Source organism: Pongo pygmaeus, chromosome 13 (assembly GCF_028885625.2).
Source record: "Pongo pygmaeus isolate AG05252 chromosome 13, NHGRI_mPonPyg2-v2.0_pri, whole genome shotgun sequence".
Taxonomy (NCBI): Eukaryota; Metazoa; Chordata; class Mammalia; order Primates; family Hominidae; genus Pongo; species Pongo pygmaeus.
The window spans coordinates 78,630,898-78,775,076 of NC_072386.2; the positions used below are offsets into that span (position 1 = coordinate 78,630,898).

Here is a 144,179-nt window from a genome sequence, read left to right on the forward strand (position 1 = left end):
TAACTAGAAATTGATATCTAATATGATCAAGTAGAAATGATATCTAGGATGAGTGTGGTGGCTCACACCTGCAATCCCAGTGCTTTGGGAGGCCAAGGCAGGAGGCTTGCTTAAGGCCAGGAGTTTGAGACCAGCCTCTTTGATGAGACCTTGTTTCTATAAAAAATAAAAAAGTTAGCCAGTCATGGTGGTACACACACCTCTAGTCCCAGCTACTTGGGAGGCGGAGGCAGGAGGAGGATTGCTTGAGGCCAGAAGTTCAAGGCTGCAGTGAGCTGTGATCACACCACTGCATTTCAGGGAGCTGATTGCACCACTGCACTCCAGCCTATGTGACAGAGAAAGATCCTGTCTCTTAAAAAAAATTAAAATAAGGCCGGGCGCAGTGGCTCACGCCTATAATCCCAGCACTTTGGGAGGCCGAGGTGGGCAGATCACAAGGTCAGGAGTTTGAGACCATCCTGGCTAACATGGTGAAACCCCGTCTCTACTAAAAATACAAAAAATTAGCCAAGCGTGGTGGCACGCACTTGTAGTCCCAGCTACTCGGGAGGCTGAGGCAGGAGAATCGCTTGAACCCAGAAGGCAGAACCCAGAGGTTGCAATGAGCCAAGATTGTGCCACTGCACTCCAGCCTGGTGACAGAGTGAGACTCTGTCTCAAATTTAAAAAAATAAAATTAAATCTAAAAAAGACAGCTAACAAATACAGTTATTCGGGAAAACAAGACATTTTTAAAGTAAATGTAATCAACATGCCTGGTAAGGAGTACTCCAAGGCAAGGTCTTCCTGCCTCTTCTGGCAAAATGTCACCTGGTCACTAGACTATCCATTTGATATTTCTATTCCCAATCTTTCCTCTGAACTGCAGATCCAAAAATCCTGCTGCCTGTGGGACTTCTTCATTTGGGTATGTAATATCCACTCCCAAACTTGTTCCTCATTTAATCTCTCCACCTTCAAAAATGGTCATTGCATTCACTTAGGGTTCAGGCCAAAGACCTGAAGGCACCCTTGATCCCCCTTTTGCTCTCATCCTACAGCAGCCAATACTGTCTTTCACTGATGTCTCAGGTATGACAACTTCTCACCTCACCATTACCACCACTGGGCCTAAGTCAGGACTTCCGCAGCTGCTTCACTCACACTCTCCTGCTGCACCTGCATTTTCCCACCTCAAAACATTTGCACTTGGTCTTCTGCCTTCTTAGCTTACTCTTTCACCAAACGTTCAATTTCATTCCTTTAAAAATAGTTCTGTTCCAACAATATCCTTTGGAGAGGCCTTCCTTGTCCACTATCTGTAATTCTTTATCTCCATATACACTTACACTTTCTTCACAGCATTTCATGACATTAACTTAAATATTTAGTTCTTTATCTGTTTATTGTCAACTACCCACTAGATTGTAAGTTCCCAGGAAGTCAAACATGATTTTATGCATTTCTACATCTCCAGTGCCTAAGAGAGTAAGTGCTGAATATGAGTGAATGAATGAATGGATGAAGTGAAATTAAAGCTGAAATGAAAGTCTAAAGGACTGATCTGATGGGGTAAACAGACACAACTAAAAATCAAATCAGTGTACTAGAATATTAACCTCAGGAATCTTGCCAAAATGAAACAGAAAAGGATAAAAATTGAAAATGTTGGAAAAAGTTAATTTATATAAAAGATAAATATATACATATATTTAAAGAAAAGGGAATTTTTATTGTTATAAACTATATATACATGTAAAGTTTACCATTTTTATCATTTTTAAGTGTCTAAGTCAGTGGCATTAAGTATCTTTTCATGTGCTTCTTGGCCATTTGTATGTCGTCTTTGGAGAAATGTCTATTCAAGTCTTTTGCCCATTTTTGAACTGAGTTGTTTGTTGCTGTTGTTGTTAAGCTGTAGGAGTTGTTTTTATATATTCTGGATGTTAAGTCGTTATTAGATAACAGGCTTTGCAAATATTTCCTTCCAGAAACAGGAGTTTTTTTAAAAGAAAGAACATAAATAGGAGGAAATAGTAAAAAATAAATAAATAAATAAAAAACTTGAAAAAAATTGTTCTAGAACTGAAGAAAGACACAATTCTTCAGCTTGAAAAAACATACCTAGTATCCAGCAGAATAAATGAAAAATGTTGATCTTTACTATCCATAATACCTATATGTATAATATATATACATAGGTACATGCTATATTGTTATGTGCACTTAACATTTTATACACACATATAAATAGATCATATCATCTGACAATATGCTTTTTCCATCAGCACAGTGTCTTTGAGATGTATCCTTATTGATGCATGTAAATGTGGGTAAAAATAAACTGGATGTATACTTTTCACATTCTAGAAAATTTTCAAGGTAACAGGTCTAACAGATCAATCTAACAAAAGGAGGTACAGAACTACAAACATCACACAAACCAGACTCCAAGATACAAACATGAAATGGGACAAAGAGGATCACTTAATTATAATAAACGAAACAATCCTCTGGGGAAAGGCTGAGATAAAACATACAGCATTTGAAGAAACATCAACAGAAGTCAAACATCAAAAAGCACACACAGGGCCAGGCACAGTGGCTCATGCCTGTAATCCCAGTGTGAGGAGGGAGGCCGAGGCAGGTGGATCACTTGAGGTCAGGAGTTCAAGACCAGCCTGGCCAACATGAAACCCCATCTCTACTAAAAATACAAAAATTAGCTGGGCATGGTGGTGCACTCCTGTAATCCCAGCTACTGGGGAGGCTGAGGCATGATAATCACTTGAACCCAGGAAGCGGAGGTTGCAGTGAGCCGAGATTGCACCACTACACTTGCACCACTACACTCCAGCCTGGGCGACAGAGCAAGACTCCAAAAAAAAAAAAAAAAAAGCACACACAGCTGATCCTTTGAGCAGCCTGAGATCTGTGAAAACAGTTCTCTATTCCCTTGACCCAGAACAGCCCACAAAATTATGCAAATCCAGTGGTTCAAATCTTTGTATTCAGTTTAGGAACATCCAAGAAACTGCCCAGGCATCAGGGTATGTATATACAAAAAGCCACCATGTATGTGAAAAACGTCACCTTACAGAAGCAATGTGTGCCTCTCCATCATTACCAGGGTGGCGATGGTGAGTGTGTCTAGGCCATATAATGAGGCTGGACAGAGGGTCGATGACCTAAAAAGAGAGCTGAATGTTCGCTGCACATGCTTAACAATGCAGAGAGTCCTGCTGAACTCAAGGGTTTAGCTGCAGATTGGCTGGTCATTGAGCTTATCCTGGGGAACAAAGCTCCCTGAGATGTACGGTCCAACTGTACTTGCAGAGCTCGTGGTCAGGTTAACCCACACACAAGTGTCCCTTTGAACAGACCCTTACTGAAAAAAAAAATTGTTCCTAAACCAGAAGAGGAGTTTGCAAAGAATAAAAGGATATCTCAGAAGAGACCGAAGAAACAGAAACTTATGGCCAGGGAAGAAACTCAGCATAAAATAAATGCAAATAAAAATATGTGTACCCAGATATTACCAAGAAGTTATAGAAAATCAATACCTGAATGAGAACTAATATTCCTGAAAACAGTTAATAAATCAAATACTTGGAAACACTGAGGTAAGTATAATTGCATCCTCAGAGGAGCAAGTGATGTTGTTTTAAATGCGCTACGTTCAGTTTTTCTCCCCCTAGTTTTCCTACTGCCCCCCCAACCAGGTCATAATCACCACCACTCCACCAAAACTGCTCTCACTGAGGTCATCAGAGATGCCCACATTGCTAAAGGCGTGGTCACTTCTTTGTCTACCTCTTGGCCTTTTAGCACTGCTCAACCAGATGGCCACTCCATTGTCCCAGAGCCCTCTCCTGGTTTTCTTTTTTTTTTTTTTTAATCATTGATAACTTTATTTAAATATTCCAAAGATCTCAACCCCATTTAAAAATAAAAATTGTAAAGCACTCCATTCAATAAAAGCACAGAAGTCCCCCTCAATAATTAGTATGACAATTCACAATACAGCTCTTACTCTGGGAGAGTGTATTTTACCCTTTATTCCAAAAGGTACAAAGTCATCTGAGGCCTCAGATATTAACCCCATTCCATGCTAATGTCACACCACTAATGTGCAACTCAATGTAATTATTAAAGCTTATAACACACTTCCCCAAGAATTTTATAGATTCTTTCTCTAAATAATAATTTAAAAAATACTGGACCTTAAGACCAATACAGGCTTAACAAGAGACCTGAAATTTCTGTAAGGACAGTTTTGTTTCTTGATAGAAGTGTGACTTTTCAAAGTCTATTCCCAGCAACAGAAACACTAGACCCAGCTTGGCCAAATAAAGTAAAACGAGTGATTTCTAAAATGCTAAAAGAATATGTTTTCATCAGCTCCACAAGAAAGCAGTCCTGGTCACTCAGAAGGCTCCTGTCATCCCACCAGTCTGCAGTCATTAGAAATATATGTTTTACAGGCCACAGGCTGTTCTGGATTTGGTTTCAGACACCAGTGACCAGAAGAGGCCAGTTTTGCATGTGAGGGGTGTGGGCCGCCGCTGCCTTGGGCCTGCTCACTGGGGTGGGTGGACCCCCGCCAGGTCACAGCCTGCTGTCATGTCCAGACTGTTGGCCTCTTCTGCGTCCAGGCTGTTGGGCTTTCCTGCGCTCTGTCCCTCAGTCACCTCTCCTGGTTTTCCTCAGACTTTCCCAGTGTTCCCATTCAGTCCCTTTGGCTGGCCGTGCCCGGGTGCTCAGGGTTGAGCCTCTTCTCTCCCCATTCCTTCCTTAGGTGATCTCATCTGGAGTCTTTAAGTTCTCAGCGTAACCGAGCACAGGCCTGGCTGCTTGCAGCTTTTACAGCCGGTAACAAGGATGAAGTACAGGGGTAGGAAAGTGATTGTATTCGAGCTAGCAGTGGGAAAGTAGTCAGTTTACACCTCCAGAAACAGCTTCAAACTTTAGGCTGGGAAGAGGGGATTCAAAGCGAGACCTTGGAATGGGAGGCATGCTGGCATGGTGCTGAATACAAAGTCTGTGTGTCCTGTTACCAGTGTAACAGGAGCTGTGGTCCACCTGGGGCCCCGGCTGGCATCATCTCATATGTTGCTGGTGGGAATGCAAAATGATGCAGCCACTCTGGAAAACAGTTTGGGCATTTTTTGTAAAACTACCCTGTGATCCACCAATGGCAATCCTGGGCAAGTATCCCAGAAAAATGAAAATTGATGTTCACACAAAAATCTGTACACAAATGTTGATAGCATCTTTTATTCATGAAAGCCTAAAACTGCAAACTACCCAAATGTCCTTCAGCGTGTGAATAACTAAACAAACTGTGGTACACTCACACTATGGAATGCCACATGGCCATCAAAAGGAACAAACTAGTATTCCATGCAGCTTCCTGGATGAATCTGTAGGGAATTATGCTCAATGAAAAAAGTTAATCCCAAAAGGTCTCCTACTGTATGATTCCATTTACATAACATTCTAGAAACCCAAAACTATAGAAATGAAGAGAAGGTTAGTGGATGACAGGGGCCAACGAATAAAGGCAGGGGAGAGGAAGGGAACTGAGTGTCGTGGTAAAAAGACAACATGAGAGATCCTTGTGGTAAATGAATGATTCTGTATCTTGACTGTGTCAATGTCAATATCCTGGTTGTGATATTGTACTATAGTTTTGCAAGATGTTAACACTGGGGAAAACTGGATATTGATGACATTGAAGGTAAAGAGTACATGTGCTATTTCTGAATTATTTCTTACAACTGCATATGAATCTAAGAATATCTCAGAATAAATTTTTAAAGCAATATTGTATTGGTATGGTACACACAAATAGACTAATGGAATCAAATATAGACTCCAGATATAAATCCTATTAGGTTTGTTTCCCCAGAAGTAGACCACAAAACAAGGATTTGTGTAAAAGTAATTTATTAGTGAGCATTCTCAAGAAAAAATGGTAAAAGAGGGGAGTTGGGATGAGGAAGGGAAGGCCACTGGAGTGAGTTGAATGGTGGATCTCAAAAAGGCATGCCTATGTCCTAATCTCCATGTGATGGTTAGTTTTAGGTGTCAACTTGACTGGGCTAAGGGATTCTCACATAGCTGGTAAAATTTATTTCTGCTTGCGTCTGTAAGGGTGTTTCCAGAAGAGATTAGCATTTGCATTCATAGACTAAATAAAGCAGATTGCCTTCACTAATGTGGGTGGGCGTGATTCAATCCATGGGAAGTTTGAGTAGAACAAAAAAGCAGAGGAAGGGTACATTTCATTCTGTGTAAGCTGGGACATCCATATTCTCCTGCCCCTGGACTTTGGTGCTCCTGGTTCTTAAACCTTTGGATGAGGACTGAATTACACCACTGACATTCCTGGTTCTTCAATTTGCAGATGGCAGATTGTGTGACTTCTCAACTTCCATAATCATGTGAGCCTTTTTTTTTTTTTTTGAGACGAAGTCTCGCTCTTGTCCCCCAGTCTGGAGTGCAGTGGCGTGATCTCGGCTCACCACAATCTCCGCCTCCCGGGTTCAAGCGATTCTGCTGCCTTAGCCTCCCAAGTAGCTGGGATTACCAGTGCGTACCACCACACCCAGCTAATTTTTTGTATTTTAAGTAGAGACGGGGTTTCACTATGTTGGCTAGGCTGGTCTTGAACTCCTGACCTCAGGTGATCCACCCGCCTCAGCCTCCCAAAGTGCTGGGATTACAGGCATGAGCCACTGTGCCCGGCCAAGCCAATCATAATAAATCTCCTCTTATGTAGAGATCTATATATGTTTTATTTATCCTGTTTCCCTGGAGAGCCCTATTATACCCCAGAACATGTCAATATGACCTTATTTGGTGAAAGGGTCCTAACAGATGTAATGAAGGATCTCAAGATGAGATCATCCTGAATTACCCAGGTGGGCCCTAAATCTAATGAGAAGTGACTTTATAAGAGACACAGAGGAGAGACACATACAGGAAGAGATGGCCATGAAAAGATTAAGGTAGAAATTACAGTGATGCTGCCACAAGCCAAGAATTCCTGGAGCCACCAGGACCTGGAAGGGGAAAGAATGATTCTCTCCTAGAGCCTTCAGAAAGAGAGTGGCTCTGTCAATACCATGATGTTGGACTTCTGATCTCCAGACTTTGGAGAAAAAAATTTTGTCTGTTTTAAGCCACATAGTTTGTGGCATTTGTTATGGCAGCCCTAGAAAACTAATACAGATTTTGGTACCAGGAAGTGGGTGCTACTTTAATAAATACCTCAAATTGTGGAAGTGACTTTGGAACTGAGTAATAAATAGAGGTTGGATGGTTTTTGAGGTACTTGAGAGAAAAGTCATAGACTTTCTTGAAGAGACAGTGGAGTTATGGATTTTAAAGGCAATTCTGGTGAGGAAACAGAAGGAAGTGAAGAGCATGGTAGAGAATTCTTCCATCATCTTAGAAATGTACATCTCATCATGAGCAGAGTGTTAGTAGAAATATAGATGTTAAAGGTGGTTTATGTTGAAGGCTAAGAAGGAAATGAGGAACATGTTATTGGAAACTGAAGGCAAAGTGATCCTTGTGACACAGTGGCAAAGAACTTGGATGAATTGTGTCCTTAGGTGGAGAGCAGAATTTGTAGGCAATGAACTTGGATATTTAGCTGAGGAGATTTCTAAGCAAAGTGTCGAAGGTGCAGCCTGGTTTCTTCATGCTGTTTGTAATGAAACACAAAAGGAAAGAAGTAAATTGAGGAAGGAGCTGTTAAGCAAAAAGAAACAACACTTGATAATTGGGAGCTTCTTGGCCTATTCAGATTGCAAAAGATGCTAAAATTGGGAAACTCACTGTTGGGAAAGTGTACTCTGGATAGAGGGCCAAGGGTGTGCCTAGACAATATTGTGCTGAAGAGATCTGCTCTACAACTGATGGATCCCTCAATTATCTCACAGATCCAAGGATAGATCCAGCGTTATCCAGGAAAGATCTGTGGGGGTTCTTTTATCTAATGGCATGGATCCCTGTGACATACATGGGAGCCTCAAAAGTTCTTGAGAAGGTTGTACCAGAAGAAACACTGTCAGCTTGGCCTGAAGTGGCTGAGACAGGACAAAGTGAAAGAGAGGCTGTCAGATATGCACAGTTCTTCAGGCAAGAAGAGGACTGATAGAACTACTCAGGTATCAGCATGTGCTGCCTTTCAAGAAAAAGGAAGAATGACTATGAGGACAGGGTCTTGGGCACAGGGGTAGAGGCTGAATGTTCAAGAGCAGAGACCTACCAAGTTGCCATGAGCAAAGAGGCCTATGAAGCCATGAGCCCAAAAGACACAGCTTCAAGCCACAGAGGATTATTCCCAGACCTTGAAACCAAATGACTTTGCCTTGTTGGATTTCTAACTTGCTTGGGATTGATGACCCTTTTATTCCTTCTATTTTCTCTGCTTTGCAGTGAGATTGTCTATCATATACATGGCCCACCTTTGTGTTTTGGAAGCAGGTAACTTGTTTTCTAGTCTCACTAGTCAATAGATGCAGAGGAATTTTGCCCTTGCATAGCTCATACCCATAGACTCACCTACACCTGAGTATTAGATTATTTATATGTGAATATTTGAGACTCTTTGAATTAATTTTTATGACATTTAGTGAGAGTTAGGACTTTTGGAGATGTTGAGATGGAATGAATGTATTTTGCACATGAGGCAGATGTGAATTTGGAAGGCCAGAGGTTGGACTATAGTAGGTTAAATGGTAGAGCCCAAAAAGACATGTTAACATTCGAATCAGGGATTAGAACCTGGGAACATGGCCTATTTGGAAAAAGGTTTTTTACAGATGTAACTAAGTTAAGGCTGTCACTGGAAGAGGCAAAAAAAGTCTTCTCCCCCAGAGCCTTTGGAGGGAGTATAGCCCTGTCAACACCTTAATTTTGTACATCTGGCCTCCAGAAATGTGAGAGAATAAATTTCTGCTGTTTCAAGGCATCCAGTTTGTGATCGTGTGTTACAGCAGCCCTAGGAAACTGATACAGAGGCCAAGCTAAAGTTCCAAATCAAACAAAGTCCCACGGTGTATTCCTTCCAGTTATCCCAAAATATAACAATCCCAAAACAGTGGCTTAGAACAATAACAATCGTTTATTTTTGCCCACACATTTGGATGTCATCTGGGCTTAGATAGGCATACCTCACTCAGGGTTTCTCAGTGGTGGTAACCAGATGGTGGCTGGAACTGGAGCCACCTTGAAGGTTTCATCTCTCACACGTCTGGTACCTGGACTAGTAAGACTCAAACAGCCAGGGGCTGGGGCAGCTGGGGCCCCTTAGTCATCTCTTCCCCCTTCTATGTGGTTCTCACGTGATCTTTCTACATGGCAGCTGCATTCTCTTATAGAAGCTGCCACAAAGATATGCCTTTTGATGAGTATGTAAAAGAATTCGCAGATAGTACCATTGACTCAGAATTGCAGAGAGAATGGTGAAGTTCACCCCTCAGAGTTGTCTTGCTAAGTGGGGCAAGGAAGCTGCAATATTTATATTCCAGCTACCATCAGTAATCCACACTGGTAAGTACTGCTCAGGAGAAGATACATTCTCAGATACTTCCAACTCTCCAGGAGAGCAGGAAACGTGGGAATGGAAGCCTTCAAGGGGGTCCTCTGAGAAATGCAGGCGTGGCTGCTGGAAGGAAAGCACCTGGGGGAGGAAATGCACGCAAGCACAGGACTGTGGACAGAGCACTGACATGGGCTCCATATCGCCAGCTTATGTGGAAATGTAGCACATAGTGTAGCGGCATCATTATCTGGGGTAATACCTGAGGTTCATTGTCCCACAGCCACGGAAAACTAGGACGCGACACACCATAGTGAGGTTAAGAGCAGAAGTTTAACAGGCAAACCAAAGACAAGAGCTCTCTGTGCAGAGAAAGGGGTCCCAGAGAAAATGGGTTGCCAGTTCTGCGATGAAATGCACAGGGTTTTATAGATGAGCTTGAGGAAGCAGTGTTTGATTTACATAGGGAATGAAAGATTGGTTGGACCAGGTGTGCCATTTGCATAGTGCATGAAGAAGCTGGCCTTCCTACCCTAATATTTTATTATGCAGACGGCTTCTCTACCTGGCTGATGCCATGTTGCCTGTTCCTTCACTGTACACGTGGTGACAAAGAAAATGGAAGATGGAGTCTCCATATTGAACATACCTGGCTTCCAGGTAGTCCTTTTCTATTGGCACAACTGCCAGCATTCTCCCGTGCACTGTCAGCTTGCTTATCTATGTTTGTAGCTCAATTTTTCAGGCTGCTCTTTGTCAAAACAGAAATAATTTTGGGAGTGCTTTTTGTTCAGAAAGAAGCTCTGCTGAGGACTCTCTTACACTATCTGCCTAAATTTCTTTTTAGGTCCTGTATCAATAGCACTGGTACCATTTCAGAATACTGGGGAAAGTCAGGGTTACTCAAATAAACGGCACTCAAAAAATCGTTATTCCTTTAGAAAAAAACATAATTAAGTCCCTTAACTCTCATTATACAAAAATATAGTTTCCAGAGTAAAGAGCTAATTGCAAATAACAACAAACTGCTCCAAGAATGGTTGGAAACCATAGATGTGGTGAAGAAGGCCTTTCTAAGCAATATGCAGATCCAGAGGCAAAAAAAGAACAGACTGAAGCACTACATAAAATTTAAAATTAAAGTATGATGAAAGAGCAGAAACAACTAGGCGGAAACTGAGCAACAATATTTTTCACATATGAAACAATATATTCAGAATGTATAGAGTTCCTACAAATCCATAAGAAAGCAAAAATAACCAATAGAAAATGGATTAAGAATATGAATTGGCGATTCATAGTCTATAAATGCCAATAAACATATAAGAAGCTGCACAACCTCATGAGTAACCAGAAGCATCAATAATAAAGGTTAGTGAGGCATCCTTTTATCTCCATTAAACTGGCAAATTTTTTTAAAAGATTGATAATATCCATCATGCACTAGAGCATGGAAAAACTTCCAAATTATTTTAATTGGTTGAGCCATTTTGGCAGTACTTATCAAAATTAATAACGTGCATAGTCTTTAGATATATCCCATGTTGAAGAAACTGGTCAGAAAAACTCCAACATGCACAGAAAGATATACACACAAGGAACATCGACATTTATGGCAGCATTATTTGTAATAGGGGAAAGGTGGGAACAACGTAAGTATTCACCAATAGGGAAACGTTTAAATAAAATGGAACGATGAATATACATAAATTATTCCATGAAAAGTCTTCAGCCATTAAATATAAGAGCTGTTAGGAAAAAAAATGCTAGAAAAAAACATAAGAAAAAAGTTAAGTTGTAGAAAAGTATCGTCCCTGTGATCTCAATTATATTTAAGAAATCCAATCCAATTAAGTATGTGCACGTGCATACTGTTTGCATATGCATTGGAAGGCTCTAAAAGGTTCTGCACCAAACCGCTATATGATTTAACACCTGCAAAGCCTTGGCCTATGTCTGACAAACAGGCAGTGCTATATGGGTTGGCTATTTTTGTGTATAATTATGCATTTCTTAATGATAATGCAGTCCTAGATTACTTATGCTACTAAACGTAAACGTATTGGCCAGGCGCGGTGGCTCACGCCTCTAATCCCAGCAATCCCAGCACTTTGGGAGGCCGAGGCAGGCGGATCACCTGAGGTCGGGAGTTTGAGACCAGCCTGACCAACATGGAGAAACCCCGTCTCTACTAAAAATACAACATTAGCCAGGCGTGGTGGCGCACGCCTGTAATCCCAGCTACTCGGGAGGCTGAGGCAGGAGAATCGCTTGAACCCGGGAGGCGGATGTTGCGGTGAGCCGAGATCGCGCCATTGCACTCCAGCCTGGGCAACAAAAGCGAAACTCCGTCTCAAAAAAACAAAAAAAGTAAACGTATTGCAATCATTTTAACTCTCTGCGCCCAGCTGATGACCAAGTGTAAGGCCCGCTCATTACCACTTTCTCCATCCTGAATCCAGCAGGGAGGGTAATGGACACAAGGTAAACAATTCCTGGAAAAACTGCGGCATCCCACCCGACGCCGTCCAGTCTCCCGTCAACCAGTGCGCAAGTGCGAGTAGGCGGTGCCCAGCGCTCCGCCGCCCCGCCCTCTGCGGAGGTGACAACGACACTGAGCAGCGACGCGCACTTTTAGGACGTGTTTGTGACCCGCCTTCCGGAAGGAAGCGGCTAACTATGGCGACCGCCACGGAGCAGTGGGTCCTGGTGGAGATGGTACAGGCGCTCTACGAGGTGGGCTCCGCGCCATGAGCGGTCCGCGACCACACCCGGGCCTGGGGAGGGTGGGAGGGCGCGTGTGGATTTGTGGCCTGAGACCTCGGCGGGACTGGCTCGGTCACGCCCAGACTCGGCGTCTCTTGCTGGAAGGACTGCCGGGAGCTTCTAGTCCCAGCGGTTGAGTGTAGGGAGGAACGGGCGGGGGCTGGGACCGAGGGTCTCGGTTCGAGTTCTTATGCTCCGGGTCCCCTGGAGGCTCCGGAAAGGAACACGTGTAAGGGGACCCAGGAGACAGGTCTGCAAAAACCAGAGTTTAGACGGACGATAAAACGGAGTGGTGAAAATGAGTGGAAAACCTTCGTCTGGGAAGGTCCTAAGGAAGTCAGTTCTTTGGAACTACGGTACAGTTCGTTGGGGAATAAAATTGTAATAAATTGGAGTTTGTCTGTTTTTGTCGAAAAACCGAGTGATTTAGGATTTGTGAATAAGAAATAGTTTGTCATTCTTCTGCGTATATCAGTTTTCTATCTTATAAAGATACAACTAGTTTAGTCGATTTTTATTTTTGGTTTTTTTTTTTTTTTTTTTGAGACGGAGTTTCGCTCTTGTTGCTCAAGCTGGAGTGCAAGGGCGTGATCTCGGCTCACTACAACCTCCGCCTCCCGGGTTTAAGCGATTCTCCTGCTTCAACTTCCCAAGTAGCTGAGATTACAGGCATGTGCCACTATACCCGGCTAATTCTGTATTTTTAGTAGAGACGGGGTTTCTGCATGTTGGTCAGGCTGGTCTCGAACTCCCGACCTCAGGTGATCCGCCCGCCTCGGCCTCCCAAAGTGCTGGGATTACAGGCGTGAGCCACTGCACCTGGCCGTAGACTTTTAAAGGAAGAATAGTTAAGAGTTTTTTGAAGCCTAGTTATTTCAGATACATAAGATAATAAACCAGAATGTCAGCCTTAGTGTTCATTCATTTAATAACTGAGATTCCTCGTGCTGTCTTGCAGAGCTATTTATTGGGCACTGAAGAACTTATTTTATTTTATTTTATTTTATTTTTTAAAGACAGGGTTTCACTCTGTCGCCCAGGCTAGAGGGCAATGGTGCGATCAGCTCACTGCTGCCTTGACCTCCCAGACTCAAGCGATCCTCCCGCCTCAGACTCCCGAGTAGCTGGGACCACATACCACCACGCCCAACTAATTTTTTTTATTTTTTTAATAGAGACGGAGGACTTGCTATGTTGCCCAGCCTGGCCTCGAACTCCTGGCCTCAAGCAATCCTCCTGCTTTGGCCTCCCAAAGTGCTGGGATTACAGGCATGAGCTACCACACCCAGCTGCAACTGAATTTTTAATTTAACTTAAATAGCCACATGTAACTTAGTGACTGTCCACATTGGACCACACAGATCTAGATGCTAGGGATAGTGCGGTGAACAAATAGGCAGAAGTCCCTGTGCTCATAGAGCTTACTTTCATTTCAAGTGAATTTCACGTTACTTTTGATGATTTAGTATCACCAAACTTAATATCACCATCTACTGGTAGGGGTAATGACAGTGTCTTCCATTGCAGGACATACTGGGAATTTTATCTTGAAACGTAGCAGAGACAGCAGATGTGGCTCTATCTTGCACTCATGTATTAAGTGATGCCCAGTATTAAGTGATAACCAGTATTAGGTTAATTATAGTGACCTAAAATGAGCCACTAAAATTGAATGATCTTTGTTATAAATGATTTTTTAAAGAAATGGATTATTTTCTGTTAAATGTTGTTTGCTCCCTTTTTGAAGACTGACAGTAGTGTAACTTCTCATTCCCCGAAACTGTCCAGCAGTGAGACTTGGGGGAACTCCTGTATGTAACATTTCCTGGGAAGGAAAAGAAGTGGTGTTTGTGATTTTTATTAATTCACTAGACAAATAGTTTCTCAACTTAGGGCGATTTCTTTTTGGAGTGGGCTCTTAACTAGTGGCTCGGGCAGATGTTTGCTTGCTGGAATCCAACTATTGAGAAAACTAAAAGGGTATTTAGACTTATTTGTAAATGAATTGTATTTAGGGGGATGAGCAAATTTTAAAATTCATCATAAAGATAAACTTCTTACTCCCAAATCCTATGCAAGTTGAATGTAGAATTTGAGTAGTCTTGTATAGTGTATCCAAAAAAGAAATAACCACTGAAATTAAATAATCCGATAGTTGATATTGTTTTAAATATTGGGATTCTGTGTTAGATTTTATTTATTTATTTATTTGAGACGTAGTTTTGCTCCTGTTGCCCAGGCTGGAGTGCAATGGTGTGATCTTGGCTCACCACAACCTCCACCTCCTGGGTTCAAGCGATTCTCCTGCCTCAGCCTCCCAAGTAGCTGGGATTACAGGTATGCGCCAACACACCCGGCTAATTTTGTGTTTTTAATAGAGACGGGGTTTCTCCATGTTGGTCAGGCTGGTCTCAAACTCCCGACCTCAGGTGATCTGCCCACCTCGGCCTCCCAAAGTGCTGGGATTACAAGTATGAGCCACCGTGCCCGGCCTAGATGTTATTTTTTTAATTTTAATTTTTATTCCCAAAGAAGTTTTAAAAGCTAAAAATATTAGGGGTTTTTCATGTGAGGGAGAAATTGCCTGCTATTAGAAATGGGGAAAGGAATGAATAGAAATTAAGGGAGCTTCGAAAGTAAATTGTTAAGAATAGGCTAAAAGTCATAGAAGGCAGTATATGCAGGTGTAGTAAATTTTATGTGCAGGTGTTAGAAGTGTATGTTTCATTTCTTATTTGTTTTTGACTCACTCTTAGGCTCCTGCTTACCATCTTATTTTGGAAGGGATTCTGATACTCTGGATAATCAGACTTCTTTTCTCTAAGACTTACAAATTACAAGAACGATCTGATCTTACAGTCAAGGTATGAAATTAAATCTCTGTTTTAATTATTGGATATGTGATTATAGTTGCTATGTCTTTCCAGAAAGGATTTGTGGTGGCTCAACTATGTGTGTTAAAGCATTTTCTGTAATGTAAGGAAATCAAGGGGAATGAAATATTAGGGTAGGCAAAATATGGGGAAATCTAGAAATAAAGTCAGTACCCAATGAAGACCATATTATGGTCTTGGACACTTGCTAGGAGTAAACAGCAGTCTTGCAAATAGATGGTTAGAGGGAAGCATGGGCAACTACTGGAGTTTGAATATTCATATGAGTGTTGTGTGAGTTGCTGCAGAATAGCACAACCATTTCTGAAGTGTAGGATAAAGTTTCCCCTGTGGTCTTCTTAAAGGAGAGTCAGAGTAGAAAAGAATCCTACTCATAACCACCTCAAATCGAATTTTGATGTGTTGTGTATGGTAAAGAAAAAAAAATTCTGAGCATAGAAGTTAAATTTTCATAAAAAGTCACCCATGAAACTGCATGGAAAAGAGCCTCTAGCTCTAGTGATAAGGAAAGAGGTGAGGGTGGTAAGTGCACAAAACTCACAAGTGATTCTGTTTTTATTCTAGCCACAACTAGACATGGTATTTCTAGCAGTGTATTCACTGTGACTTTTGCATTGCAAGAGACAATTTTGATATTGCCGAAGTTGAAGTAAAGTGACTGCACCTGAAAAGCTTCAGGGGGTTTGAATAAGGATAGCTATAATAACAAGTGCTATGTGGCTTACAGAGGAATAAGCGATAAGTGATTTTAAATCAGTTTGTCTTAGACAAATAGAGCTTGTTATAACTATTCCTCATAAGGATAGTATGAGGAAGGGGTAGGATATATATTCTATTAGGGGGCTGAGGATGAGGGTAAGTCATATGATACCGTAGCCGCCTAGTTTTAGTAGTACTGCTGTAAGTACTATTGAGCTGGCAATAGAGGCTTCTATGTGGGCCTTAGGGAGTCATAGGTGAAGTCCATATAGGGATATTTTTACTATAAAAGCCGTAATACATGCTAGTCATATAAGGTTGTTAGATCAGAAGTTTAATAGTTCTTGATTAGTAAACATTATTATTAGGATATTTAGTGAACCTGAGCTATTTCGGGTGTGGATGAGTGTAATAAGTAAGGGAAGGGATCCTACTAGTGTGTAAGTATGAGCTTGCATTAGGCATTCTGGTTGGTTACCTCAGCAGGTAATAATGATTAGGGTAGGGATGAGTGTAGCTTCGAAAAGAATGTAAAGTATGACTAGTTCTGTGGCTGTAAATGCTGTAATTTAAAAAATTTGTAGGAAAATTAATTTGGATATATGGAGTTTTTTTTCCATAGGGGTGATTCATTAGACAGGTGATGTTGGCCTGCTAGGATTATAAGAGGTAGTAGTCAGGCTGTTTGGATTAGAAGAGGTGATGTTAATGGGTCAGAAGAAAAAGTTAATGAGAAGTTAGATGAATTATTGTTTGGTTGATTAAAAAATAGGGTAATGAGGCTGATGAATAGGCTATGAGTAGCTATATTCAGACTATAGAGTTTTTGGAGAGTTATATTGTAACCGTATAATTGTTGGAATAATAATTTTTGGCATTGGAGTAAATTTTGATTTTGTACATAGTCTAGGCCGTATGCGTTGGAGATCGAGACTACGAAAGCAAGGCCTACTGCAGCTTTGCAGGCAGCAAATACTAAGAGGATAATGGGTATTATGAATCCTAGAGTGAAATGCATGTTTAAAGTTATGAGCGTATTTATGATAAATATTGATAGTATGACGCCTTCTAGGCATAATAGAGATGGTATTAGGTGGGATCGATAGATTAGTACTCCCAGCAATGCTATGGTATATGCTAATATAATGTTAATATAAATAAATGGCATTTGGTAAATATGGTCTATCATAATCTAATGAGTCGAAATCATTTAATTTAAACTATTTACCAATTCAACTCAATCGAATCCTTTTTGGGTTCATTCATAAATTAGGTCTAGGATTAGAATGGTAATTAGTAGAAGGGCTGTACTGATGATTAGTATAAGGTTGTTTGTTTGAAGGGCTCATGGCAGGGCTAGGAATAGGGCAATTTCTAATCGAATAGGAGAAACGTGATGGCTACTAGAAAGAATTTTATGGAGAAGAGGAGGTGGGTAGAGGTTAATGGATCAAATCTACATTCATAAGGGCTGGATTTTTCTATATAAGTATTATTAAGTTATGCAAGTCAAAATGTAATTACTACTAATAATAGAGTTAATAAAGTGTCAGTTATTAGGGCTAGTGCTAGGTTAGTTACTCTTTTTCAGACTTTGTTGAAACTAGTTGATTGGAAGTCAGTGGTACTGCTTATACTAAAAGAGTAGTAGGACCCTCACCAGTAGATAGAGACACATGGGAATGGTCATACGACATCTACAAAGTGTCAATATCAGGTGGCGTCTTCAAAGCCAAAATGGTGGTTGGATGTAAAATGAATTTTTTTTTTTTTTTTGAGACAGAGTTTCGCTCTTGTTGCCCAGGCTGGAGTGCAATGGCGCAATCTCGCCTCACCGCAGCCTCCGCCTCCCAGGTTCAAGCGATTCTCCTGCCTCAGCCTTCCCAAGTAGCTGGGATTATAGGCATGTGCCACCACGCCCAACAAATTTTGTATTTTTAGTAGAGACAGGGTTTCTCCATGTTGGTCAGGCTGGTCTCGAACTCCCGACCTCAGGTGATCTGCCCACCTTGGCCTCCCAAAGTGCTGGGATTACAGGGATGAGCCACCATGCCTGGCCTAAAATGAAATTTTAATTGGCAGAGAAGGCAGATGGTGAGAATTGTTGATCCAATAATAACATGAAGTCTATGAAAGCCTGTGGCTATAAAGGATGTTGAGCTGTAGATTCCATCAGAGATAATAAAGGGGGCCTCGAAATATTCTGAGATTTGTGGAAGGGTGAAATAGACTCCTAAGAGGATTGTGGTAAGTAGTGCTTGAATTGTTTGTTTTTGGTTACCTTCTGTTAGACTGTGATGGTCTCAAGTAATTGAAACTCCTGATGCAAGTAATACAGACGTATTTAGGAGAGGTACTTCTAAAGGGTTCAGGGGAAGAATACCTGTTGGGGGTCAATGTCCTCCTAATTCTGGGGTTGGTGCTAAACTGGAGTGATAGAATGCCCAGAAAAAACCGGCGAAGAAGAATACTTCTGAGATAATAGGAGCATCCCATATCGGAGGCCTTTTTGAACAATTGCTGTGTGGTGACCTTGGAATGTACTTTCTCGGACAATATCACGTCATCATTGATACATAGTCAGTGTGTTGGTTAGTAGGCCTAAAGTTAAAAGAGTGGTAGGATTAAAGTGAAATCCTATGGTTAGGCCTGATGTTATTAGGAGAGCCGAGAGAGCTCCTGTTAGTTGTCAAGGGCTAGGTACAACTATATGGTAGGCATGTGTCTGGTGGGTCATTATGTATTATGCAAACAGAGACTTACTAATAGTGTGAAGACATAAGCTTGAATAAGAGCGACAGCGAACTTGAGAATAGTTAGTAGAATTAGAATAATAAGAAATACTGAAGTTGCAGAGACACTAATAATTGATAATATTAGCACTGCACTGTATTTTAATTCTTTTTCTCCTGTAGGAAAAAGAAGAACTGATTGAAGAGTGGCAACCAGAACCTCTTGTTCCTCTTGTCCCAAAAGACCATCCTGCTCTCAACTACAACATCGTTTCAGGGTAAATTGATTTTGCTACCTGAAGTACTTGTATTTGGCTTCTTGTAGTAACCTGCAGTCTATAGTGCTTTATATGTAGTAGTCCTTTTTAATCTGAAACAAAACATTTTGAAGTTCCCAGGAGTAACAGCTTTAGCTCCTGATTTTAAAAAATTTATTCTAGGGATGATACAGGCATTTTTTTAAATCTCCAATTTAAGCATTAATGTTTGCCCTTTTCTCCAAGAATGCACACGTGTTAATATTTCAAATGGTCGAACACTTAAGCAACAGACTCCTGCTTTTTACCCATCTGGTTATTTTCTGATTTTAAATCTGTCGCACGTTACCCTCATAATTCTAGATACTGTAGTATGCTTAACTACCATTTGTTGATTCATTAACTACAGACAACACCTGTTGATCCCCACAATATGAATTATGGAGCTTCTGCTCACTTATGCCTCTTTCCTCCTCACTTCCAGTGTCTCATCTATTTTTCACTTTTCGTTCTCTTGGCTATCTTTGCTATATTGTATGTATTTTCATTAATTAAGAAATACATTAAGAATACAGAAAGTTGATATCAGACACCTATGTACCTACCACCCAGAATTAATTGGTGTTAACATTTTGCTATTTTTAATTCAAACTTACTTTTACAGGTAAATACAATATTACAAATGCATCTTAAGAAATTCCTTCACATCCGTCACTTAGTCTTGCCTCTCATACAGATAACCACTGTCTTGAAGTTGGTGATTGTCTTTTCTTTGCTTATATTTATAATTTTACCATATATGCCTGTTGCCATAAAAATATTTAGTTTATTTTAAAATGTGATACAAGATATTTTCCTGAGTATTATTGTTCTGATTCTGATCTGATCAAAGAGGAGCTTCTATTCTTTACTTCTGTAGATCTCTTTAGTCTTATAAAAGTTTTATATATTCTGAAATCAAACCTACCAATCTTTTTTTTTTGAGACAGAGTCTCGCTCTGTTGCCCAGTCTGGAGTGCAGTGGCGCAATCTCGGCTCACTGCAAGCTCCGCCTCCCAGTTTCACGCCATTATCCTGCCTCAGCCTCCCTAGTAGCTGGGACTACAGGCGCACGCTGCCATGCCCAGCTAATTTTTTGTATTTTTAGTAGAGACGGGGTTTCACCGTGTTAGCCAGGATGGTCTCGATCTCCTGACTTTGTGATCCGCCCGCCTTGGCCTCCCAAAGTGCTGGGATTACAGGCGTGAGCCACCACACCCGGCACAAACTTACCAGTCTTTTATAGTTTGGTCTTTTGAAGTCTTAGGGAATCGTTTCCTACCCTAAAGGTCTAATTTGATTGTTTTCCATATCATGGTCAGTTGTCTCAGCATTATTAGTTGAATAATCCAGTATTTACCTACTGCTTGGAAATCTCCCTTCTTTGGTAAGCCAGATTCCCTTCTAAAGGGTCTATTTCTGGCTTTTATTTTTGTTCATTGGATATATTCGTATCTCCATATACCAGAGACTCATTCATATATACCACAGCTTTATAATAAACGTTGATTAGAGTGTCTTTCTACCTCTGTGTTCTTCAAAATTGTCTAGGCTATTCTTGACCCTTCTTCACTGTGAGTTTAAGTTTAGGTGATCATCTTTGACCAAAAAAATGCATTTAGGTTTTTTATTAGAAGTGTGTTGAATTTATGGATTAATTTAGGAGGCTTGGTATCTTGCTGATACTTAATCTCACTACCCATTTACATGGTATATATTGCTTGCATACTTGGGTCTTTTGTTTTCTATAGTAAAGTTGCTGAAAGAGGAGTGGGGGAGGAAAGAAGAGGAGAGGAATGCACACATACGGGTGTAGGAGGCTCCCTTCTGAAGGGAGGCTGGAAGGAGAAAGATGCGGGGCTAGGAGGTGCGCGGCAAGGGTGAGAGGTCAGAGGTGCTAAAGCTGCAAATGAGTGAGGGCAGCCTCCTTTCTCATTAGGTGGAACCCCCAAAATGGGGGCAAGGTCAGTGGGAAGAGCCAGGGAAGAGTTCGGAATTAATGGATATCAAATTTCACTCAATTCTTGGTGTGGGAGAAGGTGGAGGGACAGGCAGGGTGAGGGGCCCAGCAGCCACATGGGCCAAGTCAGGGATAGGAGGAGGAGCTGGGATCTATGAAGTGTAGGTGGCCGGGGGCAGGGAGTCTCAGCAGGTGTGGAGACAGCAGGGGCAGGCTGAGTGGCACTGCAGTTTGCCATGTCTTACTTTTTTTTTGAGATGGAGTCTTGCCCTGTCACCAGGCTGGAGTGCAGTGGTGCGATCTCGGCTCACTGCAACCTCCACCTCCTGGGTTCAAACCATTCTCCTGCCTCAGCCTCCCGAGTAGCTGGGACTACAGGCACGAGCCACCATGCCGCCTAATTTTTGTATTTTCAGTAGAGACGGAGTTTCACCATGTTGGCCAGAATGATCTCGATCTCCTTTTTTTTAATTAAAAAGTAAACTTTAATGTCGAAAATGCAAACTTGGGGAGGGCAGAAAGATCACACACAAGGCTGTCACTTCACACTTGGTAGGTTGCACAGCAGCGGGACAGAGACGCTCCTCACTTCCCAGATGGTGAGGGGGCCGGGCAGAGGCGCTCCTCACTTCTCAGACGGTGCAGGGGCTGGGCAGAGGCGCTCCTCCCTTACAAATGGTGAGGGGGCCGGGCAGAGGTGCTCCTCACTTTCCAGACAGGGCGGCGGCTGGGCAGAAGCGTTCCTCACTTCCCAGATGGGACGGTGGCCAGGCAGAGGCGCTCCTTACTTCCCAGACAGGGCAGCGACTGGGCAGAGGCGCTCCTCACTTCCCAGACCCGGAGGCGGCTGGGCAGAGGTGCTGGTCACTTCCCAGACCGTGAGGCGGCCGGGCAGAGGTGCTCGTCACTTCCCAGATGGGGTGGAGGCCGCGCAGAGGCGGTGCTCCTCCTCAATTCCCAGTGGCCAGCCGGGCAGAGGCGCTCCTCAGTTCCCAGACAGGGCGGCGGCGTGGCAGAGGCACTCCTCACTGCCCAGACGGGGCAGGGCCCGGGCAGAGGTGCTCCTCACTTCCCAGACTGTGAGGCGGCCGGGCAGAGGCGCTCGTCACTTCCTAGACAGGGCGGGGGCCAGGCAGAGGCGCTCCTCACTTCCCAGACGGTGGGGCGGCCTGGCAGAGGCGCTCCTCACTTCCCAGATGGTGGGGCGGCCGGGCAGAGGCGCTCCTCACTTCCCAGACGGTGGGGCGGCCGGGCAGAGGCGCTCCTCACTTCCCAGACGGTGGGGCGGCTGGGCAGAGGCGCTCCTCACTTCCCAGATAGTGCAGGCAGAGATGCTCCTCAGGTCTCAATCTCTTGACCTCCTGATCGCCCGCCTGGGCCTCCCAAAGTGCTGGATTACAGGCATGAGCCACGACGCCTGCCCTGCCGTGTCTTCTTTCTCCTCCCAAGCGGCTGTTTTCATCTCCTGGATTTTGATGTTCTACTTAACACCCTCATGTTCTTACGCATGTTGCCCTGCTGGAGGCGTCCTTCTCTTTGGGAAGCCTGACCCACCAACAGTGCCTCAGGAGATAGACAGGGAAGCTTAGCCGGTGGGGGCCCCTCGTCTCTATCCCACCTCAGTTGCAGGGGAGGGGTCGGTTGGAGCTGCAGCGGTGGCCCTGACAGTTTTCTTTTGCGGGGCCTGCGGGACCTGTGGCCGGCAGCTCTGGGTGGAGAAGACCTACTTGATGCAAGAGCTGCAGGATCCTTGGGCTGCATGTCCTCCCCCACCATCAGCAAGCCTGGAGAGCTGGGCAGGTGGTCTTTATCCAGCACCTTCAAGGCCGCCTTCTCTGGCCACAGGGAGCAGCCGGGAACTGGGGCAGGGAGCACTGTTGGAACTGGCTCAGGCTTCCCAAAGGGAAGGATGCCTCCAGCAGGGCTGTGTGAACTGGCGACTCCATGGCCCTTGGAGTAGAAACTCACTGCATGCACCTGGGCCTTGTCAGTCTGGTTCTTTTCTGTCAAGCTCTTGAGGTGGACATTTCCCTCCAAGGGCCTGGGATTGTACCAGGAGGAAGTGAGGTTTCCCTGAGTCTCCAGGGGCCTAGAGGTGGAGGCTGCTTCCCCATTGTTACAGGGGCCCCTTTTATTGTCCTTCTGCCCCTGGGTCTCTGCCTGGTCTTTCACCTCTGTTGCTTCTTTGGGCTCTTCTGCCCTCACCTCTGTCTTCGGGAGCCTGGCTGGGATCACCTGCTCATCTAATGAAGGAAGTCGGAGGTTAAACTTGCGTCTGAGACGAGGGATCCTCACAGGGCTGAGGTGTCCAAACATCATGGAGTTGCGAGCAGACAGCACGGGTTTCTTCCTCGAGGGGGGGCTCCAGACCACAGGAGGCAGGGCCCTCTGTGGGGTGCCTGTGTTCCGAGGGATAAGACACAGCCTCATAGGGGCGCCGTCCCACCTGACTGGAAAAGAAGGCCCAAGATATCGCTGACGGTTGAAGAGGAGTGGGAAACGGCCCAAGGTTCCCGGGGCAGGCATGGGTGCAGGAGCCGCGGGGTGAGCCCGGCCAGCTGGGAAGGCCTCACGGACAAGACGAGCAGGTTGCCGATGGCGTGGCGGGGACCTGTGGTGGAACCAGGAACAAAATATGCTTAGTGAGTTGCCCATTTTGAGCGAGTTGTGCACAGACGAAACTAAGGGTCAGAAGCGGAGAGGATACTCCTAAGTCACCCACTTCTCTGTGGCCGGGTGCACACTGGGCACCTGGGAGTTTATGACATCACCATAGGGCTGGTGACAGAGCCAGGGTGTGGAGGAGTGAGCAGGAGCCCAGCGAGGGTGCCTACAAGAGGAGGCAAAGGGCAAAGGGCGAGACCCTTCCACCGGTCCAGCTGGACTCTAGCCTCAGGGACGTCCTGCTCCTGGGGGCAGGTGTGTGGCCCTGGATGGGCCCCCCTGTGGGGCTGTTGGGGGTGCGGGGCTGATATGCCAGAGCCCTTCCCGCCTGGCGCCTGGCCCAGGTGCTGGCTGACACCTGGTGGCCTTGTCTTGGCCGGCCCTGTCCACCGGGTTACAGGGCCAGAACCTGGAAGCAGAGCGCAGGACCAGCCAGATCCCGCCAGGCTCCCCCCGGGGCCTCTCCAGTGCCTCTATGCTGCCTGGAGCCAGGCCCGCCTTCTCCATGGCTGCCGTGGCCTCAAGGGCCACCAGCCTCGCTCCGCAGGTTTCCAAAGAGGGGACGCAGTGCCCTGACCTGACTGGATGCTGCCCCTTACCACATCCTTTCCTGGCAGGCAGGGTCTCCACTTCTTTTTACAAATTTGCCTGAGACCATTCCTCAGGTCATTCAGATGGTCATGGCCCAGCCAGGCTTTGAACCCGAGCTGTGCAATTCCACAGCTGGCACTCTGTCCTGTGTGCCTCATGATCATGGATACAGCATCTATTCTTATTTTTTCCTGTAGTTCTGGGGTACTTAGCACTGTGGCATATCTGTAATAAGCACATGCACACCTCAAAGGAGGTCTTCACTTCAACGTACAAGTTGACCATGGCATGCTCTGGGCTCCAGTCCTCTACAAAGATACAGGGCAGGGACTACCAGTTGTCAGCACAACACCATCCCACATTACTCTTCTAATGGAGCCTTTCAGCCCAGATGTTCTTTCTTGTCTAGTGGAAAGGATCCAAGTATGTAAAGATTATGTTCTAGATCAGCTTTGGTCTGTCCTAAAAGAAATTTGCCAGTGGATTATTCCATATGGATAAAAGTCAGTTTCTCTGGTCTTCCTGGAATGTGTCTAGAAAGCAAATACATTATTTACAAGTTCATAGTAGATCAATGTATTGGATTAAAATATGACGAACATAATTTGGTCATTGTGAGCATGCCAGCTCGGTCAACTATTCACCACACATGATGCCCTAAGTATAACTCTAGATTTTCTTATGCCCAAGAGAGGGACATACTCTTGGGTGTCTGGACTAGGCAAACGTGTATGAAAAACCATTTGGCCACTCTACATCTTGTTATTGGAGAATTGAAACCATCTATATTCAAAGATATTATTAAAAGGCAAGAAGTTAACTTCTGTCATTTTGTTAATTGTTTTCTGGTTGTTTTGTAGATCTTTTGTTTCTTTCTTCTTTTATTGTTTGCTTTATGGTTTGGTGAGTTTCTGTACTGATAAGCTTTGATTCCTTTATTTCATTGACATATCTGGTGTAATTTTTTTCTCTGTTACTCTGGAGCTTACATTTAAAAATGTATAGTTATGATAGACTGTTTAAAGTTGATAAAAATTTTGATCACACACGAACCTGCTATACTACCCCCACATCCCTTGTCAGTGCACAAAATTTGTACTTTTTTGCCTTAATTTATATTGTTCTGTATTGGGTGTTTATTAAGAACTCATTGTAGATATAAATATTTTTGACTATTTTGATGTTCAGCTTTCTCAAGGGTGATTTGAAAGATTGTAAAGCATCATTTCAGTAATGTAGACTTCTCAGTTTGAATGTGAATTTACTTTTAACAGTTAGGTTGATAGTGTCCTGTGTTTTTGCATTAGTATTGTTCTTTCACTTGCGATTGAAGCACTCCCTTAAGCATTTCTTGTCAGGCTGGTCTTACGGTGATGAATTCCATAAGCATTTGCTTGTCTAGGAAAGACTTTGTTTCTTTAATTTCTGATGGGTAGCTGTGCTAAGTAAAGTACTCTGCTGACGGATTTCTCATTAGCACTTTGAATATATCATCCTAATCTCTCCTAGCCTTCAAGGTTTCTGCTGTGAAAACTGATAGTCTAATGGAGACTTGCTTATTTGTGATTTGATGCTTCTCTCTTGCTGATTTTAGAAGTTTTTCTTTGTGTTTGACTTTTGACAAATTGATTATAATGTGCCTTAGAAAAGGCCTTTTTGGGTTGAATATGTATGGGACCCTTTAAGCTTCACGGAACTGGATGTCCATATCTCTCCCAAGAATTGGGAGATTTTCAGCTATTATTTTGTTAAATAAGTGTTCTGCGTCTTTGTCTGTCTCTTTTCTCTGTTTCTCTTCTATATTTTCAAAATCTGTTATCTTAATATCATGGCACAAGTCTCATAGACTTTCTTTGATTCTTTTTACTCTTTTTTTCTCCTTTTTTCCCTCAGGCTGGGTTATTTCAAAAGTCCTGTCTGCAAGTTCAGAAATTCTTTTGTTTGATCTAGTGTGCCATTGAAGCTCTCAGTTGCACTTTTTATTTAAGTCATTCAGTTCTTCATTCCTAAGGTTTCTGTTGGTTTTTCTTTTTTTTCTTTTTTTTCTTTTTTTTTTTTTTTTGAGATGGAGTCTTCCTCTGTCGCCCAGGTTGGAGTGCAGTGGCACGATCTTGGCTCACTGCAAGCTCCACCTCCCAGGTTCATGCCATTCTCCTGCCTCAGCCTCCCAAGTAGCTGGGACTACAGGCGCACACCACCATGCCCAGCTAATTGTTTGTATTTTTAGTAGAGATGGGGTTTCATCGTGTTAGCCAGGATGGTCTAGATCTCCTGACCTCGTGATCCGCCCACTTCGGCCTCCCAAAGTGCTGGGATTACAGATGTGAGCCACCATGCCTGGCCTGTTTGTTTTCTTCAATGGTATCTATGTCTTTGTTGAATTTCTCATTCAGGTTATGGCTTTTTTTAAATTATTTGATTAAGTTTTCTATCTGTATTCTTTTATATCTCATTGAATTTTCTTAAGATCAATATTTCAAATTCCTTTTAAGGCAATTTGAAAATTTCTATTTATTTAGGGTAACTTTGTGAAACATTGTACACCTTTGGTGGTGTCAAGTTTCATTGCATTTTCATGCTTATCTCCTATGTTTATATTTATGAGACTGTTGACATGGTCACCTGTTCTAATTGTATAGAGTAGCTTATGTAGAGAAAGACTTTCACCTGGAGATGTGTCTTAGGGTGTCAGTTGGATGGGCTGCATCTGCTTTAGTTCCAGGAGGACACAGTAGTGTAATATCTGTGCTTTTCTCTTGCCTTTTTTTTTTCTTTTGCTAGTATCCGTTTTGGTGATACCTGTGAGTGTCTTGGTGACCTAGGCTGCAGGAGCATGTGCAGTTTGTTTTTCTGCTCAGGATTGGGGGCTGGGGGAGACGGCAGCAGTGTCAGGAAGCTGCATGACTATCTAGTGACTGTTACTGAGTCACAGGGGTTGGTTCACCAGTTTCAGATGGGACTCCCCTGGAAACACTCGCCTGGCTGTGGATTACTGGGGCTAGTCTGCAGGTTTGAGATGGGGATCACCTAGAAACACCAGGCCCCGTTGGTGAGCGCACTGATGGCACAAGAAATCAGTAATCAGTCCACAGTTAGAGTGTTGCAGTCACTAGGATGTGGAAGGCATACCTCTTTGAGAGTTTGTTTCTAGGATATAGAGAGTAGTAGCTGCTTTCCTGGAGAAGGCTGTTGTAATGACAGGGTAGCCTCTGGGATGGAAGGAGGCAGTGACCACTAGTTCATGGAGCAGAATATACTCAGCTATGGCTTGGCTTTCTAGATGGTGCTATATGTGGGTTCCTTCTCTGGGGCAGTATAGCCCTGTGGACACCAAGCAGTTCCCTAAACTGAGCTGCTGGAGATGGGGTTTCACCATGTTGGTCAGGCTGGTCTCAAACTCCTGACCTCTGGTGATCTGCCCGCCTCAGCCTCCCAAAGTGCTGGGATCACAGGCATGAGCCACCATACCTGACCTACCTTTTTTGTTGTTGTTGTTGTTAAGAAACTTGCTTATGTTGTTCTTTATTTTCTTCTTGACATTTTTTTCCCCAGGTTTCCTTACAGTCATGCGTCACTTAATGACGTAGATACGTTCTGAGAAATGTGTTAGGCAATTCCATTGTCATGCAAACATCATAGAGTGGACTTACACAGACCTAGATGTGTAGTGTGTACCTATAACCTGGTACACACCTAGACTATATGGTGTAGCCTATTGCTCCTAGGTCACAAACTATACAGCATGTTACTCTACTGAATACTCTAGGCAGTTGTAGTAAAATGGTATTTGTGTATGTAAATATATTTAAGTATAGAGAAGGTACAATAGGGCCAGGCATGATGGCTCATGCCTGCAATCTCAGCACTTTAGGAGGCTGAGGTGGGCGGGTCAGTTGAGCCCAGGAATTTGAGACCAGCCTGGGCAACATGACAAAACCCCTTCTCTACCAAAGAATCCAAAAAATTAGCTGGGTGTGGTGGTATAGGCCTATCGCCCCAGCTACTTGGGAGAATGAGGTGGAAGGATGGCTTGAGCCTGCGAGGTGGAGGTTGCAGTGAAACAAGATTGTGCCGCTGTGCTCCATCCTGGGCAACAGAGCCACACCCTGTCTTTAAAAAAAAAAAAAAAGTACAGTAAAAATACAGTATTTTACTTTTATAGGACCACTGTTGTATATGTGGTCCATTTTGTCAATTGAGATGTTGTTAAATGGCATGTGACTGTATATCCATTAATTGTAGGTGATTGAGACTGGCTCTCTGAAAACACATCAACACTCACTGTCCCCAGGTCTGGAATAGCTCCTGTCATGCCTTTGTGTGGATTAGGGGAAGGTACTCTTCCTCCAGCAAGTGCAGCAGCCTGGTGCAGACCTTGGGCTGTGGTGCCAATCCCTGGGTGCCCCTAACAGGACCCCAGCTCATGCAGCAGCCTTGCTCTGCCCTTTCTTCTGGCAGAGTTCAGATATAGTACAATGTGTCCTTAGATAATTTAGTGGTTATATTTTTATGACTTCATTAGTATTATTCATTAGTTGGGCCAATGTTATGAGACTATATTTTTTTTATTGGATACTTTTGTTTTCCCCAGAGTTAATCATTTTTGTTTGGTCACTTGATTGGTTCTACAGTGATCTTTATGTTGTTTTCCTCTAGGAGCATAAAACTCCATTCAGAATGTTCACACGTTAGTTATCTATTAGATTCACTTTCTTTGTTCTTTCTCTATCCTGCTCCACTCCTGACTGGTTGTTATATGCAGCTGCTACACAGGGTGGCCCTGGAGTGTCCCATCACCATTAGCTTGAGAATTTCCTTTCTCTGTTCTGCATTGGCTATTTCCTGACTCTTGGTTTACAGTAGATTATAGATAGATTTCAGAGAAGGGTCATGGAAGGTGAATTTTTTTTTTGAAACCTATGCATCTTAAACTTTTTTATTTTTACCCTTTTGCACTGTACTGATTGTTTTATCAGTTTTTATTGATCTGTTAGACACTTCCTCAATATCTGGTGATTGTTAACATCCCTTCTTTTTTTTCAATATGCACAATATTTTTATTGTCATCAAGAACATTATGTAAATTGTTTGCAGAAACTACAAGAAAATTGAAGGTTGTTTTGTTGATAGTCATACATTGAGTGTTACTTTTCTTCAACTTATGCAATACCTATTTACATTCAATACTGAGTTGACACAAGAGTAAGTGAATTTACTTAACTTAGGTTTTTTTCCTTTAGACAGAAGCCTTATTGATATATAATCTATTTACCATAAAATTTACCATTTTGAAGTATAAGGTTTTTTTCCTTTAAACAGCAGCTGTATTGATACATATCTATATACCATAAAATCCATCATTTTGAAGTGTATAATTAAGTAGTTTTTAGCATATTCCCAGAGTTATACAACTATCACCACCATCTAATTCCGGAATATTTTTATCACCCCAAAAGAAATCCCAAAGCCATTAGCAGTTACTTCCCACTCCTTCCTCTGCCCAGGCCTTAGCAACCATTTATCTACTTTATGGACTTGCCTATTCTAGACATTTCACGTTAAAAGGAATAAACAATACTTAGCCTTTGTTTCTGGGTTCTTTCACTTAACATAATGTTTTCAGGGTTCATCCACATTGTAGCATGTATCCATACTTCGTTTTATCACCAAATAATATTTCAGTATATGGATACATACATTTTGTTTATACATTAATCAGTTGATGCACAGTTGGGTTTTTTCCCTCGTAAGAGTATATGAAAAAATAAAATATGAATAAAACTGCTATGAAATAATGTGCACACATTTTTGCGTGAGCAAAATTTTTTAATTTTTCTTGGATATATACCTAGGAGTAGGATTGCTGTGTCATATAACTCTGTGTTTAACATTTTGAGGAACCCCCAAATTGTTTTCCAAAGTGGTTGCATCATTTTATATTCCCACTAGCTACATGTGAAGTTTACAATTTCTTCACATCCTTAGCAATGCTTATTATTTTCTATTTTATTGTAGCCATCCTAGTAGGTGGGAAGTGGGATCTTATGGTTTTAATTTGCATTTCCCAGGTAACTAATGATGTTGAGCATCTTTTCATCGGCTTATTGGCCATTTGTGTATTTTCTTTGGAGAAATGTCTACTTTAATCCCTTAGCTGTTTTCAATTGGGGGTTCTTTCTATCATTAAAACTGTAAAAGTTCTTTATATATTTTGAATCCTAATCCCTTGTCAGATATATGATTTGCAGATTTTTTTTTCATTCTGTGGGATTTTATTTTACTTCTTTGATAGTGATCTTTGAAATTCAAAAGTTTATTTTAATGATGTCTAACTTCCCTGTTTTTCCTTTTGTTGCTTGTGATTTTTTGTCATCTGTAAAAACTTTGGCTTAATCTAAGGTTACAAAGATTTACTGTTTCCTGTCTTCTAACAGTTTATAGTTTTTGCCCTTACATTTAGTGTGTAATTCAAGTTAATTTTTGTATATGGTGTGAGGTAGAGGCCTATCTTTATCTTTTTCCAGGTGGATGTCAAGTTGTCCTAGCACCATTTGTTGAAAAGACTATTTCCCTTCTGAGTTGTCTTGTTGAAAATCAGTTGACCATAAATGTAAGGATGGTCTGTTTTCAAGAATGACACATTAAAATGGTCATTGAGAGCCCTGTTAAAATGGGCTTGGCTTTTTCTTCAGTTTTACTGAGGTATAATTGCTAAATAAAAATTGTATATATTCAAGATGTATAATATGATGATTTTATATTTATATATATACACCCACACATTGTGAAATAATGACCACAATCAAATTAATTAACATATCCATCACCACATTTAGTTACCATTTGTGTTTTAGAGGGCTGAGGATGGGGTGGGCTTTTTGACTGAGGGGCTTGCACAGGATAATCAGACAGGGACCTGTTCATTTATTTGAGGGGACCCCCAAACTTAGTATTTATAGTTTTTATTCTCTTGGCTTTGTGTTTCCCAGGAGAAAAGTCCTCTAGTCTGTTACTTTGCAGGTAAAAAGCTACCTTCCACCATTTGGGAGCTGAGTTGAAGGCAAGAGGCCCAGGGTCTTACCATTCATTATGTAACTCACACTTAATTTTTGTCTTCAGAATGGCACCCCTGCCTTCATTCGTTCTTAGGACTTCCAGTTTATACACAGCCTCTCCAGAGAACACTTCTTCAGGGTGGAGGAGGGGAGTGACTGCCTGTTGTCTAGGCACCCAGCCAGTCCTCCTGTTGTCAGCCTTTCCCATTTTCCAGTGTTTAATGGAAGCTGGTGCCCCAGTTTGGGAGCATGTTTCAGGCGTTGCTGCTTGGCTTTTCACAGCTGGCCTAGGCTTGCCTTTCTCTTTGATCTCTTTGACTTACCAAATACAACTTGTCCATTTGCTTTCCAGTTTCCAACATTTTGTCACCTTTCTCCTTGTTCTGGTCTGGGTAGGTTTAGACCTTTAAACTTTGTAGGCGTTTTGCGTTTGCTTTCTGAGTGTGCTTTCAGAAGAGATCAAGGGTTGAGGTGTTTTTTAATGTCAGCTGATGTTAAGTGGTAGGAAGAAATATCAAAGCAGGGTCAGTAAAGTGGGGTAGAGTTGCTGCATGTATTTCTTGTTCATTTCTTTTGACTGCTACATATTCTTGTTATATACAGCCACCAAATTTTACTTCTCCATTTTCCTCATGATAGACACCTAAACCGCCCCCATTTCCCACTGCTGCAAAGAATGCTCTGATTAATATTCCCTCATGAACCTAATATTCCCTTGAATTTCTCTGGGGGTATAGACCCAGGAATAGGATACTGATATATGCCTGCCTAATTTTCCTGTAGGACTTTTCTGTGTCATCTATGGTCCCCTAAGATAGTATATAGGAATTCAAGTTTTCCCTACATTTCTGTTTAGCAATACTGTTTGCTTTGGATTTCTCTTACTGTTTGAGCCTTTGAGCATCACTTCATCTACTTTTTAGCTACTGGAGTTTTCTGCTTCTTTGAATGCCTCTTCATATCTTTTACCTGTTTTTTTACTGACTTCCCAGTGTTTTGATTAGCAAAGGTTCTGTATACCTTGTAGATTTTAATCCTTAGTCAATTTTTGAGTTAGTACTCTGTTACATTGATTCTAAGACACATACTGTTTTTCCTTAGTTTAAAATCTCTGAAGTGGGGATGAATCTTAAAGCTGCTGAGAGTCACTGATGAGTCATTGTCAGCCAGTAAGGTAGTTTGTGACATGGTTGTCATTGCTTATGTACCAGTGAACTTGATGGTGGCGAGCTTACTGTCAGCACTCCAGTTGAAGTGTATGCCCTGCTGGTCAATGAGGCAACTGATGGCCAGAGAAATGGCCAGACCTGCAGAGCAGAGGCAGAGGATGGATGACAAAAGGCTTTGAAGATCTCTTTGTCAGACTTCCTGTTGCCTTTGGGTAGTATCAGCTTACTTTCTAGAAACGTGATTTAATTGGAAGGACGATAAAACTATGAGGTTAGTTCAATGGGAAAGTTGCAGCATCAGAACTTGAGAATGGGTGACAGTTAACATGTCAGATAATCTCAGAAATGATAGTGGAGCATGCTGGTAAGAAATGCCAAGATACTGCCAAGAGCAAGAGAACATGGTATGAAAACTTGTGGTATCAGTGACTTAGAGGAGAGGGACAGAACTCAGTTAAAGAGGTTTTAGGAATGTCTTGACTTATATTTTCCTTTTCATAAGTACAAACGTAGTGTAACAAAAATCTGGGTCTAAGAATGTATAATAGACCTTTTCATTAAGCATTAACTGACACTGTTTCTCTTCCTTAGTGATGGATAAAATACAATTGATGACATCTTAGATTCAGTGAAATACAATAAACCTCCCCTCTATCACCCATCTGTTAACTTTATCTTTGGTATCTTTCGTTGAACCAAATTTCTTAATTTTGACTTGGTCAGATGCATCCATCTTGGCCTTACGGTTTGTATTCTTGGAGACTTGGTTAAGAAATCATTTCCTACCCTGAGGTCCCAAAGACATTCTTCCACATTTTGTTATCTTTTCTAAAATACCTTTTAGATTTGTAATATGTCTGGAATTCACTGTATACCTGGCTGTTCAACATTATCCATAGAGAAAAATTTGTGTGAAACCTAGTGGTTTGTGGCGTAACTGCTGTCATTTTCCAGGTATTCGTATGTACACAGTTCTCGTGAATTCTAGGTTCTTTCATTGGTCTCTGCCTACCTGCTCCAGTACCAAACCTGTTGTTAACAGGGGTCTGTAATATTTGCTTTCTTCTGGTAAAGCACCTCCCTGTTTCTAAATTCAGTTAGCCATTCCTGAACTTGTATCCTTCTGTATAATTATAGAGGTTTATAGAGCTCCATTAGAAATCCTGGTGGAATTTTATTTGTGATTGCATTGAGTTTGTAGTTTATTTTGGCAAAATGTAATATCTTTAAAATGTTGAGCCATCCCTTCAGCTGACCATCATATATCTTATCATTTATTACTATCTTTATATTTTTCTTGATACTGGAAATACTTTGTATTTTGTTACCTTTATTTACTACTAATTCCAATGGTTTGTTGATTTCGTTGAGTTTTTTATGTAAGGTGATCATATCACCTGCCGATAACAGTGTGACTCTTCTCAGACGTGTGTGTGTGTGCACACTTGTTTATTCACATTTTTGGACTTACAATTTTACTGGTATGGCCTTTAGTAATATGCTGAATAGTAAAAAGATACCAAGCATCCTTGTTTTGTTCATATTCATAAAAGTAATGGCTCTCTTGTTTCCCAGTTAATATCTGTAGGTTTTAGGTATTATAGTCTTATCAATTTGAGACCATTTCCCCCGATCTAGGTTTCTAAGAGTTTTATAAATAGATGTTGAACTTCATCAAATTCATTTCTGCATCTAAGATCATTGCATGACTTTTCTTTATTATGTTGTATTTTCTGAAATTCTTACTTGTTATTTAACTTCTATTAATATATTTCTTAGGTGTACTCTGTTCTTTTTCTAACTTAGCTGAACACTTAATTTACATTTCTAATCTTTTCTAGTATTGATTGACATTCTCTTTACAAAACACCCTGAGTGTAATTCAGGATTCAGGCTTAAAAAAAGGTTTTGAAAGATAATAAAGTACGTATTCCTTATTACAGAACCACTCTCATGCAGTCTAGGGCAGCATCCCCAGAATAGTTTCATTCCATTGAATAAATAAAAGCATTAAAGAGTTTCATATATGTTTAGGACAGGTTTTGCTACTGAATGAACTTGCTGCAAACTTTCAAAATTGAGTATGAGGGATAATGAACTTTTCTGTGTTTAAGCCTATAAATTCCCTTCTAAGTACTATTCCAGCTGTAGGCTATACTTTTTTAGCGGGGGAGGCAGGATGGAGTCTTGCCCTGTTGTCAGGCTGGAGTGCAGTGGCGCAATCTCGGCTCACTGCAACCTTTGCCTCCCGGGTTCAAGCCATTCTCCTGCCTCAGCCTCCCCAGTAGCTGGAACTACAGGTGTGTGCCACCACGCCTAGCTAATTTATTATTATTATTTTTTAATAGAGACAGGGTTTCACCGTGTTGGCCAGGATGGTCTCAATCTCTTGACCTCGGGTGATCCACCCGCCTTAGCCTCCCAAAGTGCTGGTATTACAGGCATGAGTCACTGCACCCGGCCTGTAGGCTATACTTCTAATGTGTGTTATTCAGACCTAAATATTTTTTTAATTTTCTTTTTTTTTTCTTTGACTAAAGCATAATGTTTTCCTTGAGTTTTTGTCTTCTCAGTAATTTATAATTTATTGGTATGTGATTTAAAAACATGTTCTGGATGCCAGCTTTTCAGAATGATTCTGCTGCTCTTGTTGAGACTTGCTTTATGTCTTACTTTATTGTAAATTTTGCAAATGTTCCACGGCTTTATCACAAAAATTTATATTATATATTCCTTTTATTCAAAGTGTCTTGTGTCCATTACATCAAGCACTTTAATTATTATTCAAATAGTTGACAGTCTTAGCCGTTTTCTGTCTGGTCTGTAAATGAATGAGAAAGAGACAGTGTAAAGATCAGTATTACCCACCATATGGATTCATTCTCTGTCTCTGTTTTGTTTTTAAATTGTTTAGTTTGAAGGTATGAAATGTATGTGGGCTCAGCATTTTTACATCTTTTTGAATGTCCCTTATCTCTAACAAAAATTATGTTTTACCTTAAAGTCCATTTATCTGATAGCAGTGTAGCTACACTAGCTATCATTTAGTTATTCTGTGATTAATACGACTGTTTTCAGTTTTACTGTGTCATTGTGTGTAGTTCTTTTGTACATAATTGGATTTTAATCCTAGTATCATTTTTTAACTGAGGAGTTTAATCTGTTTACATTTATTTTGATTACTAACTTACTTGTATAGTAAACACTAATATCTGCTGAAATATGAGGTGATTCACAATTTTCCCAATAACATTTAAAACAGTTTCTTGGCCAATTTGATATGTAAACTTAAAGGGATTTATAAGAAATGGCCAAAAATAATGTTATTTGATTTATTAATTTAATTGCACATATATATTTAAAATGTCATTGTGCAAATAATATATTCAAAAATACTGCTCTTTCCTTTACCCCATGCAGCAGTTTTATTCTAATTCTTCCTAGGCATCTTGGATACCATATTCATCATTAGAAGCATTGAAAAATTTATGTTTAAAGTCTGTCATTTTCACTTCTGTCTGAATACTTGGATGCATAACTTTTTGAATCTGTGTATATTGCTATCCCTCAAAATTTTACCCAAGTCTCATTCAGTATTTGTGGTTCTACACTTGACCCCTTACAGGGTTGCTTTTCGTTGTGGTCTTTAAAAGGTTTGCTTACTTGGTTGTATACTGTTTCATTGTGAAGTCCCGCTCCCAGGAATATGTATTACATGTGGGAAATAAGTACAATATCTGTGTCAAATTATTTTACCTCTCTTTATAAAAAACAAACTGATTTCTTCAAAACACCTAAAGGTAGCATTGTTAGAGATCATTCTGGTTGAAGTTGTAACTAATTAGTAGTGGGTACAGCTGCATATAATAGGAAACCCAAACTTAGATGGCTTAGGCAAAGTAGAAGTGTATTTGCCCTCACAAGTGTGGAGCAAGGTAGCTAGCACCACAGATGATCAGGGACCCAGGTTACCATCCTGGTGTTCTTCCCTTGAGGTGTGTGACTTCCATTCGTAAGTCACCTTAAGGGAAGATGTCAGGCAGATGGGCAGAAAAGAGGCTCCTTCTGGGCCTGTCAGCTTGGTTATGGCAACGCTGGCCACACCTAGTTGCAGGAGCAGCTGACAGATGTGGTGTTTTGTTCCAGGGCAGTGGCCTTAATTTTTTCATTTCTTTTTTTTTCCCTTGCCTTTAGTCTGCTTGATCAGGTTTTCTTGATTAGACTTCCCTGATTCTTTTCTTCTCCTCATGCTTAACATAAGTAATTCCTGTCCAATTTTTTTTTTTTTTTTTTGAGACAGGGTCTCACTCTGTTGCCCAGGCTGGAATGCAGTGGCACTGTCTCGGCTCACTGCAGCGTCTCTCTCCTGGGTGCAAGGGATTCTCCTGCCTCTGCCTCTGGAGTAGCTGGGATTACAGGCATGCACCACCACGCCCGGCTAATATTTTTTGTATTTTTAGTAGAGACAGGGTTTCACCATGTTGGCCAGGCTGGTCTTAGACTCCTGACCTCAAATAATCCCCCCACTGTGGCGTCCCAAAATGCTGGGATTGCAGGCATGAGCCACCTTGCCCCAAATGTTAATTAATCTTCCTCTCTGCCTTACTGAGCAGTACAAGGACTTACTAGACTCCTACTTCAGTTATTCCCCATCCCCACTCCCCCTTTCTTGATGTCCTGGTCTGATATTTGACCTCCACTTATTTTGTATCCTCCAGGATTATTATATTTGAAAATCGCCTTCTTTACCTGTTTACCAGTTTCTTATTGCCAATCTTTAGGTATTTCTTTCTTTATCCATGCAGCTTCTTTGGGCTTAAAATTCCTTTTTCTAAAATATATTCTCTATTAGATTGTTATGTGGAGATTCAGAGAAGGTAATCTGTATCTCTTAATGAGAAATGTTTTTATTTTACCTCCTTGGATGACAGTTAGTGGGTAATAAGTTCTAAGTGGATCATTATTTGCCCTGCAGCCCTTGGAGAATTTCTTCATCATGGCCTGGGCTGTGTTATGGGGAGACTGTGTCAGTCTAATTATTGTTCATCTTCTGTTTTTTCTAGTGGCTTTCACAATTCTTTTTCTCTTTAAAATTCTACAGTTTCACTGTCATGTGTCTTCTTGTAATTTATTCATATTTGTCCTACTTGGGATTCATTTTTCTACTTCAGTCTGTGGATTTCTGTCTCCCATGAATTCTGGGAATTTTTTAGCTGTTACCTGTTCAAACATTGTCTCTCACTTTTTTCCTGCAGTTTTTCCCTGTAGAGCTAATGTTCAGTGTACTTTTAACCTTCATATCCTCCATGTTCAGTATGTACTCTTTTCATATTTTTGCATCTCTTGGTAATCTCAGCTCTGTCTTTCATTTTTCTGCTGTGTCTGATGGGGTATTTAATCTGTCTTTTGGATTTCTCATTTTATTGGCTCTTAGATTTTATTTCTGGAAGTTACATTTGACTATTCAGCAAGTTAGCCTGTCCTTTTTTGTTTTTGTTTTTGAGATGGAATTTCGTTCTTCTTGAGCAGGCTGGAGTGCAGTGGCACAATCTCGACTCACTGCAACCTCTGCCTCCTGGGTTCAAGCGATTCTCCTGCTTTAGCCTCCCGAGTAGCTGGTATTATAGGCATGCGCCACCATGCCCAGCTAATTTTTTTGTATTATTACTAGAGATGGGGTTTCACCATATTGGTCAAGCTGGTCTTGAACTCCTGACCTCAGGTAATCTGCTCGCCTCAGCCTCCCAAAGTGCTGGGATTACAGGTGTGAGCCACCGTGCCCAGCCCAGCCTGTCCTTTTCTCAGTAACTTTTTAACCTTTCCTTATGTTTATGCTCTTGGTCCTCAGCACTTTCTAGTGTCCAGCATCTCGTGTTCTTGGGCGGCGGCCCTTCTGCATGTCTTGTATGCTGACTCTCACCCACGGTGGGGTTGTGGTTTTTGATTGGGAAAGCTGTTTTCTCTCTTTTGAGTCCTCTCAGGTCATCTGTGGAGATGTCTTTCTGGTTGGTTTTACTTGCTTCTGCAGCGTACCCTATAAGATTTTAGGTTCCAGGATTCCTGTATCAAGTGCCCGTTATGACCTATTCCTGCTAGCATGCATGACCTATTCCTGCTAGCCTGCTATTCCTGCTAGCCTGCTAGCCTGCAGCCTGCTAGCCTGCATGGGGCACAGATCTGAGACTTCCATTTCTCACTGGAAACTTTGTTCCTTCGCTACTCCAAGTGCTGGACAGAAATCGTATCCCTACATCACATCATGCTGCCTTCTGATAGCTTTTGAGCCGTGGTTAAGGGTTTTGCATATACTTGTTTTTAATCATTTGTTTTCTGTGTATTACAGTTTTTATAGAATGGTCTCAACGTTTACAGCCCCTTTGGTACATGGGTGGTCTGTCTAGGTATTTGTTTGTTTGTTTGTTTGTTTTAATCTTTTTGTGACTGCCAATACCTGACTACGAAATCAGGGAGGACTTAGGAAACTTAAGAAAACCCTGAGAAGTAGGAACCTAAATAACATGATAAAATCAGAATCACAGTTGAGGAGGTGAGTGGCACTGGATTTGAAAGAGAAACCCTTGAAGCCTTAGGGAAGAAGAAAGAAAATATTTGGAGAGCACCTCTTATGAGCCAGTCACTTTCATAATAGCAATTTCCCTGAGAGGTAGACTCTCCCCCTACTTTAATGATGAAGAAACTGAGAATCACAGAGGTCAGTGATGTCCCTAAGCTTCTGAAGTCGTCAATAGCCATAATACAGAGGGGGTCTGTCTGACAGACTCTACAACCCATGGTTTTGTCACTGAGTCTTCTTGCCTTTTTTATAAGTTAGTTCGCTTTCATGAATTTACTTCAAGTTGTCATTCTTTTCTTTTCCTGGTTTCCCAGCATCTGTGTTTTCTCAAGGATGACCAATGCTGTTAAAAGGTATTGATGAGAATAATGTTTCTCCATCTTTTCTGGCTACAGTGCATTTTATAGAGCAACCCAGTACATGGACCAGTACAGATACATAGTCCCATCACTCACCCTGTGCCATGGTTCTGATATTTTCTCTTCCATTCTGTTTTGTTTTACTGTTTCCTCTGGTTAAAATAGGCTGATTGTGACCAACTAACTTGTTCTCACAGCCCTTTAACAGTTTGCAACCCATAATTTGAGCCCATGATTTTGAAGCATGGCTCATGGCTCAAATATAGATCAGCAGAGGGCTTAACAGAAGTATCCTCAGGAGCCCATTCTCCTGTCCCAGCCGGGCTCATATCCGGCTCCAGTGTAGCTGCCACCCACATTCTCCCTGCTCCCCAGGAGTGTGAGGATTCCTCTTCAACAGCATTCCAGTGTTAACTTTAGACATTGGGAACATATCCCACTTACTCTTTAGTGGCTTCCTATACATGACATTTCTTTTTAAGCCATTTAACTATGCAAGATCATAACTCACTCTACCTATTCTTGCCTTTGATCTTATTTTATATTTTCTTCCTGTTTGGCTTATTCCAGATTTTTCTGAGATACTTTATTTAGCAGCTTCATTCTTAAGTGAGTTTTAAAACAAAAGCATACAAGATTTGCCCTTCATTCATCTTGGAATTCTAGCTTATTTTTCTTTTTTATTTTAGTAGTACAGGTAGTTTATTAAAAATAAAATTAATGGAAAAATATCTTATTTTTAATGTACCATGCTCTAATATTGCTTCTTAAAAACAAGAAATCAAAGACCAGTATGCAAATAGGGTAGGATGACAACACTATGTTGTTGTGCCTGCCACCAAGGTAATATGATAGCATGTAACATGAATGTGTAATTGACGTGTACCACTCTTTATCTCTTCCCTAGCCCTCCAAGCCACAAAATTGTGGTGAACGGAAAAGAATGTATAAACTTCGCCTCATTTAATTTTCTTGGATTGTTGGATAACCCTAGGGTTAAGGTGAGTAGCACATATTGCTGAAGTGGACAGATAACATTACTGATTTAAGAAACTGGACATAAAAGACAAATGCAGGCTGGGCGTGGTGGATCACTTGAGGTCAGGAGTTTAAGACCAGCCTGGCCAACATGGTGAAACCCCATCTCTACCAAAAAATACAAAAATTAGCAGGGCATGGTGGCACATGCCTGTAGTCCCAGCTACTTGGGAGGCTGAGGTGGAAGAATTTCTTGAACCCAGGAGGTGGAGGTTGCAGTGAGCCAAGATGGTGCCACTGCACTCCAGCCTGGGCAACAGAACGAGACTCTATCTCCAAAAAAAAAAAAATCAGAGTATTGGAAAGTGCTATGCAAGTTTTTCCCATTACTTTTTGTCTGACAGAGTTGTGAGCTGGACCTAGACAGAGAGAGGCCAGAGTCTCTTATGTGGCTCAGTGTTAGGCAACAACCACAGAACTGAACAGGCCAGACCCCTAGAGAATAGTTGGAGAAGGGTCTAGGAGAAGGGTCTAGGAAACTGCTCTCTGTCCTATTGGAATTGTGGGCTAACAGGCATTTTCCAGGAAAGCCTTGGCCCACAAATGCAGAAAAGTTAACCAGGTTTTGAGAATCAGGCTAGTATAACTTTTCCATATTTTAAGTCATATACTCAGTCTTTACACCTGTCTCTTCTTTATATTCTGTTAGAGTTGTCATAGTTCCAAGAAAGGAAGAAAAGTGGAGGAGGGAGGTAGGAGCTCTGTGGGTTAAAGAATAGGAAATGTTCTTTTTGAACTCTTAAAGATAAATTGTTAAAGTATAATTCTTTTACTTCAATAAAGGCAGCAGCTTTAGCATCTCTAAAGAAGTATGGCGTGGGGACTTGTGGACCCAGAGGATTTTATGGCACATTTGGTAAGTTTTTGTTGTGTTCTCTTTGCGACTACTGCTTTCAGTAGTTAAGTCAATTTTAGGCCGGGCATGGTGGCTCACACCTGTACTCCCAGCACTTTGGGGAGGCTGAGGTGGGAGGATTGCTTGAGCCCAGGAATTTGAGACCAGCATGGGCAATATAGGGAGACCCTGTCTCTACAAAAAATAATAAAATTAGCCGGGCATGGTGGGCTCATCCTCGTGTGCATGTGTGGGGATTGCAGTGTGAGGAACGAGTGCAGAGCAGCAGTACTCTTTATGCAGGGGAGATGGCCTTATACTTCTGCCCACAGTCCATTGATGAGAGCGGAACCCCTACCATGACTAGCCACGCAGGGGGCCGAGAAACAGCTCTAGGAAGGAAGTGGAGAGCAGATTGCCTGGGGTGGAGGGAGGGGGGATAAACAGTGTAGTTTTTTTTCTTTCTAGAATGAAGATGAAGGATCATTGATTTCCTTGTGTATGTATAATCCGGGAATAGGCCAACTAAATATTCGATGAGTTTATGATTTCAAATACAGTGAATTCCCTGGGAGTCATCAAAGAAGACTGGCATTTTATGGTGGTTTTTATTAAGTGTATATTCTTTGCTCCTGAAAATGTTATTAAATAATTGTTCAGGCCGGGCATGGTGGCTCATGCCTGTAATCCCAGCACTTTCAAAGACTGAGGTGGGCAGATCACCTGAGGTCAGGAGTTCAAAACCAGCCTGGCCAGCATGCTGAAACCTGTCTCTACTAAAAATACAAAAATTAGCTGAGCATGGTGGTGGGTACCTGTAATCCCAGCTACGTGGGAGGCTGAGGTGGGAGAATTGCTTCAACCTGGGAGGCAGAGGTTGCAGTGAGCCGAGATCATGCCACTGCACTCCAGCCTGGGCAACAGAGCAAGACTCTGTCTCAAAAATAAATAAATAAATAAAATTGTTCAAATGAATTTGTTGCTGGAAATAGCATTTTGGCTTATAAAATGACACAGTGTGGGGAAAGCAGAGCAAGGGAAATATCTTCCGTCTTCCATCCTTGTTTCCATTTCTGAATCTTTTTATGTTTTTTTACTTTAACAGTTAAGTGTTTTACTTTTGTGATTTTTTTAATGTAAGAGAGCACCTTACGTTATCCCTAAGCTAGTTTGGTGATTACATTATTTGTCTTGGAAACAGATAAGGAGAAGTAGTGTCCAGGAATCCTACAGCTGGAAGTGATCTTTAAAATCTTTAGTTCTAACCCTAAAATTAGAAATTGGCCAGGTTTAGTGGCTCATGCCTGTAATCCTAACACTTTGGGAGGCCAAGAAGGGAGGATTGCTTGAGCCTAGGCATATGAGACTAGCCTGGGCAATGTAGCGAGACCCCATATTTACAAAAAATAAAAATAAACCTGGCACTAGCGTGAACCTGTAGTCCCAGCTACAAAGGTGGCAGAGGCAGGAGGATCCCTTTATCCTAGGAGGTTGAGGCTGTAATGAGCCGTGTTTACACCACTGCAGTTCAGCCTGGATGACAGAGTGAGACCATCTCAAAAATCATCATAATAATAATATAAACCAAGTATCCTGACTTCCATTCTTGATGGCAAGTTCGAAGAAATAAGCTCATATCAGAGCCTTCCACTTTCCTCTAGTCTAATGCAAACAGGGGTTGTTTGCTTGGTTTTTGATTGGTAGGGAATTACTTTCTTGGCAGGTATTAGAAAACTAGAAAAGGCACATTTTATGGGGTTGTTGATTGTAATCTGATGAAAGCTTTCTGTGACTGCTTGCTGAGATAAAGGAATTGTTTTTGTAGGTAGGTACAGAGGAGGAGAGCAGCAGCTTGTTGGTATTAGATATCAGGGGAGTTTTTGCTGTATTTTTCTAGGAAGTAAAGAAGTTGTTTGGGAGGGTAAAGGTGAGGATCATTGAAAGAGGTTCGGAAGTGTAGGATCATTGAAAGAGGTTCGGAGGTGTAGGGAGACGGGGGAGGTTGCCGAGTCAGCTGGCAGGGCAGGGACAGCTGTGTAGTAGGAGGAAGAGAAGGAAATGCATAACCAACAATCTCTGGCTAAGGAAGGATTGGAGATGGTGAGGAGGGAGTGGGTGAGGTTGATGGTTTGCTGAAGATAATTAGGGAGGCGTAGAGGGTGGCAAGGGAATGGGAGTGAGACAAAGAGTAAGTATAAAAGAAAAGAACTTCATCAGGATGGAAGAATTGGAGAAGGTCACAGAAGGTCGTCTGTCCATTCTGAGAGAGTTAAGGGTGGCAGCTTGAGGGTGACACCATGAGACATCAGCTACAATGGTCTGGAGGAAAAGCGTGAACTGGTAGCATAGACAAAAGCAGGGCATTTAGAAGTACGTGAGAATGGTTAGTAGGGACATAAGTAGACAGAGTTTAAATACTGGGGTGACTGTGTAAAGGCCTACTGTAAATAAAAGGTATACAGGGTTATTGTTCTTTTTCAGGAATATGGGTAAGTTTAAAGGAAGTGGGGGAGAGTACTTGCGACTTCAGGAGGAGGCAGAGGAGCTAGGCTGGTCGTCTGATGGGCACAGTTTTATCCTGGAGCAATGAACCCAGTGGGGAGGATTCTGCAGATGGACCGTGGTTGGGGTACTGTAGACAACCAGGTAAGGTCCTGTCCACCGAGGTTGTAGAGTTTGAGGGGTTAGGTTCTTAACGAGAACTGACCATCCGGCTAGGATGTCTTTATATGGCTGGGTATCTGGAGTAGGTGAAAGGAAATTGGCAGTTTAGCAGACTTCCTCTCTAGCCTGTTGAAGGACTGGAAGATAATCACCAAGAGGGGTGGTGTCTGAAATAAGGTTGGGCCCCAGCAGAAAGATGCGGCCATATAAGAGTTCAAATGGACTGTACCCGGTGGGTTCCCAGGGTGTGGCTCGAATTCGGAGGAGTGCAAGGGGTAGGAGAGTGGTCCAGTCTTTTTTAAGCTGGAGGGTAAGTTTAATAAGGTGTGTTTTTAAAAGGCCGTTGGCTTTTTCTACTTTTCCAGAGGACTGAGGGTGATATGGGGCATGAAGATTCCATTGAATACCGAGGGCTTGGGAAACTGCTTGAGTGATTTGGCTGATGAAGACCAGCCCATTATCAGACTGTATGGAAGTAGGGAGACCAAACTGGGGGATTATGTCCGTTAGAAGAAGGAAATAACTGCAGTGGCTTTTCAGACCCCGTGGGAAAAGCCTCAACCCATCTGGTGAAGGTGTCGACCCAAACCAGGAGGTATTTGAGTTTCCAGACACGGGGCATATGAGTAGAGTCAATCTGCCAATCTTGAGCAGGGATAAATTGTCGTGCTTGATGCATAAGGAAAGGAGGAGGTTTGAGAAAGCCTTGATGGGGTAGTAGAGTGGCGTATAGCCCATTGAGAGGTGATTGTTTTAAGGATGGATTTCCAGGCTGGAAAAGAAATGAGAGGTTCTAAAAGGTGAGTTAAAGGTTTATATCCTACATGGAAGTGGTCATGAAAGGAGGAGAGGATAGAGTAAGCTTGAGAGGCAGGGAGAAGGAGCTTTCCATGATCTAAAAACCAGTTGCCTTGAGTGGGAAGTGACTGGTAGGTTAAGGTTTCAGAAGGAGAGTAATAGGAGTGATAGATGAGAAGGAGAAATATTGGCCACTGGGAGCAGATACTGGGGAGTTCGCTGTTTCTTTGGCTGTTTTATTGGCATAGGTGTTTCCTTGGGCAATGGGATCAGAGGTTTTTTGGTGTCCTGTGCAGTGGATTACTCTGGCTTTGGCTGGAAGGAGGGCAGCTTTAAGGAGGGCTTTATTAAGGGGGCATTGATAATAGAGGATCCTTGTGTAATGAGAAAACCTCTTTCTGCCCAGATGACAGGGTGGCGGTGGAGGATGTGAAGGGCATATTTAGAGTCAGTATAGATATTAACATGCAGTCCTTTGCCAAGAGTTAGGGCACGAGTTAGTGCTATTAATTCAGCTTGTTGAGAGGTTGTAAATGGGGAGAGTGCAGCAGTTTCAATGATAGATGAGTGAGACACAATGGCCTACCCAGCTTTTCCTGGTGTTAATCAACTGGTTTTTGAAGAACTGCCATCAATAAACCAAGTGTGGTCTGGGTCAGGGACAGGAAAAAGGGAAATATGGGGAAAAGGAGAGGAGGCTATGTGGATTAAGGAAATATAGTCATGTGGATTAGGATTTGTAGTGGGTAGTAAGTGAGAGGCCAGGTTGAAGTCCTGTCCAAAGGCAATGGTCCCCATGGGATTTTCAATAAAGAGTCAATAGAGCTGGAGGAGGCGGGGAGCCGAGAGTATGTGTTTTATGTGTGAAGAGGAAACTAAGTCTTGGAAGTTTTAAGAGCTATAAAAGGTGAGTAGGACATAGCCTGTGATTTTGAGAGACTCTAAGAGTATAAGGGCTGTGGTTGCTGTGGCATGCAGGCATGACAGCCAGCCCAGGACTGTAAGATTAAGCTGTTTGAATAGAAAGGCTACTGGTCACAGGCCTGGTTCCTGAGTAAGAATTCCTACAGCGCAGCCCTGCATTTTTGCTGTGTGGAGGAAGGAGGGTTGGGAGGAGTCGGGAAGCGCTGAGTAGGGGTTGTCTCCAGGGCCTTTTTTAGAGTAAAAGGAGGGGCGAGGGAAGGATTTAGGATCTGTGGGTTCAGCTAAGTGTCCTTTTGTGAGTTTATAGAGTGGTTTGGTTAGGATGGCAAAACCTGGTATCCAAAGGCAGTAGTATCCAACAACGCCTAAGAAGGAGAGGAGTAGTTGTTTGGTGGTGGGGATTGGAATTTGGGAGATTAGCTGAATACGGTCTGCTGGAAGTGCACACCTATGTTGATGGAGGATTATACCAAGATAAGTAGAAATTTGAGCTTTGGAGGGGAATACTCTGTACCCCTTGGAGTAGAGGTGTTGAAGAAGCAGGATCGTGTCTTGCTGGGAAGATTGGTAAGAGGAGCTGCAAAGAAGAAGGTCATCCACATATTGAATGAGATGGGAAACAAATAGACGAAAAGAAAGCAGCTCATGGGAGAGGGCCTGGCTAAAGTAGTGTGGGCTGTCTCTGAAACCTTAGGGCAGGACGGTCCAGGTGAGTTGTTGGGACTGGTGGGTGTCAGGGTCAGTCCAAGTAAAGGCAAAAAGGGGCTGGGAAGAGGGATGTAAGGGGATGGTAAAGAAGGCATCTTTGAGGTCAATAACAGAATAATGAGTTGTGGAAGAGGGTATTGAGGATAGGAGAGTATAAGGGTTAGGCACGACAGGATGAATGGGGAGGACAATCTGATTGATGAAATGAAGGTCTTGGGCTAGCCTGTAGGATTTATCTGGTTTTTGAATAGGTAAGATGGGAGAGTTGTAAGAGGAGTTGGTAGGGACTAAGAGGCCATGCTGTAGTAGACAGGTAATAACAGGCTTTAGGCCCCTTAAAGTCTGTTGTGGGATGGGGTATTGGCATTGAGCAGGATAAGGGTGGCCATGTTTCAATGGGATGATAAGGGGTGAATGATCAGTTGCAAGCGAAGGAGTGGAGGTATCCCATACTTTAGGGTTAAGGTGGGGAGATGAAAGGAGAGGTTGCGAGGGAGGTTTGGAATTGGATAAAAGGGTAGCTCTGAGATGTGGCTATAGTCCAGGAATAGTCAGGGAGGAGGATAATTAGTTAAAATATCTTGGTCTAATAAGGGGACTGGGCAGGTGGGGATAACTAGGAAGGAGCGCATAAAGGAGTGTTGCCTGATTTGGCACCAGAGTTGGGGAGTTTTAAGGGGTTTAGAAGCTTGGCCGTCAATATGCACAACAGTTATGGAGGCAAGGGAAGCAGGCCCTTGAATAGAAGGTAATGTGGAGTGGGTAGCCCCTGTATCGATTAAGAAGGGGATGGACTTACTCTCCACTGTAAGAGTTACCCGAAGCTCGGCGTCTGTGATGGTCCAGGGGGCCTCCGAGATGTTCGGGCAACATCAGTCTTCAGCTGCCAAGCCGAGGAGATCTGGGAAGGAGTCGATCATTTCAGGTTTGAGCTCCAGGAGTTCCAGGATTGGTGATGAGAGTCAGACAGTCTGACTTCCAGTTAGGGCCCACACAGGGGCATGGCTTAGAAGGAATCCTGGGCCGTGGGCATTCCTTGGCCCAGTGGCCAGGTTTTTGACATTTGAAGCAAGGTCCCAGAGGGGCAGTTAAACGCTGCGGTTTGTACGCCTTGAAGTTTTTGCAGGTAGGCGGTGCTGCTGGGGTTTGTTTTACGGTGGAGGCAAGCATTTGTAATTCTGAAATGTGAGCTGCCGCCTGGCAGCCTCTTCCCTATTGAACACCTTGAAGGCAGGGTTGATTAATTCCTGTTGTAGGGTTTGAGGGCCAGACTCTAATTTTTGAAGTTTCTTTCTAATGTTAGGAGTTGACTGGGTAATAAAATGCATGTTAAGAATAAGGCGGCCTTCTGGCCCTTCAGGGTTTAGTGCTGTATATCGCCTGAGGGTGGCAGCTAGATGGGCCATAAACTGAGCTGGATTTTCACCTTTGTTCTCAGTGGTCTCCTTTAGTTTGTCATAATTCACGGCTTTATATGCAGATTTCTGAAGCCCTTGAACTAAACGAGATCATGTAGTCCTGTCTGGCTATGCCTTGGGCCCCTGCCTGCTAGGTCCTTTGGGGCCTTCACGGGGTACTGCCCTAGTGCCTGGCCTTGGAGGCCAGGCTCAAGGCGCCAGCAGTCATCAGCATAAGATTGAGCTAGGGTCCAAAGTGAAGATGACATTTAAGTCATTCCAAGTGGGATTATAGGACTGTGTTAAGTATTGGAATTCTTGTATATATTTGGGTGGGGTCTGACGGAAAAGAGCCTGAGTGCTGACTGATTTGGGAAAGGTCAGACAGAGAGAAAGAGATGTGAACCTGGACTTTTCCTTCGGCTCCTGCCACCTCTCAAAGGGGAAATTGCTGGGCAGGGGCATGGGGGTTGGCTTCAGGGCCAAACTGTAAGCCAGAGCAGGTGTGAGAAGGGATGGTAATGGGAGGGGCATAAGGGGGTGGCTTGTGGGTAGAACTCGGTTCTGAGGGGGAATTAGGGCCAGGTTCGGATAGGTGGGTGGGAGGGAGAAAGATTGGAGGGGTTAACAGACAAAGAGGAGTCAGCATCCCCAGTGGAAGAAGGAGAGGTAGATGGAAGGGAGATAAGGAAAATTGGGGATGGACCACATTGGGAGCAGAGACTAGGGAGAGATTGTAGGGTAAAAAATGCCTGGTCGTAGGGTATCTCAGACCATTTGCCCATTTTGCGACAGAAGTTCTCTAAGTCCCACAAAATAGAGAAATTGAAAGTGCTGTTTTCTGTCCGCTGAGAACCATTGTCTAATTTATATTGGGGCCAGGCCGTGTTACAGAAAAAAATAAATAGATGTTTAGGCTTTAGATTGGGTGAAAGCTAAGAGGTTTGAGGTTTTTGAGGACACAAGCCAGTGGGGAAGATGGAGGGTGGGAGGTTGCCCATGATAGAACTGGGAAAGTTTGAGGGGAAAGAAAGAGACAAGGAAAAGAGCAACCACTAGCATCCTCAGTGGGCATCCCCAATGGAGGTCCCAGGTTGTGTGGCTGGCAACTGCCCAAAGCTGGCATCCCCAGCATTCACCAAACACCGAGGGAAGACTGTCTTCCCAAGAAGAGTCTGTGACCAATGTTGGATTTTGGAAACACGGATAAGAGGAAGGTCCCTTGTCTCAATTTTGGGGAGAAAAAAAGAGGGAGAGAGATGAGGAGAGACCGAGGCAGCTTACCCGATCCGTAGACAGAGGTGGGAGTGTTCGTGGGGGCTGGTCTGAGGTCGAGGGAAGTCTCTTTGATGGAAGAGTGCGGGGAGGATAGGGGAGAGGTCTTTTGGGGAGAGTTCCCCTATCCCGGGCTTTCGGCACCAAATGTTATGCATGCGTCCAATTGAAGAGACAACCTGAACAGGCTAAGTGTGAGCAACAAGGCTGTTTATTCACCCGCGTGTGAGTGAGCTGAGTATGATAAGGGAGTCAGCAGAGGGTGGTGGGATTGGAGATGGTTTTATAGGTTGGGGTAGGCAGTGGAAAGTTACAGTTAGGGGCTGGTTTTTGCAGGTAGGGGAAGAATGTCACAAGGTACATTATCACGAGGTCACAGAGCGCAGTGTCACAGGTTGACTGATCAGTTAGGGTAGAGCCTGTTACAATGGTAGAATGCCACAAGGTTGGCTAATCAGCTAAGACAGGTACTAGCCGTTTTTCTTCTTTTGTGATTTTCCTGTTGTCCCAGACTTTCTGGCTGCAGGACACCTTCTGGATGTGTACGTGTGGGTCACAGGGGTCATGATGGCTTGACCATGGCACAGCCTACTCAGGGGACCTTACAATTTGGTCATAAAATTCCTAGATCTGCCACTTCTTCTTACCAGTCATGGGATCATGGTTTTCTCAAGTGTAAGTGGGAACGATCATTGCTTGCATGGCTTTAGAACACTTTGCTGAGGATCACATAAGATACTGCATGTGACAACATGAAAAACATTTGGCTCTATATGTTCCAGTGAGTACCTAAGGGCTATCACTTATACTCTTAAGAAGAAAAATTGTGCATGTCTCTAGGGATATTTGTGTGTGTGTGTGTTGTTGTGGTTGAGATGGAGTTTCACTCTTGTTGCTCAGGCTAGAGTGCAATGGCGTGATCTTGGCTCACTGCAACCTCCGCCTCCCCGGTTCAGGCGATTCTCCTGCCTCAGCCTCCCAGGTAGCTGGGATTACAGGCATGTGCCACCATGCCCAACTAATTTTTTTTTTTTAATAGAGATGGGGTTTCTCCGTTTTGGTCAGGCTGGTCCCAAACTCCTGACCTCAGGTGATCCTCCTGCCTCGGCCTCCCAAAGTGCTGGGATTACAGGGGTGAGCCGCCATACCTGGCCTCTAGGGATTTTTTTTTTTTAAGGACAGTATGTATGCAAAAATATGAAGGCCTTAAGAGAAAATGTAGTTTGTTTCTAAACTGTCCTAAAGTCAGCTATTTTATGGTGTTTTCTCTGGAAAACAACCAGGAAGGCCGTAATCTCTCCTCCTTATAAGTGAGAAGCTGAACAAGTGGCTCTTATTGGAAGATAGTCTTAACAATTCAGAATTCAGATAGCTTTATTAGAAGATTGCCTGAAGTGTGACCAGGTTTTTGCTTTTAAAATAAAACCTTTTCTTTTATTCTTTTATTTTTATTTTATTTATTCTTTTATTCTTTTATTCTACAAGTATTAATGTAATTAAACAAACTTAAATAGCATATTGCTTGTTCCATGCCAGGCAGTGTTCTGAGTGTTTTATCAGCATTAACTTGTGCAGTCCTCCTACTAACCCTTGAGGAAGGTAGGACTATTCCCCCTATTTGACAGAGGAAGGCACCAAGGCTGCCTAGGGCTGAACCCCCAGACCTAACTACAGTCTGAGTTCTGATGACCAAGGTAGTGAGGCCTCCTGTCCCTGAGGTTCTGGTGAGGGAGCCAGACAGGCAGATAAGCAAGTGCAAGAAAGTGCTGAGGGCTGTGAGATGTGCGGAGGCATTCTAGGACACCTCCTTCTATGGTCACTTCTCTGCCATGTTTAGTGCTAACAGTGAATTGTAGAATATAGTACTTTAGTTTTATTCCATGCAAGTCTACAGCTCCAGTTAGTGAAATGGATCATACACACAGAAGATACGGACATCAAAAGTTGAAGAAAAGTGAGTGCCCTTGTAGTTTTCCTGCTTGCTGCCTTCTGCTCCCTTGGGTTGAGAGTTTCTTCATTCAACAAAGGAGCATCAAGAGAAACAAGTTCTGCAGTTACCCATATTTACCTGTCACAAAACCTGCTTTGCAAGGCTGACATCAGCTAAAACCCAGTGTCTTTTGATAGAAGGAAAAGACTAGTCTTTTTGAACTTTTGGGACTATGCTATAACCAATAAGTCATTGATTTATTGTTGAGAGATTCTTCTTCCCACTTATGGCAACTGTATATAAACAGTTACGAGTATACCTAATGATGGGGAGATTTGTAACATGCTGATTTTCATCAACTGGGTAACTCACCCTAAAGTCCTGAAACAGGGTCATACTCAGTTTTACATTCTCATCATTCATCAATGAAAAGAGTCATTTAGAGCTAAGAAGTCTACAGAATGATTTAAAATCCCTTTTGTGGTTAGCAAAAATAGTTTGTATACATAGCATGTTTTTCTTTTTGAAATGGAGATACCAAATGAAAGCAAACCACTGTTGCCTGAGTTGTCCTTCTGGCTGAACTGTGAAGGTTTGTGGCAGATATTTTCAATTAGAAGCACCATTATAGTTTGAAGGAGGTCTCCTACCTGGGAACGTGAGAGGTGGCAAAGTGATGGCGCTCAGAGAACAGTAATGAAGATGAGAAAGGAAGACATACCCAAGAGTAACCCATGCTCAGTTACTTCGCTGTTTTCCTCTTTCTTGCTAGATTTTGCCTGAAACCTTTTCTGATAGCATCTCTCCTAGAGGGTGGCTGTCAGATACAAGGAATCACGGCCTTGGATTTCGTGTGATCGTAGTGTCAGAGATCTTATATTCGAAGATCACCTGGGATACTTTCTTCTAAACTCTGTGTGTTGTTGTAAAGTCCCACGTTTATTTAATGTTGGTGTAATGAAAAGTGTCCATTTCATAAAATAACTATAACCAATTGGTAATGGAAATCAAATGATATTGACTGTGTTAACGTACAAATAGGAAGAAGCATGCCTCATATTTTATCACTATTTGATAGGAATGGAATTAATAGTTCATTTTAACAGTTCTGTAACATTCTTTAGGAAGTCTGTAAATATGCTGCCTCCTGCCAGGCCATCAGCTCTCTCTGCTGCCCCTAGCTCAGGAATGCCCAGACCGCCTGCCATTGCCTGTGCTTGGGTTCTCATCAGTAGACGCATCACGGCTCACTCATCCTGGGTCTCAAAATCCAACTCTGTGGCCTCTGATTTCCCTCCTTTCTCCCATAGCGCTCTAAGACTGGAAGGGCCTGGCTTCTTCGAGCTCTCTCCACACAGGGCCTGTGGTAAAACTCTGTTATCTAGTCCTCCAGGCTTGGGTCCTGCCATAGTTAAAAGGGCTAAAGGAATTTTTAAAAATCCCTTTCCCTCCGTGATGATGTCTCATTTTAAGACTGCTTTAAAGTTTTAAGATTCTAAGCTGGCCAGTGGCCTATTTATTCTAAGCATCACTGGTCCTCCATCCGAGGGCATGAAGCCTCATGGTTCAGTCTGAGAGGTAAAAGGCTGTAAGGAGCCATGATTTAAGAGGAAAATAAAACATGTCAGTCTAATAATTATAATTTATCCTCATTATTATGTCAACATCCTCCTTACGGTGCATCTATAAAAGGACTATATTTCCTTTTGTACTATAAATTTGAATTCTTCATTACACTTATAAGAAATTCAGACAGAATCCCAGCCCCAGAAAGTGATGGGAGGTGCCGCTACTAAATGCTGACACAGATTGTTAGAGGAGTGGTCACTGGGGTTCTAGTAAGTGTCACCTTCTTGATGCAAAGTATACAGGGTTCTTTTTGCTAAAATGCAAACAGACATTAATAAGTTAACATCAAACATTGGTGAGACCTCAATGGTTTTGGTCAAGGGCAGTTAATGCAGGGAAACTTGGTAGGCTTTGAAGTCTTACAGTAGAGTGATATCAAAGCATAACCAGAAGTTAGAACTGCCCCAGTAACACATTTTGCAGATAGATGCGTAGCTGATTTAGTTCATGTATTTTAAAAGTTGTATGGGCCTAGAATTATTTTAATAGATCTTATATAATCTATCATTTAAAAACAATTCCATTTTGGCCATAAGGTGAAAGTATTGATAATTATACTGCTTGTGTTCTTTTAATTGTTCTTTAGTAGAGAAAAAGAATTATAAAACAGTTTAACCATTTAACTTTTTTAACTGAAATAGATGTTCATTTGGATTTGGAAGACCGCCTGGCAAAATTTATGAAGACAGAAGAAGCCATTATATACTCATATGGATTTGCCACCATAGCCAGTGCTATTCCTGCTTACTCTAAAAGAGGGGACATTGTTTTTGTGTAAGTAAACTTTACCTAGTTTTCTAATAGCAGTTCCTTTGAAATAATACTGACTGTCTTAGAGAAATACTTCATTAGACGTTATCTGCATAAAATAATGCTGCTTTTTGTTTTTCAAGAAATAGTAACCTCACCAAAGGTTTCAAAATTTGTGAAACTTTCACTTAAAAGATGCTTAACGGTGTCTATAGTCATTTATCTGCCATGATAATTATTTATTGATGTCCAGATGAGGACAGCTATCTGCCTTCTTTGTGCAGCTCTGTGGCTGTGTGGTATCCTAGTCTGTGGTCACCACCTCACATTGTCACTCAGACTGCCCCGCAAAGTCTCTCCATGTCTCATCACCCATTCACCCCGTCACCTGGTCTCAGCTGATCTTGCTTCCTACCTTATTAAGGATAGAGGAGCCATGACTTGGACACTTCTTTGACTACCCACAAGTGGATCTTCACACTCGCGTGCCTGTCCTGAATGCATGCTACCGAGGTTTACTGTGAAGGGCAGAGTACAGCCAAGCAAGGGCTGGCAGGCCCCAGGCAGCTGATTAAGCCAGTCAGAAGCATCTGCTGCCCCAAGCCAAGCCCTGTCATCCTATGAGTGGACTAAAATTTGGTCTCAAATTGACTTTAATTTCCTCTTCTTTCTTTCTTTTTTTTTTTTTTTTTTTTTGAGATGGAGTCTCACTTTGTCACCCGGGCTGGAGTACAATGGCGCAATCTTGGCTCACTGCAACCTCCGCCTCCCAAGTTCAAGCAATTCTCCTGCCTCCGTCTCCCGAGTAGCTGGGATTACAGGCATGCGCCACCATGCCGGGCTAATTTTTTGTATTTTCAGTAGAGATGGGGTTTTACCATGTTGGCCAGGCTGGTCTCAAACTCCTGACCTCAGGTGACCCACCTGCCTCGGCCTCCCAAAGTGCTAGGATTACAGGCGTGAGCCACCACGCCTGGCCTTTTTTTATTTTTATTTTTTAATTTTTTTTTATTTTGAGATGGAGTTTCACTCTTGTCGCCCACGCTGAAGTGCAGTGGAATGATCTCGGCTCACTGCAAGCTCCGCCTCCCGGGTTCAAGCAATTCTCCTACCTCAGCCTCCCGAGTAGCTAGGACCACAGGCACCCGCCACCAAACCTAGCTAATTTTTTGTATTTTTAGTAGAGATAGGGTTTCACCATGTTGGCCAGGCTGGTCTTGAGCTCCTGGGATTACAGGCGTGAGCCACTGCTCCTGGCCTCCTCTTTTCCTTTTTAACATCATAGCCAGAGTAATCTTTTTAAAATGTAAATCCTATTTTGTCACATTTTATTTAATACAATTTAGAGCTTCTATTGTTCCTAAAGTGAAGACCCAAGTCCTTTGTATGATCTTGTGTGAGCTCTGCACCACTTTTTCAGGCTCATTTTGTACCATTTTCCCTGAGGTGTTTAAGCTGTAGCCTTGCCAGCCCTGTATGCTAGTATCCTTTCACCTTGGGGCCCGCGCACATGCTCGTTCTGACTAGAACACTGTTCCTCCTCCCCTCTCCTCCTTAACCTTCTCATCCTTCACATACGTCACCTCTGCAGGGAAGCCGTCCCACACCTCTCAGAGCAGGTCAAGACCCCTGCTGCCTGTGGACAAAATCTTACAGCCAGAGAGAATTTATTGTTGTTTATCCATGCTCACACAAGCACTCAAACTGCCTGTCAAGGTCACCCTGCTTCAAGCCTCCCTCCCACACACAGACACACACACACACTCTCACACACACTCTGCTCTGCTCATTTGCTTCATACTTACTGTACTTTTCTTTTGTAGAACTTGTAACAGTTTATACTTTTATATCTGTGTGGTTATTTGCTTCTGTTTCTTGCTGGGAGCCCATTACTTAGAATAGTATTTATCATTTAGAAATGGTCAATAAACAGTAGTTCAGTAAATGAATGAAAGGAAGCTGGAGCTCAGAATAGGGGCCAGATAACTGTGTTGCAGAGCCTGGCATCCCCCAAGGCCTGCACTGGCCTCTTACTTACCACTCACCGTTGGAACGCTTGTGTGGCGACAGAACCTCCTATCATAATTACTACAGAGCTGACTCTACCTGGGGCTTCTGCAGTACATGTGACCCATTCCTCACTGTAGCCCTATAGCAGTCTAGGAGCACTACAGCAAATGTCCTGGGTCTAAGTATTATACTAATGTGACCATAAAAATGAATATTTTTATTAATTTTTGGCAAATAGTTTAAAAAATAATGTGAAAGACTCATCACTAACTGAAGCGCCATTGACTTAAACAGTGTTTCTAGGTTTTTAGTAAAAGCAGAGTTACAGACAGCTGCAGTGTCATTCAGTGTCACTTTATACACAAGCACCCCACTATAAATTCTTTTTAAGTCCAGAAAAAGTTGATGGTTATTGGTGAACGCCTATGCTTCCTTTGATAAATACTACATTGTCTTTTTTTTTAACTGCTAGGAAACATAGGCTAAATTCACTTCCATATGTTATGCCCAGTGTCTTAAAATTTCCATTTCCAGTGAGTTGCTAACCTGTTTATTCTGCTACATAATTTTAAATATTCTACCTGAAATGTGTTTGAATGTAGGAGTGCTAGAGGTAAACATGGTGTTTGGTAAATTGATTTTGATAAATTTGTCAGGCATAGACACTGTCTGATGCTTCATTTTCTTCCTTTCAGTAAACAGTGTTAATGCTTTGCCAGTAGTGGGGCTCAGCACAGTGGTCATTCATGGACTTAAGTCTGTCATATCACTCCACTAAGTCTGTGTTCATGCTGCTTCACAGATCTTTTTAAAATTAAACTTTTTACATTCAGATAATTGTAGATTCAAAAGCACTTGTAAGAAATAATATAGAAATCCTTTGTACTTTTTACTAAGTCTCTTCCAGTGAGGACCTCTTGCAGAACGAACAGTTTCACAGCCAGGATATTGACTTTGTCATTGTCAAGATGCAGAACATTTCTGTCACCACAAGGATCCTTCATGTTGCCACATCCACATGACTCCCACCTGCCCACTCCTTAACTCCTGGCAACCACCAATCTGTTCTGTTTGTTAATTTTGTCATTTTAAGAATTTTATACAAATAGAATCATCCAGTAGGCAACACTTTGGGGTTGGCTTTTTTCATTTAGCATAATTCTCTGATGGTTCATCCAAGTTGTTGCTTGTATCCAGAGTTGGTTCCTTTTGATTGATGAGTGTTACTCCATGGCATGAAGGTACCACCGTTATTGAAGTTATCTATTAAAGACATCTGAGTTGTTGCCAGCTTTGTGCTATTATAAAAAAAAAGCTGCTCTAAACATTCATGTACATTCATGCTATGTGAGCATAAGTTTTTATTTCTGTGGAATACATGCCAAGGAATGCAGTTGCTATGTTTATAGTATGGCATAGTTTTTAAAGGAACTCCCAAACTATTTTCCAAAGTATCTATACCATTTTACGTTCCCATCAGCAAGATATGAATGATCAAGGTTCTCCACATCTTCAGAAACATTTGTTGTTATCACTACTTTTTTAGCCAGTCTGATAGGTGTGTAGAAAAATTTATATTTTTCTGATGGCTAATGATGTTGAACATCCATTCATATGCATATTTGCCATCTCTTCAGTGAAATGTCTTTTGATGCCTTTTGTCCATTTTCTAGTTGTATGATTTGTTTTTATACTAATGAGTTTTGAGAGTTCTTTATACATTCTAGATCATAGTTCTTTATCAGATATGTGGTTTGCGAATACAAATTTTGATGTCCACGTATTCATTGCTAAAATATAGAAATGAAATGGATTTTTTGTGTGCTGAGCTTGTATCCTGCAACCTTGCCAAACTCACTTAATTAGCTCTAGGAACTGTTTTTCTAGATTGCTTAGGATTTTCCATGTAGACAGTCGTCATGTCATCTGTAAATAGTTTTATTTATTTTCTAATCTACTTACTTTTTATTCCCTTTTATTGCCTTATTGCACTGGCAAGAACTTCCAGGACTATGTTAAAAGTAGTAAGAGAAGACATTCTTGCCCTGTTCCTGATATTAGAAAGCATTTACTCTTTCACCAATAAGTATAATGTTAGGTGCAGATTTCTTACAGATGCTCTTTATTGCATTCACTTTCCTGCACCTTATCCTTTATTTCTGAGCGTTTTCGTTGCAAATCAGTGTGAATTTGGTTGGTCAACTACTTTTTCTGTATTAGTTGATGCGATCATGTGATTTTTCTTTTTTAGTCTGTTAATGTGGTGGATAACATTGATTTATTTTCAAACATTGAACCAGCCTTGCATACCTGAAATAAATACCACTTGGTTACGGGGTATAATTTTTTTTTATAAAAAGCTAAATTCGATTTGCCAATCTTTTGTTAAGGATTTTGAATCTGTGTTCATGAGGGAGATTGTCCTATAATACACTTTTTTTGATACTTACTTTGGTTTTGGCAGCAGAATAACACTTCATAGAATCAATTGGGAAGTGTTCTATCTTCTATTTTGTGGAGCTATTTGTATATTAAAAGTAATATAATTACTTTTAATTATTTAATTGTTTGGTAGAATTCTCCCATGAAACCATCTGGGCCTGGAGAGATTTCTTTTTTGCAAGTATCTTAACTCTGAATTCAGTTTCCTTAGCAGTTATCAGGCTATTCAAATTTTCTGTCATATTGAGTGAATTGAGGTAGTTTGTGTTTTTCAAGGAATTGGTCCATTTCTTAAAAGTTGTCAGATGTACATGTGTGGTGCTGTTCATGGTATTCCCTTATTATTCTGATGTCTGCAGAGTCCACGGTTATATACCTTGTTTCACTCCTGGTATTGGTAATTTGTGCCTTTTCTCCTGTTTTCTTTGTCAGTCTTGTTAGAAGTCTGTCAATTTTATTGATCTTTTGAAAGAATCAGCTCTTTGTTTCATTGGTTTTTCTCTATTGTATTTTTATTGTCAGTTCCATTCATTGATTTCTCCTATTATTTCCCACCTTCTGCTCACTTTTGATTTATTTTGTTCTTTTTCTTGATTTGGAGGTAGGAGCTTAAATTATTAATTTGAAACTTTTTCTCTTTTCTTGAATGTTCATTTAGTGCTATGAGTTGCCCTCTCAACACTACTTTAGTTGTGTCTCACAAATTTTGATGTGTTGTGTTTTCATTTGTATTTAGTTCATTTTTGTTTTGTTTTAAGAAATAGGGTGTCACTATTTTGCTCTGGTTGGCCGTGAACTCCTGGGCTCAATGGATTCTTTTGCTTCAGCCTCCTGGGTAGTTGGGACTACAAAAACACACCACTGTGCCCAGCTTACACTTTCCCTTTGACCTATGAATTATTTAGAAGTGTATTGTTTACTTTTCAGGTGTTTGGAGACTTTAAATTTGTTGTAGTTTGGTTTATGACTAATACGGTAGTCTATTTTGGAATATCTTACATGGGCACTTAAAAAGTGTGTATTCTGATTCTGGAGTGTTCTATAAATGTCAAGTCTTTTTGGTTGATGGTGTTTTGGGGTTCTTCTATCTTGGTGATTTTCTGTCTAGTTTTTCTATCAGTTGTTGAAGGATAATGAAGTTTCCAACTGTAATTGTGGGTTTGTCTATTTCTTTCAGTTTTATCAGCGGTTGCATCTCAAATTTTTTAGCTTTTTTGTTTAGTGCATATTTAGGATTACTAAGTTTTCTTGGTGAATTGACCCTTTTGGCATTTCATAATGTTCTTCTCTGTCTCTGATAATTTTCCACTTTTTGTGTATGTGCTGCCAAAGCAAACACTCTGATAATTTTCTTTCTTCCCAAGTTTATTTTGTCAGATACCCTTTTTATTATTTTTTATATTACATAGTTGTGTGTATATAGCTGTAGTTTTTACTACCTATATTATTATATTTGTAGTGAGTTTCTTACAGACAGCATATAGTTGGGTCATGTTATTTAATTTATTCTACCTGCCTGTCTTTAAATCATGTATTTGTACACTTACATTTAATGTAATTATTGATATAGTGGAGTTTAAGTCTGTTAAAACAAAGTCTGCCATTTCGCTTTTTGTTTCTGTTTGTTCGTTCTACTTTTTGTTTCTCTATTTTCTCTTTTCTGCCCTTCTGTGGGCTAACTGAACATGTTTTTAGAATTTACTTTTTCTTTGTATAGCTTTTTTTAGTCATTACTCTGAGTGTTACATTACACATATATTATAATAGACTACTGGTGTCATCATTGTACCAATTCAAGTGTAGAAACTTTTACCTTCCTTTACATTCCTTTATTTGCCTCATTTACATTATAATTGTTTTAAATATTTCCTGTACATACAGTAAGAACCACATCAGTGTTGTAATTTTTGCTTTAACTGTCCAAAATAATTTAGAAAACTTCAGAGGAGAAAAAAAGCCTAGTGTATTTGCCCATATTTTTTACTTACTGTGTTCCTTCCTCTTTCCTGATAATCTAACAGTCTTCTTTTATGGCTTTTTTCCTATTTAGAGGGCTTCCTTTGGCCATTTCTTTAGGGTAGGTCTGCTAGTGACAAATACTCTTCATTTTTCTTAACTGAGAATGGCTTGATTTCACCTTCATTCCTAAAGGATATTTTTGCTGGTTATAGGATTCTGGGTTGACAGTTATTTTCTTTCAGCATTAGAAACACATTGTGATGCTTTTTTTCTGGTGTCTGGTTTCTGATGAAAAATCTCCCTTCATTCAAATTGTTTTTCTCTATGTATAAGGTGTCATTTTTCTCTGGCTGCTTTCAAGATTTTTTTTGTCATTTGTTTTCAGAAGTTATCTATGATGTGCCTTGGCAACTATTTGTTTGCATTTGCCCATATGGATTTTGCTCAGCTTCTTTAATCTGTAGATTTAAACCACTTGACAAATTTGGGAAGTTTTTAGCCATTATTTATTTGAATACTTTTTTAGCTCCCCGCCTCTTTCTCTTCTGGAATTCCAATGACACAAATGTTACGTCTTTTATTATAATCCCATGGGTCCCTGAGACTCTGTTCATCTCTTTCTAGTCTGTTTTCTTTCTGTTGTGCTCAGTGAATAATTTCTTTTTTCTTTTTTCTTTTTTTTCTTTTTTTTTTTTTTGAGACAGAGTCTCGCTCTGTCATCCAGGCTGGAGTGCAGTGGCACGATCTTGACTCACTGCAAGCTCCGCCCCTCGGGTTCACACCATTCTCCTGCCTCAGCCTCCCGAGTAACTGGGACTACAGGCACCCACCACCACGCTCAGCTAATTTTTTTTTTTTTTTTTTTAGTAGAGTTGGGGTTTCACCATGTTAGCCAGGGTGGTCTCAATCTCCTGACCTCGTGATCCACCCGCCTCAGCCTCCCAAAGTGCTGGGATTACAGGCGTGGGCCACTGCGCCCGGCTGTCAGTGAATAATATCTATTGCTTGTCTCAGTTCACTGATCCTTCCTCTGCCTCCAGTCTGCTGCTGAGCCCATCCACTAAGCTTCTTATTTTAGTAATTTGGTTTTTCAGTTCTGATATCTCCGTAGGACTCTTCTTTGTATCTTCTATTTCATCACTGAGGCTTTTTATTATTTCATTTGCTTCAGGTGTCTTCATGGTGGCTCATTAAAATATTTTTATCGTGGCTTCTCTAAAATTGTTGTAAGATAATCTTGATATCTCTGTCATCTCACTATTGGCATTTGTTGTTTCGTTCTACTTGATATCTTCTGGTTCTTGATATAAGGGATATTTGATGGAAACCTAGACACTTTCATATTATGCTGCTGTAGTCCATGTCTAGTTTAAGCCATCTCTTTTATTTGGCTTTCTCTGACATGGTTCCAACAGGGGAAGGGGCTGGGGGACTGCTGCCTCATACTGCCAGGAGGAGGAACAATTCAGGGGCTCTACTCGGCCTCCATTGACATCATTGGGGGTTTCTTTGTTGCTGCTGGGTGATGGTAATAGTCCTGACTCTCCATTCGCCCTCCTATGACACTGCCCAGGAGGAGATGGGGAGGGTGCCCACTACTCCCAAGTGCAGGTGGAAGTTAGGGCTCTCCATGTGTTCTTTGCTGACACCACAGTGGGGGTGGAGGGGGTCCACTCGTTACCAACTGATAGGAATAAAAGGCTCAGCTTCCTACTTGGCCTTCCCTGACAACACCCTAGGAGGGGTGTCACCTTGTTACAGCCTCTCGAGGGTCAAAGTCTAGGTTCCCTGCTCAGCCTTTGCTGACATGGATGGGGCTGGGTACCCCTCATTTTTTTCTGTGGTGTTTGGCTACAGTAGAATAGTCATTATCTAAAAGTTTTCTATCTAGCTGGGCTGCCAGTATTACTTCTCAGGGCAAAATAATGGCAGAGTAATGTGTCAGTCAAATCAGAGATGCCACTGATGATGAGGCACACCAGTACTTTATGTTTCTTAGAAAGAGAAAAGTATGTGAATAAACTGATATGTCATCCATAGTAAGATGCATGCTGATTTCAGAGAGATTAATATATAGTGAGAGTGTGCTTCTTGGAATAGATTAAATATGGTAGTTATGTGAAAAGGACTCATGGATGAAGAGCAAACAATGATGTATAAATATCCAAACATATTTTATTTTTTGCTATGCTCATGTTAACAATCAGTGATTGGTCAGCTTACAAAAACAAGCATTCCTTTTTGAGAATGTTGACAAGACCCTTTAAACCCAATTTGGTGGATCTCTTTTCCTTGCAGAGACAGAGCTGCCTGCTTTGCTATTCAGAAAGGATTACAGGCATCCCGTAGTGACATTAAGTTATTTAAGCATAATGACATGGCTGACCTCGAGCGACTACTAAAAGAACAAGAGATCGAAGATCAAAAGGTATGATTCTTTTGAAGAAAATTATACAGTTCTTTTGTACTTTCTAACCAGCTAAATTATATATGAAATGGTAATTTGTCATGAAAACTTGCCTGTGGATCACATTTGGATATTAAGGTGTTCCTGCTTATTAAATGTACTTCGTGTTGGAGAGCCAAGTCTGATTGTAATTGCCTTGTCATTGCCGTAATTACATATAGCAAATTGGAGGGAAGTAATCCAAGCAGCTTTCTAAGAGATCAAGAGAGGCTGAAAAACAGCATGTGCTTAGTGAGGCTGGGAGATGTCTACTCATAGCTGGGCATAATGACACCAAAACTTACTAGGCCTTTAATGACATGTACCTAGTGAATTCAGAATAGGCTTATTCATACCAGAATAAATCATGTATCAATTACATGAGGAAAGAATGGCAGCAAGCTTATTATATTAATATATGAACAAAGTGAAGCTCTTTCTCCCCATCCCACCTGTATCCTGCTCTGAGCAGCTGCTGCCTGTGGGAAATGACTGCCCCTAACATGGTCTCCTTCCAGCTTGCAGCCCTGTTTTCAGCTCTTTCCTCTCAAGAACCTAACATAACCCCAGGGGATGGTGGTTTGGAAGTAGTTCCTTGGTGTTCTGATTAGGGTGAAACAGAGGAAGTGTGTTCAGAGCATCGTTGTTAAAATTATAATTTATTTTCCCCTGATGACATGGGTAAGTAAAGTAGCTCATGTCTGTGGTTCTGAGCAGGGCACCATTATGTGTGTCTTCATCTCAGACACAGTTTCAAGTGGACTTTGTCAGTGCAACTCATTCATAACTAGAATAAATCATAAAAATGCTCATCACATTTCTTAATTTTGTGTATTTTGTGTTAATTTTCAATTTTCCACATATTTGCATTATTCATTTAGGATTCTGTTATCTTTGTTTAGGTGTCAGCCTAAGTGCATCACTTCATGAATATACACATTCTCAAGATGAATATGCATGATCTTGCCATTTTATACTAAATCTGCTGTAGGCTAACGTTTCACATTTACACAATTTAGAAAAATCTATAGGCAAAATCTGAAAACAGCCCATTCCACTGGTTAATTTCTTTCTACAAAGTATAAAAAGATGTTTCTTATGATGATGCAGTAATAGAAAGCTAGTCTGTATTCAGTAATAGAACTGCAGTCTGCTGCCATTTGTTTTGCCAAGTTAGTACTGTATAAGTTTGGAAAACATCAGATTCAAGTTTTTTATGTGCTCTTTTTCTACAAGATCTGTAAGCCATAGAACTTTTTTTTAAATGAGCAACAAGAAGTAAAATTAAATATCTTGAAACTTATTTCTACTTTATAATTTTTACTTTTTTACTAATTTATGTTTTTCTTGCTGAGAGCAGGCTTTCTAAGTAACTCTACATTTTGGTTTTTAGAAATATTCATTTTCAATTTCATTTTCACATAAATAATCTGGTTGTTAACACTTTGAATGTTTTCTTTGTCCATTTCCCAAGTGCTATGGTTCATGAATTGTTTTTTATCCCCTTTACTACAGGGTTCCCATAATGGTCAGTGGATATGAACAGTAGTTCATAAAAGGAATACACATAACTATGAACAAGTGAAAAATAGCCTGGCCTCAATAATAATTTAGGAAATTAGGCTAGGAGTTTTGCCTGTTACATTAGGGCATGTTTTTAATAGTAATAGTCAGTGCCAACACAGGTGTGGTGAGACAAAGAGTGTTCCTATGACACTGGAAAGAGTTTAAATTGGCACTGCCTTTCTAGAAGGCAAATGGGCAGATACATTCCAGGATCCAAGCAATTCCATGCCCTTTGACCCATTCCTGTGGTGCTGTCTTTAAAAACTTATGAGAAATGATGTCACATATTGAAGGATATTCATATTGTGATATGAAAAATCAAATGAGGGAAACAACTAAATCCAGCATTAAGGAAATAAGTAGTTTATGGTATACCCACAGGCAGTACGTCTCCATTAAAATCATGTAATCCGAAATAATTTAGAAATGCTCACAGCATAATGTTTTCAAAATCAGGTCCTAAAACTACAGTAAAATGCTGATTCTGAACAAAGTAATTTATATGTTTATACAAGAAAGAAAAATTATCACCATGTGGTATGATTAGCTAATTTATTTTAATTGTTTTTTGTACTTTTCCATTTCCGAAGAATCCTACATTGAATATTTTTAAATCTAAGAAAATGTTTTTCCTTAAAGACAGGCAGAGGTAGCATGCCCTGTGTAGAAATTAGGGTGGCATCTCTTCATCAATCACTTCTAACATATTGCTAGCTCCCCAGCTTTCAGTTGTGAGTTGACAGAGTAAAGATGATTGAGCAGCATCAGTGATGTATACTTTTTATTCCTCAACAAACTTTTTTTTTTAGTGCTACTGCTGTGGGTTGTAAAATACCCCTTAAAGCATTGCTCTGATACTTTCTAATTCTGATCATTTCTAATTGACCATTGGAGCAGAAGCTTAGAGGCAAGAAACCTCTGAGTAAGAAGGTAATGGCAAACTCTATCTGTGGATCTCAGTATTTTTTGCAGTCCCACACACCTGAACCATGTACAGTTTCATACATGTGAGAGATTTATTAGTGACTTGCTCTGAGCAGAGTGTGTGAAGGTGTGTGTTTTTTAAAAAGAAGATCTCTGCTGGGCGCGGTGGCTCAAACCTGTAATCCCAGCAGTTTGAGAGGCCAAGATCAGTAATCAAGAGGTCAGGAGTTCAAGACCAGCCTGGCCAACATGGTGAAACCCCATCTCTACTAAAAATACAAAAATTAGCTGGGCATGGTGGCAGGTGCCTGTAATCCCAGCTACTCAGGAGGCTGAGGCAGAGAATTGCTTGAATCCTGGAGGCGGAGGTTGCAGTGAGCAGAGATAGCGCCACTGCACTCCCACCTGGGTGACAGTGAGACTCCGTCTCAAAAAAAAGAAAAGGAGACCTCTCTACCCCACCACCTGGGAACATCATTGGACAAGCTCATAGTCAAATTTTACTTGAGCCAATAATACATCAGTGGGGAGTGAGGAGGGAACAGGGTTGCCCCTTTTTTTGGGAGGTGAAGGAAAACGGTTTGAGTTTTTTAACTTTTTGTTAGGAAAAATGCCATCATATAAGAAGGAAACACAGTGGTATAGTGAAGCCCCCTGTACCCTTCTCCCAGCTTTGTTATCAGCATTACATCATTCTTGTGCCATCTGTTCCTCACCCCATCTTCATGATGATGACCTTCATTATAGTTGTTTTGGGTAAAATTGACAGACATTGAATCACATGAATGCAGCCATACAATTTTGACCAGTGATTATACCCATGTAACCCAGAAATGTCAGCCCCATTATGATGTAAAACATTCCTATTTCTTTAGAAAGTCCCTTAGGCCTCTTCCCAGTTGGAGGTTTGGAGGGTTTTGTTTGTATTTTAATATTCTCAGAGTGCCTAATTAGTTTGTGTGTGTGTGGGGTCACCTAGCTAATGCTGTGAGCTGAAAAACAAGTCTGAGAGAAGATAGCACTGTTGTTCATCTCAAAATAACCCATCACAAACACCGAGCTTTCAATTCATTCAGAATATTTTTTTAGGAATAAATCTTGTAAGGTAAAAGTGCTGGGGAATATGTAACAGATCTTTTCTTTAGAGTTACTGAAATGTAAGATGTCTGCTTTTTCTCTTTTAAAGAATCCTCGCAAGGCTCGTGTAACTCGGCGTTTCATTGTAGTAGAAGGATTGTATATGAATACTGGAACTATTTGTCCTCTTCCAGAATTGGTAAGCAACCATGTTCAGCCGTAATTTTAATATTTGGACTATTTGACAGATGTGCCTTTTGTTTATGACCGCTTTTAGTGTATAACGTCTGCGTTGCTTTCACATTAGGCCTCATAAGCATGTTTTGCTCAGATTAGGGAAAAAGAACAACACTGAATGCCAGTGCTGGCCTTCAAAGAGTAATCAAGACTGCTCTGTTGCCCAGGGTGGAGTGCAGTGGTGTGAACACAGCTCACTGCAGCCTTACCCTCCAGGGCTCAAGTGATCTTCCACCTTAGCTTTCTGAGTTAGCTGGGACTACAGGTACGTGGCACCACACCTGGCTGATTTTTCCCTTTTTTGTGGAGTAGGGATCTCACTGTGTTACCCAGGCTGTTCTCAAACTCTTGGGCTCAAGCGATCCTCCTGCCTCAGCCTGCGAAAGTGCTGGTATTACAGGTATTAGCCAGCACACCTGGCCAAAACTTAGCTTTAGCTTTTTTTTTTTCTTCAAGACAGAGTCTTGCCCTGTCATCAGGCTGGAGTGCAGTGGCCATCTTGGCTCACTGCAGCCTCCTCCCCTGGGTTCAAGCAGTTCTCCTGCCTCAGCCTCCCGAGTAGCTGGAACTATAGGCGTGTGCAACCACCCCCAGCTAATTTTTGTATTTTTAGTAGATACGGGGTTTCACCATGTCGGCTAGGATGGTCTCAATCTCTTGACCTCGTGATCCGCCCGCCTGGACCTCCCAAAATGCTGGGATTACAGGCATGAGCCACTGCGTCGGCCATACGTAGCTTTTAAGATCCAGCTTTATTTAGGTGAAATCAACGTATAAAGTACACCTACTTTAAGGGTAAAGTTTGATAAGTTTTGACAGATGTATATACATCTCTATCACCACAGCCATCACCACCACAGTCAAGATACAGAACATTTTTGTGTAAGACAATGTTTATCCAGAAAGAAAACTTTATCCAGAAAGCTTCCTGATGCCTCTTGGTAGTGCGTACCCATGTTGGCCCCAGACAGCCATTAATCTACTTTCTATTCCTGTAGATTAGTTTTACCTTTTGTAGAATTGCATATGAATGAAAGCATAGCTTGCTTTTTTGTTTTTTTTGTTTTTTTGGTTTTTGTTTTTTGTTTGAGATGGAGTTTCACTTTTGTTGCCTAGGCTGGAGTGCAATGGCACGATCTCGGCTACCGCAACCTCTAGCTGCTGGGTTCAAGCGATTCTCCTGCCTCAGCCTCCCAGGTAGCTGGAATTACAAGCATGTGCCACCACACCCGGCTAATTTTGTATTTTTAGTAGAGACAAGGTTTCTCCATGTTGGTCAGGCTGGTCTTGAACTCCCGACCTCAGGTGATCTGCCCTCCTTGGCCTCCCAAAGTGCTGGGATTACAGGTGTGAGCCACCACGCACGGCCAAAACTTAGCTTTTTAATAGTGAAAGCAACATTACTGTTTTCAGAAACCATGACCATTGAGATTTCCTTTATTGAGGTGAAATTCACATAACACAAAATTAACCAATTTAAATTGTACAGGACAGTGACATTTATTACATTTACCATGTGTGCAGCCATCAACTCTAGGTCAAAAACCTTTTCATGACTGGCAAAGAAGACCTCAAACCCATTAAACAGTCACTCCCCATTTTCTTCTCCCTCTAGCTCCCAGCAACCACCAATCTGCTTTCTGTCTCTATGGATTTACCTTTTCTGGTTATTTCCTATAAATGGCATCATATAATATATGACCTTTTCTTTCTGGCTTCATTCACTTAATGTTTTTAAAGTTCATTAACATTGTATACCATGTATCAGTATTTCATACCTTTTTAATGCTAAGTTATAGTCCATTGCATGGATAATACCACGTTTTGTTTTATATGTTCATCCACAGATGGATATTTGGGTTCTTTCCACCTTTTTGCTATTGCGAATAGTGCTGTTGTGAACATTTGTGTACAGGTATTTGTCTGAATTCCTGTTTTCAGTTCTTTTATGTATATATCTAGCAGGGTAATTGCTGGATTATATGGTAATTCTGTGTTTAACTTAATAAGGAACTGACATACTGTTTTCCACAGCGATTGCACCATTGTACATTCCCGTCAGCTATGTTCCAGGGTTACAGTTTCTCTACATCTTTGTCAGCACTTATATTTTCTAGGGGTTTTTGTTGGTTTGTTTTAGCCACCCTATTGAGCATGAGGTAGTATCTCACTGTGGTTTTGATCTGTGTTTCCCAAATGGCTAATGATGCTGAGCCTCTTTTCTTGTTTTTTTGTTTAATCTGGCTGGGCACGGTGGCTCATGCCTGTAATTCCAGCACTTTGGGAGGCCGAGGCGGGTGAATCATTTGAGGTCAGGAGTTCGAGACCAGCCTGGCCAACATGGTAAAACCCTGTCTCTGCTAAAAATACAAAAAAATTAGCCAGGGGTGGTGGTACACGCCTGTAATCCCACCTACTCTGGAGGCTGAGGCAGGAGAATTGCTTGAACCCGGGATGTGGAGGTTGCAATGAGCCGAGATCAGCCAGTGCTCTCCAGCCTGGGCAACACAGCGAGACTCCGTCTCAAAAAAAAAAAAAAAAACTTTATTTAATCCAAAATTATCAATATTTACTGCTATGTTTCCCCCTAAGAGTTTATAGTTTTCAATCTTACATTTAGGTCTGTAGTTCATTTGAGTTCATTTTTCATATGCGATGATGAAGTAGTCCAATTTTATTCTTTCACAAGTGGTTATCCAGTTTTGCCTGCATCATTGGTGAATGTTTCCCCATTGACTGGTCTTGGCACCCTTGTTGAAATTAATTGACCATAGATGTGTGGGTTTATTTCTAGACTCTATTCTGTTTCATTCTTCTATATATCTGTCCTTATGCCAGTACCACACTGTGTCAATTATTGTAGCTTTGTAGTGAGTTTTGAAATCAGGACATGTGAGTTCAACTTTGTTCTTTTTCAAAATTATTTTAGCTATTTGGAATCTCTTGAAATTCCATTTGAATTTTAGGATTAACTTTTCCATTTCTGTAAAAAGTATTGTTGGGATTTTGGTGAGGATTGCATTGAATATGTAGTCACTTTGGGAAGTATTACCATCTTAATGATATCAAGTCTTCCAGTCCTGAACTTGGGATTTTTCCATCTATTTAGATATTTCCTTCAGCAATGTTTTGTGGTTTTTAGTATTCACGTCCTGCACCTCTTTGGTTAAATTTATCACTAAGTATTTGATTTTTTTATTCTACTATAAATGGAATTGTTTCCTTAATTTCCTTTTTAGATTGTTTACTGTTAGTTTATCGAAATACAACAGACATTTGTGTATTGCTTTTGCATAATGTAATTTCTGCTGAATTTATTAGCTCAAATAGTACTTTTGTGGATCTTATTCTATGTATAAGATTACACCACCTGTGAATAGAGATAATTTTACTTGTTTCTTTTCAATTTGGATGCCTTTTATCTTTCTTGCCTGATTGCCCTGGCTAGGACCTCGACTACAGTGTTGACTAGAGGTGGCGAAAATGAGCATCTTTGTCTTGTTCCTGATCTTATAAGGAAAGCTTTCAGTCTTCTACCATTGAGTATGATGTTAGCTGTGAGTTTTTTATAATAACCTTTTATCAGGTTGAGGAAGTTCCTTCCCATTTTTAATTTATTGAGTGTTTTATCATGAGAGGTTGTTGGATTTTGTCAAATTTTTTTTCTGCATTTATTGGGATGATCATGTGGGGTTTTTCCCCCTACATTCTTCTAATATGTATGTAATACATATTTGATTTTTCCATGTTGAACCACCCTTGCATTTGGCCATTGAGATTTTAATCTAGGAGTCTATTAATTGAATAAGGATTCAAAATAAGGGTTCCATATGTTATTTTTAAATGTTTTCACTATTTCTGAGGAAATCTAAATATATTTTAAGTATCAATAGAAGAGATGTATTTGTTTTCTTCTTTCTGTTTTTGTAAGAGTATCAGCGGTTGATAGAATAATGGGAGGGAGGTAGTGAACCAGAAGGTACTAGGACGTATATTATAGGGCTACAGTAATGAAGCAGTCCTGATGGACAGATACAAAACTAAAGATGAAGTATAGGAACAGCTCAAGTATAGATAAGCACTGAAGCTGGGCATGGTGGCTCACACCTTTAATCCCAACACTTTGGGTGGCGGAGGTAGGAGAATCACTTGAGCCCAGGAGGTCAAGGCTGCAGTGAGCCGTGATCCTGCCACTGCACTCCAGCCTGGGCGGCAGAGCAAGACTTTGTCTCAAAAAAAAAAAAAAAAAAAAAAAAAATCAGTATTGTGCTGTCTGTTGTTAGGTTGAATTATTCTAGACCATCTAAAGGACAATTGATTCTCATCATTCACCCTACTTATATTCTATAAAGTTGCCATGAACACTGGAATAAGAAATACTAAACTATTGCTGCTAGGGCAAATAATTGGGTTAGGTTCCTCTGCACCTCTGGTTACAACATTTTCATCAACCAGTTGACACAAAACTTGCTTTATGTGTATTTTTGTTTAAAGGTGTCTTATTTAATGTCTGTTGATTCATTGCACTACAACTCATGCCTGAACAAAGCTTCTCTAACACACAAATTTTCTCCATAAGGGACATCACAGCATTAGGAGTAATAGACGGCACTTTAGCATGACACTTGGGGGCCACTCTAAATAGCAAAATCACCAACAAAACACAGAAGTCCAAAAAAGTGGCAATAAACAGGCCATGAAAAGGGTACTTTTTCACAGGATCAGAGCTGAAACAGTTGCCTGTTCACCTTCACCTGGGAAAACACGTGTCAGGTAATTCAAATTCTTCACAGCTCTGCACATGCACATATCTGTGATGACAGGAAAAAAGTATTGATTTGGAGGTTGCAAATAAATTTTAATAAGTAGATGAATTTGCACGTATAGAATTCACAAGTATTGAGAGTCAGCTGTACATACTTTTTAATCTTAATTTTTTTCTTCATAATATGTTCTATATGGTGCTAATCATTAGTATTTTAACCTTTATATAACACTTAGGTTAAGTTAAAATACAAATACAAAGCAAGAATCTTCCTGGAGGAAAGCCTTTCATTTGGAGTCCTAGGAGAGCATGGCCGAGGAGTCACTGAACACTATGGAATCAATGTAAGTTCCCCTTTTTTAAGAACATTTCCCCTCTTATAGGAGACATGTAGTTCCATTCTGCTAGGCATATACTTTTATAGGCACAAGACAGTGCTCCTTATCAGTTTGAAGGGTCATGAAACTTTGGTGTCTGTCACCTCAGTGAGCCCAGGATGAGTCTAGTCAGCCAGACTAGGGAACCCCATCTTCCTTCTGAACTTATAAACTCGGAGTGGGTAGTCATGGTTTGTGCTCTGTTTGCAAAGTTGCATTTGAATTGGTTTTTAGTGTCTCTTCTGTAGAAATGGTTAAATTTTGCCTTCCAATTATTTCTTAAAATCATTAGGAATTTCCTGAGTAGTTTTTTCAGAAGTATTCATGATGGCAGAGAAAGGATACTGTTTCTAGTATTTTTATCTGTATTCTATATAACGTGTTTGTGGGAGGTAGATACAGTTATGCGTGCGTGTGTGTGTGTGTGTCAGTGTGTGTCAGAAACACAACTGGCATGCATTCAGCAAAACCTCTTAAAGTCCGAAACAGAATGAGGTGTCATGTTACCTTTTCTGAGGGAAACGGACCCAGACTGCCCGCAGTGCCTAGTGGGTTTTGCTCCTGGAGCCTCAGGGCAGAGGAAGTCAGCCAGTCTTGAACAGCTGTCTTACCAACCACCACGGGAAGAGTTACAGAAAGCTTTTTCTCCAGAACATGCACATAAGAGCTGTGCAACCTGTGTTACAGAGTTGAACTGTAAAACGTAAAATTGCCTTACATTATCGACATCCCACTACCATATAGTCCCAGAGAAAAATGTAGAGCAGAGTGAATATCCCGGGAGGTTGGATGGAAGCACCTCCTCCAAGGCAGACTGACATTCAGCAGTTACGTGCACCGAGGAGGTAAATGGAATAAATGGAAAGATAAATGGAAGTGTAATTCAAGCAGATTTAGCAGTACACTACAGCCTTTTTTAAGGCATGAAAATTTTTATGGAGGAAAAAACTCGAACTTCACTGTTGTAGTTTTGTGAATGCTTCCAGCAGTTGTCACTGAAGAAATACTCACAAGCGCCTGAGAGTAGAGAGCAGAATGTACAGGCTTTATTTGGATCCTGATTCAAACAAGTGCTGTTAAAAGAAAATTTGGTGAGACAATCAGAGATATTTGAACACCGAATATTTGAATATATTTAACATCAAATTTAAATTTAACATTTAAAAATTGTTAACGTCTTAAGTATGATACTAGTTTTGTGATTATATTTTGAGAGAGTTTTTATCTTTTAGAAATACACAGTGAAATGTTTATAGATGAAACCCCGTGAAGTCTGGGACTCACTACAAAGAAATGATGAGGGTGGTAGGGGATATAGGTGAAGCAAGGTTGTCCTTGAGTTGATAATGTTTGAATCTGGATGATGGGGATTCTTTGTTCTGTTCTACTTTGTTCAGGCTTGAAATTTTTCATAATGAAAGGTTTAAAAATGCTTTTTAAAAAGAGCAGGAGTGCAGAGTTTCTCAAAACTCTGCTGGATCTATGAAACACTAAGGAAAACACTAGCTGTGTTCTGACAGTCCATTAACATGGCCATCAGTAAGTAATAATTGAATGCCTACTGTGTGCCCAGAATGGAACTTGGTGCTGAGGGCTGGACCCAAAGATGAGGACTGAAGGAGTTCTGAGTGGTCAGAAAGATGTAGGACTCAAAGCCCATTAGGTCATTAGAGCACATTAGGTTCTTCTGCTGTCCAGTTGGTCAAAGATTCCATCGCCATGACGTTTGGATAAATTGACTTATGAAATGCTGAGAGGCAAACTGAATACAAGAATAAAATGCTCAAAACTTCGATAGACTTGTTTTTATTTATCTCAGTGCATCCCATGAAGAAGGCCAGCTAGACAACTGTTTTAGCGAGGAAATAGTCTTATTTTGTACCTGTGACTACTTTTAATATCGAACAGCTTTGGGTTTTATCTTCTTATAATTTATTTGTCTTTGCTGTGAGTTAATTTGTCATGTATAATGAAATGGTAAAAATGTGTAAAATGAGACAGTTTCAGAGATGGGCCATGAAACTACAGTTCATTCAGCGATAGATGTTATATGGTTTATTTTTTATTTTCATGTAGATAGGTGGTTTGAATCCAGATATTAACAGACAGTTTAATGCTGTTAAATTTTGTCTCTAGGCTTGAAGTTGGCCTTTTTTTCTTTAAATTGTGGAATAACTGTCACTCCTCCTTTTCCGGCAGATTGATGATATTGATCTTATCAGTGCCAACATGGAGAATGCACTTGCTTCTATTGGAGGTTTCTGCTGTGGCAGGTCTTTTGTAATTGATCATCAGGTGGGTTCTTTTTAAAAACGGAAGCTAAAACTGAAACTAATTTCTCCATTGGTCACCTCAAAATATAACTTCGAAATACAAAATTTTACTTAGTTTATCACACAATTTTTATTTAAATGTCAATTTTTAAAGAATCACTCAAAAGATTTCTCTTTAGAAATGATCTCTCATTTAACAAAAAGTCTTGTTTCTGTTACACGTATAATGTTTATTTATGGCTGGATCTTAACCCCCTCACCACATGTACACACTGTTCAGTAGTTGTTCTAGAGAACCGATGCCTTTCAAATGTTTACCTAGAAAGGACAGAGAATGTGTATATGTCTTCAACTCATTTGTTTCTTCTCAGCGACTTTCCGGCCAGGGATACTGCTTTTCGGCTTCGTTACCTCCCCTGTTAGCTGCTGCAGCAATTGAGGCCCTCAACATCATGGAAGAGAATCCAGGTATAACCCTTTAAAAACCCAAGAAATCAAAGAGATTTCAGGTTACGTTAGTTGTGTTACTGATTTACTTACTGGAGAAATTATTTGCCAGACAAAACTGGTTTGCAGTAACATTATATGGCATTCGTAGGAAGAATGGCAGTGAAGAAGCTATTCCTGCCCCAAGGACTTGGGGTCAGAGCTTTTCTCCTGTGCTTGGAGCCAGAGCCAGAGCCAAAGCGAGGCTAGCTCAGATAATGAGTGGAGATGCTGGGAGGAGGAGGGGCTCTCAGCCAGTTCTGGGCCTAAACGTTCCATTGGTGTAAATAAGCCAGTCTTTATTTGGTTAATAGTTTTTTGAGAAATCAGCTGAAGCATGCTGCTTTTTTATCTGTGCAATTTTATAAATATTGTGAGTTTTCGCCTTTAGCCTTTGAATCATCAGTTGGTACTGAGACCAAGCCGGGTTTACTAGCAAAGAACTTACTCAGTGGGAAAAATAAAAAGTCTACTAAGAATTTAAAATGTGGCCTTTGGCTACGACAGTGTCACCTTTGCAAAGCTTAAAACGGAAAGGGAGCAGCAAGCCCTACCCAGTACAGTATTTCTGAATCTTCATCACTGATACTAATTCAGAGAACCAGAAAATGTGTGTCTCTGTGCTCATTCATATGCTTGCTTCTCAGATGGCCTGGCACTCCTACCTTCTGATCAGATACTTTAGTTTTGGGATTTTCCTTGAATAAAAAAGGAAAATATCAAGAAATATTGTAAAAATTACTTTACTATAGTTGATTTTTTACCAAATTGTTTATGATAAAGAAATAAGCAATAAATGTGTACCCTTTGATTCTTAGCCAGATTAGGATCTTGGTGAGAACAAGAGGCATTGATTGCTCTTGAAAGCATCATTCCAGGTTTGTTGAAAGTGGGGTAGTGAGGTGAGAAGGGGCTGGTTAGCACCAGACAGAGCTTGGGCCTTCAGGGGAGTGTGGATTCCTGGCTCTGTAGAAGGATTTGTAGCATTTTAAATTGATGAGCTTGATCTGGGTCTTCAAAAATATTTTTAGGTTAGTACTATCATACGTTTCAAATAGACTCTCAAATGTATTTTTTTCATCTAGGTATTTTTGCAGTGTTGAAGGAAAAGTGCAGACAAATTCATAAAGCTTTACAAGGGTGAGTTTTATATATTTTCAACTAACATAAAGTTTATCTGCACCACACTTAACAACTAATGGAAAGTTTTAAATTTATAGGCTTGGGTCAGTTTGACCAAATTGCAACTAAGAAACCAAAAACTTAGTTCACTCACATTGGTTTATTTGTATAAAACCAGATCATCTGTTTTAAAGAATCATGACTTTGTTTTTCTGAAAATGAAACAAACTCATTAATAAAATATTACAGCAGTACAGAAGATAGAAAGATGAAAATAACAACCCAACATCTTACCACCAGAAATAACCAGGGTAAACACTGAAGCATCTCTCCATGTCTGCACACACAGGGATGCCATTATATATTATGTAATTAGATGACTGGATTCATACCATCTGTACTACTTTTTAATAAATTACTAAGTTTTAACACAAGAAAAAGAAACAAGTGAAATTTTATCAGTGTTTCTTTTTTTTTCTTTTTTTAAACTACACAAGAGTCACTCTTTAAGATTCCTCTGTAGTTAAAAAAAAAAAAAAAAAAGATCGAGGTTGTTGATTCTCCAGGCACATTTCTGGTCTTATAGGAAGTGATTTCACATTGCCCGGGGTCTTTCTTTTTGCCTTTCGTAAGGTGAAGCATGCTTTCTTGGTCATGAAAGTCCTATCTCTGTTCCAGATATGGAAACTGGAGACTTAACTGAAAGAAAAGGACAATTGATAAATGAGTATATCACAGCTGTTCCAGATAAAGAAGGGGCAGAGACAATTAAAGTTCTGGGTGTGTCTGTGTGATAGTAACAGCAGTTCTTGCATGATTTATGGTAGAGAGATATATTTGTATTGGTTCCAGTTCCATTGGTTTGTGAAATATTAATATGCCAACACAGCCTAGCATATTGGAGTCACTGGAAATTCATCAGTGCTAGCCTTACATGCCCTTCACTCTGTGGTGTTAACCTGCCTTTTTCTAAGTCCAATCTCCACTTACCCCAGCTCTACCACACTTTTTCTTTCCAAAATTCCTAATCCTCTTGTCTTCACTCCCCTCACTTTTAGCTAACAGCCTGGCCTTATGCTGTCACTTGGGACTCTGTCATATTTCCTGACAAATCTACACACCTGTGGGTATCTGAACCAGTCTTCCTTCCTGTGGGCCAATAAATGTTGCTCCAACTACCACAGGCCCTTTTTTAAGGACTGAGTGCCTTTGCTTGTCCCTGCTACTTTGTCCTCAGCCTGTCCCCTTTCTTGTGTCATTTGATTAGCAGTCACGTCCACTTTAAATTCCTCTTGCCTGTCACCCAACATTTCCCTCTGCAACTCCCCATGTCTTTGCTCCTCTCAGTAGCTATCATCTCCACGTCTTCACTTACACTGGCAGCTCTGAGACCTGGCTTCTGCTACTGCCCTTCGCCTGGACTGTTTTTGTGGAGGTCTCCACTGACTGCTGAATCCAGTGGACCATCTTCAGAGCTCATCTTCTTGATGTCCCCATAGTTTTCAGCACAGGTGACCACTCTTTCCTTCTTTGGACTCTGCTACACTGCACGCCTGGATTTCCTTTTACATCTTTGAGTGGCTCCATCTCGGTCTCCTCTGAAGGCTTTCTTTCAACACCTTGCTCTTCAAGGCTTTGTCTGTGCTTCTCTTTTCTTCTCGTTACCTTCTTGAAGAATGCCTTCTTCCACAGCTGGAGCTCCACATCGTTTCATGACACCTGTATGTAGACAGCTCCCAGCTTCATATCTCCACCCTGGACCACTGCAGCTGCAGGTCTCACACCCAGTTGCCTACTCAGTATCCACAGTTGGAAGACTCCATGGCACCTCATAGTAAACACGCATTCAAAAGGGTCGCAGGGGCAAACCGTGCTGGTATCTAGATGGTTACAGAGAACAGTAAACAAAATAGCAAAGAGGCCAATGTGACAGGAGGGAAGGAGTGGGAAATCTGGTGGAAGATGAGGGCTGGGTCATGGGCCATCCGCACACAGGGACTTGTGAGCTGTGTTGAGGGCGTTGGCACACAGAGGAAGCCCTAGCATGGTTTTGAGCAAAAAAGTGAAACAGGCTATCTGATACCATAGCAAAATTACTTTTGCATGGTGTGAAAAAATACATTGAACAGCAATAAGAACAGAAGCAGGGAGACCAGTTAGGAGATTGACTCAGGTGAAAGGTGATGGTGACTCTGACCATGTTGGGAACCATGACATGCGAAGTGTCTGGATTGTGGGTATCTTCTGAAGGGAGAGCACACTGGATCTGGCAGAAGTTCATATGCAGGGTGAGTGAGAAAGAGAAGACTCCAGGTAGAGCTTAGGGGGTTTGGTCAGAGTAAATAGGTAGAGTTGCTAATGAGTGAGAGGGACAGAACTATGGAGAAATACTTTCTGGGGAAGGTCAGCCGTGGTTATGTTAAGCCCAAAGTGCCCATCAGACATGGAGTGCAGAGCAGCAGCTGGATATACAAGTCTGAAGTGTGAGGGAGAGTACTGAGCTAGAGATAAATTTTTGAGTCTTGGGGTATGGATATTATATGAAGCATTTCAGTGTGAAGAGGTCAGAAACTAGCGAAGACTAGTCCGAGAAAGAGTGGCCAGTGAGGAAGAGGCAGGCTAGAAGAGACTAGGGTCCTGGAAACCAGGGAAGAAATTGCTTATGTAGGAAGTCAGCCTGTGACATGCCACTGCTGACAGGCCAGACCAGATAACAGAACACTGATCCTTTGACTTCGTCATGTAGAGGTATTATGACTTGGTGAGTAGTTTCAGGGGAGTGTGGGGTAAAATGCCTGCTTGAAGGAGGTTCCAGACAGGTGGACACGGCTTAGATGACTGTTTTGAGGAGTTTTTCTCTGAAGAGGAACTGAGAAACAAGATGGTGGCTGGAGAAAGAAATTGGTCAAGAGAAGAATATTTCAGTTTAAGATTACTGAGATCAATTTCTGAATAACATCTGGCTAAGTATAAAACATCCTTTCTCCTACTGGTTGGCAGTACTGTATCATATACCAGGTTCCCATTTGTACCTAGATCTGTTTTTAAACTGTCTCTTCCATTCCATTGGTATATTTGCTCATTCCTCAGACTCTTCTGATTTTGTCTGTTTTTATCACTGTTTTGGAATACAGGTTTATCACTAATGTCTGTTTTTATCGCTGTTTTGGAATATGGGTTTCTCCAAAATTATTGCTAGAATCTTAATTGGAACTGCATTAAATTTTCTGATGAATGTGGAGGGCAATGTCATCCATGAACATGAGCTCTCTATTTAAATCTCCCTTTGTGTCCTTTAATGGAATTCCTATAAAGCCCTTGTACCTTTATGGAACCTTTAAAGGGAATTTTCAGACATCCTATAGATTTTGTTGCTGTTATGAATAGAGTTGTCTTTTCTGTTATATTTTCTACTTGATTATTGCTGATTCATAAGAATATTACTATTTTCTCTAAACTGACCTTATATCCAGGAGTCTTTCTAAACTCTTAGTATTTCCAGTAGTTGTTTCATTCTGTTATAATGACGTGCACGGAAGTCCTGTTGTCTGCAATAATGGTGTTCTCTCTTTCCTTCCTAATGCTTTTACATCTTAGTTCATTTTCTTATTTTATCGCTTTGGTCTGAGTCCTTAATCTGTATTGAACAGTGGCAATAATAGCAAACATTCTTTCCTTATTCCCAGTATAGAAGCACTTCTTCATTAAGTATAAAACATCATGCTATGGGTTTTTGGTGAGTAGCTGTTATCAAATTATTCCTAGTTTTGTTTTGTTTTGTGGTTTTTTTAAGAGACAGGATTGTGCTATGTTGCCCAGGCTGGAGTGCAGTGGCTATTCACAGATATAGTCAACACACTATAGCCTCAAACTCCTGGACTCAAGCACCTCCCAACTAGTTGGGACTACAGGTGCGTACCACTGCACCTGGCTAAATGATTCCTAAATTTGAAGGCCTTTTTTAAAAATCATAAATAGATGTTGAACTTTATCCATTTTTTTTAACATCTATTAAGGTAAATCATAAATTTGTCTTATGGCTGAATTACATTGAAATATTTTCTGATGTTAAACCATCCTTGCATTCTTGAGAAAACCATTACTTCATTATAATATCTTTTTCTACACTGTTAGATTTATTTAGCTAATATTTTAATTTGACTTTTTATATCTATGTTTATAATTTAAATGGATCTATAACCTTGTACCAACTTTACGTAACATAGGAGTCAGTGTTAGGGTAGCTTCAGTAGATGATTTGGCTATTTGCCACTCTTTCTGCTTCATGGAAGCACTGAGTAAAACAAGGCTTGATCGTTTCTTCAAAAGTTGAGAGTAGGTCTTCCACTTTACAGCCATCTAGGCTTGGGGCCTTTGGTTTGGGAATAGTTGTTGATTATCTCTCATATATCTATATTATTTTAACTTTTTATTTATATAAATTTGGTTTTGTGTGTTTTCATCAGTGTGTTTTCTTATTTTTATGCATTGTCTCATTGCACTGTGTTCTTACTCTTCTTCAGCTTCTTACATTTAGCTTTTGGTTTTATTTCTCATTTTCCAATAAATATGTTAAAGATAAATAGTTTCAAAGGCAGTATCTTCAATGTTTAGTTCTGAGTAATATTTTTGTTCAGTTTTTCTCTAATTTCTCACTACTCTCATCTCTGAGATTGAGTTTGGGAGAGGAAGTCAACATCCTATGCTGGTTTGCCTCTGTTTTCATTGTAATAGAGATAGTTATTGGTGTCAGATTCTCCCTATAGACTATAAGCACACAGTGGAGACCGTGGCTACCTGGGTGATTGCTCTGTCCCTGGGAGCTAGCCCAGTGCTCGTTTATCCACTGGGATAAGATGATATGTTTGGCAAAGTCTTTTGTTAAAGAGTAGTGTAATAGACTCTGAAACACGGCTCCTCTGAACTCAAGCTACAAGCGTGTCCATTTGGTTTTAATTAAACTCATCTGACATTCAGCATCTAGGCAACCAGAGATAGGGCATTTTGTTTAATTCCTTCTCTCACCAGCATGTGAGATGAGACCATTTGATCAAAAAGCACAAGTTAGATTTGGACCTCAGGTGCCTTGTATTTCTTTTCTTTTCTTTTTTTTTTTTTTGGAGACAGAGTCTTGCTCTGTCACTCAGGCTGGAGCACAGTGGCACGATCTCAGCTCACTGCAACCTCCACCTCCCAGATTCAAGCGATTTTCCTGTCTCAGCCTCCTGAGTAGCTGGGATTACAGGCACGTGCCACCACACCTGGCTAATTTTTGTATTTGTAGTAGAGACGGGGTTTCACTATGTTGGTCAGGCTGGTCTTGAACTCCTGACCTCGTGATCCCCCCAACCTTAGCATCCCAAAGTGCTGGGATTATAGGTGTGAGCCATCGCGCCTTGTATTTCTTGAGGAAAATTGAGGCCATTTGATTCATATGAAATGCTATTTGGAAAGCAGGGTTTTTTTTGTTTTTTTTTGTTTTTTGTTTTTTGTTTTTGTTTTTGTTTTGAGACAGAGTCTTGCTTTTGTTGCCCAGGCTGGAGTGCAGTGGCGCGATCTCAGCTCACTGCAACCTCTACCTCCCAGGTTCAAGTGATTATACCACTTCAGCCTCCCGAGTAGCTGGTATTACAGGTGCCCACCACCACACCTGGCTAATTTTTATATTTTTAGTAGAGACAGGGTTTCACCATGTTGGCCAGGCTGGTCTCGAACTCCTGACCTCAGGTGATCTACCTGCCTTGGCCTCCCAAAGTGCTTGGGATTACAGGCATGAGCCACCACACCTGACTGAAAGCAATTTTTTAATACTGTGAGAATACATGACCTTTAAAAAAAAAAGATACTTGATATATGCGTTTAACATGGTCAGAATTTACACAGGAAATGGGTTTTCAAAGTGTATTGCTTAGTTTCTGTGTTAGTAAGGAACTAATCTAGAAGGTTCCCCCACATTCCACATGCCCAAGATTCCATGATTCAGACCTGTAGCCTGCTTTATTGAGAGATCTAGCATGATGTATTATATTTAAAGAAAGGAGATGCTAATTAATAATGTTCCAAGGGTGATTGGAATGCCAGGTCAGATGAGTTTCCAGAATTCACATTATTGTAACACACAGTAGTCATTCTGTAAAGGCTTTTTGAGTCCTAAACTGGGAAGATTCAGTTGTGCTACCTAGTACTTTTTATTGTCATTTCATTCTGAGGAAAAAACAAATCGTTTTAGGTGAAACAGACTAAATGAAAGGAATCTAAAATGTTTAGCTCAGTTTCAAATGGACGTATATCACATTTGTGTCCTAGGAGGTAGGTCAAAAACCAAATAATATTTGTTGTTATAGGAGAAAATAGACTTTAAATGAACCTGACTAGATAGTAGCCGAGATCGTGCCACTGCACTCCAGCCAGCCTGAGTGACAGAGCAAGATGCCGTCTCAAAAATAATAATAATAATAGTAATATGGAATAGCATCTCATGGCAGCTGTAGTAAAAATACAGGATTAAATTTAATTTAATTTAAAAATACAGGATTTGGCCCCTAAAGATCTACCTTTCTCCCTGAGAAGCTACAGATTTTTGTGCTGTTAATCCTAAGTAAAAAGAAAATAATTTTAATCCAAGTAAAATCTAAAACTTAACATGCAAATAAGGACATTTTTCTATCTAAACATATTGCTGTTAGTCAAAATATAATGTATGTTTGGTATTTGTTGGGTTTTTCTTTGAGACAGAGTTTTGCTCTGTCACCCAAGCTAGAGTGTAGTGGCACAATCTCAGCTCACTGCAACCTTGACCTCCTGAGTTCAAGCAGTCTTCCCACCTGAGCTTCCCAAGTAGCTGGGACTACAGGCGCAAGCCACCACACTCGGCCAATTTTTTGTTTTTTGTTTTTGTTTTTGTTTTATTTGTAGAGATGGGGTATAATGTTGTTAATGTCAGAAATCATCCCTATAATTTATGAGAGACAAAATAAAAACTAAAGACATAGATAATAAGCAAGGAAGCATAACATAAACTGTAGTGAGTAGCTTGTGAAGGATCCAGACAGGATGAAAAATAGCAAATGATGGAGCAGAGCCTTCCCTAAAGTGGGTGATGAAGAAGGCCCCAGCGGTAGGCAGTGCAGGAGCTGGGCCCCGGCGCGTGCAGCCAGCACAGGGAAGAACAAACATCGGGGGCGAGGGAGCACATGGCAAGGGGATGATAGGCCAAGGTGGGGCCCGGAGGGCCTGTAAGGAGGACAGACTCCCTGGTGGGAGGCTGGGGCCACGAGACCCGGTCCTGCGCTCAGGAAGCCACATCGCAGGCAGACTTTTTTAGATGAGGAAGCACTGCTCAGAGTACCTCGTTTCCCTTTCTTTGTTGGAATTGGAATGATGCTTCCCGTTGTTGCAAGCTTCTGTACATTCACTGTGCCTTGACATTGCGGACTTCTAACATTATTTCTCCGTGAGGGATCTTCAAGCCTGGAAGGGACTTACGGCTCTGTGTGTGTTTCCCTTCTTCAGCATTTCTGGATTAAAAGTGGTGGGGGAGCCCCTTTCTCCAGCCTTTCACCTACAACTGGAAGAGAGCACTGGGTCTCGCGAGCAAGATGTCAGACTGCTTCAGGAAATTGTAGATCAAGTAAGTATCCATTGACTTGAGGCAATCCCCCCACACCACTTCTGCCCTTGCCCCAAGCAATTTTTTAATGTTAGTTTTTAAGAAAAGTCTCTTTGCCCTGAGAGAGAAGAGGGTAGAAAGGAAGATGCTGGTGACCCGCTCTTGACATGGAATCCTAATCCTCCAGGTCCTTCCTAGCTTCTAGGAGGCAGGACCCAATGGGAGGGCCATGGTAACAGGCAGCAGGCCCTCCCATTGGGTCAATATGTGGCTCCCTCCAAAGATACAGTTTTGTACCACTTTGCATTTAAATATACTTGGCCTCTCCTCTGAAAAACTAGCCTTGCAGAAAACTCACTTGCTCACCATTTTACAAAGCCAGGCTTTCCTATGTGTAGTTGGGGGAGGCATTGTGTGTGGGCATCGCACACATTCCTGGACGGCTGGCTGTCCCCGCAGCACAGCTCAGGGACAGTCCACTCACAGTCACCCTGAAGTCAGGATGCTCTTGTAAACGGAAAGGAAGACCACTTTTTATAACATGCCTAATTTGGGGAGATTTATTTAAATTTCTTTATCTTCCAAAAGTTATTTTACTACTAATTGTCTAAGAAACACATCACCAGGGAAAACCGCTTGCCCCTTTTCATCCAGTAGCACTGCCCCTCCAGAGTGCTTCCTGCCCTGGGCACACGGGTTTACAGTGGTTCAGAGCCAACAGAAGTTTCTTTAAAAGGGGGAGGAAGAGCAGCGGAGTAACCTGGGCAGGAAGGACTCAGGAGGGGCAGTGGGATGCCACCCACCCCCCACCCCTCTTCCAAGTCCTGGGATGCTAGACATCTGCTTTCAGAAGAATCTGGACTTTTATGTGGGCTTCTGCTGCTGCTTTGAGAAAAATCTGACATATACCTAATACGTATTTGAGAATGAAAATGGGCCTGATTCTGCTTCCTTGTCCAGAGGCTGTAGCTATGAGCGACGCTACTAGGTTTCTGGGGTCATAATGGCAGCTACCACCCGTCATGTGCCTTTCCTAGGCCAGGCCCTGTTCTGAGCCTCATCTGCCTAGACAGCCTCTCAGGCAGGCTCTTCTAGGCCACATGGCTGTGCAGTATTCAGACCGGGTGTGCAGGCAGCCTCTGCTGCCTAGCTGGCTTCAGCTGTCCTATGTCCCAAATGTTTGAGCCACATAATCTGGAATAATGGATTTATGGAGAACTTCATAAAATTTGTGGCCTTCTAGAGTCAATTACATTAAAAAATAAATAAAAAGCCCCAGGATCTGAGCTTCCTAAGGAAACATGTCAGATTATGAATGATCAGGCTGGAGCTACTTATCTTGTGAGATGAGGAAATGCAGCTGATGTCCCCTCAGGCACAGCTCTGTGGACATGAAGACTCTTTCCACAGGGAAAAACATCCCACTGCCTGCTTTACTGCCTCATTGTTTGTATTGTAACGTTCCTTAAATACAGACAAACACAAAACTAAGTATGACATCTTTGTGATTAGAGTTCTCATACAAATGGAAAACTAAAACACATTTATACATTAAATACAAACTAAATGGACAAGCCAGTAAAATTCTCGTTCATTTCATTACCTTCACGAGGCAGGTGAACTTGTTTTTTTCAATGGACTTGCCCCAGCAGGACAGCTGAGAGCCGTGTTCGCAGAGCAGGTTCATGAGCTGCATACGCTGGTGTTGGGTCTCAGTGATGGCTCCACTGTTCTCACTGAGTCTCTTCTCGAACTGCATCAGGACAGTTGTCCACACATGCTTCATGTTGAGGGACAGTCGCCTCCTTCAGATGCCAGTGTATTCATTGCATAGTAAATCCACCTCTGTTCTCTTTTCATTAGATAGCAACAGCTAAAGTCTTACTACTGCTTTGTACCAAAGAGATGCAGAGGAGGACGTGCGAACGAAGCAACTCAGTATTAAAATACTATGCTTACAGGGATTAGCCACGTAATGAAAGAGGAGACGAAAAGTCTGTGGACAGCTCACAGATCCCAAACTTGTGTCTGTGGGCCTGGTTTGATACTGGCTCTCTTAAGGAAATCCTCTTGAGAGTTGAGTGAGAAGAGAACAATCTGGGGTAGGGAACAGAATACTATCTAGAAACTTCATTGATAGAAAAAATACATATATCTTCCCGCTTCTGTGCATCATCACAGCTTCCATTTTTAAAATCTTCCGAATCTTTTGTCCCACTCCCCTCATCTTTTCAATATTTGAAGGAGAGAAAAGAACCATGCTGCTGTAACTCTTATTTAAGCTTTGTAGATCTGAGAGGCTTTGCCAAGTTTATGTTGAGTTGCTCAACAGGATACTGTTTTTACAAACTGAGCTATTGTTTATAATGTCTCTTAACCAGCCAGGGCTAGAAACAGAGCCAGTCCAGATGTTTGCAGGAGTTCACTTTTCCAAGTACACTTCCAGAGCCTAGAGTCAGCGGGAAGCTGTTGTCATTGCCTAGTATGGTTTTTCCATCTCTTCCTTGCAGCCTACGATGTGACCCCTCTTCAGGCAGATACTTTTACTGCCAGACACATGGGATAATTGTTCTTTCCTTTACACTGCCCTTTGCTCTGTTGCTATTTTTTTTTAATATAACTCACATACCACATACCATAAAATTCACCCTATTGAGGTATATCGTTAAGTGGCTTTTAGTATCATACATTCAGCAGGTTGTGCAACCATTACTATCTCATTCCAAAACTTTTTCATCACTCCAGAAAGAAACCCCTGTAGCCTATTACCTTGCTCTGGTGTTTGTGCTTTCTTTATTTTAGTAGGGATTGTTTTCATTTTTTCTTAATGTTGACAGATGGTTAATATATAGGAAAGCTGGGTAAAACTTTGTTAATGCCAGCCTCTGCAGTGCCCAGCAGCACCATGCCCAGATGCCACGTGTGGACATCGTTTTTGCTAATATCTGAAGTGCAGTGGTTTTTCTCTGACGCAGTCCTACTGGTGGTGGTGGTCGTAAGTCCAGCCTGCAGGACTTTGCTCGCACCACTTCCTCATGTGCTAACTCTGCTTTGTCTAAATGGTAGCCACTAGCTAGCTATGGCTGTTTGAATTTAAACTAAGTGGAAATAAGAAAAGTTGCAACTGTGACCTCTCAGTAGCAGCAAGCACACAGGGCTCATGGCGACTGCTGGGCACTACACAACAGAGGTATTTGTCATTGCAGAAAGTTCTGTGGACAGTGCTGCCAAGGTGGTGGTGTAGTATTTTGGTGATATCTTCTAGCAATTATAATTGGAAAAGTGAATTAAAGCTACCGTTGCAGGATTTCAGCGTTCCCCCAGTTTAATTACCACCATGTCTGAAGTCCAGGTTGCAGATGTCTTCTTTTTCTTCCTACAGTGCATGAACAGAAGTATTGCATTAACTCAGGCGCGCTACTTGGAGAAAGAAGAGAAGTGTCTCCCTCCTCCCAGGTCTGTTGACATTAAAATATGACCTTATTTTTTTCCCCTACTCTGAGCTCTATGAAATACATTATCTTGTGAAAAATTTTGAAAGACTATCATAGGCTATGGAAGAATATCTGTCATTAAAATATAGTACATTACCTGTTTTCTGCTCTTAAACTAGAAGTTTTTTAAATTTTAACTGAAAAGCTCCCAAGGACTCACTGAGTACCCTCTCAGTTAACTCAGAGAAATGTCTGGGAGCCCAGGAATGAACTTGGGCAAACTGAGTTTCCATCAGCTCATATCTGCCACATCTGAAAGGTGGCACATGCCATACCAGGAGTTCCTGCCACAAGGACCGTCCTGCAGGGAAGATCGGCAGTGTGGGGTGGGGGTGGGCATGCGCCTCTGCTGCTCCTTCAGTCAGCAAGACTCACTAACATTCGGGAAAAAACAAGCAACAGTGGGGAAAATGTACAGCATCAAGAAAAAACACCAAAAGTAAAAGACTAATGTCTTACTTTTAAGGAGACTGGATTCTGTTCACAAAGCACATACGAGGTAGTCCAAGGAGTTGGCCATCCCACCACAGCACTGGGTCAGGCAGTCACAGCAGGGGGCATGGACATGGTCAGTTCTGCCCTGGGGCATTGCTCAGGCTTTTGAGAGCAGGTGATGTCTACACCAAAACTGGAGAAGAGTGTGTGTCGGGCATCCTGTGGGCATCGTGGCTTTCCATCAGATGAGGTGGTGTGTGCTTTGCTCAGGGTTTTCAGTGGCTTGGAGACCTCCAGGTTCATCTGGGAGTACAGAGTGCAAGCCGCAGAAGAGCTGGAGAGAAGGGTCCTGAGGCCAGGTGCCAAGTCAGGGAGGCTGCAGGAGAGCCCACCGGGGAGTTTGAATGCTCTGCCGGCCCACAGTGCCAGATCAGGATTTGGAAGATCACTCTGGTAGCAGCTCAAAGCACCTTAAAGACCCTGCCCTTCTCAGCCAGGTGCAGTGGCCCACACCTGTAACCTCAACACCTGGGAGACCGAGGTGGGCAGATCACTTGAGCCCAGGAGTACAAGACCAGCCTGGGCAACATGGTGAAACCCCATCTCTATAAAAATTAGCCAGGCATGGTGGTGCATGCCTGTGGTCCCAGCTACTTGGGAGGCTGAGGTGGGAAAATCACCTGGTTCCAGGAGGTCAAGGCTGCAGTGAGCTGAGATCACTCCATTGCACTCCAGCCTGGGCTGCCCCCTTCATTTTTTATTGCACTCATCCAAAGGTGTAATCCTACATCCTACATTTACTTGTTAGTAAGACTGTAGGTGCATGAGGACGGGAGCTGTGCTGGTTTTGTGCCCTCAAGACTCCGTGCACAGCATAGTACAGCTCAATAAATGTGTGTCAAATGCATGAAGCAGATGTTTGCAGACGAACTCAGGGGGACAGAGGTAGCATTGTCCTTTCAAGCTATTATTTCTTTGATTTCCTGAAAACTTGAAAATTTCTGCCATGCCTTAGAGTATTACAGAGCTTTCACATTGCTATTGATATAAATATGAACAATCAAACTGTCGTTGATTTGAGAAGGATGGAATTCCTGCTTTGTGCCTGGCACTGCCTGAAGCAGTACATGATGGACAGGATGCTATTTCCCAGCCTCTGAGGCAGAGCCCACGGAAACTCACTCTGACTGGGTGTGCACTGGTGGTGTAGGCCGAGGCCTGCAGGCTGCAGAGTCCCTGCCACAGCGACCCACCTGCCACAGTAGTGAGAAAGTGGCTGTGGGCAGCAGGTACATGAATAGACAGGCCTATTGGGAGGACTGCCAGGAGAGGTTTGGTTACAAAAATAGGAGGCAGTGGATTTGTCTCTCAGGCCATATATGGCTGACTGTGAGTGCAGTTCCTCACCTCACATAGATAATTCTTTTTTCTGTTTGTTTGTTTGTTTGTTTTGAGTTTTTTTGTTTTTTGTTTTTTGTTTTTGAGACGGAGTCTCGCTCTGTCACCCAGGCTGGAGTGCAATGGCGCAATGTCGGCTCACTGCTAGCTCCGCCTCCCAGGTTCACTCCATTCTCCTGCCTCAGCCTCACAAGTAGCTGGGACTACAGGTGCCCGCCACCACACTGTCTAATTTTTTTGTATTTTTAGTAAGATGGGATTTCACTGTGTTAGACAGGATGGTCTCGATCTCCTGACCTCGTGATCTGCCTGCCTTGGCCTCCAAAGTGCTGGGATTACAGGCGTGAGCCACTGCGCCCGGCCCACAAAGATAATTCTTTGTGTCCTTTACTGTTCTCAGCATTCGGGTTGTGGTCACTGTGGAACAAACAGAGGAAGAACTGGACAGAGCTGCGTCCACCATCAAGGAGGTAGCCCAGGCCGTCCTGCTCTAGGCAGAGTCCCGGGACCATGGCCTCCTGCCACACGACACGCAGAGAGGACTCAAGACTCCCGCTGGCCATGGAGGGGCCTGAAAGAGAGCAAGAACATGTGGATATTTGATAGGATTGTTACCAGATGGTGTCAATATGGACCAATTGTGTGACCATGAGAAGGATGCTTATTTTTTTAAAAAGAAAACACATCTAAAAGCCCAGGAACTGATTTTTTTAAGAGGAAAACTAATGACAGTGTATAACTGATATTTAAATTGTGCATTTAGTACTATTTAAATGTTTTCTTATACTAGTATTTTATATTCTTTTGTTGTCGTTTAAAACTGGAGCTTCAGTGTCTCTTCCCACCCTTCTAATAGTAATGGTTCAGTAAGCGCTCCTTAACTCCTTAGTATTTCATAGAAAAATGACTGCAACATTAAAGCTAAGAGGAACACTTCAACATATGTGGTACAAATTTATGTTGAAGATCTAAATAAACAGCGTAGTTTCCAGTCTTCGTCGTGTGAAGCTAAATGGTGGCTAAAAGGAACACTTTTTGTGTGATTATTATAAACTTTGCATTGTATTTGAATCCTAGAACTTTTGTACACACTAAATATTGATGTCACACCATTTCTAATCTAAGCATCCTTAGCCAGAGAATATTCATTATACTTCCTAAGTGACCAATAATTTAAATCAGAAGCTATTTTATTTTGATATAATTAACCTTTCTTTACATTTCTTATGTGTTCACCTCTAATCTGTTTTAGGAAGAGGGTTGGTTATTATGTTGATCCCAGAATATAAATCATAACCTTTATATTTTAGAATATCTCAAATGTATTCCTTTTTTGTATGGTAGGTTTGCCTAGGGACGTGTAGGCTTTTCTGAGCTAAGGAAAAAGAGAATTTTTCTTTTCAGCTTACAAATTCCAGATATCTACAAAAGATGTGAAAGCACTAAAAATACCATTTTTAAGCAGTACTTTACCTGTTTTTTCTTTAGCAAACCAGGCTACGTGGTATAAAGTTTTGTTATATGTGCCACAAGATAGCATATAAATATTACGCCATCATTCCTTCTCTTGTTAAAGGTAGAAGAATAAAATTGTCATTTTTATAATCTGTGCTCTTATTACTCAAATGGTCTTCAACATCTTTTTAAACAACACATATTTTTTGAATGTTCAGTTTCTATTTTGCTTGAGGTATTTTGTACATATGTGCCTTGTGATTGCTGCTGCTTTAAAGGATAAAGTACTCTTTGGGGGATGAGTCTGGTTTGTTTTGTTTTATTTTTTAATGAAATAAACCTATATTCCTGATTATTAGTCTATTTGCATATGTAATATATCCAACAGAATAGTCTCTTAATTTTAACTTTTTTGCACTGGGGTAGTGTTCTTTGTTGTTTGGTCTTATTTTAGAAAATAACAACTAAATTTCTTAGTTCCTTTTTTCACATCCAACCAAAGAATATATAGTATCTGAAGTGTCCTAGGTTCCTGCTGACCTCATAGGACTACAAAAATATCATGGCCATTATTTTCATAAATAATAACTGTTCAGCTTCTTTTAGAATACTTTCTAAGTGAAAATAACATCAAAATAATGTTTGTAATAAACTTTTTGAAAATATGATCAGAAGTGTCTGGGAAAGATGGTGGATCAGGCACATTATTTCAGTCCTTAAAACCAACATTGTAAACAAAAGGAACCAAAAGTAAAATTTTTATGTTAAAATTATAGAGTGACCACAATCCAGTAATATACACCACGAATAAATGTCTACTAGAAACAGTAAAATTTGGATCAAACTGAAGCAAAATGCTGAGAAAGTACAGTCGTCTCAAATCTGGACCAAGTTACAAATTTCTCTTTTACGGAGTGAGAAGTTGCCAGAGTGCTCTACCAATGATCTGTGTTTTAAAAGGCAGTGGCTTGGCGCGAGCGGTGTAGAGACCATTTGGAGCCCATTTCCACTCAGCAGGACTGTCCGCAGGGAAGAAGAGAACCACACCACCTTTTTATTGTCTGTGACTAAATTCTAACTCAGGAAAAGTAGGGCTTTGGGTCAAGTTGGGACAGAAAATACACCAGTTATTTCATCAAATTCAGTACTTCACTAATTGTACCATGTGTACTTTTTTTATGTACCACTAGAAGAAAATAATTCCATCTGTATTATGCTGTAAGATGTCTTCCAATATTAGAGATATTACAATGTGGGTGGAGAAGAAGTATCTTTAAGTCTATGAAATAATAATCATCTGATGTGTGGGCCTCATGCCATCTTTCCTTGTGGGCATAAAACCTTAGTCCCAGAAGATAGAGATGCCCAACATGTAAATCTGAATATCTCCATGCATCTTTCTAAAACACTGTCCCTATGATGACATCAAATAAAAACATTCATAACGTACACCTAATAGTATGGGTTAAGCTATGGAGAATGCTTAAACTTCATTACCTTACTTATTTCCTGGTGAAGAGGAGTAGGAAGCTTAAGGATGATGGAACACAGATAAAATAAGTCATCTCGACAGCAACATTTTCTAGAGATTTGAAGGAAGAAGGAAATGGGATTCAAGGATTTTATTTCCACAAAGCAGTCTTTCAAATAACAAGGTTATAGAAAAATAATTTAAAATTAGAATTTAATACTTCTTTTTGAGCCCTTACTGAGAAAACCACTAGGGGAAAGCATCTGATTAATAAATGCAAGGCCGGGCATGGTGGTTCACACCTGTAATCCCAGCATTTTGGAAGGCCAAGGCAGGAGGACTGCTTGAGATCAGGAGTTTGAAACCAGCTTGGGGAACATAGCAAGAGCTGATGTCTACAAAAAATAAAAGCCAGACATGGTGGTGTGCACCTGTAGTCCTAGATACTTGAGAGGCTGAGGCAGGAGGATGATGTGAGCCTAGGAGGTCAAGGCAGTCATGAGCTGTGATTCCAGCACTGCACTCCAGCCTGGGCAACAGAGTGAGACTCTGTCTCAAAGAAAAAAAGCAGAATAATAATCTGTCATGAGATTGGAGTTTTTAAAAAGTAAAATACTTTAATGTATGTAAATTATATCTTGCGAATTAACTCAGAAACAAAACCAAATACAGCATGTTCTCACTTAGAATTAGGAGCTAACCATCGCATACTCATGGACATGAAGATGGCAACAATAGATACTGTGGGGAGGGAAGGAGGCAGGGCAAGGGTTGAAAAACTATTGGGTACTATGCTCAACACCTTGGTGATGAGATCATTTGTACCCCAAACCTCAGCATCATGCAATATACCCAGGTAAGAAACCTGCACATGTACCCCTAAATCTAAAAGTTGAAAATAATTTGTTCATAGTGTATTATGTAAATAGGTGGGGTACAGTACAAAAATATTTAGACAAAGGGAATACTAGAAGTACAAAAACGGGATTAGGTAATTATAGGAAGTTTTATTATAAAGATAACTAGTAGAATACAAACATAAAACTTCCTAAATTCAAAAAAAGCAAAATTAGACCCTATACAGGGGAAAAATAATAAATGTAATGCAATACACACAGAAAATACACCCAAGTATCAAAACTGCACTGTACCCCCGAATCTACAAAAAATTTTTAAAAATACAACAAAATAGCATGAGTTGAGACTAAGCATATTAATCATACAGTGAATGGGCATCCAGTTACTTTTTTTTTTTTTTTTTTGAGACGGTCTCACTCTGTTGCCTAGGCTGTGCAGTGATGCAATCACAGCTTATTGCAGCCTCAACTTCCTGGGCTCAAGCCGTCCTCCTGCCTCAGCCTCCTGAGTAGCTGGGACTACAGGTGTGGACCACAATGCCTGGCTAATTTTTTAAATATTTTTGTAGGGACAGAGTTTTACTCTGTTGCCCAGGCTGATCTCAAACTCCTGGGCTCAAACAGTGTGCCCACCTCGGTCTCCCAAAATGCTAGGATTACATACATGAGCCACCCCACCTGGCCCATGCACTTTTTTTCTACTCCAAGAAAAAATTTTCAAATTGGTTCACAAAGCAAAACGCAAACTCTGCTATATACAAGAGACAAGAAAAGCTAAACATGGCCGGGCACAGTGGCTCACACCTGTAATCCCAGCACTTTGGGAGGCCGAAGCAGGTGGATCACCTGAGGTCAGGAGTTTGAGACCAGCCTGACCAACGTGGAGAAACCCCGTCTCTACAAAAAATACAAAAATTGCCGGGTGTGGTAAGAAAGAACTCTTCACTCAGAGATTCCAAAATACATAGTCTTTTCAAGTGTACATGAAACATTCTCCAGGATAGACCACATGCTGAGCCATAAAACAAGTCTCAGTAAATCTAAAAAGATTGAAGTCATAAAAAGTATATTCTCTGTCCACAATATGATTAAATCAGACATCCACAGTAGAAAGGAAACTGGAAAACGCTCAAATTAACCAGTGTGCTCCTAAATAACCCACAGATCAAAGAAATACACAAAGGAGGTTTTTAAATGTTATGAACTGAATGAATTAAATACAATATATCAAAAAAATTTAGTTAATAGTTTTATTATAAAAAACAAATTATTTGCATGATGAAAGATTACAGAACTTTAGTGGGCAGCTTCATGTTGATGCCATTTCAATAGTGATTTGTTTCAGTCTACATACTTTTCAAGAATGTCCGCCATCTCTTAATAAGATACAATCCTTTTCATCTAGAACTATTTTGGTGTCTCCATATTCTGGAGGAAATTTGTTTTTGACTTTCACGCTAACTGGTTGAATCTCTCCACCTTTTCCGTTATAGCCTCATCCAGCAGCTACTACTGTTGCTTGCAATACTTTTCCTTTAGATTTTTCTGGAAGCCTGATGTCTCCTTTGGTTACAGTTTCTGCTGCACTCCTTTCAACCAATACTTGCCTTTCAACCAATACTTTCTTCCAAAGAGTGGAAGAAACTTTCTAAATGCTGGTCCTGCCATGACTCCTGCAGCAGCCACAGCTCATATTCTGCTCTCATGCAGCCATCACAGGCCAACAAATCAAAGTTTATGTGAGGCAGCTAAAGCAGTGGTTAAGAGGAAATTTATACAGGTTTTAAATGCCTCTATCAGAAAAGGAACATCCCAGTAATAACCTAAGCTTCTGCCTTAAAGTAAAACCCCAAAGCAAGTAGAAGGAAGGAAATAAAGATTAAAGAGGCTTTTTTTTTTTTTCTCTGAGACGGAGTCTCGCTCTGTCACCCAGGCTGGAGTAAAGTGGCACGATCTTGGCTCACTGCAAGCTCCACCCTCCGGGTTCACGCCATTCTCCTGCCTCAGCCTCCCGAGTAGCTGAGATTACAGGCATCCGCCTCCACGCCCGGCTAATTTTTTTGTATTTTTAGTAGAGACAGAGTTTCACCATGTTAGCCAGGATGGTCTCAATCTCCTGACCTTGTGATCCTCCTGCCTCAGCCTCCCAAAGTGCTGGGATTACAGGCGTAAGCCACTGTGCCCGGCCTAGAGAGGATTTTTTTTTTTAAATCAATAAACATTTATTTGATACAGTCATTTTAATACATACAGTGATGGCCCGTCCCCAGGCCACTCGGGACCAGGGCATGGGGCGGGGACGAGGACCGGGGACAGATGGTCAAAAGGCGGGCAGGGCCCGAGCTCACCGTCGAAACATCTTGCAAATAAACACTTTGTAGATAGACTATATATGTATATGTACATGGTTACAAGTGATAGCTGGAACCTCTTTCAAAATGCCCTTATGTACTGAGAACTAGCATTAAAAAAACCCAAACCAAGAAACCCAAAGCACAGGACACGTGGCCGTGAGGCAGGGGAGAGCCTGGGGCCCCTGACCCGGGCCTGGAGGAGCCTCCTGGGGCCCGCCATGCAGGTCACATGGGGACGGCCCTTCCTGGGATCAGGCTCACTGGCTCCTTCCCTTCAGCGCCACCAGGCAGGAAGGCCAACAGTCACACAGGAGGCACCCTCACCTGCCTTTGCACCAGTAAATAAAGTGCATCCTATTTTCGTATGAGTCAGCCCTTCCGGGCCCTTTCCTGTTCTCAGGGCAGGGGGCGTGCGCTGAGCCACAGGTAGATCTGCAGAAAGATCCCCGACTGGTCCTCAGGCAGGGCCGGCACCCACCACACTCTAGGGGTCTTGGTCCCTCTCAGGGCTCCTGGAGGCCTGTATGGGCCAGCTTGAGGAGTGGGCTGACTATGCTGAGCTCCACCCAGGGCCCTACCCCTTGGGAGGAGGGCTCTGCAGACCAGCATGTGGGAGAGGAAGGGCAGAAAGAGAGGACTTTTTTTAAATAAAGAAAATTAATGAAATCAAAAGAGTTTCTTTAAAAGACATCAACAAAACTGACAAACCTTTAACTGGACTAACCAAGAAAATAACAGAGAAGACATAAATTGCCAAAATTAGGACCTGAAGAGGTAACATCACTACCAATCCTACAGAAACTAGACAACTTAAATGACACGAATGTATTCCAAGAAAGACGCAAATTATCAAACTCTGGAATAAAAAGAAAATCTGCCAGGGTGGTGGCTCACGCCTGTAATCTCAGCATTTTGGGAGGCTGAGGTGGGTGGATCACTTGAGGTCAGGAGTTCAAGACAGCCTGGCCAACATGGTGAAACCCCGTCTCTACTAAAAAGATAAAAATTAGCCGGGCTCCATGGCATGTGCCTGTAGTCCCAGCAACTCCAGAGAGAATCACTTTTGAGCCTGAGGGGCAGAGGTTGTAGTGAGCCGAGATGGTGCCATTGCACTCCAGCCTGGGCAACAGGATTGAAACGCTGTCTCAAAAAAAAAAAAAAAAAAAAGAATAAACAGAAAATCTAATAGACTATCACAACTAAAGAAATTGAATTAATAATTTAAAATATTTTCACAAAAATATCCATATACAGGTAGACACTAGGGAATTCTATCAAATATTTAAAGAAAAAGTAGTACTAATCACTCACAAATTTCTTTCAGAAAAATTGAGAAGGTGGCAACATCTCACAATTCATTCTATGAGATTATTATGTTGATTCCAAAGCCAGACAAATTACAAGAAAACTGCATATGAATTTCCCTCCTGAACATAGACACAAATATCTTTAACTCCTTTTCAAAACGGTGTTCAAGAATCTAGCCTATATAATAAAGCTAAAAAAGAAAATTAAAAGCATCCAGATTGGAAAGCATCCAGTTTAAAAAACAATTCTATGTATAATGTCAAAGAGAATAAAATAATAATTAATTTAACAAAAATGTATAAGGCTTATACACTGAAAACTACAAAGCATTACTATAAGAATTAATATCGGCAGGCCGGGCATGGTGGCTCACACCTGTAATCCCATCACTTTGGGAGGCTGAGGCGGGCAGATCATGAGGTGAGGAGATCAAGACCATCCTGGCCAACATGGTGAAACCCCGTCTCTACTAAAAGTACAAAAATTAGCCAGGCATGGTGGTGCACGCCTCTAATCCCAGCTACTCAGGAGGCTGAGGCAGGAGAATTGCTTGAACCCGGGTGGCAGAGGCTGCAGTGAGCCGAGATGGCGCCACTGCACTCCAGCCTGGGAGACAGAGCGAGACTCTGTCTCAAAAAAAAAAAAAAAAAAAAAGATTGGCTGGGCGTGGTGGCTCACGCCTGTAATTCTAACACTTTGGGAGGCCAAGACAGGCAAATCATTTGAGGTCAGGAGTTCGAAACCAGCCTGCCCAACATGGTGAAACCCTGTCTCTACTAAATATGCAAAAAAAATTTAACTGGGCATGGTGGCAAGCACCTGTAATCACAGCTACTTGGGAGGCTGAGGCAGGAGAATTGCTTGAACCTGGGAGATGGAGGTTGCAGTGAGCCGAGATCACGCCACTGCACTGCAGCCTGGGTAACAAAGCAAGACTCCATCTCAAAAAAAAAAAAAAAAAGAATCAAAATTTAAATAAATGGAGAGCCATTCCATGGACTAGAACATATCCCAAATTAATTTATAGTTTCAGTTCCCATCAAGATTCCAGCAAATTTTTGCACAGAAATTGATAAGCTGAACCTAAAATGTATGTGAAAATATAATACAAGGCCCTACAGTAGTCAATGGCAATTTTTAAAGAGAACAAAGTTGGAGAATTTACGTTATCTGATTTCAGAACTTACCATAATACTGCATTAGCAAGACAGTGTGTTTTACTGATACAAAGATGCATCCATGGAACAGAATCGAGAGTCCGGAAATCAATAAAACCTTATATTTATGGCCAGTTGACTTTCAACAAAGTGGCAAGACAATTCAGTAAGGAAATGATAGTCTTCTTAACAAACGTCACTGGGAGAATTTGATATTGTAGTGGGTTAAATGATGGCCACCCGAAGAATCAAGTCCTAATCCCCGGATCTTGTAAATGTTACCTTCTCTGGAAAAAAGGGAATCTGTGTAGGTGTGATGGTTAAGGATTTTGATATGAGCTTACCCTGAATTACATTGGTAGGCCCTAGATACCATCAAAGAGTCCTTGTAAGATACAGGCAGAAAGAGGTGACACAGACATAGATGGGGTCACCCACAGAGGAGAAGGCAGTGTGAAAACAGGCAGAAATAGGAGATATCAACTGCAAGCCAAGGAATGCCAACAGCCACCAGAAGGTAGAGGAGGCAAGGCACCCATTCTTCCCTGGAACCCTCAAGGGGGCATCTCTTTCTGATGCCTTGATTTCAGACTCTGGCCTCCAGAACAGTGAGAAAATCAAGTCTTATTGTTGTAAGCCACCAGTTGGCACTAATTTGTTACAGAGGCCATCGGAAACTAATAACAGAATCTATTTGAAAACAAAAAACTTAGACTTACTTTGTATATATAAATTAATTCAAATTGTCCATAGACATCAATGTAAGAACTAAAACTACAAAACTTCTAGGAGAAAATCTTTTAAATCTTGAGTTAAGCAAAAAGTGCTTACATACAAAACACCAAAAGCATGAGATAGAAAAGAAAAAAATTGATATACTGGATTTCATTAAAATTAAAAACTTTTGATCTTCCAAAACCCCCATGAAGGAAATGAAAACAAGCCACAGACTGTGAGAAAATATTTGCAAATTATATACTTATAAAGGATATGTATCCAACTATATATAAAGAACACTTACAACTCAGTCATAAGAAATTTAAAAACCCAATTTACAAATAGGTGAAAGAGTTGGTATTTCAACATGAGAGCTATAGAAATGATAATAAGCACATGAAAGAGTTATTAACACTATTAGGTGTCAAAAAAATGGAAGTTAAAACTGCAAAGCAACATCATTACACACCCACTAGAATAATCAAAAAGAAAATACCAAGTATTGCCAAGATATGGAAAAAGAGAAACTTGATATACGGCTGGTAGAAATGTAAAATGGTGTCATCACTTTGGAAAACAATGTGGCAGTTTCTTTAAAAAGTTTTCAAATGTGTCATGTGCTATAGTCTAAATGTTTGTGTTCCCCTGAAATTTCTATGTTGAAACCTATTCCCCAGTATAATACTATTAAAGAGCGAGGCCTTTGGGAAGTGATTAGATCACAAGGGTGGAGCCCTCATGAATGGAATTAATGTCCTTAAAAAGCCCAAGGATATCCAATGGCCCCTTCCACTATGTGAGGACAGAGTGACAAGGCATAATCTATGAGAAAGCAAGACCTCATCAGACACCAAACCTGCTGGCACCTTGATCTTCGTCTTTCCAGCCCTCAAAACGGTGAGAAATAAAGATCTTGTTTATAAGCCACCCAGTCTACAGTATTTGTTATAGCAGCCCAAACAGACTAAGGCAATGTGGCCTAGCAATTCCACTCCCAAGAGAAACAAAAACATATGTTTATGCAAAAACTTGTAAACAAATGCTAATAGCAGCATTATTTATGATGGTGAAAAACTGGAATCTGTCCAAATGCCTACTGTATTAGCTTGTTCTCACACTGCTATGAAGAAATACCTGAGACTGGGTAACTTATAAAGAAAACAGGTTTAGTTGACTCACACTTCAACATGGCTGGGGAGGCCTCAGGAAACTTACAATCATGGTAGAAGGGGAAGCAAACATGTCCTTCTTCACATGGTGGCAGGAAGGAGAAGTGCCAAGCAAAGGGAAAAAGTCCCTTATAAAGTCATCAGATCTCATGAGAACTCACTCACTATCATAAGAACGACAGCATGATTCAATTACTTCCCACTGGGTCCCTCCCACAACACATGGGGATTAGAGAAACTACATGATGAGATTTGGGTTGGGATACAGCCAAACCACATCACCTGCCAACTTGTGAATGAATAAACAGAGTGTGGTATGTCCACACAATGGAATATAATTCAGCAAAAAAGAAATGAACTATGGACAAAATGTTTCAACATGAATGAATCTCAAAAACATTCTAACTGAAAGAAACCAGATGCAATAGACCAGACCACATAGTGTATGATTCTATATATATTCAATGTCCAGAAAAAGCAAATTGAGGCCGACTGCAGTGACTCATGCCTGTAATCCCAGCACTTTGGGAGGCTGAGGTGGGTGGATCACCTGAGGTTGGGAGTTCGAGACCAGCCTGACCAACATGAAGAAAACCCCGTCTCTACTAAAAATACAAAATTAGCTAGGCATGGTGGCGCATGCCTGTAATCCCAGCTACTTGTGAGGCTGAGGCAGGAGAATCACTTGAACCCAGGAGGTGGAGGTTGCAGTGAGCTGAGATCGCACCATTGCACTCCAGCCTGGGCAACAAGAGCAAAACTCCGTCTCAAAAAAAAAAAAAAAAAAAAAAAATTTAAATTGAAAGAGACAGAAGATAGATTTTGTAGTTGGCCACAGCTAGCAGTGAAAATGGGATTGACAAAACCAGCTGGAGGGATCTTTCTGGGGTAATGGAGATGTTGTAAAAATGGTCATGGTGATGGCTGTACAACTCTGTGAATATACTAAAAACCATTGAGTCAAGTGCAAGCCCCAGCCTTGGACAATAAACAGAGGTGTTAATGAATCAACTTTCTTTCTGTCATTATAGCAAAGAGTTTCTTATCTGGGCTGCCGATAACAAACATTTAAAAAGAAGTCTGTGATGTGGGACAGGTGGCATGTCTACACACAGGGGCAGGATGCCACACTGAGAGCAAGGAGGCAGCATGAGGCAAATTTTACAACAGAGAGCTCTATCCCAGTCTAGTCCTAGCCACGAGTCCTGAGACACGATCTTCGCTGAACACATCCTCACCTACAAAATAGGGGGTTGCACTGGAGAACTGTATTTTTCAGGACTGTCGAATCCTCCTCTTCTAAACTCTACTTGCCTCCAGACACACACCTCAGTCACTGAGAAATTACTACACCTACCTCCCTCTAGAAAAGTGCAAAATCCCTTTTGTTCTTGTTCACACTAACCAGTTAGTTTTTGTTTTTAGAGATGGCTAATGCTGTCACTCACGCTGAAGTGCATAGTGCGATCATAGCTCACCACAGCCTCGAACTCCCAATCCTCTCACTTCAGCATCCTGAGTAAGCGTGCACCACCACATCTGGGTAACATTTAAAATTTTTCAGAGAAACGGAGTCTTGGTACGTTGCCTAGGCTGGTCTTGAACTCCTAGCCTCAAGTGATTCTCCTGCCTGGGCCTCCCAAAGCACTCGGATTACAGGTGTGAGCCATGGTGCCAGTGTTCTTTTTGACCAAGGTGTGCAAACCAAAAGCTTCAAACGTTGCATTCCATTCCTGGAACTCTTGTTATTTATCCTTGGAGTGTCTCTGTCCCCCAAAATTCAATAGTATCCCTTCCCTAATTAATGGCTTTGAAGCAATTTCTTTGCAGCTGCGTTTCCTGCTGTTCATCCTCTAGCGCAGCTGTCCCCAACTTTTTTGGCCCAGGGGTGGGGGACGCGGGGAGTTGAGGGTTTTGGGATAAAACTGTTCCACCCCAGGTCATCAAGCATTAGATTCTCATAAGGAATGCGCAACCTAGAGCCCTCACATGCATAGTTCAGAATAGAGTTCGCGCTCCTATGAGAATCTGATGCCCTCACTGATGTAACAGGAGGCGGAGCTCAGGCGGTAATGCTGGCTGGCTATCGCTCACCTCCTCCTGTGCGGCCCAGATCCTAACAGGCCAGGGACTGGTACCAACCAGTCCACGTCCTGGGGGTTGGATACCCATGCTTTAGAGAAAGGAATGTTTCTGTCCCTATTAATTCACATGCACAGCTTTAGAACCAGCTTCCTGGATGTTACACAGAAATCCAGATATCCTGGCAGTAAATTCCTCATCGACCTCTGCATCTCCCACCCTGCTAAAGAAAGTTAACAAGTGAAAGAGAACTCTGTTCAGATCACTAATAGCATCCCAGCACGGAGACCGCACCTCCAGAAGTGAGAGTCGGGGAGTCTGGTGTTGTCTGTGGGCTTTCCCAACCCTTCCAGGTAACAGAGTCCTATCTGCAGCTTAACCTTACCTCAGCCCGCAAGCTCAGAGCGAATAAACTGAGTGTAAGGCTGCCCTCCACACACGAAAGCCTGGGGGCCCTCCCCAGGAAGAAGTCCCCTGCCGCCTCCTCGGTGCAGGGCCTCATGGGAGAGTCCTGGGAAGGTTTCTGAGTGGACACTGGGTTGGAACGGGACTGAGCAGCAGTGTGCGTCTCAGCCTCCCATTTCCACAGCCTCCAGATCTTTGGAAGATACAGTCCTAATGGCTGTCGCATTGATCTTTTCAGAACTCTTGGTTTCTTTTGTTCAAATGGAGATAAAACCCTTGTTTTGCCCTGGTGTGGATGCCCACAATCTCTGCCTGGAGCTGAGCGCGACCAGGGGTCGGTAACTGTGCGCTGTCCATTGTTCCTCATCTGTTTCTCCTCACCTGGTGCGTGTGTGGCCCTCCTGGCTCAGGGTGTGTGTTTCATCTAACTCTCTCACTTAACACGGGCCTGGGAGCTCCTTATTTGTTGTCCCTAGAGACAAGAAGCCTTGCTTCTGTTGTGTACGTTGTTTACATTACACAAGTGGTATACGTTCATATTAAACATCCAAACAGTAAGGAGGCCTGAAGAATAAATCTTGAAAATCCTGTTTTCACCCAATTTTACTCCCTTCTCCAGAGGTAACTCTCTTAACAGTTTGTTGGCTATCCTCCAAGAATGGTTTCTAAACGTTTACATATGTACCTGTATTCAAATTGCTTTTTACAAAACATAAATAGAGCAATTTCGTTGTTCTGATTTAATGATTTAATGTAGGAATATTTCCATACCATTACTTCATTCACTATGTCATCCAGGCTGGAATGCAGAGGCTCGATCTCGGCTCACTGCAATCTCCGCCTCCTGGGTTCAAGCTATTCTCCTGCCTCAGCCTCCTGAGTAGCTTGGATTACAGGTATGCGCCACCACGCCCGGCTAATTTTCGTATTTTTAGTAGAGATGGGGTTTCACCATGTTGGTCAGGCTGGTCTCAAACTCCTGACCTCGTGATCCACCTGCCTCGGCCTCCCAAAGTGTGGGGATTACAAGCGTGAGCCATCGCACCCAGCCCATTCCCTTTTATTCTTGCAGAGTATTCTGTAGTTTGGATGTAGTACAATTTATTTGACCCATTTTCTTTTCATAGACATTTAAGTTTCTTTTTTTTCCCTATTACAAACAATGCTGAAATGAACATCCTTGATCCTGTAACGTTACGTAGATCTGCAGGTGTTTCTGGGGTATGGATTCCTAGAATTGGAATGGCTGAGTCAAAGGGCTTCCAAAGCCTTTGATAGATACTGACTTTTTTTTTTTTTTTTCAGAAGGAGTTTCTTGTTGCCCAGGCTGGAGTGCAGTGGCATGATCTCAGCTCACTGCAACCTCCACCTCCCAGGTTCAAGCGATTCTCCTACCTGAGCCTCCCAAGTAGCTGGGATTACAGGCATGTGCCACCACGCCTGGCTAATTTTTGTATTTTTAGTAGAGATGGCATTTCTCCATGTTGGCCAGGCTGGTCTTGAACTCCCAACCTCAGGTGATCCACCTACCTTGGCCTCCCAAATTGCTGGGAGCCACTGTGCCCGGCCAACAAATATTTTATAAGTCATCTTTATTCCAAATATTTTTTCTTTCTGTTATTGAATTTGTTGTCTCTCTCGTTTCAAATATTTGTCTTGTCAAATCTGCCAATCTCTTTCATTGTGGCCTGGAAGGTTTTTTGTTTTGGTTTTGGTTTTGGTTTTGGTTTTGGTTTTGGTTTTTGAGATGGAGTCTCTCTCTGTCACCCAGGCTGGAGTGCAATGGTGTGATCTCTGCTCACTACAACCTCCATCTCCAGGGTTCAAGTGATTCTTCTGCCTCAGCCTCCCAAGTAGGTGGGACTACAGGCACCCACCACCACATTCGGCTAATTTTTGTATTTTCAGTAGAGATGGGATTTCACCATGTTGGCCAGGCCTGCTTTCAAACTCCTGACCTCCAGTGATCCACCTGCCTCAGCCTACCAAAGTGCTAGGATTACAGGCATGAGCCACCGCGCCCGGCCTGTGGCCTGGAAGTTGTGCCTTGCTTAGAAAATTGTCCCTACTCCTGAATTATAAAGAAGTCATCCTTTCTCCCAGCAATGTTCAGTGCTCCCCGTGTATTCACAGCTGGTTGGTGAGCTGCTTGTCTATCTCTTGACCAATAAATACTAAAACTTTCCAGCTATTGTAGGTTTCTAATATGTTTTTGTATCTGGTAGGGCAAGTCTCCTATTGTTCTCTTTTTCAAAAGATTCTCAGGCATTCTTACATTCACACTTTTTCTCTTCCAGAACTCTAGAATCAGCTTATTATGTTATAAAATTGGTCTCGCTGTGTCTGCAGCCATTTTTCCTTCACACATGCTGATGGATGTCGGTCCTATCTGTTAACAAACCGCCTGATGAGATCAAAATGCTCCAGCCAGCTGCGTTGTTGGAAGCTGCTTTTAAATCTGCTCAGCTAGAAAGTCCTCAGAGAGAGACTATGCTTTGTTCACTTTGTCCCCCAACATCAGTATATGACCCATCCCTATCAGATGCTTGGTCAACATAAATGTCATCAATCGATGTCTACAACAGCAGAGAGCTTATAAGACTTCCACTCTTCCTTGAGCAACTGGCTTTACCTCTAGACAGCTGGATTCCTCATGAATAATATACAATGGTTGTACGGGTTCTGCCTACCTCACAGGGTGATTCTGACGCCAAATGATGCAGTGGGCGTGATGGGCTGGCAGAGTTTTAAAGAATTGCACTGCTGGCCCGGCACGGTGGCTCACGCCTGTAATCCCAACACTTTGGGAGGCCAAGGCGGGTGGATCACCTGAGGTCAGGAGTTCGAGACCAGCCGGACCAACGTAGTGAAACCCTGTGTCTACTGAAAATACAAAAATTAGCTGGGCATGGTGGTGCACGCCTGTAGTCCCAGCTACTCAAGAGGCTGAGGCAGGAGAATCGCTTGAACCTGGGAGGCAGAGTTTGCAGTGAGCTGAGATCACTCCACTGCACTCCAGCCTGGCGACAGAGTGAGACTCCGTCTCAAAAAAAAAAAGAAAGAAAAAAAAGAAATGCACTGCAGTGATGCTGCACGTCTAGTGAAATGAAAGGGAGTGGGTGGAAATAGAGGTAAAAGCCAGTGAAGAAATGAAAATGTTCTCCCCCAGCCATCTGCCATGCACCACTCCTGCAGAAGCCTCTGGAGGAGGCAAGAGACATGCTGTTCTCAAACCTCCAGAAGTCATGGGAAGCAGCCTGTGACCCCAGGGAGAACACCTCCTCAGATGATGGATGAACTTCTGCTTAGAACATCTGACAAAATCTCCAGCGTACAGAGCCTAGACCCAGGATAGCCTTTCCCTCCTGCTCCTCTTGATGCCTTCAGGCTACTGGAAATCACACCGGAAAACAACATTCCTAGACTGAAGGCTTGCAATGTTCCCTATGCCATTCCAAGCACTTTTTATGTGTTAACTCATTTAATCTTCCCAAAAATCTTGTGAGGTGGATGCTACTAACATCCACATTTTATGGCTGAGGACATTGAGGCACAGAGAGGTGAGGGGACTCGCCCATGGGCACATACCCCATAAGAGGTAGACTCTGGGTACAGCCCAGGCAGTTTGGCTGCAGTGTTTGTGCTCCTGACCGCGAAATCACACTGCTTTCTCTCTTTTTTTTTTTCTTTTTTATCTTTGTCAATATTACTAGAGGTTTATCAATTTTATTGATTTTTTTGACAAATGAGGTTTTTTGCTTTATTAATTTTCTCTTCATGTATTCAGTTTTATTGATTTCTGCTTTATTATTTTGTTCCTTCTGCTGCTTGCTTTTTGTTTATTTCATTTTTTCTCTTCTTTTTCCAGTCTCTTGAGCTAGAACTTAGCTTATCAGTTGATATATTTTCTCTTTTCTAATGTAAGCATTTAAGTGCTATGAATATCCCTCTCAACATTGCATTAGCTGAAACCCACAAATTTTGATAAGCTGTGTTTTTAATTTCATTTATGTCCGTTTTGTTTTTATTTTTCAATATCCTTTGAGACTGCTTTGACCCATAAATTACTTAGAAGTGTATTATTTAATTTCCAAGTGTTTGGAGATTTTTTTCTGTTGTCTTTAAGTTATTGATTTCCAGTTGAATTCAGTTATGGTTAGAGAATATATTCTGCATGATTTCAGTCTTTTTAAATTGGTTAAGGTTTATTGTATGACCTAGGATACAGTCTTTATGATGAATGTTCCATGAGCACTTGAATAGAATATGTATTCTGCTGTTGTTTGATGGAGTAGTCTATAAATGTGAGTCAGTTAATGGTGCTGTTTATTCTTCCATATCCTTGCTAATTTTATCTCTAGTAGTGCTATCAATTGCTTCAAATTGAGTTTTGAATTCCCCAACTATAATTTTGAATTTATTTCTCTTTTCATCTCTATTGGATTTTACTCCATATATTTTGAAACACTGTTGTGTGTTGCATACACAATTAGGATTGCTTTATCTTGGAGGATTAATTCTTAATTATTATGTAATTCTCTTTTTGTTTCTAATAATGTTATTTGCTCTGAAGTTTATGTGACATTAATATAGTCACTCCTGCTTTTTTCTCATTTATGTTTGCATAGTATATCTTTTTCCATTTTTTGTTTCCTACCTTTGTTGTTATTTTTTACATCTTTGGTTCATAGACACATATAATTAAGTCCTGTGGTATCCAATGTGACAATCTTTGAATTGGTATATGTATACCAATTATATTTAAATTAATCATTCATATGCTAAGGCTTAAGTCTGCCATTTTATTATTTGTTTTCTGTTTGTCTTCTTTGTTTCTTATTCCTCTGGTATTTTTCCCTTGCTTTCTTGTGAGTTACTTAAACATTCATTGGAATTAGATTCCTTTTTATTTATAATATTTCTTAGCGTACTGCTTTCTACAGTTTTGTTAGTGATTGCTCTAGGTATTACCACATATATATGTAATTTACTATAGCCTACTGATGTCAGTGTTTTACCCCTTTGAGTGAAGTTAAGAAACCTTGCTTCCATGTAGATCTCTTTACTTTTCCAGCATTTTAAATATAATTATATGAAGTGTTTACATACATCGAGTGCCATACTGAATAGTGTTATAATTGTGGCTTCAAACACAAAGTATGGTTAAAGAAACTTCACAAGTGAAGAGTAGTCTATTATGCTTACCTTTCTATTTACCTATTCCATTATTCTTTCCTTTCTGAAGGTCCAATCATTCATCCATTGCCCTTGTCTGTCTTAGTCTGCTAGTGCTACCATAACAAAATACCATAGGCCAATTGTCTTAAACAACAGAAATTTATTTCTCACAGTTCTAGAAGGTGGAAGTCCCAGATGTTGGCAGGTTTGGTTTCTCCTGGGGCCTCTCTCCTTGGCTTGCAGATGACCATCTTCTTTCTGTGTCCTTACACGGCCTTTGCTGTGTATATACACAGCTGGTGTGCCTGCCTCTTTTTATAGGTACACCAGTCCTAGTGGATTAGCAACCCACCCTTATGACCTCATTTAACCTTAGTTACCTCTTTAAGGGCCTTGTTTACAAATACAGTCACATTGGAGGCTAGGACTTCAATATATAAAGGTGAGGGTGGAGGAGACACAATTTAGTACCTAATATTTTCTTTATGTTTGGGGACCATCCTTTAGCTAAAGACTAAATCTGCTAGCAACAAATTCATAGTTTTTTCCATCTAAAAATGTCTTATTTCCTCTTCATTTTTGAAAGATGGCTTGTTAGATGTAGTACTCATTGTTGATAGTTGGGGTTTTGGTTTGGCTGATTTTTGCTTTTTTGTTTTTGTTATTTTTTCTTCATCACTTGAAAAATATGGCCTTGATGGTTTCAGATTAAAAATCTACTGTCATTCAAGTTGGTCTTCCACTATAGGTAATGCATCGTTTATCTCTAGCTGTTTTTAAAATTTTTTTGTCTTCAGTTTTTCAGAAGTTTATGATGTGTTTCTGTGTGGATTTCTTGGGGTTTATCCGGTTCCATTTCACTGAGCTTCTTGATTCTGTAGTTTTATGTCTCTTTCTAAATTTGGGAAGTCGTCAGCCATTAGTTTTTTTGAGTTCTTCTTAGCCCCAGTCCCACCTTATTCTCTTTTCCTTGTGGAACTCTGTATGAATGTTAGATACTTTAGAGAGTTGGATATCTGTCTCACAAATCCCTGTGGCTCTGTTCACCTTTTTCAGCCTGTTTTTCCTCTATTTTCCAGATTGAATAAATTCTGTTGATCTGTTTTCAAGTTTCCCTGTCATCTCTACTCTAGTATTGAGTCTATCCAATGAATTTTTTATTTCAATTGTATTTTTCAGTTCTAAAATTTCCATATGGTTCTTTTTTTATAACTTCTATTTCTTTGCTGAGATTTTTAATTTTTTGTTTCAAGAGAATCACAATTGCTCGTTGAAGCATTCTTATTGTGAAAGTTTTAAAATTTTTGTCGAATAATTTCCGTGTTATATTTATTTTAGTATTAGCATCAGTTGACTTTTTATTATTAAAAGTGTGATTTTCCTGATTTTTGGTATGATGAGTGAATTTTTATTGTATCCTGAGCACTTTGGTTGTTATGTTAAGAGGCTGCTGATGCCACTTAAATCTTCTGTTTTAGCAGACAGTTACCCTTTTCCAATTTAGTCTAGCTTCTGGCCCACTTTTGTGAGCCGTAGTTCCAATGACAGCTGCTATGCTTTGAATTTGTTCCCCAAAAAGTGTGTGTTGAGAATTTAATCCCAAATGCAACAGTGTTGGGAGGTGGAGCCTAATGGGAGGCATTTGGGTCATGAGGGCTCTCCCATCATGAATGGATTAATGTCAGTTATAAAAGGACTTGAGGCTGCAAGTTTAATCTCTTGCTTTCTCACACACATTCTCTTGCTCTTCTACCTTCTAACATGGGATGACATGCAAGAAAGCACTCACCAGATGTGGCCCCTCAATCTTGGACTTCCGAGCCTCCACAACTGTGAGCCAAATAAATTTCTTTTCTTTATAAATTACCCAGCCTCAAGTATTCTGTTATACCTCAAGTATTCTGTTATATCAGCAGAAAATGTACTAAACAACAGTTTAGTTTTCAGAGCCCTTGCAGTTCTATTCTGGTTTGCCTCATTCTTCTGACATTTTTTAAGTTCTCACTTAATTCCTGCTGGGGCTCCCTTAAGGAGTGGAAGTTGCTTTCCTGGATCACCTGATGTTCCTAGGCCATCCTCTGCCATAGGAGTTAAAAGGGGCTGAAGCCACTGGGCTTATCTTTGTGTGCCACTTCATGTGCATTATATGCCCTTTGTGATAAAGGGTAGGGAGATGCTGGGCTTTGCTAATGCTGCCCCTGTGGATGGATTAGCCCACTCACCAATTACCCAAGTGTGGACTAAGGATTGGGTCAACTCAGCAGGGTTTTGGAGGAAAATCAGGCCACCTGTTTGTGGCCAGTTGTGAAACAGGAGTTAGAGCTCCCCATTTGGTCTCTATTGTGCTTCCCCTTTACCCAGTTCTCTAGCCAGACTTTTGTTTGTCTGTCTGATTGTCTATGCCTATTGGAGGTTTCAGGCCTCTCTGGCATCCAGTCTGGGGTCATATGGGAGATAAAAAGAAAAACCAGGGAACTCACCATGTTGTCATTTCTGAAGTTTTAAGGCCTCTAACTTATCTACCTTCTTCTCTCAAGCACTCAGAATTCTTTTATCATTGTCTGTTGAATGATTTCCAGGGTATTTTGTTATTTTCAGAGGTGTTAGAGGGTAAGAGGAGAAAAAAGTGAATCTATACTTTCTCTCTTTTTTTGTTTTTGTTCTTTTTCTTTTTTTTTCAGATGGAGTCTCACTCTGTCGCCCAGACTGGAGTGCAGTGGCGCAATTTTGGCTCACTACAACCTCTGCCTCCCGAGTTTAAGCAATTCTTATTGCCTCAGCCTCCCGAGTAGCTGGGATTACAGGCATGCACCACTATGCCCTGCCAATTTTTTTTTTCTTTTCTTTTTTTTGAGACAGAGTCTTGCTCTGTCACCAGGCTGGAGTGCAGTGGTGTGATATCAGCTGACTGCAACCTCCACCTCCTGGGTTCAAGCAATTCCCCTGCCTCAGCCTCCCGAGTAGCTGGGACTACAGGCGCCCGCCACCACACCTGGCTAATTTTTTGTATTTTGGTAGAGATGGGGTTTCACCATGTTGGCCAGGATAGTCTCAATCTCCTGACCTTGTGATCCACCCGCCTCGGCCTCCCAAAGTGCTGGGATTACAGGCGTGGGCCTTTGTGCCCAGCCTCAATTTTTGTATTTTTGGTAGAAACAGGGTTTCATAATGTTGGCCAGGCTGGTCTGGAACTCCTGATCACAAACGATCTGCCCACCTCAGCCTCCCAAAGTGCTGGGATTATAGGCGTGAGCCACCACACCAAGCCATCTATACTTTCTTGTTCTTGAACTAGAAGTGTCATTTACGACTTTACAAATAAAAATGGGAAGGAACCATTAAGTTCCATAATGACAGGCGTCATAGCTGGGCCTTGGTACAGAGTGGACATTCTATAATGATTTGTTGAATGAATGAATGAATGAATGAACAAATTTTTCATACTTCAATTTCAGTATACTTAAGCCATTTGTAAGACAGAGCCTCGGCCGGGCGCGGTGGCTCACGCCTGTAATCCCAGCACTTTGGAAGGCCGAGGCAGGCAGATCACGAGGTCAGGAGTTCGAGACCAGTCTGGCAAACATAGTGAAACCCTGTCTCTACTAAAAATACCAAAAAAATTAGCCGGGCGTGGTGGTATGTGCCTGTAATCCCAGCTACTTTTTGGAGGCTGAGGCAGGAGAATTGCGTGAACCTGGGAGGCAGAGGTTGCAGTGAGCCAAGATCGCACCACTGCACTCCAGTCTGGGTGACAGAACGAGACTCCGTCTCAAAAAATAAACTAAAAGACAGAGCCTCATACCTCTGAATTCTTGGGCAAGTATCTATCAGGGTTTAAGGCTGCATCTTTCTGAGAAAATATCATGTTGATTGCTAATCTGAAGTAAAGTTACTATTTTCCAAAAGCTGATGATACTGCTCTCTACTTATACCTGTCAATCCATCCATCCATCCATCCATACTTATATACATACATCCACCCACCCACTCACCTATCCATCCTTTCATTCATCGATCCATCAGTCTATCTGTCCATTCATCTGTTCATCCATCTGTCTGTCGGTCTGATGTATCTATTTATTTATCTGATCACCCTGAGGTCTCCTTTTCTCTTCTTCAAAAACAATATTTGCTATTCAGGGCCAGGCATGGTGGCTCACACCTGTAATCCCAGCACTTTGGGAGGCCGAGGCGGGTGGATCACGAGGTCAAGAGATCAAGATCATCCTGGCCAACATGGTGAAACCCCATCTCTACTAAAAATATAAAAATTAGCCAGGTGTGGTGGCATGCGCCTGTAATCCCAGCTACTCGGGAGGCTGAGGCAGGAGAATCACTTGAACCCAGGAGGTGGAGGTTACAGTGAGCCGAGATCACGCCACTGCACTCCAGCCTGGTGACAGGGTGAGACTCTGTCTCAAAAATAAATAAATAAATAAATAATATTTGCTATTCAGTATCCAGTTATACTGAGCATTATAAGTTAGGACTGGAAACCACCCTCTTAGCTGGAATCTTTCTTCAGAAAAGATGCCAGCATTTAACATATCAAAATGACAGAATTTTTAGATTTTACTCTTAATAGTGCTGGATCAACATGACAGAATGTCAGCATTTTTTAAAGACTTAAATGTCTAGATTTCCTTCAGCTCTACTAAATTTCCTTCAGCTCACACTCCCTTTTCCCTGTAAATATGATGATGATTCTCAAATGTGGCTTTTTAAATGAAAGCATCTTAATTACGCAGTAAATAACTCGTACAGTAAGAGACCAACTGCATGGGGATGCATTTCACATAGGATCACACCCGCTGGGTTTTGTTTCTTACATCTAAATTTTACTCCCCAACAGATACCCAACTTTTTGTATTCAAGAGATGAAATGCATAAGGAATTCATTAAGAAATCAAGCTTTGGTGGGACAGCTTTGATTTGACACTTTTGAAATACGATCCAGGTCATGGCAGTGAGTGATGCAGACCTCTTTTTTGGCAAGAGCATCTGGACTGTATTATTTTAAATCAGGTTGTGGGGTGCTGGTATCCACTCCTCTCTGAAACTGCTACTGCAGCAGGCCTTATATCCTGAGATTGTTTGGGAAATTAATATTGGTTCTAAATATTTATAAATAAATTTTATATTTATTCTTGATTTTGTTGTTTTGTACCTCACTTTATAAATCTTTAGAATTCCAAGGTAACAGCCTTTTATGGTTTATCTATAACGGTGGCCTTCATGCCACAGATAAATCTATGTCATTTGATTAGTATTTAATTTATTCCCTCAGAAGCATAAGTAACACTGAATAGATTATTTATGAATATTTGTTAAATGAATGGAAAATTACTCCAAAATAAACTATCATTAAAAACATGTGAGTGGGCCGGGTGCGATGGCTCATGCCTGTAATCCCAGCACTTTGGGAGGCCAAGGTGGGTGGATCATTTGAGGTCAGGAGTTCGAAACCAGCCTGGCCAACATGGTGAAACCCAGTCTCTACTAAAAATACAGAAATTAGCTGGGCATGGTGGTGGGCACCTGTAATCCCAGCTACTCGGGAAGCTGAGGCAGAAGAATTGCTTGAGCTCAGGAAGCGGAGGTTGCAGTGAGCCAAGATCGCACCATTGCACTCCAGCCTGGGCGACAGAGTGATACTCTGTCTCTCAAAAAAACAAAACAAATGTGAGTGTGCTTTGGGAGGTGAATTAGGTGGATTTTTGGCTACCTGCACACTTCACTCCCTTTTATTTCCAGTGGTCAAGAGTTCAAAACAAAACTATTTCTTTCATTCCATTCCTAACTGAAGTTAAACAAGACAGGGTAAAATTGGGTTCAACCTCAGTTTTCAGCAGCTAATATGTACTGTTTTCTGATTTTGGGGATGTTTATTTTTCAGGATCAGAGTCTGGTTAAAAAAAAGAAGAAGAAAAGAAAAACCACTTTCACATCTAAAGAATTTACCAGCTGTTTCTATTCCTTCTTTTCTATTGTTTCTGAAATACTGTCACACAGTCACTTGTCAAATTCATAGAAACAAAATTCCAAGTTTCAAAGTTGAACAGGATATTTCCATGAGCTTTCATATTCGTAAAAGACTTTGTAAAAAAATATTTTGAGAAGAGATTCTGCATAAGAAAGAAATCTGTGCCAGCTCTGTAGATCTAGAATGGAGATTCTCATTTATATACAGGTCAGGGGACCTAATTGGATCTTCCCCATTCTTCTCCCCAAGACTTATCGTAAAATTACTCAAGGTTGTAGAATATTTGTATCTGCTGTATTATATCTCAAAGCTGTCTAATAAATTACATCTCATTTTAAACCCCACAAAATCCACTTATAGGTGAGAAAGCAGAGACAGAAAAACTAATTCACTTGCTTATGATCTCACAACCAGGACACAACCCAGACCCACTCTTAACTCCTGTTCATTACCATACAGTACTTTTCTCTTTACCGCACAGCAATCCAAAATGGGCTAAAAATAGCTCTGAAAGATAAAATCTTGGACAAACAATAATTTCCAAAGGGCTCTTGGATCTCCGCTGACTTCTAACAACCCTTTTGTTCCCCTAAGCTCTAAGATTCTCTGTGTCCCACCTTCTACTTTTTTTTCGTTTAACAGTCCAGAGGTCTTTTATTTTTTTTTAACACCTATTATGCTATGAATTCATAGAGAATAGGTACCAGCAGCTCAGGCTGCTTCCCATTGGTTCTCACAAAGTGTGCTTCTCTGAGTGGAGCAGGCTGGCACTTCAGTTGAACCCAGGCACCTTTCTCTTTGGCTTCTTTCTTTTTCTGATCGTTTTCCTTCACGCGTTTCAGGAAGCTATCTCGGCTCTTAGAGTGCTTAATGTACTCAATATACACATTAATTCTCTTGGCAAGAATCTTGCCCTTAACTTGTTTGTTTACGACAGTGCCAACAGCATGCTGGGTAACATTGTAGACTCTTCAGTTTTGCCAAGGTAACACTTGTGGGCCATTTCTTTTTGAGCAGTACCCATTCCCTTGTTGTCTACATTATCACCTTCCTTATAGATTTGCATATACGTGGCCAAAGGAACAACTCCATGTTTTCCAAAAGGCCTAGAGAACACATATCGGGTGCCTCTCCCCTTTCCCTCTGTGTTCGTCATTTTGGCGACTTACTGGAAGATGGTAGTTCTGGCTGAAAAGTCTACCTTCTACTTTTAAATGTAAGGTTTTTTCCCCTTCAAATTACTGTGTCTGCTTTTTTCTCTTTTATGTCACAAATTACTTTTAAAACAAGAAAGTGAGAGAAACTAATTTATTTATTATTTTTTGTTTTTTGTTTTTTTGAGACGGAGTCTTGCTTTGTTGCCCAGGCTGGAGTGCAGTGGTGCGATCTCTGCTCGCTGCAAGCTGTGCCTCCCGGGTTCATGCCATTCTCCTGCCTCGTCCTCCGGAGTAGCTGGGACTACAGGCACCCGCCACCATGCCCAGCTCATTTTTTTTGTATTTTTTTTTAGTAGAGACAGGGTTTCACCGTGTTAGCCAGGATGGTCTCGATCTCCTGACCTCGTGATCTGCCCGCCTCGGCCTCCCAAAGTGCTGGAATTACAGGTGTGAGCCACCGCGCCTGGCCTTATTTCTTAGAGAATACATATCTATTATAGTCTTGAGTACTTTGTTGATGAATATTCTTTTGTTGTTGTTGTTGTTGTTGTTTTTGAGACAGAGTCTCGCTCTGCCGCTAGGCTGGAGTGCAGTGGCAGGGTCTCGGCTCACTGCAACCTCCACCTCCTGGGTTCAAGCGATTCTCCTGTCTCAGCCTCCCAGAGTAGCTGGGACTACAGGTGCATGCCACCACTCCCAGGTAATTTGTGTATTTTTAGTAGAGATGGGGTTTCACCATGTTGGCCAGAATGGTCTCGATCTCCTGACCTCATGATCCGTGCACCTCGGCCTCCCAACTTTTGTTGTTTTTGAATTACTTTTTCTGATTTCTTTCCAGGCAGAACAGACTCTTAAATGTTAAGAACATAGGGCTTTCCAGCCGGGTGCGGTGGCTCAGGCCTGTAATCCCGGCACTTTGGGAGGCTGAGGCGGGTGGATCACCTGAGGTTAGGAGTTCGAGATCAGCCGATCAGCCTGGCCAACATGGCGAAACCTCGTCTCTGCTAAAAATACTAAAAATTAGCCAGCGGGTGCCTGTAATCCCAGCTCCTAGGGAGGCTGAGGCAGGAGAACCCCTTGAACCCAGTAGGCGGAGGTTGCAGTGAGCCAAGATCATTGCACCCCAGCCTAGGCAACAGAGCGAGACTCCGCCTCAAAAAGAAAAGAACATAAGGCTTTCCGCCGGGTGCAGTGGCTCACACCTGTAATCCTAGCACTTTGGGAGGCCAAGGTGGATCGCTTGAGGCCAGGAGTTCAAGACCAGCCATAGCCAACATGGGGAAACCCCATCTCTAGTAAAATACAAAAAAAAAAAAAAAAAAGGCCAGGCGCGGTGGCCGCGCCTGTAATCCCAGCAGTTTGAGAGGCTGACGCTTGGGCAGCTGGGGCGCCAAGAATCACTTGAACCTGGGGCGGAGGCTGTAGTGAGCCGAGATTGCGCCACTGCACTCCAGCCTGGGCGACAGAGCGAGATTCTGTCTCAAAAAAAAAAAAAAAAAAAAAAAAAGAACATAGAGCTTCGGAGTCAAGAAGATGGGAATTGGGAATTGGAATTTCAGTAATGGTCTCGCAGTTTCTTAGCCATGTGACTCAGGGAACTCGTTGAGCCTGTTTCCTCGTCTGCGAAATAAGGTACTACAATCGGCTTTACGGCGTCACGCAGCAAGAGCAGGGGTGACATTTAGGGCAGTCATTAACGCTATGGCAGGAGCGCGGATGATTCGAGCCCAGGGCCCAGCAGAGAGGGCGCCCCCGTACGTAGCACACTGAGGTCTGAGAGTGTGCGTCCTGGCATCTAATTGAATCTCTACTACGATATGTGTGGGTTCCAACTCTCTCAGAAGCAGACCCTGAGAGAAGGACTGAAGTGCAAGCAGCTATGTGGGAGGTGATCCCAGGAAACGCCTGTAGGGGAGAGGGAAAGGGAGCCGCCCAAGTCCCTGCAGGGACTTCACTGAGAAATAAATACATAAATAAATGACAGCTTCCGCTGTGGACAACCGGGCTCAAGCCTGTTGGGACCTTCACGTCGACTGCTTGGTGAGAAGGAAGCCTGGCTGGCGACCCACGGCTTCTGCCCGTTGAGGAAGGGCCGCGCCCCCCGCCAGGGGCCCACAGCCCGAGGGAGAACTTCCTGCGCCCGCAGAGTACTGCGCCCAGTAATGCGTAGGGGCCCAATTCCCTGCCGGGCTGTGCGGCCTCTCCCTGGTCTCTCTCTACACAGTGGCAGACCTACCCGGGCTGCTCCAGTAGACAGCAGGCTCACCTCCATCAGGCACCCATGCGGGTACCCAGAAAGGCTGTCGAGGGCTCCCTACGAGGGAGGCGGGCCTGGGGGGAGCTGACAGCCGAGGGTGGCCTGCTGCCAGCTGGGGCAACAGGGTCTGTCCAGCAGCGGTCTATGCATGGGATCTGTGTCCAGCACACTTGCCCTCTTCCAGAACTCTGACAGGCAGGGTCTCACTGCCCGGTGCCACCCCTCTGAGAACCATTCCTGGAGAAAAGACCTGTAGGTATGATCTGTGGAGGGGAGACTTGGCTTCCTGCCGAGCACGCTCTGGTGGGAGCCACCAAGCCTCAAGCTTCCCTCACACACACGCAGCACAACCAGCGTCCTAGCGCCTTAGTCTTAAATAGGAGCAGATAGGCAAGGATTACCAGCGCGGGAGAGGCAGACACAGCAGAACAAACAGAACAGAGACAATTCAGGTAGCAAAGTATTCACACATCCTCCTGTGGTTAGATACCATCAGAACTGGAAGAGAAAATCTGCACTCATGAATCGAGAATAATCAGGGACAGAGCTCTTGGAAATAGCCTGTTATTTATTTATTTTTATTTTTTATTTTTTGAGATGGAATCTAGCTCTGTTGCCCAGGCTGGAGTACAGTGGCACAATCTTGGCTCACTGCAACCTCCACCTCCTGGGTTCAAGCCATTCTCCTACATCAGTCTCCTGAGTAGCTGGGACTACAGGCATGCACCACCACACCCGGCTAATTTTTGTATTTTTAATAGAGATGGGGTTTCACCATGTTGGCCAGGCTGGTCTGGAATTCCTGACCTCAGATGATCTGCCTGCCTCAGCCTCCCAAAGTGCTGGGATTCCAGGCGTGAGCCACTGCGCCCAGCTGTTTTTTTAAACAAAGTTCAATAGGTAGGTGGGTGACAAAATTAAGGAAATATCAGGGTAAGAGGGATAGAGAGATGGAAACTAGAAGAGAAAAATATAAGAAATATAGACACTCATTCTTGGCAGTACAATATCTAATAAATTGGAGCTACTTGGGAGACTGAGACACAAGAATCGCTTGAACCCAATTCTTGTCAGCGATTTTTTTTTTTTTTTTTTTTTTTTGGATGGAATCTCGCGATTATCTATCAAGCAATTCTCCTGCCTCAGCCTCCTAAGTAGGTGGGACTACAGGTGCCCACCATCACGCCTGGCTAATTTTTGTATTTTTAGTAGAGATGGAGTTTCACCATGTTGGCCAGGATGGTCTCGATCTATTGACCTCATGATCTGCCCACCTCAGCTTCTGAGCGTGATCTCAGCTCACCGCAACCTCTGCCTCCCGGATTCAAGCGATTCTCCTGCCTCAGCCTCCAGAGTAGATGGGATTACAGGCATATGCCACCACGCCTGGCTAATTTTTTTTGTATTTTTAGTAGAGACAGGGTTTCTCCATGTTGGTCAGGCTGGTCTCAAACTCCTGACCTCAGGTGATCCACCCGCCTCTGTTTCCCAAAGTGCTGGGATTATAGGCGTGAGCCATCGTGCCCGGCCAAAAGTCAGCTTTTAGTAAGAACAAACCCAGTCTATACTTGTCTATGTCAAATAGTCTAAAAATTTGGACTATTTTGTGACAAACATAAGCAAGTCTCAAGGTTACAGGAAAATGGTTCTTGAAACTATTAACACAAGACTAGCCCTTATACTTCTTAACAAAAAGATGTAGCCAGAAGCTTATTTTATGATGATAAGGCACAGAATATGTGTAGATTTAACAGATTTGTTACTAAACTGTTTCTTATCTATCTAAACAATATCTAATGACTAGCTCAAGTTTGTTCTTTTAAAAGTATCTGTTTTAACAGATTCTCATTCTGTCAAGGTTTTTCATTAAATGCCTCCACTTTGGCTAGATTTTCTAGCCAAGTCTGTCTGCAAGGAAATGAGGCTTAATTCCACCCAAAACACCAGAGAGAACTGATAATCCTAAACTTCCAGAAGAGAAAAAAAACTTCCTCTACTGCAACAGACACTGCAGATAGTCTGCCAAACAGCCATCTTCCCTTTCCTGCCTGTTAACAGAAGCCAGGTTTGGAGGCCTGTAGCACGGACCTCCGGAGGGAGGAATCATGATTGCACCAGGCACAGGGGGCTCCTTGGCCAGCTATTGAACTGTGTGGTACGGCACAGTCCTGACCAAGGAAATTCAGGGAGATGTCTGCTGGGAATGGGGTAATATTATTGCTTCTCTCCTTGTGACTCAGGCTGTGATGTTTGGAGCTGGCACAGTCATCTTATCTCCTTGAAGCATAACATTATCAACATGCTGAGGATGGAGGAGCAGAGAGCTGAAAGGAGCCTGGGCCCTGGTGAGCATGGTGAGGTGCCAGTTCAGCCTTGGGATAGCTTACTTCTAGTCCTCCTGCTAAGGAAGCAGTCAATGTACCTATACTATTCTTAGACAGATATTATGTTCTGAAGGGAGTCACCCAAACTATGCCACTTTAGCATAAGGATTATTTTGAGCTGAAGACAATTGAAAAGCAGCAGACTCAAGAAAAGCTCTCTACCTTTCTCTGTCTGCTGACAAAACAAGGCATACATTTCCTGTTGTGAAGGCATCCCCTGCTCTCATATCAGGAAGGGAAAGACAACCTTTATTACTGGAGTGGGGAAAGCATGGAGATGAGTCTGCACAAACAGACCTATTAAATAACCCTTACCATCAACTGGTGTCCCCCATAAATTTACCTTCCCACAATTTACTGCTCCTAGAAGCACAAATCCTTTTCCTTTGTCCTGTCGCCACAATTTATCACTCTGTTAAAATAGCATATAGGCCCCTGGGTCTAGCTTCTCTTTGGGTGTTCACTTCTATTCTATGGAAGCTTCCATATACATGTAAAAATTAACGTCAGATAAAATTCGTATTCCTCTTCTACTGTTAGTCTGTCTTTTGTCAGTTTAATTAGCAGATCCCAACGGCAGGACCTAAGACACCAAAGGAAAAGTTCTTCCTCTTCTACAGTTCCTTGCTGCCCAAGCCATCTTATTTAATAGGCATACAAAGAATCAGAAATAAGAATACCATAAGACATCTCAACAGCAATATGGAAAGTTAGAATATAGCAAAAGGATATCTTCAAAGCTCAAAAAGACTACCAATCACCAGTTGTGGGTAAGAGTCCCCATTTCCCTCTGTCTTCATCAGTGGCAGCTCATTCTTTTATTTGAATTTGCTTATACCCAGTGAGACTGGGCATTTTATCACACATACATTGACCTAGTGGATTTCTTCTAGAAACTGTCCATTCATTTGATTTGAGTTTCTTGTCTCTTTTCTTAATACGCAAATCTTCTTTTGTATTCTGATACTACTCCTTTGTTTTCTATGCTGCAAATAACTTCTCCCAGTTTGTGATTTGGACAGGTGAGGGTTTGGATTCCGGACATCCCATCTTTGAGAATGAACACATCACTAATCTTAGGCAAGCTACTCAACCTTGTTCTCCACTGTGGACAATCAAGTGATATAACCCAACTCACAGGATTGTTTGGGTCATTAAGTGAAACAGAGTGTGTCAACTCCCCATTAGTATCTGGGACATGGTAATTGATTAATGTATAGAGATAGGTTTAGTGTTATCAAGATTTATAGGCCAGGCTTGGTGGCTCATGCCTGTAATCCTAGCACTTTGGGAGGCCAAAGCAGGTGAATCACCTGAGGCCAGGAGTTCTAGACCAGCCTGGCCAACATGGTGAAGCCCCATCTCTACTAAAAATACAAAAATTAGCCAGGCATGGTGGCAGCTATGTAATCCCAGCTACTTGGGAGGCTGAGGCAGGAGAATCACTTGAACACGGGAGGTGGAGGTTGCAGTGAGCTGAGATCACGCCACTGCACTCCAGCCTGGGCAAGAAGAGCGAGACTCCATCTCAAAAAAAAAAAAAAAATTTACGGGTTCTTAGAGCAAGAAGAAAACATTGAATGTATTGATCATTGAATGACGATATTGAGACAGCATTTATCATGTTCTCATGTTCTCAGGGCTGTTTTGGGAGTTTTATTCATATTAACCCATTGTTGTGAGCTCAGTACTCACAGCAATGCTATGTAATAGAAGAGGGAATTTACTATGGGAATTGGCTCATGTAACTGTGGAAGCTGAGAAGTCCCACAGTCTGCTGTCTGTAAGCTGGAGAGCCAGGGAAATCAATGGTTTAATTCAGTCCAGATCCACAGGCTTGAGGACCAGGGGGCCTGAGGGTGTAACCCTCCATCTGAGGCTGCTGTCCTGAGAAATCAGGGGGCTGCTGGTATAAGTCCCAGAGTCCAAAGGCAGGAAAACCTGGAGCTCTGATGTCCAAGGGCGGGAGAAGAAGGGTGTCCCAACTTCAGAAGAGAGAATGAGTTCACCTTCCTTCTGCCTTCTTCTTCTACCTAGACCCTCAGCAAATTGGATAGTGTCCACCCAGTTTAGGTGAGGGCATCTTCCTTACTCAGGTTGCTGATTCAAATGCCAATCTCTTTCAGAAACACCCTTAGAGACACACCCAGAAATAATGCTTTACCAGCTATCTGGGCATCCCTTATCCCAGTCAAGCTGACACCTAAAATTAACCATCACATCTCCCAAAGATTGGAAAGAAAGTCTTTTGCAGACGATAAGGAGGAACCACCCACCCTACATCACACATCTGTGGACCTGCTTCTGGGAAGAGGGCCCATAGCTTCCCTCAGGCTCTCAAAGGGAACAAACAAACTGCCAGTCTAAATCCTAGCCCTTCAAAAACTTGACAGATGCAACTTTTCTTTTTCCCTTTTGCAATGAAGAGAGCTCCCTGCACTGCAGGAGTGCCCTGCATGGGTCTTACTTGTGTGGATAAAGGAGAGGCAATAGATGGTGAGAGTCTCTGCATCTTTCCACATCTCAACAGGGCACTCATTAAGCAAGTTAACAGCCTGGAGATTTTAACTGGAATGGGTATTCTCTGCAAATAATTGCTTTGAGGACTTAACGGAGCCCTGCTGAGTCACCAGAATTTGTGTGAGGGTCTCGAATCTGGGCCCTTGTTAAGAACTTTCTTGGTGTTAGTCCTGCCCCTGCCCCTGGGCATGGATTTATGTAAGCCATCCCTGATTTCTGAAGGACTTCAGAAAGAGACAGCCTGCAGCCACTCAGTTCACTTCATCTCAATTAGAATTAAGGCTGGATGGCTTTTTTTTTTTTTTCTATTTTTTGAGACGGAATCTTGCTCTGTTGCCCAGGCTGGAGTGCAGTGGCGTGATCTCGGCTCACTACAACCTCCGCGTCCTGGGTTCAAGCGATTCTCCTGCCTCAGCCTCCTGAGTAGCTGGGATTACAGGCGCACGCCGCCAGGCCCGGCTGTCTTCTGTATTTTTAGTAGAGATGGGTTTTCACCGTGTTGGTCAGGCTGGTCTCGAACTCCTGACCTTGTGATCTGCCCACCTCAGCCTCCCAAAATGCTGGGATTACAGGCATGAGCCACCATGCCCAGCCTTGAATAACAATGCTTTTAAGGTTTACTTCTGTGAAAGACTTTTCTGAATTAAGCCAATTTAGGTTAAAACTCCATTCAAGGTTTTAACAAAGTATGGTGAACAAATGCTGTTTTAATGCAACACTAATACTCCTTCCTACACAGTTACGCTTAGGTAAGGAAATGCGACTTGTTTAATTTAATCCAGTACCTGGCCTACAGCACTGGAAGGTCTTGAGGGAGTTTGTTTAAGCAATCTTGTTTCTCAAAGCCAAAACATACGTAAATTAAAATTATTTGCTGTATTGGGAAAATTTTAACTGATCACATTTTCCTGGTAGTACTATTTTCAAAAGGACAACCATGAAAATATACACAATTTTATTGTGTATATATTGTGTATATTTTAAATGCCAACAAAATAATCTACCTAACAGCATTCTAATGTATAAACAAACAAGTATGTATGCCCAAGAGGAAACAACTGTGCATTTAGATATGAAGAATGGGAAAAAGGTATCATGTCTCCTCTACAAAGTAAGATTTTCACTCCATTTTGAGCAGGGCTTAAGGGTTACATTATAAAATATGTAAGAAATAATGTTTATTACATAAAAACTTTAGAAATTCAGGAAAGTATCACATACAAAAATTATCCTTAATTCTACTTCACAGAGGTAACCAACAAATTATTATTAAGACTTGAAAAAAGTAGGCCGAGTGTGGTGGCTCACGCCTGTAATCCTGGCACTTTGGGAGGGTGAGGTGGGCGGATCACCTGAAGTCAGCAGTTCAAGACCAGCGTGGCCAAAATGGTGAAACCCGTCTCTACTAAAAATACAAAAATCAGCCGGGCATGGTGGTGTGTGCCTGTAGTCCCAGCTACTTGGGAGGCTGAGGCACAAGAATTGCTTGAACCCGGGACAAGGAGGATGCAGTAAGCTGAGATGGCGCCACTGCACTTTAGCCTGGGTGACAGAGCAAGACTGTCTCAAATTAAAAAAAAAAAAAAAAGTAGTATAATTAATGACAGAGTTTGTTCAGGAGGTAGGAGAGGAATTGTTTAAGAACAAATGTTTGAAGAAGGTACACTTAACACTTCAAAAAATTATATATGCATATGTTTTTACTTATATTTCATTCCATAAAATAGGTATTATTCCCATTCCATCAATGAGGAATTTCTTCTGAATTTCTGCAGGCATCTTTATTAATTCTCCTATTTATAGCTATACTGCATGTGAGGGATAAGAACAATAACAGGCCAGGTGCCGTGGCTCACACCTGTAATCCCAACATTTTGGGAGGCCTAGGTAAGCGGATCACTTGAGCCCAGGAGTTCGAGACCAGCCTGGCCAACATGACAAGACCCCATCTCTACAAAAGACACAAAAAATTTGTCAGGCATGGTGGTGCATGCCCATAGTCCCAGCTACTCGAGAGGCTGAGGTAGGAGAGTTGCTTGAACTCAGGAGGAGGAGGTTGCAGTGAACCAAGATTGCACCACTGCACTCCAGCCTGGTGACAGACTCCAGCCTGGGTGACAAAACAACAACAACAACAACAAAAACCCACGATAATAATGATTAACATTTAATGAGCCCAGCAATTTGTCAGGTACTTATTTAACTCAAAAATGAGTATTATTATTATTCCTATTGTCATTGTTCTCATCACTCATATGCAGTATAGCTATAAATAGGGCAATTCATGAAAATGCCTGCAGAAATTCCTGAATGAATATAAAACTTTTTATGAATAATCAATATAATCATTAAATCCAGATAAAGTATCATTGTAGGCAAGACCCACCGATGGATGCTAATATTGGTGGGGAAAAGTTTGAGGAGAAACAGGATATTTGCATTGTCTTGAAGTAACTCCCTCATTAATAACCATACTGCACCAGTGGAGAAAGCCAGCGGGCACCACTTTCATTGGGTGGTGGGGGTTCACATCACCAAGAAGAAGATGTATTGAATGACGAAGCCCTGTGTGGATGCATTGCACTGAGGGCACAGCATTATTTATGCAGTATTCTTGCTAAAAATGTATAATCTCAATCAGAAAGAATTATGAGAGAACATCAGACGGACCTAGACCAACAGACATTCCACAGCAATAGCTGACCAGTATTCTGCAGAAGTGTGTTTGGGTCATGAAAGACAAGACTGAGAGATAGTCCCAGATTGAAGGAGACTAAGAAGCTGCAACAACTAAATGCAAGGGGGCTCCTAGATGGGAACCTGGAAGAGAAAAAGGGTGTTAGTGGGGAAACTGACCAAATTCAAATTAGATCTGTAGTTTATTTTGCATCTTGTCACTGCTAATTTCCTGTTTGATCGTTTTGCCCTGGCTATGAAAGATGTGAACATTGGGAATTCTGGGTGAGGATATATAAGAACTAGCTGTTCTATCTGTAAAGTTTTCTATAAGTCCAATATTATTTCAAAATAAAAAAATATAAAGGAAAGAAGCAATGGCTGCAAGCAGGATGGTTCTTTCCCACTTGAGCCTCAAATCAATCACATGTTCCCCAGACAGTTGTTCTCCAGTTATTGCCACCAATTTGTGATCTGGCTGCTTCTCATGGGAGAAACTGTCGCAGCCCCCAGGAGAGCCGTGGTAGGGACTGATTGATTGATTTGTAAGTTAAGTTCTGGGCAAAATAGGAAAGTGCTGGTTATTAATGATAAAAGAACTGGCTCCTGCTTACCAGCAGCTGGCATATGATAAGCAGAAGCTTGAATTCAGGGATCTTCAAAGACACATAAGCAAACTGACCAAAATGTGCTCAGCACTGAAAATGCATGGCATCACAGGGCTCTCAGACTTGTGGAGAGGTTGTGGGGGGCAGCAGGGAATAAACAACACTCTTCTCCTCCTGAGTTCTGAACCAATTCACAGTACAGTCAGCTAGGGAGCAAAATGGCAGTTTACTAGTGTTTAACCTCACTGGGGAACAGGGTTTTTCCTCTGCTTTCCAATAGGTTTTTTCCTAATCTTACCCAGCTTCACCCAATCACAGGCACGTGTGAGTAACCACAGCCCCTGAAATGACAGAATACAATGACTATGTCTTAGATAGCCCGTTACTTCCCTAAATCGTGAAAGAGCCAGAAACTCTCTGCTTCTCCTCTCTAGACACCCACCAAAAAGTTCCCGTCTTCCCTTCCACAGGCTGGAGTGAAGGGAAGAGAGTAGAAATTCCTTATTCATAGGTGAAGGGGTTCAGAATGTGCTGCTCCAAAATATGCACTTTGACATCAGGATTAATTGGAGTTGACAGCAACTGAGAAGATGCAGACACAAGAAAAGCTCTCTGCCCTCCCCCTATTTGCCTAAAAACAGGACAGAAATTGGCAAAGATATCCCCCTTCTCTCTGCTAGGAAGGACAGAAGCTAATCACCAGAGACAATTCTAGATGCTTATCAGCAGAGGAAAACACTAGAGGATCCTACTAACCACCCTTATCTTCCACTCTACCCATAGATGATTTGCCTTCCCACAGTTTGCTGTAACTAGAAGCTCAAAGTCCTTTTCCTTTATCTCATCTCTTCTCTACAAATGTATTGTTCTTTGATAAGGATACAAGCCTACGTTTTCACCACCCTTTTGAGTTACTCATCTCTGAGTGCTCTCATGTGTGCACGGTGCAAGTGCTAATAAACTTGTTTGTTTTTCTCTTGTTAATCTGTCTTCTCTCAGTCCAATTTACAGGGCTTCCGCCAATGAACCCAAGATAAGTGGAGAGAAGAGAAAATTTTCCTGTCCTACATGGGCTAAGCTCAGAATGCTGGGAAAAGAGGGAAAATACATTTCCTATGGTCCATACCTAAAAGTCTAGCAAAAGTACATAAATTAAGATTTCCAGGGCCTGGGAGCTGGGTGTGGTAGTGAATGGGGTGTTAACATTTGATGCGGACAGAGATTCCATTTTGCAAGATTGTAAGAGGTCTTGGAGCCAGGCACAGTGGTTCACGCCTGTAATTCCAGGAGTTCAAGACTAGCCTGGGCAACATGGTGAAACCCCATCTCTATAAAATACAAAAATCAGGTGGGGGATACAGTGTTTTGGGATGGATGGTGGTGATGGTAGCACAACAATATGTTTCTTTTTTCTTTTTTTTATTTTTTATTTTTAGAGACAAGGTCTTGTTCTGTCACCTAGGCTAGAGTGCAGTGGTGTAATCACAGCTCACTGTAACCTCGAACCCCTGGGCTCAAGAGATCCTCCTGCTTCAGCCTCTCCAAGCTAGGGACTACATGCATGTGTCACCATGCCAGGCTAATTTTTTTTTTGTACTTTTTTGTAGAGACAGGGTCTTGCCATCTTGCCCAGGCTAGTCTCAAACTCCTGGGCTCAAATAATCCTCCCATCTTGGCCTCCCAAAGTGCTCGGATTACAGGTGTGAGCCACTGTAATATGCACAACAATATGAATGTACTTAATGCCACTGAACTGTATGCTTGAAAATGGTTACGATGGTAAATTCCATATAATGTATAGTTTATCACAATTTAAGTTTAAATTTTTTTTTTTTTTTTTTTTTTTTTTTTTTGAGACAGAGTCTTGCTCTGTCTCCCAGGCTGGAGTGCAGTGGCATGATCTTGGCTCACAGCAACCTCCGCCTCCCAGGTTCAAGTGATTCTCCTGTCTCAGCCTCCTGAGTAGCTGGGATTACAGGCACCCACCACCATGCCTGGCTAATTTTTGTATTTTTAGTAGAGATGGGGTTTCACCATATTAGCCAGGCTCATCTTGAACTTCTGACCTCAGGTGATCCACCTGCCTCTGCTTCCCAAAGTGCTGAGATTACAGGTGTGAGCTACCGCACTCTACACAATTTAAGTTTTTAATTAAGAAGTGAAAGGAAATAGTACATGAATTAATAGCATGGCTGCAAATCCATTATGGCTATACTGTATCAATACTATTTGGAAGCCAAATCAAATAGCATCACTAAGTCTAGATTTTTGTCCACTCTGGTGAAGAAGTAGAAAATGGTCTCAGAAACTGTCTTTTAGTTAATCTCTCTCCGAGGACTACAGCATAGGGAAGATAAGAAAATATTCCTATAAACATTCCTACTTGCTTCAGCAGTAAATGAGAGGATGGTTTGGATTTCTCAATCATGAACAAGGGAAGAAGCTCATTCGTGGATCTTAGCAAAGAAGAAGTCGGTGGAGACAGAAGATTCCAGGGAAACAATCCATGACATTGTTTTGTTCTGAGTCAAAGGCAACATCGCTAGACTCAGATAAGTGAATGCCTATTGGCCGAGATGGTGGTGGTTAGGGTGAGAAGGCACCATGTCTCCTCCCCGCAGGCGGCCATGTTTTCTGCCCCAGATCTCATCTTTATTCCTCGGATATGAAGTGTCTCTGAGATGGCTCCAGATGGAACCTGAACCCGTGACCTCCCCACATAAAGACATGCGTGACACCCATTACACCATCTGGGGCTCATAAAACCACATGCTCTGTCTTTTCCTGGCTCTCAAGCTGTTCAAAAGCTGAAGGGCAATATTTGGGACCGCTCTGGTTTATTCGTGGACTTTAATTCAAAACACATTTCCACAAAGAGAGGCAGAACAAAGCACAATAGCACTAAAGTTCAATTTACATTCTCAGTCAGTGAAACAAAATGGAAATAGAAAACAGTTGTGGGAGAGTCGTTTATAACCAAACTACGGCTCCAAAAGCGCCTTTCCTATAATGTCATGGAGTAAAAGACATTTTAGAAACCGCCAGCAAACACTTAAGTGACCAAAAAAGGAGAGGTGAAGGCTTTCTATTAAATATATATATATATATATATATATATATATATATATATAAAAGAGCTGATGATGTCGTCTAATCTCTCCCTCCTAATTTGGCAGATACAAGGTTATTTCCATATTTCCTGATTTAAAATACTTTCCTTCTCTTGATGGTTGTTTGGATCCTGCCAGTCACCGGGAAGCCAGTGCTGTCATGGAAATCCCTGCACACAACACACGGGTTTCCTTCGGTTCGGCGAGACATTCCCAGATGACCGCAGAGCTTGTCTGCCATCACATCACCGTGATTTCCAGGTACAAATTTGCCGTAGTAAGTTATGTCTGGCTTGTTCAGCAAAAAAAATATACCAAGTGCTAGCAGATGGATTCAATTGCAGCCACTATGTCAGTGACATGGTTAAGAAACAGTGTGCAGAGCACGTGCCGTCCTTATGTGATTAGAAACGCTGCAGAGTCGCAATGATAAATAAAGGCGCTCCCTGACTTAAGTTTCAAACTTGATCTCACACAGTTAATCAGCAGCAGAACTAGAAGAAGATGTGTGATTCCAAGTCTTAGGCATTTTCTACAAGGCTGAAAAATGGAAATTCTTATGGTAACAAGTACAAACCCCTCATCCCGGCGGCCACGGGAAACGCTGGCAGCTCTGCGGAAGGGGCGGGTGGGGGGCAGGCTGGCCTCATCCCCGGGTCTGTGCTTGCGCTGTTTTCTTCTCTTCCAACTGATGAAATCAGAGCTTCTCTAAAACAGCTCTAAGTCCCCAGGCCAGGTTCTCTTTGCCCACTTAGTGTTTGTTTCTTTCTTTCTTTCTTTTTTCTTTTTCCTTTTTGCGACGGAGTTTCGCCCAGGCTGGAGTGCAATGGCAGATCTCGGCTCACTGAAACCTCCGCCTCCTGGGTTCAAGTGATTCTTCTGCCTCAGCCTCCCGAGTAGCAGGATTACAGGCGCCCGCCACCATGCCCAGCTAGTTTTGGTGTTTGTAATAGAGGCGGAGTTTCACCAGATTGGCCAGGCTGGTCTTTAACTCCTGACCTCAGGTGATCTACCCACCTCGGCCTCCCAAAGTGCTGGGATGACAGACATAAGCCACCGCGCCCGGCCACTTAGCGTTTCTTTTGCTGGCTCTTTCTCATAATATAACTACTTATCGGCAGGCATGCTCCTACTGCCCGGTTGTCAGCTTTCTAAGGATGTGGGCTAGTCCTTATTCATCTTTGCCTCCTGGATTTTTGCTCAGTGCTTGGTGTGTAGTCAGTGGCTTGTTAGATGTTTTTTGGAATGAACTGATGCTCTATCCATACTAAACTCAATGACTTTCCAAATCAAATTTTTTTTCAACTTTTTATTTTACTTTAGTTTTTACAGAGATAACTGCCAAGGAAATCTGCTTCGAATACATTTAGGTTTTCTAGGAAATGGTTGGAGGCAAAACTTGTTAGCTCCCCCAGAACCCAATTCATAACCCTCAAATCCCTTTCTTGCACTTAGAAGAGTTAGGATAGTGAAATCCTGGCTTCGCAGGCTCCCTTGCAGCTCAGTTTGCCATGTGATTCAGGCATGGCCAAAGATAAATCAGTAAGAGTCCCTTGGGAGGCTTCTTGATAAAGAAAGGGGCCTGTGGGCCTTGATAAAGAAAGGGCCCTGTGGCCCTTCTCTTCCACTGAAGGTTGCTGCAGCCACCAGCAGCCACAAGGCAGCAAATATGAATCTGAAATCCATTCCCACCAAAGACAGAGGAGCAAGAAGATAGAAAGGATCAGGATTCCTGAAGGCATTATGGAGCAGCTGAACCTCTGGTAACAACTGCTGCCTCCAGACTTCTTGTTATTTAAGAAAAATGTGCCCTTCATTATGTAAACCACTTTTAGGCAGGAGGAGGCCTAACGTCTGTGAATCCTTCCAGTTCAAAAAAATTTTGGAGCAATTGCTCTGAGCAAGCACTGTGCTAGTTAGAAGGGAAATACACAGCTTGACTAAGACTAAGCAAGAATGAAGATGCCTTTTAGAATTTAGAGGAAAACCTGCTTGAGAGTATTATCATGTTCCCAAGTCTTATTATATATGTATATATATTTTTTTTCTGGTATGATCTCCCAACATAAAATTATGTAAAGTGGACCCTTGAACAACATGGGTTTGAACTGCATAGGTTCACTTATACAAGGATTTTCTTCCATCTCTGCCACCCCTGAGACAACAAGACCAACCCCTCCTCTTCCTCCTCCTCCTCAGCCTATTCAATGTGAAGACAATGAGGAAGAAGAACTTTATGATGGTCCACTTTCACTTGATGAGTAGTAAATATATTTTCTCTTCCTCATGATTTTCTTAATAACATTTCTTTTCTCTGGCTTACTCTGTTATGAGAACACAGTGTATAATACATATAATATACAGAATATGTGTTAATTGCTGCTTATGTTATCAGTAAGCCTTCCAGTCAAAAGTCTGCTATTCATGGCTAAGTTTGGGGGAAGTCAAATGTTATTTTGGATTTTTGACTGTACAAAGGAGTGGGTGTCAGCACCCCTAACTCCCACATTGTTCAAGGGTCAACTGTATGTATTTTTCTGAACAATAATTTTTAAAAGATTACAGCTTTCATGACACTTTATCCCTGAGTACTTCCTCCTACACTTCCAAAAAATGAAGAACTTCTACAATCAATATCATACTTCACAAAGTTAATAATTCCCAAAGATCATCTAGTGCTCAATCCATATGTAAATTTTCCCAATAATCCAACTCCAAATTTCTATTTGCTTTTTTAAAAACCAGGATCCAATCACTGCATTATGCTTTAATCTACATTAGGCCCCCCACCCCCTTATTTCTTCATGATTTTGGCTTGTCAAAGAGACCAGGCTAGTTAGCATGAAAAGTGTGTGACTTTAAGGATTTTGTCAAATTGTTTCCTTCTTATGTCCTTTTACCTGTTCCTCTGTTCCTGTATTTTCTGTCAACTGGAAGTTAGGTCTGGAGGTTTGGAGAGATTTAACTTAAAAATATTTTTGGTGACCAGGCGCCGTGACCCACGCCTGTACTCCCAGCACTTTGGGAGGCCCAGGCAGGCATATCACGAGGTCAAGAGATGGAGACCATCCTGGCCAATGTAATGAAACCCTGTCTCTACTAAAAAAATACAAAAAATAGCTGGGTCTCTTGGCGTGCACCTGTAATCCCAGCTAATCGGGGCTGAAGAATCTCTTGAACCCAGGAGGTGGAGGTTGCAGTGAGCAGAGATCGCGCCACTGCACTCCAGCCTGGCGACAGAGCGAGACTCCGTCTAAAAAAAAAAAAATTTGGCAAGAATATGGTGGAGATCCATGTGTGTATTTCTTTCTTTCTTTTTTTTTTTTTTTTTTTTTTTTTTTTGAGACAGAGTCTCGCTCTGTTGCCCGGGCTGGAATGCAGTGGCGTGATCTTGGCTCACTGCAAACTCCACCTCCCAGGTTCACACCATTCTCCTGCCTCAGCCTCCCAAGTAGCTGGGACTACAGGTGCCCACCACCATGCCCAGCTAACTTTTTGTATTTTTTAGTAGAGATGGGTTTCACCATGTTAGCCAGGATGGTCTCGATCTCCTGACCTCGTGATCCACCTGCCTCAGCCTCCCAAAGTGCTGGGATTACAGGCATGAGCCACCATGCCCGGCCCCATGTGTGTATTTCTTATGGTGTCTGCTCATCACATGGAGTTGTGTGGCGCTTCACACATCCAAGCGGAGTTGAGTTTCTTGATCACTGATCTTGTGCCTCTGCTCTCTATCCACAAATGCTCATGACTCCCTAGCACACTGTCCCTATGCCTGGTCTGATATGACCAGTCATGGTCCCAGGCCTCCATTTTTTGTGCTGTGCCCTGTACAGAAGTAATCTTCCTCCTGTAAGCACGGTCTACAGTCATAGAAACAGTAGAAAAGGCTGTTGTGATAATAAAAGATAATAAAAAGAGATGCCCTAAGAGATCTAGTGTATGCTGGACATTCACTTCCTTACCTCCATTGTGGAATAGTTGTCCAATTTCCCCTTGGTAATCAAGATCAATCACCCCAGCCAACACTAGCTCTTTTTGCAGCATATTGATTCAGAGGCATGAGGAACCCCAAGTGGCCAGGTTGTAGTCAACTTCCAGTTCAACTGAACCATTTTTTTTTGTCCTCCCACTGAAACTAAGACTTCCAGGCCAGTGGAGCATAAAGTCACAGGACCAGGAAGCAAAACTTTTGCTAGTGGGTCACTAGGGGTGATGGTGGGTGGTACCTCTCCCATTTCCACCCCTTTGTGTCTGGACCTATGAATCCTGGCTATGGGAGAAACAGCACCATAGATTACATGCTGATTTGGAGCATATCCAACCTCCTGGGAAACGTTGTCCCAGCCCTGCAAGGTACTGCTACCTTACTGGCACTATAACTGAGTCTTCAAAAGGCCATTTCACTCTCCGCTTTAGGATGATAGAGAATATGGTAAAACCAGTGAATTCTATGAGTACAGACCTATTGCCACACTTCTTTCACTGTAAAGTGAGTTTCTTGATCAGAAGCAAGGCAGTGCAGCTAATGGTGGATAAGGCATTCTGTGACTCCACAAATGGTAGTTTTGGCAGAAGCATTGTGAGCAGGACAGGCAAATTTGTATCCAGAGTAAGCGTCTATTCCAGTAAGGACAAAACTCTGTCCCTTCCATGATGGAAGTGATCCAATGTAATCAGTCTGCCACCAGATAGCTTGCTGATCCCCCTGGGTAATCATACTGGGGGCTCAGTGTTGCTCTCTGCTCCTGGTAGATTGAGCACTCAGTGGAGGCTGTACTCAGGACTTCCACTCTGTGCTGCTGAGCCCGTGCACAATCTCCATCCCTGCCACCATGGCCGCTTTGTTCACAAGCCCACTGGGCCATGACAGAGTGGCTGGGGGAAGAGACTGACTGATATCCACAGAATGGATTGTCCTATTCACCCGATTATTAGAGTCCTTTTTGCTGAGGTCACCCTTTGATAAGCATTCACATGAAACACAGTATCTTTGTGTTCTTTTCCCAGAGAGGTCTATGCACATAGAGCTTCCCCAAATTTTCATGTCATCAATTTTCCAATCATGTGCCTTCCAGGTATCTGATCATCTAGCCAAACCATTGGCTACAGCCCATGAATCAGTTTGTAATTGCACATCATGCCATTTCTTCTTCCAGGCAAAGTGGACAACCAGGTAAACTGCTCAAAGTTTGGCTCACTAGGAGGATTTCTCTTCACCACTGTCCTTCAGGGCTGTCCTGGAAAGGGGCTGCAGTGCTGCAGCTGTCCACTTCAGAGTGGGGGCTGCATATCCCGCGGAACCCTCTGTAGTCCAGGACTGAGTGTTTTCTTCCTCTGACAGTGATTGTCGAGAACTTACCTGTGAGACCATCAGTGCAGGCTAGGAGAGAGGAGGCAGTGTAGCAAGGCCACTTCTCGTAATGTACTTGTGCCTTCAGGGCCTACTTGGGTCTGATCATGTATATTCCACTTCCATCTGATGATGGAGTGCTGCTGTGCACACCCAACTTCATGGGTTGGTGGGTTAAATACCACCCAGTTTATGAAGTGCAGTGCAGGTGGCCTGGTAACTTGATGGCCCATGCTTGAGTGTTCAGCCTCTAAGACCCAGTAGCAGGTCAAGAGCTGTTTTTCAAAAGGAGAGTGGTTATCTGTTGAGGAGGCAGGGCTTTGCTCTAAAATGTAAAGGCCTGTACTGCCATTCACCCATACAGGCCTGCCGAGGGTTCCAACAGCATCCCTATCTGCCATTGGCATTTCAAACACCATTGGATCTGCTGAGTCATATGCCAAGCAGCAAAGCAACTTGAGCAGCAGCCTAGATCTGTTGCAGAGCCTTCTCCTGTTGTGGGCTTTAAGCAAAACTAGCAGCTTCTCTGGTCACTTGGGAAATGGACTGGAGTAACACACCCAAATGAGGAATATGTTGCCTCTAAAATTCAAAGAGGCCCATTAGGCACTGTGCCTCTTTCTTAGTTATAGGAGAGGCCAGATGCAATAGCTTACCTTTCATATGAACACCTTAACGTGCCTCCACATCACTAGATGCCCTAGAAATTTCACAGACATAGAAAGCCACTGAAATTAAAAAAAAAAAATTATTTCCCATTCTCTGACATGCAAATGTATTACCAATAAATCTAGCGTATTTACTACTTCTTGTTCTTAGGTCCTGTCAGCATAATGTCATCAATGTAACGGATGAATGTTTATGTCTTCTGGAAGGGGAAGGCAATCAAAATCTCTGTGAACTGATTGTGACATAGAGCTGGAGAGCTGACACACTCCTATCAGTGTAGGTGTATTGCTTGCCTTGCCAGCTAAAGTAAACTGCTTCTGGAAGTCTTCACTAACAGAGATGGAGAAAAAAGCATTTGCTGGACCAGTAGCTGCACGCCATGTACCAGAGTTTGTGCTAATTTCCTCAAGCAATGAAACGACATCTGCTACAATTGGAGTCAACACCTGATTAAGTTCACGATAATCCATCCACTGTCATTCTCCAAAATCCATCTGTCTTCTGCACAGTCCAAATAGGTGAGCTGAATAGGTTTATGGTGCATCCTTAAGTCCTTGATGGTGACACTAATCTCTGCAACCTCTCCAGAAATGTGGTGCTGCTTTTGGTTTACTATTTTCCTAGTCAGAGTAGTTCTAGTGGCTTCCACTTGGCCATTCCCATCATAATAACCCTTACTCCACTCTACCGGTCAGGGAACAAATGTGGGGATCCAACCAGTTGCGGAGTACATTCATTCCAATCGTGCATCCTCAAACTAGGAAATCATAATGGGGTGAATTCAGGGACCTGCTGGGCATGGGGAGTGAATGATTATCGGGAGATTTTCTTTTAAGGGACACAAATTTTGTTTTTGTTTTAGTTTTATTGAGACAGGGTCTCATTCTGTTGCCCAGACTGGAGTGCAGTGGCATAATCTTGGCTCACTACAACCTCTTCCTCCCAGGTGCAAGCGATTCTCCTGCCTCAGCCGCTCTAGTAGCTGGGATTACAGGTGCGCAACACCATGCCTGGCTAATTTTCGTATTTCTAGTAGAGATGGGGTTTCATCACGTTGCTAGGCTGGTCTTGAACTCCCGCCTTGGCCTCCCAAAGTTGTGGGATTACAGGGGTGAGCCACTGCAACCAGCCACAAACGTTTTAAAATTAGATTGTGATGATGGTATATTCATAACCTGGTGAATATATTGAAAAACATTACATTGTATACTTTAAGTGAGTTTTGTATATGTTAATTATATCATCAAGCTGTTTTTTTTTTAATTTCAGTGAGTTGTTTTCCTCCAATTCAAACTTAACTCCATATGTACTTTTCCCTTAGAGGCCTCTGTTTTTTTCTCTGATTTTATTTTCCTTTTTATTCACCTAATCAAGAGGGGGCGTTTAAAAGATTCTGCAAAGTCATGGGCTAAAAAGAAAGAATTGTTAACTTTGCATAACGATGATGTTAAAGGTGATTTTTATTTGGGGGTTATACAAATTTTCTATAATTCGTTTTTTCTTTTTTACTATAAACATACTGAATTCTTTTTTTTTTTTTTTTTTGAGATGGAGTCTTGCTCTGTCACCCAGGCTGGAGTGCAGTGGTGTGATCTCGGCTCACTGCAACCTCTACCTCCTGTGTTCAAGCAATTCTCCTGCCTCAGCCTCCCAAGTAGCTGAGATTACAGGTGTGCACCACCATGCCTGGCTAATTGGTTTTTTTTTTGTATTTTTAGTAGAGACGGGGTTTCACCATGTTGGCCAGGCTGGTCTTAAACTCCTGACCTCAGGTGATCCACCCACCTCAGCCTCCCAAAGTGCTGGAATTACAGGCATGAGCCGCTGTGCCTGCCCATACTGATTTTTTCTATTATAAAATAGCCTTCCAGCATCACTTTTACTTTTCAGCTTTCTTACTATTTCTGCTTTGCTTACCCATATATGGGAGGAAACACTTATTTCTACCCTCTCAGGTTTTGTGGCTGGCCCAAGAACTCAGCTGACATAGATTAACAGGAGACAAGCATACACATTGGTCTAATATTTTAACATGTGCACAGGAGTCTTCAGAAGGAAAACAAAGACTTGAAGAAGCCATTAGGCTCGAAAGTATAGGCACCATTTTACACACAGAATGGTAAATTATGGGCATGTGGCAAGACAAAGGGCTTGGGTTAGGGACAGTAAATTGTGGGATGGTGACTGGGAAATATGTGGGGAAAACCAATAGGGGATAAACATTATTTTTGTAGGGCTTGTTTGCGCAGGTCCATTCTGCATCGACTCCCAGTCTCTGGTGACATGAATGTTCTCTTCCTGGTACAGGGAGGGCACCTTTCTCATGGGGAATTTTATGACCTGGTTTTAGGTAGAAAAGGGGCAGGGCAGAGAACCCTGTCTGCATCTGTTTCTGATGTGCTTTCAGTTCAACGAAATCAATATGCCAAAGACACATATACTGGGGTGGCCAGTTCTGCACCCCTTCACCCAGAATCCTCACATCCTCATCATGGCTGAGCTGTTCCTCATTGTGGACTTGGTGGCACTTACCTGTATGTAATTTTCTTGATTTTCTTTGTGACTGAGGTATGAGTTTTCTTTTCTGGAAATATCAGATAGATGATAACATATCCATTAGAATATTCTTGGCTCATCTAAGCGATGAAGGTAACTGTAAGTGGAAGGCGGGTTAGGTTCCAGGTGTGGTTGATGAGTGGCTCAGCTATGCCATCAGTGACTGGGGAGCTTTCTCTCCTTGTCCTCTGGCAGTTTGGGTGCTGACTTTTCTCTGGCAAGCACAGTGGGGCAGTAGGGCAAGGCCTCACATTCGGCCATGACAACATCTAGAAGGACATATTCCAGAATTCCTCACTTCCCAGCAGACTCTTCCTTCACCAGTTAAGGGAATGGAGTTCCACTGAGGGGTAGGGCGGGGGGAGCATGGAAATGGGAGTGGGTCAGTTCTCCCTGGCTTCAGTCTGTAGGAAAGAAGACCTGAAAAGCAAACACAGAAACAAACCAAGGTACTGGAAGGAAGACAGAAGGTCAGATGGATGCTTGGATGCTGGGTGGACAACCAGCTGTGCCCAGCAGAGCTGCCCTCGCATGGCTGCCAGGACTTGGATCCAGCAGGCAGTGAGCTTTCCACCTTCTCTCTGCCTCCCGAGGCCCCCTCTTGTACACACACACATTCATGTAGTTCTGTATTCCAGGGGGCAATTGCTGGAGCTGATTGACTGATGTAACCCATCACACTTCTGAGCTTTCAAGATAAAAGAGACATTTGCGGCCGGGTGCAGTAGCTCACGCCTGTAATTCCAACACTTTGGGAGGCTGAGGCGGGTGGATCACCTGAGGCCAAGAGTTCAAGACCAGCCTGGCCAACATGGTGAAACCCTGTCTCTACTAAAAATACAAAATTAGCTGGGTGTGGTGGCGCACACCTGTAATCCCAGGTACTTGGGAGGCTGAGGCAGGAGAATCACTTGAACCCAAGAGGCAGAGGTTGCAGTGAGCCAAGCTCACACCATTGCACTCCAACCTGGGCAACAAGAGAGAAACTCCATCTCAAAACAAAACAAAACAAAACAAAACAAAAACAGAGACATTGCACTGTGGCTGGACACAGAGTAAGCCCAGGTGAGTGCATGTCTTAAAGCAGTCTGTGATCTGTGACTATCAGGGCAACTGTCAGGCATGACATGATAGGTTGCATAGATCTTTTTTTTTTAATTTTTAAATTGTGGTAAAATATACATAACATAAAACTTATCATCTTGGCTGGGCACAGTGGCTCACACCTGTAATCCCAGCACTTTGGGAGGCTGAGGTGGGTGGATCACTTGAGGTCAGGAGTTTCAGACTAGCCTGGCCAACATGGTGAAACCTCATCTCTTCTAAAAATACAAAAATTAGCCTGGTGTGGTGGCGCATGCCTGTAATCCCAGCTACTCGGGAGGCTAAGTCAGGAGAATCACTTGAACCAGGGAGGATGAGGCTGCAGTGAGCTGAGATTGCACCACTGCACTCCAGTCTGGGGGACAGAGTGAGACCCTGTCTCAAAAAATAAAAAATAAAAATAAATAAACAATAAACAAACAAAACCTTACCATCTTAATCTTTTTTTTTTTTTTTTTTTTTTTTTTGCAATTGCAAGATTTAATAGAGTGAAAACAGAGCTCCCACACAAAGGGAGGGGACCCAAAGAGAGTAGCTGTTGCCAGCTCGAATGCCTGCTCAAATGATTTATATCCCAATCATTGTCCCTCCCGCTGTGCTCTCAGGCAATAGATGATTGGCTATTTCTTTACCTCCTGTTTTTGCCTAATTAGCCTTTTAGTGAGCTCTCTTTACTACCTGATTGGTTGGGTGTGAGCTGAGTTGCAAGGCCTGTGTTTAAAGGTGGATGTGGTCACCTTCCCAGCTAGGCTTAGGGATTCTTTATCGGCCTAGGAAATCCAGCTAGTCCTGTCTCTCAGTCCCCCCTCTCAGTAGGAAAACCCAAGTGCTGTTGGGAAGGTTGGCCGAAGACAACTCTATTTCCTGCTGAATTGGGGCGTAGTAGGGGTCATGCAATTGAAATTTCCTCAGGAGGGGTGCCTTTGATGTCATCAACATCGGAGCATGGGCTAGCAGCCTGGTCCAGGGGTCCATGGTACATCTTAGTCATGGACTGTATCTGGGGCTCCATTTGAAGAACACTTGTAGTTTTACAGCTTCGATTCTGGAAGAGACAAACTTAACAAGGAGGTTAAAGATACAGGATCCAAAGAGGAGTAACAATATTATAGCTGCTAGAGGTCCTAAGAAGGGGAGAATACAGGGAATCCATTGGATGAGGAGGCCCCAGGGTCTGGTGTTTTGAAGCTCCTCTGCTCTACGTTGTATTCAGTCTCGAATTTCTTTAACTTTCTCAGTGATGATTCTGGATTTATTAACATAATAACAGCATTCTTCCCCTAAAAATAAACAGGTTCCCCTTCTTTCAGCAGTTAGCAAGTCTAAAGCTCTTCAATTTTGAGGGTCTACTGCTGCTAGGGAGTTAAGTTGATCTTGCAAGGTGACCAGGGAGGCGATGACCGTTCTATGTCACCATTTAGTTCTTGAGATAGTTTGTTGTAGAACTGAGTAGAGGCTGTAATACCACCAATGCCAGTACCTAGTCTACCTAGTACTCCTGCTCCAATAACAAAAGGAAGAATGGGTACTCTTTTGTTGCGGGGCTTAGGTACGACATAATTGTATAAATCTCGTTTAGTGTAGATGGTCATAGGGGGCACTAAGAATGAGAGGAAGCACATAGATCCCGAAGAGCCATTCAAACAATGATAGGCTGGACATGTTCCTCACTGAGGGCCCTGGTGCCTTTGAATAGTTTTAGCCCTAAGTATTTAACCTGCTGTGAGCAGAGCTGAGCCTTCGGTTTGGAAACCTTGTAGCCACAGGTGGTGAGAAAATTTAAGAGCACTTGGTTGGTTTGATGGCACAAGGTTTCTGAACAGGCAGCTAAAAGTAAATCATCCATGTATCGAAGGACAAGAGTGTCCAGGTATGAGAACTCGCTCAAGTCTTGGGCTAATGCCTGGCCAAATAGATGGGGGCTATCCCTGAACCCTTGGGGTAAAACAGCCCAGGTGAGTTGAGACGTTGGGTTAAAAGGATCTTCAAAACATCTTAACCATTTTTAAATGAACAGCCCAGTAGTATTAAGAACATTCACATTGTAGGCTGAGGCGGGCGGATCATGATGTCAGGAGATCGAGTCCATCCTGGCTAACACAGTGAAACCCTGTCTCTACTAAAAAAAAAAATACAAAAAATTAGCCGGGCGTGGTGGTGGGCACCTGTAGTCCCAGCTACTGGGGAGGCTGAGGCAGGAGAATGGCATGAACCCAGGAGGCAGAGCTTGCAGTGAGCTGAGATCATGCCACTGCACTCCAGCCTGGGCGACAGAGCAAGACTCTGCCCGCCCCCGCCCCCAAAAAAAGAAGAATATTTACATTGTTGTGCAACCATCACCACCATTGATCTCTAGACTCTTTGTCTTGTAAAACGGAAACTCCATTCCCATTAATCACCAACTCCCAGTCCCCTTCCTCCAGCCCCTGGAAACCATCAGTCTACTTTCTGTCTCTATGATTTTGTCTGAGTACCTCATATGAGTAAAATCATACAGTATTTGTCCTTTCATAACTGTCTTACTTCACTCAGCATGCTGTCCTCAAGGTTCATCCGTGTTGTAGCGTGTGTCAGAGTTCTCTTCTTTTAAGGCTGAACAATGTTCCAGTGCATGGATAGACCACATGTTGCTTATCCCTTCATGCACTGATAGACACTTGGGTTGCTTCCAGTGTGTGGGTCTTTAACCAGCCAATTGGCCCTGAGGATCCATGCTCCAAATTCTCTATAAAGACTGATGGTTAGCTGTCTTACTTTTTTTTTTTTTTTTTTTTTTTGAGATGAAGTCTTGCTCTTGTCCCCCAGGCTGGAGCACAATGGTGTAATCTCAGCTCACTGCAACCTCCGTCTCCTGGGCTGAAGCGATTCTCCTGCCTCAGCTGCCCGAGTAGCTGGGATTACAGGTGCCTACCACCATGCCCGGCTAATTTTTTTTGTATTTTTAGTAGAGACAGAGTTTCACCATGTTGGCCAGGCTGGTCTCAAACTCCCGACCTCAGGTGATCTGCCTGCCTTGGCCTCCCAAAGTGCTGGGATTACAGGCGTAAGCCACCGCACCCAGACTGCTGTGTTACATTTAAAGACTACCAAAAAGGTAGGTCTCAGACTTTCCAATGGTAGCTTGTCTTGAATTTAACACAGTTTCCAAATAAATTACTTTTTTTTTTTAATTTGTTCCATTTTTTCCCCCGGCTTGTCACTCTGGAAGTAAAGAAAAACATTTCTGCACACTTCCCACAACAAACCTTCATGCTCCAAGAATGAGTCATCACATTTCTGGATGGAGCAAAGATGCACAGACAGTGAAAGTATGCATTTAGTCTTCCAGTGAGGGATCCTGACATTGTGACTCAGCAGCTACCTTCAAGTGAGCTTTGAGGGTCAGGACTCGGTCAAGGCAATAAAGTCTCATTTTTTGCTAGAGAGGATGGGATCTGCTCTTGGTATTTGTGGATACTGTCAGCCATGGTCCACAAGGAATCACATCTCCTTGTGTCTAGGCTCCTCTGACAAGTGGCAGTGGGCTCTCCCTTTTGAGATATGGAGTCTATTTCTCCATCCCATAAATCTGGGCTGGCCATGCAATTTGCTTTTACCAACAGAAGGTGGCAGAAGGGACAGCGTGCTGGCTCCAGGGTTAAGAGGCTTTGCAGTTCTTGCTCTCTCCCTGGTGGAACCAAGAAACCACCATATCTAGCCTGTGTTGGATGGAGAAGGACTCAGATGTCCCACCCCAGAGCTAGAAGCTGAGAGTGAGGCTGTTGGGGACGTACTTGCCCAGCTGACCCTCTAGCTAATTGTGACCTTGTGGGTGAGCCAGGAGAAACCGGCAGAGGACCCACCCAGCCAACCCACAGAATCATGAAAAATAAATAATCATTGCTATTATAGGCCACTCCGTTTTGGGATGCTTTGTTTAATAGAAATAGATAACTGATCCAGTATTTGAGAACATAAATGAGTTTCTGGCTCTGAGGGAGGATGGGGAGAACAGCAGTCCCAGCACTGCCAGGCTTTGTGTCTGAGAGGTGGTGGACCTCCGATCCCAGCATGGGTACCAGTCCTGGGAGGTGCAAGATTGTGCATGGCAAGATGGCGCTGCTGGCTGGCATCACACAAGGGTCTAAGACTAGGGGACCGGCAGGTGGGGTGGCTCATGCCTGTAATCCCAACACTTTGGGAGGCTGAGGCGGGAGCATCACCTGAGGTCAGGAGTTCAAGACGAGCCTGGCCAACATGGTGAAACCCTGTCTCTGCTAAAAAATACAAAAAAAAAAAAAAAAAATTAGCTGGGTGAAACTCTGTCTCTGCTAAAAAATACAAAAAAAAATTAGCTGGGCCTGGTAGCGGGCACCTGTAGTCCCAGCTACTCGGGAGGCTGAGGAGGCAAATAGCTTGAACCCAGGAGGTGGAGGTTGCAGTGAGCCGAGATCACGCCACTGCACTCCAGCCTGGGCAATAAAGCGAGACTTTGTCTCAAAAACAAAACAGGCCAGGCACGGTGGCTCAAGCCTGTAATCCCAGCACTTTGGGAGGCTGAGGCGGGAGGATCATGAGGTCAGGAGTTCAAGACCATCCTGGCTAACATGGTGAAACCCCATCTCTACTAAAAATACAAAAAAAATTAGCTGGGCGTGGTGGCGGGCACCTGTAGTCCCAGCTATTCAGGAGGCTGAGGCAGGAGAATGGTGTGAACCCGGGAGGCGGAGCTTTCAGTGAGCCGAGATTGTGCCACTGCACTCCAGCCTGGGCAACAGAGCAAGACTCCGTCTCAAAAAAATAAAGACTAGGGGACGATCCCAGCACTGCAGCCCCTACATAGCCCCCACCTACTCCTCCTTCATTAATTGAACATGTTGGACTCAAGCAGTTGTACTATGGACATGCTACCTGGAACTTCCCATCAAGTCACTAAAATTTTAGCAAACCAGCAACATCCTTGGACATGGCAGGGAACAATGCTGGACTCGCCCTGGAGGGTCCTAGGACCTCTAATGGGTGGGGGCACTAATCTCGATATTGTGCAGTCACCAGCCAGGAGCTGGGGAACTCAAGGGCCACCTTTGCATGCATGGTCTGGAGCCCATTGGAGTTCTCAGGGTAGAGAACCAGTAGTGTAATTTACAAAGAACAGAAATTTATTTCTCACAATTCTGGAGCCTGTGAAGTCCAAGATCAAGGTGCCAGAAAGTTTGGATTCTGTGAAGGCCAGGCCTCTCCTTTCTAGATGGCAGCTTACACGCTGTGTCCCCGGAGGGGAGGAGCACTGTGTTCTCACTTAGTGGAAGGGACAGAAGGGCAAAAAGGGCCTATGTATTCCCTACAGCCTTTTGATAGGTGACTAATCCCATTCATAAGAGCTCCACCCTCCTGACTTAATCAATTCCTTATGTATGTATGTATGTATGTATGTATGTATGTATGTATTTATTTATTTTTTGAGACAGAGTCTTGCTCTGTCGCCCAGGTTGGAGTGCATTGGCGCGATCTGGGCTCACTGCAACCTCTGCCTCCTGGGCTGAAGTGATTCTCCTGCCTCAGCCTTCTGAATAGCTGGGACTATAGGCATGTGCCACCACACCAGGCTAATTCTTGTATTTTTAGTGGAGCTGGGGTTTCATCATGTTGGCCAAACTGATCTATAACTCCTGAGCTCAAGTGATCCATCCACCTTGGCCTCCCAAAGTGCTGGGATTACAGGTGTGAGCCACCATGGCTAGCCATGACTTAATCACTTCCTAAAGACCCCACCTCTTAATACTTTCACACTGATGATTAATTTTCAACATATGAATTTGAAGGTGACACATTTAGACCATGGCAGATAGTAAACACCCCTCTTAAAACCCAACTTCGTTCTGTTACAGAGTGAACGCACATTTACATTTTCTCCACTGCCTACCTTATCTACACTGTGACCTAGAGCTCAGTTTAACTGTCACTCCACCTACTTTATAGTAGTCCCCCGTTATCCAGTTTTGCATCCCACAGTTGCAGTTACTCCTGGTCAACCACCATCTGAAAATATTATTAAATAGAGGAGTCCAGGACTAAAAATTCATACTTTTAAGCTGCATGCCATTCTGAGTAGCGTGAAAGTTGATCACATGCTACTTTTTTTTTTCTTTTTTTCAGAGTCTCACTCTGTTGCCCAGGCCAGAGTGCAATGGCATGATCTCAGCTCACCACAACCTCCACCGCCCAGGTTCAAGTGATTCTCCTGCCTCATCCTCCCAAGTACTTGGGACTACAGGTGCACACTACCATGCCCTGCTAATTTTTGTATTTTTAGTAGAGATGGGGTTTCACTATGTTGGCCGGGCTGGTCTCAAACTCCTGACCTCGTGATCTGCCTGCCTCAGCCTCCCAAAGTGCTGGGATTACAGGTGTGAGCCACCACACCCGACTTTTTTTTTTTTTTTTTTTTTTTTTGAGACAGAGTTTCACTTTTGTTGCCCAGGCTGGAGTGCAATGATGTGATCTCAGCTCACTGCAACCTCTGTCTCCTTGGTTCAAGTGATTCTCCTGCCTCAGCCTCCCAAGTATCTGGGATTACAGATGTGCACCACCATGCCCAGCTAATTTTTGTATTTTTAGTAGAGATGAGGTTTCACCACGTTGGCCAGGGTGGGCTTGAACTCCTGACCTGGGATGATCCACCTGCCTCAGCCTCCCAAATACTGGGATTACAGGCATGAGCCACCCCACCCAGCCACACTGTCCTTCTTTGTCCTACCTGGGATATGACTTATCTCTTTGTCCAGTATATCCATGCTGCAGATGCTACACGCCCAGTAGTCACTCAGTAGACATCTCCATTATCAGATCAGAAAAACAGTATATATAGGGTTTGGTAGTATTTGCAGTTTCTGGCAGCTGCTGGGGGTCTTGGAAAGTATCCCCTGTATTGGAAAGTTCCTCCCTTATCCCCTAAGGGAGGAACTATCATACTATGTGTATTATTTGGTAGGGCAGCTGCAGTGGTTAATTTTCTGTGTAGACTTGGCTAGGACATAGTATCAATTTTTTGTTAAACACCAGCCTAGGTGTTGCTATGAAGCTATTTTTTTAGATGTGGTTAACATTTAAATCAGTAGACTTCAAGTAAAGCAGAATTTCGCTTCATAATAAAGCCAATTTCCCTTCATAATGGGGGTGGGCCTTGTCTAATCAGTTGAAGGCCTTTTTTTTTTTTTTTTTCTGAGACGGAGTTTCGCTCTTGTTGCCCAGGCTGGAGTGCAATGACATGATCTCAGCTCACTGCAACCTCTGCTTCCCAGGTTCAAGCAATTCTCCTGCCTCAGCCTCCCAAGTAGCTGGGATTACCGGTATGCACCACCACGCCTGGTTAATTTTGTATTTTTAGTAGAGACGGGGTTTCACCTTGTTGGTCAGGCTGGTCTTGAACTCCTGACCTCAGGTGATCTGCCCACCTTGGCCTCCTAAAGTGCTGGGATTACAGGCATGAGCCACCATGCCCGGCCAGGGACAATATTTTTGTTACTGTGTTCTCAAGTATCTAGACGATAATAAAGAATTATTAAATAAATGAGTGCCTGTGTGGAAGGTCTTAAGAAAGACTGAAATACCCTGAGAAAGAAGGAGTTCTGCCTCCAGACTCCCTTTGGACTTGCTCTGCAACTCTGACTCTTCCTTGGGGCTCCTGCCTGCCAACCTGATCTACAGAATTTAAACCTACCAGTTCCCATAATCCTGTCCAATTTAAAAAAAGTGGATATTTATCTCTGTCTCTCTCTATACACACACACACACACACACACACA

The 144,179-nt window shown here is 42.2% G+C and overlaps 2 protein-coding genes, 1 long non-coding RNA gene and 1 pseudogene across 8 annotated transcripts; 1 reads left to right on the top strand and 3 right to left on the bottom strand.

Moving 5' to 3' along the window:
- Nucleotides 1-5,914: 5,914 nt before the first annotated feature.
- Nucleotides 5,915-12,096, bottom strand: LOC134737949 (uncharacterized). Its single transcript, XR_010123420.1, has 2 exons — nucleotides 11,978-12,096; nucleotides 5,915-11,304 (listed from the first exon to the last, which is right to left on the bottom strand). It is a non-coding gene; the product is annotated as an uncharacterized LOC134737949 (long non-coding RNA).
- Nucleotides 12,070-89,673, top strand: SPTLC1 (serine palmitoyltransferase long chain base subunit 1). Of its 4 annotated transcripts, none has more exons than XM_054502650.2 (15): nucleotides 12,070-12,274; nucleotides 15,061-15,168; nucleotides 18,813-18,907; nucleotides 40,205-40,298; nucleotides 41,119-41,191; nucleotides 53,137-53,269; nucleotides 61,955-62,084; nucleotides 65,779-65,868; nucleotides 70,908-71,015; nucleotides 73,248-73,343; nucleotides 73,693-73,789; nucleotides 74,893-74,947; nucleotides 82,442-82,559; nucleotides 85,921-85,994; nucleotides 88,266-89,673. In XM_054502650.2, the coding sequence occupies exons 1-15, from the start codon at nucleotides 12,218-12,220 to the stop codon at nucleotides 88,357-88,359; spliced, it is 1,422 nt and encodes a 473-aa protein (XP_054358625.1). In that variant the 5' UTR covers nucleotides 12,070-12,217; the 3' UTR covers nucleotides 88,360-89,673. The 4 variants fall into 4 exon arrangements, 2 of the variants coding, with proteins under 2 accessions (XP_054358625.1, XP_054358628.1); XM_054502653.2 differs by having other exon boundaries at nucleotides 88,298-88,511; XR_010123418.1 differs by lacking the exons at nucleotides 70,908-71,015; nucleotides 73,248-73,343; nucleotides 73,693-73,789; ... (2 more) ...; nucleotides 85,921-85,994; nucleotides 88,266-89,673 and adding an exon at nucleotides 68,341-70,893 and having other exon boundaries at nucleotides 12,133-12,274; nucleotides 65,779-66,920.
- Nucleotides 17,545-24,811, bottom strand: LOC129044636 (putative UPF0607 protein ENSP00000381514). 3 transcript variants are annotated; one of them, XR_008504723.1, is made up of 3 exons: nucleotides 21,131-23,627; nucleotides 18,281-18,498; nucleotides 17,545-17,955 (listed from the first exon to the last, which is right to left on the bottom strand). XR_008504723.1 is itself a non-coding variant. In XM_054502656.2 (2 exons), exon 2 carries the CDS (start codon nucleotides 23,409-23,411, stop codon nucleotides 22,344-22,346), a length of 1,068 nt encoding a protein of 355 aa, XP_054358631.1. In that variant the 5' UTR covers nucleotides 23,412-23,496; nucleotides 23,608-23,632; the 3' UTR covers nucleotides 21,355-22,343. The 3 variants fall into 3 exon arrangements, 2 of the variants coding, with proteins under 2 accessions (XP_054358631.1, XP_054358630.1); XM_054502656.2 differs by lacking the exons at nucleotides 17,545-17,955; nucleotides 18,281-18,498 and having other exon boundaries at nucleotides 21,355-23,496; nucleotides 23,608-23,632; XM_054502655.1 differs by lacking the exons at nucleotides 17,545-17,955; nucleotides 18,281-18,498 and adding an exon at nucleotides 24,149-24,811 and having other exon boundaries at nucleotides 21,361-23,496.
- Nucleotides 89,674-92,989: 3,316 nt separating the features above from the next.
- On the bottom strand, nucleotides 92,990-93,316 carry LOC129044637 (10 kDa heat shock protein, mitochondrial-like; annotated as a pseudogene).
- Between the last annotated feature and the right edge of the window lie 50,863 nt (nucleotides 93,317-144,179).

Excerpts from the sequence above, each read along its gene's own strand:
- LOC129044636 (XM_054502655.1), bottom strand. The coding sequence starts at position 24,207 with ATGGTCTCAGGCAAATTTGTAAAAAGAAGTGGAGACCCTGCCTGCCAG. Across the intron at positions 23,497-24,148 it reads GCCTGCCAGGAAAGGATGTG|GTCCCCGCCACGCCATCGGC; the intron begins GTAAGGGGCAGC and ends GTTCCACCACAG.
- SPTLC1 (XM_054502653.2), top strand. The coding sequence starts at position 12,218 with ATGGCGACCGCCACGGAGCAGTGGGTCCTGGTGGAGATGGTACAGGCG. Across the intron at positions 41,192-53,136 it reads AGGATTTTATGGCACATTTG|ATGTTCATTTGGATTTGGAA; the intron begins GTAAGTTTTTGT and ends TAACTGAAATAG. Across the intron at positions 53,270-61,954 it reads AGAGGGGACATTGTTTTTGT|AGACAGAGCTGCCTGCTTTG; the intron begins GTAAGTAAACTT and ends TTTTCCTTGCAG.